The sequence below is a fragment of the Mirounga leonina genome, unplaced genomic scaffold (assembly GCF_011800145.1).
Source record: "Mirounga leonina isolate KUSES-001 unplaced genomic scaffold, KU_Mleo_1.0 Mir_114, whole genome shotgun sequence".
Classification (NCBI taxonomy): Eukaryota; Metazoa; Chordata; class Mammalia; order Carnivora; family Phocidae; genus Mirounga; species Mirounga leonina.
Window position 1 is genome coordinate 33,978,602 of NW_023270265.1, and position 144,179 is coordinate 34,122,780.

Genomic DNA, 144,179 nt, shown 5'->3' on the forward strand with positions numbered 1-144,179 from the left:
TGAGGCTGGAAAGTAGATTGTGGGGGGGAAAGATCACACAGGACATTTTGCAAGACTTCAGGTATTTGAATTTGATTCTAAGCTCATTTTATCAGGAAAAGGAGCCAAGCCAGCTCACAGGGACTAGCAGTAATAAAATCACTCACTGACAACAACTTTAAACTATTGTCCAAGCCTATTGGCTATTCAGAGGATCAAGGCTCTTCCCCAAGCTTGTGCCCTCCAGGTGGGTATAGAGACCTCTCACTTTCTGTATCTGGCTAGAAAAAGTCAGATCTAGTTATCTGATTCATGGTCCCTCCCTCGACCATGTGAATGGACTCATTCTTGCTCCGCACAATGAAATTAATAGCTGAGCCCCCTCCTCTAGGGTGAGTAGAAGAGGGTGGAGACTTGGAGCCATTCATGTTAGTGCCTGTCTGATAGTCCATTGGCCACTTGCCCATCCCGAGGAGAAATCTCTCATCTATATAGCCCATCTTCAGCAGAATCTGCAGGCCCCACCTCGAGATCCAGGGATGCTTCTCTGTGGAGTAATGTGATTGGTGCCATCTCCCCTACGCACTGCGGAAGTCAGTTTGCAAGTTGCAAGATAGGGGTGAGTGGTGGGAGGTCTGATGGCCTTTCTCACAGGTCAGTTCTCATCTATTGATAATTGATGACCATGTTGTGTCCATTGACAACACCCTTATTAGATATTTCTGGTACCTGCCTTTATGTCTCCAAACAAGCCAATTACACCAGATTTTTTCAGACACAAGAATGTATGTGATGATGCATTGACACTCAGATCTGCAGGTCACCCACAACATCTTAAGAAAAATCACTTTGCCCTCCTGAACCATACAATGGGGATAATAATAGGCGCCTCTCATATCTGTTCTGGGGAATAAATGAGCCAATGTAGCTAAACACTTAAAACAGTGCCTGGTATTTAGTAAATTACCCGGTAAATGAAAGCAATTGATACTATTCTGCTGTGACAACGACTTCCTATGACCATGCTGACTTTAGCAGGATGCTCTAAAATCATGGACAAAACATGACACCCTGCCACCAGAGAGGCCACAGGATAGCACTGGGGTAGGGAGGGAAGGTGGCACACAGACCACTGCATGGGACAGAGTCTAGTCTATCCCTCAGGCCACCAGACAACATCACATGATCCTCCTCTTGCTGCACATTTCTGTAACTATGCACCAGAGTCCAAATGTAAGCCATACTCTCAATATTGTTCTGTATTTTCAAGAGTATTCTGTTTTCTACCCACAAAAATCCATTTATTCTGCTCAATGTATTTCCCACAATACCACAGTTATCTTCTCCTGGGAATGTTGTGGGTATGAATAACCATCCAAGGGAGCGCTTTGAGTAAACAAGATAAAACTTCAGCAAGAATTCATCTTTTCTGAAGAGGAAGTAGGGAAGGAGTCACAAATGTATAAATAATTGCAGTGTGATTAGCACAACAATAAAAATCCGTACAATGTGTGGTGAAAGCACAGATTAGGGAGAAGCTAATTCTGCCTGGGAGAATCAGAAAAGCTACAAGAGGATATAATATTTGCATTGACTCTTTAAGAAGGGGAAAGAGTATCTCAGGCTAAGGGAAAAGCCTGTAGTGTGCAGGTGGGGGAAGGGGGGAAGTGCTGCTTTTTGTTGGGACACTGTGTTACCCATGAGGCTGATCCTAGTATACAGTGGAGTGGGAAGTCCTTTTATTTCTCTTAGCATATAGGGAAAACTGAATCTGTGGACAAGCAGTTCCATCCATATTATTGGCAAAATCAGCACACTTTTTCATCAAAGCAAGAAGGCACCCATGTCCATCTGTCACTATTGTGTCTTTATGGCTTTGCCTACATGAAGATTTCCAAGCCCTGGGAGAAAGGAAATTCTTCCTCTTCTCAACCACAAAATACACAGAATTACTGACTATATGGTTCATGAGGACATCACCATCTGACATATCACAGCCACCTGCATAGATTAGCACGGTGTACCTAAGAAACATTTTTTGGGTGGCAATGAGGTGCTGGCTCTGTGCCAGGCTATGTGCTCTTTGCTTTATACCAGCTCTCTTATTTACTCCTTACATACCCTGCAAGGATTATCATCAACCTTGTTTTACACATCAGGAAACTAAGATTTAGGAGAGTACTTGCCTATGGTATGATTTGTCCTAAAACACATGGTTTGTGAATGACAAAGCTAAAATTAAAACTCAGTTTGTCTAACTTGAAAGTCCAATGACTTAATCGCTACACCATACTAATGGATGAATCCATCTGTCATCTGTCATCTCTGGAAACTTGGCTTAGAGGACTGTTAACATTCTCACCTGAGTACTCACTGTGTGCAAATTTATAGCAGTTATTACTGAAGGATTAAAAATAGATTGTGGCTCCTGATTTATAGCAACTTTTGCTTTTCTGTAGTTTCTGCTGCAGAGTTGGTATAGCAGAGATAGGGTAGCGCATTAGGATTTCCTGGGGTATAGGTATGTGGCATTGAAAAAAAGTCCCCAGGTGAAGATGATAGGCCCCTGCCTTCTGCCTTAGGTGGTGCTTTAATCCAAGGGTCTTAGATGTGGAAGGTGTGAAAGGCAGAATAATGGCCCCAAAGATATTCACACCCTAACTCCCAGAACCTACGAATGTTACCTTACATGGCAAAAGAAACTTTACAGAGAAATTAGCGTCTGATCTTGAGATGGAGAGCTTATCCAGATTATCCAAGTGGGCCCAATCTAATCACAGGAGTCATCAAAAGTGGAGAACCTTTCCCTAATGCAGTCAGAGATACTAAGATGGAAGGTAGAAGAGTAGATCTGAAGCCAGCAGTGAAAGATTCCACATCCCTTTGCTGATTCTGAGACTAGAGAGCTATGTGCAAGGACCAGAGAAAAGTCTCTAGGAACTAGAGGTAGCCCCCAAATGACAGCCAGCAAGGAAACAGAGACCTCAGTCCTACAACTGCATAGAACTGAATTCTGCCAACACCTGAATGAGCAAGGAAGTAGATTTTCCCATAGAGCCTGCAGAGAGGAATGCATTCCTGCCAACATCTTGATCTTACCTGGGTGAGCACTGTATCAGACTTCTGGATTCCAGAACTATGAGATGGTAAGTTTGATTGTTTTAAGCCCCTAAAGTTTGTGGTTACTTATTAGGGCAGCATAGAAAATTAATACAGTTGGCATTTTAAAGATACAATTTATTCTACATATTCATTTTCTTTTCACCATCATAAATGTACTCTTTAACCTTCACCCTCTATTTCCCCCATTCCCCCACCTACCTCTCCTCTGGTAAACATCAGTTTGTTCTCCATAAAACAGAGGCAACAGATCCTTTCCACATGGGCCTTGCCATAGGGTTACTCACAACATGGCAGCTTTCTACCTCAGTGCTAAGATAGAGAGAGAGAGAAATGGGGGAAGGAGGCAGGGAGATGTCAGGCAAAACAGAAGTCATAGTCTTTTTGTAACTAAATCTTAGAAGGGATATCCCATCACCTTTGGTACTTTTTATTATTTGGAACTGAGTCAATTAATTACAGTTCACAATCCAGGGTAGGGAATCCATACAACACTCTTGGACATAGTCTTATTTTAGATCAAATTCAGATACTTTAGTTAAACACCCAGTTCTGTGTGACATCAAAGCCCACCCTTTTAGCCCACAGTACTACAAGTTTCCATGATTTCAACTCTTCAATTCCTCTAGAACCAAATAAAAAAAATTTCTGTATAATATACTCCATCTTACTCAGCCACCATCTGGATACTTTAGAATCTCTTGACCTTGGAAGGTGAGACCCATCTGTTCTACCTCATCAGAGAGGCAACTTGTCCCTTTACTCCCATATTTCAAGAACCATCTCTTTATGTACTTTCCCTTAGATCACCTTTACCCTGAAGAATTCTCTTTTTACTCATTGTCATTATACAAATTGAGATGATCTTAATCATTATTTCATATTTTCATATTATACATTTTTACTATATTTTGGGTAGGTAATACACATATATAACAAAATTTTAAAGAACACATGAAAAAAATATTATTCTTTTGTGCGGTATTTATCCTCCTTACCTGCACTCTGAATCCCATTACCTCTTGCCTTATTAAAACCTTAAGCTGTTAAGTATCCCCTCTCCTATATCTTTAACCTCTCCTTCTCTGCCCAACATTTCACAGTAACTTTCAAACATGTTAAAATCACTTCTACCTTTAAAACAAATGCAATTTAAAATAACTTATTTGAATCATATGTTCTCCTCTAGCTACTGTTCAGTTTTCTTTACTTCAAACCAATTATCTCAAAAGAGGACTCAACCTCTACCTCTTCCCTATCTTGAGTAGTGGTATTGCCAGTTGATGAATGAGACATCCCATCATCTTCACTTCTTCATCTACCATTCATTACAAAGTTTACTCCTAGTATGGTTTGGACACGTACTGCTTCACCAAAACAGCTCTTACTAAGATCAACAATCACTTTCTCCTTACATCAAGTGAGCACTTCTAGGTCCACATTCTGGTTGACTTCTGAGCCACATTTGACACTACTGAGAATTCCCTCCTTGCTTCATCTCCTTTGGCTTCTGTTTTCCCACTACCTCTTGGTTTTTCTTCTACCTTCTAGCTGCTTCTTCTAAGTCTTTTCCTGCTTTCTCTTTCCTAACTATATCTTAAAGATTGGGGTTTTCCAGGGCTCCGCCTAGGCCCTCTTTTCAATCTATACTTTCTGCAGGTAATTTTATCTTCATGAGATTCTTAGATTCATATCCCCAGACCAAAACCTTCTTCCAAGTTGCAGATTGCCATATCCCCTCGGCAAGCATTTCTACTTAAATGTTTAAAATGTTTATTAAATCCATTAAGTCTGAGAAATAAAGCCATGGTCATTTACCCCAAAAAGGTCCTCTTCCATACCTTGAGGAATTGTACCGCAATCCAGTTGGCAAACTAGGAATCTAGATGTCAATCTTGACCCCTATCTCTCCCTTAAACCCCTTACCCCCCATATAAGTCGAGCATGGGATTTACATTTAACCACTTAAATATAACTTGTTTATGGTTATCAGATACATTAATCAGTATAATTTTCAGGTACAATATTTCCTACTTTCCAAAACCCCACCAAAGTCCGTTAACCTGTGCAGATGCCTTTATACTCCAAGCTGACTCTGGCCCCCTTGGGAATGAGTTTATGATGTGAGAATTTTTTTGTGTGTTTTATAGTTTAATGAGATCAATTAACTCTAAAGATTTCTTTTCAGTTCTTCATTAGAGAGTTAATTTGCACAATTGTAGGTTTAAACAAAATTCTTGTGTTTTTATTGCCTTTCCTGTTTTTTAGTTCAACTTTTTGAATCACACACTATTAACTTAAAATAAACCCATTTATTTCCCTTAACCTCTTCTTGGAAGGGAAATATACTCCCCTCCATCCCTCCTCTCAGCCTACAGTAGAAAATCTAAAAAATTGTGAAATAGGACTAGTACCTTGCTCTTCTAGAGCTATTCCACATTAACTTGATAAATCATACAGGCAGAAGCCATTTTTCAAAGAAATACATTTATTTGAATCATATTCAGTTTAGGTGCATGGTGTGCTAGATTGGTTATCCAGCTCTTACTACATAATTTATCAAAGTCTGACTTGTTTGAAAAATAATAAGTAAAACCTCATAATAAAATGCTAAAATGATCTTGTGTCTTGGACTGTACATTGAAGAAACATAATTATAGCTCTTCACCCTATCATGTACACCCATTATGCTGAATTTAGGAGTGAAGTGGTTAACAGTGTATTTCAAAATAAATACAAGCAGTATGAAAGATAGATAGATGGTAAACCAACTGCTGTGGATTTAAAAGTGGTTGATATTCTCTATCCCCATCACCCACCCTCTGCTACCATAAGGTGAAGAAAAAATAACCTTATGTGATGGATACCATTGTTGGTATTATTTACTTTTTCTTGAGGTCCTAACTGAGCTCCAGTACCTCAGGAATCAGCATTTTATCCACTCCTCCAATGTTCAAAGGAAAATATTGTATCTGATGTTTATAAAAGCATAGGAACTCACTCAGAACTCAGGAAAAAAAAATTCTCTGTTTATAGAAATTTACTCAAAATGGATCAATGACCCAAATTTAGTAGCTGAAGCTATAAAACCCTTAGAAGAAAACAAAGGGTAAATCATCATAACCTTTGATTTGGCAGAGAATTCTTAGGTATGACATTAAAATCATGAGCAACAAAAGAAAAATAAATAAATTAGACTTTATCAAAATTAAAAACTTTTGTGCTACAAAAGACATCATCAAGAAAGTGCAAAAACGCGTATTGAATGGAGTACTGGGTGTTATATGCAAACAATGAATCACGGAACACTACATCAAAACCTAATGATGTAATGTATGGTGACTAACATAACATAATAAAATAAAATTTAAAAAAAAGAAAGTGCAAAAACGGTCCACAGAATGGGAGAAAATATTTGCATCGTATATCCAATAAGGAATTTGTAGCTAGACTATACCTACAATTCAATGGTTTAAAAAAAAAAAAAAGAGGTAGAAAGAAAGCTCAATTTAACATAATTAAAAAAAAACTCAATTTAAAAAAGGGAAAAGAATCTGAATAGACATTTCTCCAAATGGCCAATAAACACATGAAAAGATGCTCGACATCAGTAAATGGAAATCAAAATCACAATGAAGTAACACTCCACACCCGCTAGGATGGCTAGGATCAAAAAGAAAAATAATAACAAGTGTTAGCAAAAGATGTGGAGAAATCCTCAAACAGTGCTGGAGGGTAAGTAAAACGGTGCTAGTGTGCAGAAAACAGTCTGACAGTTTCTCAAAGGATTAAACATAGAGTTACCAGCAATTCCATTGGTAAGGAATTTAGGATTATGGGCTTGGTCTGCCATCTTGAGATCTCTTGAGACTGAAAGATCTCAGTAACAGGGGAGCATTATCAGGTGAGAACTGAAGAAATAAATTCACCAAGCTCACCAGAACTCAATGGGCCAACCTCTGGTAGTATAAGCTGCAAATCAGAAAGATCATGGCTAGTGGTAATATTTGTCAAGTAATGCAGGGTCTCTGCCTGGAAATAGATTTTATAACCTGAATCTGTCTCTTATTGTTGGTCATTGTAGGGCAGTTTATGCATGGGTCAGCCATTTGTAAAGAACCAGAGACATGGCAGGCAATAGCTACCTAGTCCTAATAATCCAGAAAACTTTATTTCTTCATTGACCACCCTCCTCCCATGGATTAGGAGCTCTCTGATCAGACAGCTCCCTATTACGATGTCAAGCATAAACTTCTAGGAGGCAGCAGGCAGATGTATTGAGACTGGGTCCCCTTTGAGGCAAACTGGTGCTTTTTTACTTTTTTCTGTCTGAGGAGGCAGTGCTTTGGGTCAGTTTTTTCTGGCAATTGACTGGGGGTAGCCTCCCTGGAAGGATTTGTCGGTGTTTTTGATGAAGACATTTTAGAAGAGAAGATTCGAGATCTGAGAGCTTCAGTTCCAGTTAAAATAAAGATTTTATTCTAGTGAAAAGCTTAATCTCTTAGGGCAGCAGGGATGATGTAAAAAAATATTCTAGGTAATTCCTGGTGCACAGCACTTGGCATATATTAAATACTTAATATGTATTAGCTGTAATTATTTCTACTATTATGTGCTCTGTTACTGGCTTTAAATATTGCAGTGGATCACTGTCAGTCACCCCCTAAATGCCTCAAATGTTCTGAGGTACAGATTTAAATCCAAACTGTCTCCATACTGTAGAGTCTCTTTAGAGTCTGTAGTGAAGTGACTGTGATTATATGGGACAAAATAGCCATAGCTACACTGAAAATGTTAGGATGGGTATAAAATTAGTCTTTTTAAATGGTTCTCTGCTTCAAATTCAGTCTGGAGGATTTATAATAGAGAGACTCTGAAGCCAAACTCATGAACACAATTTCAGGCCCATATGGAGTCTAGGGCTTCCATACCTGGGAAAAGCAATTCCTTCCTGGTAAGGGAAGTTAATGGGTTTGAAACATGTCCCAGCAGGAGAGCAGGCAGAGACCATCCTGACAGCTTTTAGAGAGATCTGAATTTTGTCAATTTGCTGACACAATTAAGACTGATGATGTCTTATTTGTGTCTTTCAGGCTTTGCCACAAAACATTTACTTTCACTTTTTTTTCTTCTCTACACCCCTCCATTTCTGTTCACTCCATGTTAACAAAGATCAAGGCTGTAATTCGAGTCAAAACATGATCTCTTTTGAAATCAAAACAACTTATGAAAATGCATGGATGGGAATGTGTCTAAACACACTGACACACTTTCTGATTAGTTGCTTTGCTGGCTCCCAATGCATAATTGAAGTTCATTCAGGCAAATTCCAAAGAGGAGCATCCTTCTTTTTTTTTATTAAGGTATTCTTAAAATTTTGTGTTAATTGTCAATGTTGTAGTTATTCTTTTTCAGAAATGTGCTATGGATTTTTAAATAGTGAGGGGCTGAGGATGGGGTGGGAGTGGTTTTGGAGGCCATGTAATTAGCCCTAGTGGGTGATGCAGAATTTTTTTCTTATTTTCTTCAAGCTTCCTGCTGATCTTCTCTGCTTACCTGGGCCCTGCTAATTTGCACATGTTCACATCAAACCCTCCAAGATAGCAGAACCCAGGCTAAGGTATAAAGGAACCTTCCCTAAGAGAAAGGAAAAACTTGAAGGGCATTTCTCCAAATCCACACCAAAACAAAAAGCAGGATTGCTGCTTTCTCAACTTCTCCAAGACCTCAAATACAAGACCTTAATCTCACCAATCACTATATTCATTAGTGACAGAAACAAAAATCTGGCTCACCTGATGATTAGAGCAAACAGTGACCATCTCTGGCTGAGGCTGGAACTGGGAAATCCAGGCCAAGAATGAGATGTGAGTTCCCTGGGGATGCTTTCTGGGAAGGCATTTCCTCCCAGCTGGTTTCGGGCCTCTAAGCTGCAGTGACGTTTCTAGAAGTGAACTCTGCAAGCTCTCAAGAGTGAACACTTTTCTCTTTCTCCTGGGCTGGCTAAGAATATCAAATCCTCCCTTTGCTCTTACATTCTGACTCACTCATCTGAGACATCACTGTAGGTCCCACTTAGAGAAGCACTTTTCTAAAAGAGGGATGAAAACAAAAGATTTATTTAATTATAATTGTATGTATTTCTTCAGATAGGTATTTCAACCACATAGTTCAAGTTTCAAAAGGTAAACAAGTATATAGAGTTCCTTAAAAACATTCTTCTGAGGGGGCGGAGCAAGATGGCAGAGGAGTAGGAGACCTGGATTTCGTCTCCTCTCAGGAATTCAGCTGGATAGGGATCAAACCATTCTGAACACCTACAAACTCAACAGGAGATCGAAGAAAAGAATAGCAACAACTCTGAACAGAAAAGCGACCACTTTCTGGAAGGTAGGACATGTGGAGAAGTGAATCCAAGGCGATATTCGGGAGGATAGACGGCGGGGGAGGGGCCTCCGTCTGCCGCTTCTGGCAAGTGATAGAACCATGGAGCACAAAATCGGAACTTTTAAAAGTCTGCTCCGCTGAGGGACGTCACTCTGGTGGCTAAGCGGGGGGTGGAACCCTCTGGGACAGTGTGGTCTCAGGACCCTCGGGGTCACAGAAAGACCGGGGGTGCCTGAGTGTGGCAGAGCTCCCAGGTATCAGAACAGGGAAGCCGGCTGCAGAGGCGGAGCCCAGGCCCGGGCTCTCAGCTCGGGGTCGCCATAAACCGTGATCCCCGGCCCAGTCGGGCCCCTGCTCCTCCAGCAGGGACCCAACAAGCGGCAGATCCGGGGAGACTCACCTTCCTCCCCCGGGGGGAGCCGCGCGGAAGCGCACCGCAGGGATCTGCTGGGTTTGGAGACTCCACCCGGGGTCGGGTGCCAGAGATAGAAACGCGCGGTCACAGGCCGGGTGAGCACGGAGTGCGGCCGGAGACCAGGGAGACGGGAGTGACTGACGGCTTTTCTCTGGGGGCGCACTGAGGAGCAGGGCCCCGAGTTCTCGGCTCCTCCGAGGCGGAGATTGGGAGGCCGCAATTTTCACTCTCGGCCTCCAAAGCTGTATGGAAAGCTTGCAGGGAACAAAAGCTCCCGAGAGCAAACCTGAGCAGATTACTTAGCCCGGATGGGGCAAGGGCGGGGCAATTCCGCCTCCGGCAGAGACATTTGGAAACCACGGCAACAGGCCCCTCCCCAGAAGATCAGCGAGAACAGCCAGCCAAGACCAAGTTTACCGATCAATGAGAACGGCAGAACTCCAACGCTAGGGGAATAGAAATCATGGCTTTTTTACCATGATTCTTTAGTCTTTCAAAGTTAATTTTTTTTTAACTGTCTTTTTTTTTTGAATTTTTTTTTCCCTTTTTCAACCAACATCTTATCAATCCCTTTTTTAAAAAACATTTTTATTTTGCATTTTTTGAGTCATATTCTATCCCTTCATAGTAGTTACCCTTATTTTTGGCATATATATATAAGTTGTTCTCTCTTTAAAATTTTGATATACAGGGCACCTGGGTGGCTCAGTTGGTTAAGCAACTGCCTTCAGCTCAGGTCATGATCCTGGAGTCCCTGGATCGAGTCCCTCATCGGGATCCCTGCTCAGCGGGGAGCCTGCTTCTCCCTCTGACCCAACTCCCTCTCTATGTGCTCTCTCTCATTCTCTCTCTCTCTCTCAAATAAATAAACAAAATCTTTAAGCAACAACAACAAAAATTTGAGATACAGTTTCTTCTAACAGATCAAAATATACCCTAAAACTCTAGTGTATGGCTTTGTTCTAGTCTCCTCCCTGATCACATTCTGTCCCTTTTTCTTTCCTTTTTTTTTTTTTTGAATCCTCTTCTTTCTTTTTTCAAACAACTTCTTATCTTATAATCAATTCCTTTTATAAAATATTTTATAATTTTCATCTTTACAGTCATATTCCATCCCTTCATCGTATTAACCCTTACTTTTGTACATATATAAGTTTTTCTTTCTTTAAAATTTTGGGAGGCACTTTCTTCTAACAGACCAAAATACACCCAAAATCTAGTGTGTGGCACTGATCTATGCACCAGACTGATCATATTTGATCATATTCTGGTTTTTTTTGTTTTGCTCTGTTTTTGTTTGTTTTTTCTTTTTCTTTTTTCTTTCTTTCCCTTTCTTTTCCCCTGGTTTCAGGTCTTTTCTGATTTGTTTAAAGTATATTTTCTGGGGACATTGTTGCCCTGTTAGCATTTTGTTCTCTCATTCATCTATTCTCCTCTGGACAAAATGACAAGACGGGAAAAATCACCTCAACAAAAAGAACAAGAGGCAGTACCGACTGCCAGGGACCTACTCAATACAGACATTAGTACGATGTTGGAACTAGAGTTCAGAATGATGATCATAAAGATACTAGCTGGGCTTGAAAAAAGCATGGAAGTAAATAGAGAAACCCTTTCTGGAGAAATAAAAGAACTAAAATCTAACCAAGTAGAAATCAAAAAGGCTATTAATGAGGTGCAATCAAAAATGGGGGTTCTAACTGATAGGATAAATGAGGCAGAAGAGAGAATCAGTGATATAGAAGACCAAATGATGGAAAATAAAGAAGCTGAGAAAAAGAGAGATCAACAACTACTGGATCATGAGGGCAGAATTTGAGAGATAAGCGATAGCATAACACAAAACAACATTAGAATAATTGGGATCCCAGAAGAAGAAGAAAGAGAGAGAGGGGCAGAAGGTATATTGGAGCAATTTATAGCAGAGAACTTCCCTAACTTGGGGAAGGAAACAGGCCTCAAAATCCAGGAAGCACAGAGAACCCCTCTCAAAATCAATAAAAATAGGTCAACACCCCGACATCTAATAGTAAAACTTACAAGTCTCAGAGACAAAGGGAAAATCCTGAAAGCAGCTTGGGAGAAGAGATCTGTAACGTACAATGGTAGAAACATTAGATTGGCAACAGACCTATCCACAGAGAACTGGCAGGCCAGAAAAGACTGGCATGATATATTCAGAGCACTAAATGAGAAAAATATGCAGCCAAGAATACTGTATCCAGCTAGGCTGTCATTGAAAATAGAAGGAGAGATAAAAAGTTTCCAGGACAAACAAAAACTAGAGGAATTTGCAAACACAAAACCAGCCCTACAAGAAATATTGAAAGGGGTCCTCTAAGCAAAGAGAGCCTAAAAGTAACATAGACCAGAAAGGAAGACAGACAATATACAGTAACAGTCACCTTACAGGCAATACAATGGCACTAAATTCATATCTTTCAATAGTTACCCTGAATGTAAATGGGCTAAATGCCCCAATCAGAAGGCACAGTCTATCAGATTGGATAAAAAAAACAAGACCCATCGATATGCTGTCTGCAAGAGACTCATTTTAGACCCAAAGACACCTCCAGATTGAAAGAAAGGGGGTGGAAAACCATTTACCATGCTAATGGACATCTAAAGAAAGCTAGGGTGGCAATCCTTATATCAGACAAATTAGATTTTAAACCAAAGTCTGTAATGAGAGATGAGGAAGGACACTATATCTTACTTAAAGGGTCTATCCAACAAGATCTAACAATTGTAAATATCTATGGCCCTAACATGGGAGCAGCCAATTATATAAGCCAGTTAATAACAAAAGCAAAGAAACACATCGACAACAATATAATAATAGTGAACGACATTAACACCCCCCTCACTGAAATGGACAGATCATCTAAGCAAAAGATCAACAAGGAAATAAAGACTTTAAATGACACACTGGACCAAATGGACTTCACAGATATATTCAGAACATTCCATCCCAAAGCAACAGAATACACATTCTTCTCTAGTGCCCATTGAACATTCTCCAGAATAGATCACATCCTAGGTCATAAATCAGGTCTCAACCAGTACCAAAAGATTGGGATCACTCCCTGCCTATTTTCAGACCACAATGCTTTGAAACTAGAACTCAATCACAAGAGGAAAGTCAGAAAGAACTCAAATACATGGAGGCTAAAGAGCATCCTACTAAAGAATGAATGGGTCAACCAGGAAATTAAAGAAGAATTTAAAAAATTCATGGAAACCAATGAAAATGAAAACACAACTGTTCAAAATCTTGGGGATGCAGCAAAGGCAGTCCTAAGAGGCAAGTATATAGCAATACCAGCCTTTCTCAAGAAACAAGAAAGGTCTCAAGTACACAATCTAACCCTACACCTAAAGGAGCTGGAGAAAGAACAGCAAATAAAGCCTAAACCCAGCAGGAGAAGAGAAATAATAAAGATCAGAGCAGAAATCAATGAAACAGAAACCAAAAGAACAGTAGAACAGATCAACAAAACTAGGAGCTGGTTCTTTGAAAGAATCAACAAGATTGATAAACCCCTGGCCAGACATATCAAAAAGAAAAGAGAAATGACCCAAATCAACAAAATCAAATGAAAGAGGAGAGATCACAACCAACACCAAAGAAATACAAACAATTATAAGAACATATTATGAGCAACTCTGTGCCAGCTAATTAGATAATCTGGAAGAAATGGATGCATTCCTAGAGATGTATCAACTACCAAAACTGAACCAGGAAGAAATAGAAAACCTGAACAGACCTATAACCACTAAGGAAATTGAAGCAGTCATCAAAAATCTCCCAACAAACAAAAGCCCAGGGCCAGATGGCTTCCCAGGGGAGTGCCACCAAACATTTAAAGAAGAATTAATACCTATTCTTCTGAAACTGTTCCAAAAAATAGAAATGGAAGGAAAACTTCCAAACTCATTTTATGAGGCCACCATTACCTTGATCCCCAAACCAGACAAAGACCCTATCAAAAAGGAGAATTACAGACCAATATCCTTGATGAACATGGATGCAAAAATTCTCACCAAAATACTAGCCAATAGGATCCAACAAGACATTAAAAAGATTATTCACCACAACCAAGTGGGATTTATCCCTGGGCTGCAAGGTTGGTTCAACATCCGCAAATCAATCAATGTGATACAATACATTAATAAAAGAAAGAACAAGAACCATATGATCCTCTCAATAGATCCAGAAAAAGCATTTGACAAAGTACAGCATCCTTTCTTGATCAAAACTCTTCAGAGTATGGCATAGAAGGTACATACCTCAATATCATAAAAGCCATCTATGAAAAACCCACAGCGAATATCATTCTCAAAGGGGAAAAACTGAGAGCTTTCCCCCTAAGGTCAGGAACATGGCGGGGATGTCCACTATCACCACAGCTATTCAACACAGTCTTAGAAATCCTAGCCACAGCAATCAGACAACAAAAAGAAATCAAAGGCATCCAAATCGGCAAAGAAGGAGTCAAACTCTCACTCTTTGCAGATGATATGATACTTTATGTGGAAAACCCCAAAGACTCCACCCCAAAACTGCTAGAACTCATATAGGAATTCAGTCAAGTGGCAGGATATAAAACCAATGCACAGAAATCAGTGGCATTCCTATACACCAACAACAAGACAGAAGAAAGAGAAATTAAGGAGTTGATCCCATTTACAATTGCACCCAAAACCATAAGATACCTAGGAATAAATCTAACCAAAGAGGCAAAGAATCTATACTCAGAAAACTATAAAATACTCATGAAAGAAATTGAGGAAGCCACAAAGAAATGGAAAAACGCTCCATGCTCATGGATTGGAAGAACAAATATTGTGAAGATGTCAATGTTACCTAGAGCAATCTACACATTCAATGCAATCCCCATCAAAATACCATCCACTTCTTTCAAAGAAATGGAACCAATAATCCTAAAATTTGTATGGAACCAGAAAAGACCTCAAATAGCCAGAGGAATGTTGAAAAAGAAAAGCAAAGCTGGTGGCATCACAATTCCGGACTTCCAGCTCTATTACAAAGCTGTCATCATCAAGACAGTATGGTACTGGCACAAGAACAGACACATAGATCAATGAAACAGAATAGAGAGGCCAGTAATGGACCCTCAACTCTAGGGTCAACTAATCTTTGACAAAGCAGGAAAGAATGTCCAATGGAAAAAAGACAGTCTCTTCAACAAATGGTGTTGGGAAAATTGGACAGCCACATGCAGAAGAATGAAACTGGACCATTTCCTTACACCACACACAAAAATAGACTCCAAATGGTTGAAAGACCTAAATGTGAGACAAGAGTCCATCAACATCCTAAAGGAGAACACAGGCAGCAACCTCTTCGACCTCAGCCACAGCCACTTCTTCCTAGAAACATTGCCAAAGGTAAGGGAAGCAAGGGCAAAAATGAACTATTGGGACTTCATCAAGATAAAAAGCTTTTGCACAGCAAAAGAAACAGTCAACAAAACCAAAAGACAACCGACAGAATGGGAGAAGATATTTGCAAATGACATATCAGATAAAGGGCTAGTATCCAAAATCTATAAAGAACTTCTTAAACTCAACACCCAAAGAACAAATGATCCAATCAAGAAATGGGCAGAAGACATGAACAGACATTTTTCCAAAGAAGACATCCAAATAGCCAACAGACACATGAAAGAGTGCTCAACATCGCTTGGCATCAGGGAAATCCAAATCAAAACCTCAATGAAATACCACCTCACACCAGTCAGAATGGCTAAAATTAACAAGTCAGGAAACAACAGATGTTGGCGGGGATGTGGAGAAAGGGAAACCCTCCTACACTGTTTGTGGGAATGCAAGCTGGTGCAGCCACTCTGGAAAACAGTATGGAGGTTCTTCAAAAAGTTGAAAATAGAGCTACCATACGATCCAGCAATTGTACTACTGGGTATTTACCCCAAAGATACAAAAGTAGGGATCCGAAGGGCTATGTGCACCCCGATGTTTATAGCAGTAATGTCCACAATAGCCAAACTGTGGAAAGAGCCAAGATGTCCATCGACAGATGAATGGATAAAGAAGGTGTGGTATACCCACACACCTACACACACACACACACACACACACACACACACACAATGGAATATTATGCAGCCATCAAAAGGAATGAAATCTTGCCATTTGCAATGCCATGGATGGAACTGGAGGTATTATGCTGAGCGAAATAAGTCAATCAGAGAAAGACAGGTATCATCTGACCTCACTGATATGAGGAATTCTTAATCTCAGGAAACAAACTGAGGGTTGCTGGAGTGGGGGAGGGTGGGAGGGATGGGGTGGCTGGGTGATAGACATTGGGGAGGGTATGTGCTATCGTGAGTACTGTGAAGTGTGCAAGACTGTTGAATCATAGATCTGTACCTCTGAAGCAAATAATATATGTTTTTAAAAAAAGAAGAAGAAGAAGATAGCAGGAGGGGAAGAATGAAGGGGGGAAATTGGAGGGGGAGATGAACCATGAGAGATGATGGACACTGAAAAACAAACTGAGGGTTCTAGAGGGGAGGGGGGTGTGAGGCTGGGTTAGCCTGGTGATGGGCATTTAAGAGCGCACGTTCTGCATGGAGCGCTGGGTGTTATAAGCAAACAATGAATCATGGAACACTACATCAAAAACTAATGATGTAATGTATGGTGATTAACATAACATAATAAAAAAAAAAACTAAAAAAAATGCTGGCAAATCTTATGTTAATCAGCAGGATTCCTCCTGCCTTTGGTTCCATTTACCCCTAGAACCAAAGGCATTTCTTTGGATACACAGTGACAAGAGGCTGCGGTGAAGGGGACAGCAAGAACCCTGACATCCACGGATCAGAAACCACTATTTACAGAACATGTCGTATGTGCCAAGCCCTGCTAAGCTCTAGAAGCCTAATGACATTTACTCTTCACCACAACCCTCGGAGGTGATACTGTTGTCACTTACATCCTATAGACAAAGAAACTGAAGCTTAGAGAAGTTAGTGTCCCAAATTTCCCATCAATGGAATGGTTTCTACATGACTAGAAATCTCATAATTCTTAAGCTGTGCATCTAAGAGTATATTTTTTAAGCTAAATTCTTAAGGAGTTGGAGCCGAAGCAGTGCCTCTTATGAATCTAGGGTGCAAGCTTTCTGCATTAAGCAGGGAGCATGTTTCCAACTCTGCTTTGTCCAAGCTTGGAGAGCCTCTGCTTACTGTGGCTATAGGTGCCCATCCAGCCAACCAAGCACTCTCCAAGTGGACCCTGGCTTTGAAACTTGGAGATGTATGTTATAAATCAGTTATAAGAGAACTACAGATTAAAAAAAAAACAACAAAGTCAGGAGTTTTGAAGCAGAAAGGAAAAGAAAACTCTATTAAAGTCATCAACTTTCTCTTGCTTAAGGTCAAAAACTTACAACATACTGAAATACTATTTATTATATTACAAATGAGTGCCAGTAGTCATCTATTTCCTTGCCCTTGTCATGTTTCTGCCTGGGGTATTTATATTTGATCATTGTTCTCTTAATGGATTGAACTAATAAACAAGCATGTGAAAGCTACTGTACCTGCAGATCTGAAGTAATAGGAAGATATAAAGTGTATTGTCTGAGGATTTGTTATTTCCTTTCCCAAAGTCTCATCAGGGAAGTCAGTTTGGCAAGGACACCATTGATTTATGGTTGAAGACAAGGGAATCTATTGGGAAACTAAGTACCACCCAATTAATCCATTTTGGAAAAAGGAAGTCACAAAATAGAAGAGGTTAGTATAGAAAAACCCCTCTCCAGTGTGGACTTGGCTATCATTTTTTTTAAAGATTTTATTTATTTATTTGAGAGAGAGAGAGAGAGAGACAGAGAGAGAAGGAATACAAGCAGGGGGAGTGGGAGTGGGAGAAGCAGGCTTCCCGCCGAGCAGGGAGTCCGATGCGGGGCTTGATCCCAGAGCCCTGGGATCACGACCTGAGCCGAAGGCAGACGCTTAACGACTGAGCCACCCAGGTGCCCCTGGACTTGGCTATCATTTTGACACCAAAGTTCTATTCTCAGAAAATTATACTTCAGGAGGGATTAGCCTCTGTCATTTTCATAATACATCAAGGTCAGAAAAGAATGTCTCTTAATCAGTTTATGGAATTACACATGGTAGATCTTTGATGGCTAGACTTTGATTGTCATCAAAGACAGAACCTACAGGGCCCAGGTGGGGTGTGCATAATCAAGGCAAGGATGTAGATTGATGAGATTAATTTTTAATCATCAACAGAGCCAGAACACGCAGAGCAAGCATTTAATAATTATTCAAGTACAAGAAAGAATGGAAAGAAAAGGAAGGAGGGGTGAAAATGGTGGTCTCCATGGTCAGAACTCATACCCATGACCTACAAGTCTAGTCTAGAGTGATCATTTTATATTAATATTTTAATATATATTTTATACTTACATATTATATCATGTTATATTATATTTTAACATATATTTGGGGGATCATACTCTCATTCACCACATATCTTAACTAACAGAATTTAGTTGTAATGTGAGAATTCTAGGAATCATCCCCTTCAGTCAGCATTTACAGAGTCAAAAATTAAGGCTCTGAGAGTGTTGATGATTATCTAAGGTCATGACCCTAATTAACAGCAGGACCAGGATTGGAATTGGAGTTTCCTGACATTCCCTTCTGCATGTAATCTGATTTTCTATTAATATGAATCCACAGATTGAAACCAATAACATTCTGGTTTATCGACTTTTCCCCCAATTCTATTTGCTCCATGTATTAATTCATTTAATTTATATTTCAAGTATTTATTGAGCATCTATCTAATGTATGTCAAGTTCTGTTGGGGGGCACTGGGAATACAGCATTGAATAAGATAGCTATGGGCTTGGCCTGCATGGGTTTTACAGTCTGATGAAACCCAGGCACTCAATGAAGTGCCAGGTCTGCTTTGAAAGGAGGGGCCCTTCAGAGTAAGCGTTGCTTCTGTTTTCTGGGCAATAAAATGGAATGCACCAAGAGGCTCTTAGAGGTAGTAGCAAGAATCTAGGCCTTTGACTCCAAATTCCAGATTCTTATGAAATCACAATTACCTCTAAAGTACATAAAAAGTACCATTGCCTTTTATTGGTTATTGATCAGTTTCTGTGTTGCTTTTTAAATGTATGAACCATAGTGAAAATTATTGTTTTGCCTGTATACTATCCATTTCCATTTCTGGTAATGGCAATAAGAATTTCCTTTCCAGAATCTATTTCTCCCCTGTTCTGTATGTGCGTGTGTGCGCGTGTGTGTGTGTGTGTGTGTGTGTGTTGGGAGAGCATTTGATTCAGAAGTGACCACTCAGCACTTTCATCTAAAGTTACTGTGAAGGAGAACCCTCTCCTTCTGAGTGGAGAGAGTCTCAGACTGGAGCTGGAGTCCAAGGCAGGAAAGAGCAGGCCTCAGGGTGAAGCCCATACTCAGAAAAGCAAAGCCAACAGAGCCTCAAGATGCAGCTATGCCTCGATCTTGAAACTTCCACTTGTGAAAGTTAAAAAAAATTTTTTTTTTTTGCTTAAAACAGATTTAGATGAGATTTCTGACACTTTTGACAGGAAGAATCCTGACAGCTACCCCAACTAAAGAAAACAACTGAAGGTTTAACAGACATGTTTTAATACATCACAGACCCCAGATTACACACCCCTGGTTTATACAGTTTATAGATTGGGCAGATTTGGGGAGCTTGGTTTCTCTAGCACAAATGATGGATGTAACTCCCACTAGGATAACCCAGCATAGCTGTCTAGGAAGTGGGGGAGGATTTGTAGATCATGAATCCTAGTCCCTTTTGCTTTCCTGGGCTTTTCATTAATTACCTCCAATAGTCAGATCAAAGTTTCTCAAAATTTAATGTGCAATAAAATCACCCAGATGATCCTGATGTGATGGTGCATGGACTACACTTTGAGGATACTGATATAGGAGCAGGGAGTTGGTCGCCTCCTCTTTGCATTATTACAGAGTCATGGTGAGAAGAGCGTGCATTTCTGACAAAGTAAACTCCAGTCTCAACAGAGTGGCTTCTAAGACTTGATTTCCAGGTCCCCGCGTGCAAATAGGAACCTGTGAAGCTGAATTTGAAGCTTTCAGTAAGTCATCTGGTGTTGAGTTCTCTGCAAGCTTGAGAGGAAGGGAAAGGTCTTTTGTTGGTATGAGAGCTCACTCAGTGGGGACAGAGGGCTTTGTCTTTCTTTCTTTTTTATTGTTATGTTAATCCCCATACATTACATCATTAGTTTTAGATGTAGTGTTCCATGATTCATTGTTTGTGCATAACACCCAGTGCTCCATGCAGAACATGCCCTCTTTAATACCCATCACCAGGCTAACCCATCCTCCCACCCCCCTCCCCTCTAGAACCCTCAGTTTGTTTTCAGAGTCCATCGTCTCTCATGGCTCGTCTCCCCCTCTGATTCCCCCCTTCATTTTCCCCTCCTGCTATCTTCTTCTTCTCTTTTTTTTTCTTAACGTGTATTGCATTATTTGTTTCAGAGATACGGATCTGAGATTCAACAGTCTTGCACAATTCACAGCGCTTACCAGAGCACATACCCTCCCCAGTGTCCATCACTCAGTCACCCCATCCCTCCCTCCCCCACCCCCCAAGGCTTTGTCTTTCTTAAGGCTAAAGAGAAAGAAGCTGAGAAGGCAGATGGCAGGGGATTTTGACCCAGAACTTTCAAAGACGAATTGTGGCACAATATCCTTTAGTAGTGGGGCCTCACTAGGGCCTATTGTGGGCAGCTTTCCAGAAGGGAGGAAAATGGAGCTGCCCAGCTTCAGTGGGGCCTACTGGCTGTTTGAAGCCCTTCTTTCTGAGAAGGTGAGAAATACTCGTGCCACCACAGAAACAATCACGAAAAGTGACCACGGAGGGAAGTTGGTACCACAGTCACTCGTGCAAAGATGGGGGAGCCACAGCTCAGGGCTTCAGAGAGCAGTTGCTGAGCATCACCACAAATCTTTCCTGAGCACTGACCTTGTACAAGGCTGGTTCTAGTTGCTGGTGCAAACACATTACCTGGAGAAGGTAGAGAAACTCCTGCACCAGAAGATCGTGTAGCCCGGAAAGAGAAAGACACAGAAGGTGTGTGCCCTGGACACCGAGCAACATGAATGAGCACCAGATCAGGACAAATGAAGTGCTGGGTAGGAGTGGAGGGGAGGGTGGGGGTTGCATCTGGAGAGTCCAGGCCTATGTGGGGATGGGCCTGGAGCACAGAGCTGCCAAAGGAGCAGTGGAAATGTCTACTAGAGTCTGAGAGTGAAAGGTCTTGGCTTCCAGACTGTGGCCACTGAGGACCCACTTGGAGATGTCTGAGTGGTGACATGTGATGGGAAGAGCCGGGTTGTAGGAGAATTAAATGGGTCATGTGGCTTCTTAATTTCAAGAAACAGGAAAGCTCTGTATTGATGACTTGGAAAGGAGCTTCCAATGAAGATTTTCGTCTCCTAAAGAGTGAAGAAAACACATACCACCTAATGCACTCTCAAGGATGAATTTTAAAGTTTTGACTCAGGTTGTCAGAATACCCATTTAATACCAATAATTTCCTCAAGGAAAACGCATATACCCTTGACCGCAGCTGACCTCTGGAAATTTTACCTCCAGAAGTACATATAAAATGGTGCATTTTATACATACACATAAAACGGTGCACATACAGGTTGTTCCCTGCAACATCCTTGGAAATAGCAAAAGATTGTAAACAACCTGAGTGTCCTATAGGAAATTGATGGAATCAGTTATCATATACCCATGCTGTGATACATCATGCACCTATGAAAAGGATGCAAGATCTTTCCAAGTTCTGAAAATAAAAAGATATGCTAAAAGAAACGGTTCAGAACTGTGTCACACTTTCTACGTAAACAAAGAAAAAAAGAACTATACCTATGCATATTTTAGCTGCATTTTTTAAAACCTAGAGAGGACACATTAAAAAAAAAACTACTAAAAAGTAGTAGTCATAGAAGGAAGAAGAGTGTAAACTTGAAGGAGAGACAAGAGTGAAAATGGATCTTTTTGTTCGAATCCTTAATTATATTTTAAATACATGAGGGCATTACAGAATCAGCATGTTAAGGGTTTTATCAATCACCCATGAGCAGAACACATTCGGCAGGGGCTTCTGATGTTGGTGAAGCTGGACTCTGATGACGGAGGCTCCTGACAGAAGGGCTGAGGACCAGGAGCTTCCCTACATAGCAGCATTCATTCAAATGCCTCCAGGAGAACCCAACTCCTGCTCTTTGCCATCAGGCAAAACTACTTGTTGTCCTGCAGCAGAAGTCATGCCTGTCACTGACACAGCATTTCCATGATGGCCTGTCCCCTGTGCCCCGTTCTCCTGGTGGGAAGGAGCAGGTCCAGCACCTGCCAGTTCCAGAGCCCATTGGGCACCTGCCTGCAGGGCATAGGCCTAGGCATTTCTACATCCTAACAAATCTCCCATTTTATAGTAAATCTTACTGAATTCGAGGGTGACAATTATCATGAGTGTTACTATCAACAATTCCGGATTTGCTTTCTTTGTCGCCCCTTATGGACCTGACCAATGCCTCTGTCTTCTGCCAACTTCCTCCCAGCGGAAGGGCATGTGTGCCCCCGCCAGTGTGGTAGCGTAAATGTAGGTGCAAACCCGAGTTTGGCGCTTATCAGCATGGCTTTGAAAATGTTGTTTAACATATCCAGCTCAGTTTCCTCGCCTAAAAAAAATGGGGTTGTCCTAAAAATAAAAGAGAAAAATAATTTATAAAGTAATATCTCTGTACCTGGCACATTGAAAAGACTCCATAAATGTGTTGTCAATGTATGATGACTTTCAACTCCTGGTTGTGAAATATCCGGTGTAGAATAATCTAGAAGCATTTGATAGAAAATGTACTGAATACTCCATATGGGCTCACTTATATCACTTGCAGTAATGAGATATGTACTCTCGACCAAGAGTTCAGTGCTCGTGTTCCTGAAATAACCTCCCTGAAACCAAGGAGCGAGATCTTCATGTGTTTCTAAAGACGTTTCCAATTCAAACAATGTATTTGTTTATATATGTAGCCAGAGCAGATGATAGTCTTCTGAGCTGTAAACTCCCCTTCTAATTAGACTGGTAATTGCAGAGCAAGGACACGTTGATTCAGCCAAAACATCCTCTGCAAGAGACTCAATCTCCCTCTCTTTGTAATCTTTAAACATGCTCACAGCACAGACCACACCACTCTGAGCAAAAAGCAAAAGTTGTCACTGCTGCTCAAACAGCACCCCCGGTCTTGCTCCTAGGAGGCAGCTACTCCACTGGGCTTCACAGCTTTCTTGCTCTCGAGCTTTTCAGTGACAGAGAACAAGGCCAGACTCTGGGAGGAGAGACCCTGGGCTCTGGGGAGGGTCCTCTAGCCTGTCCTCTCTCAGATCTGTCAGGTAAAGCTGTGGCTCTTCAGGGAGCCCTTTCTCTCTACCTGTCTGCTTTCCTCCCTTCCTCCCCTCCTCCTTCCCTCCCTTCTCCCTCCCTCCCTCCCTTCCTTCCTTCATTCTTCCCTCCCTCCTTCTCCCTTCCTTCCTTCTCCACATCTTTCTCCCTCCTTTCCTTCCTTCCTTTTCTAATAAAAATAAATAAATCTGTACCTCTGAAACAAATAATACATTATATGTTTAAAAAAATGAAGATAGCAGGAGGGGAAGAATGAAGGGGGGGAAATCGGAGGGGGAGACAAACCATGAGACTATGGACTCTGAGAAACAAACTGAGGGTTCTAAAGGGGAGGGGAGTGGGGGGATGGGTTAGCCTGGTGATGGGTATTAAAGAGGTCACAGGACGCCTGGGTGGCTCAGTCGTTAAGTGTCTGCCTTCGGCTCAGGTCATGATCCCAGGGTCCCGGGATCGAGTCCCACATCGGGCTCCCTGCTCCGCAGGAAGCCTGCTTCTCCCTCTCCCACTGCCCCTGCTTGTGTTCCTGCTCTCGCTATGTCTCTCTCTGTCAAATAAATAAATAAAAAATCTTTAAAAAAAATAAAAAAATAAAGAGGGCACATTCTGCATGGAGCACTGCATATTATGCACAAACAATGAATCATGGAACACTACATCAAAAACTAATGATGTAATGTATGGTGATTAACATAACAATAATAAATAAATAAATAAATCTAATAAACATAAAAGTAGTTACTATTATAGCTGTTTTAAAGGCTCAATCTTTCTTTCAAGGATGAGACAAGTTGGTCAGGAATACATTAAGCAAACTAACCAATGAGGATTCAGATACTGGTGAGCTGGGATACGAAGCAGGCGTGGCTGACTCTAGAGCCCACACTCTTAGTCACCTTGCTTTACTGCCCCATTTTGGAAAAGGGTCATAGGTTAATTGCCTTGCAGAGTTTGAGAGGGGCACATCATTGGGCATTCTCCCACTCTGCCCTATTTCACTACACACAGAGAAAGCTGGTTGCTAGGGCCAATTGGAATGTGACTTCTGGGAAGGAGCTTGTTAATGGACCAGGGTTATTCTGAGGTCCTAGCCATGGGTCATCTGACTCAAAACCATCATGAGCTATAATAGCCATTTCTTCCACGGTCTCATCCAAGTAGAGTTCAGGGGCAAAAAAGTGTTGGGTGTAAAGGCAACCTCACATTTGCAGAGGGGAAAAAAAGGATAAAGGATCTCCCCTTGCCTGTAATTCTAATACATCTTCCCAGGAACCTAATTTGGACTCAGGGCTTCCCCATTAACTATATAAATGGGATTAAAGACTTGATTCCAGCAGAGAACATAAAGTACTTAAGGAATGACTTTGGCCAGATGACACATTATTAATAATGAGTAGAATTATTTAGTATTTATATGACCCTTTATTTGCAGAGAGTGTTTCAATGGCTTCCTCACACGCATATTATAATCCTAATGGTCACTTTGTGCTTTCCCATTTGTCTTGCTCATGTGTGTTTGCAGCATTTAAACATTCGTGATACTAATGAAAGCCTGTAGCCATCTGCCTTGTGTGGTTTGGTTCTTCCATTTATTCATACAACACACGCCTTCCCAGCTGAGAATCCTAAACCCACATCTCCTTAACCATCAAAGATTCCTGCAGGCCATTTGGGGTCCTGAGCCCTAGAACCAGCTGTCTTCTGTTAGTGGAGACTTCAGGGATGTCCTGCTCTGGTTTGACTCATTGAAAAACCTTCTAGTAGGCAGCGTCTCTGTTTCTAGCTGCAGATTATTTTCTCAGCTCTATTTCCATAGCCATTCAATGCCTTTGAATAGGTTTGGTTTTAAGGTACCTGACCTTTAATTAACCAACTCCTGACTGCAGGTCTATCTGGAATAATACAGAGTCCACTGCTAGTCCATTTTGGATTCCACTGTTTCCTGTTTCATGAATCAGAGGGTGATTATGATGATGGTGACGATGATGCTGAGGACCACAAAAGAATTTATCGACTACTTAGATGTCAAGCACTTGGCTGAGTACTTCACTTACACATGCACGCTTACTTTCCACAAGAGCCATATGAGGTAGGTGGTATTATTATCATTTATTATTATTCTCAATTCACAGAGGCAGGAGTTGAGGCCCAGGTCACACCACCAGCCAGTGCTCCACCTGATAGTCACACCCACGTCACATGACTCAACCCCATGCCCTTGTCACCATGATGCAACCCTCATTGCGAGCTAGAGAATTTTGTGCTGGTTTTTTAAAACCATTACCTACAGTTTTAGTTTCATATATGATCTGTTCAGGAAAACTCTGTGTATTCCAATTGCCTGGATGCTGACAGTTAAAAGTCAGAGAATTATTCTGAGCCTTTCATGGGCCTCTGTCTTCCCTCCTCTTCTTTTCCTTTATTTTTCCCTTCTAGAATGTTGGCCTGAGTCTTAGCTTTGTGGTTCTCCTTGTTTAGAATAGAATTGAATTTTCTTCTGTTTACAATCTAGCTCCTTCTACCCCATGCCCTAACAGCAACACAGGGGGCTTTCTATGGGACTGCAATGTTGGTAATGATAAAGTAGCATCTGGCCAGGTGACCCAATTTTTCTTTTTAAGAAATATGAATCTGGAGCTAGGGAAATTCTGTGAAATATAACTTACTTCTACTTCCTCTATACTCACCTCTGGCCTCCCCAAGTGCCCAGTTCACTCGTCTCATGTAGGAAAGTGACTGGGGATATTGATTCACACCGGGTGATGGTAACATAATGAGGTTCCTCTGTCGGGTGGACCTAAAATATGTGTGTGGAGGATTTCAGCTAAAAGAATGTTTCTCAACTGGTAGAATTTTAAGTTGAAGCAATAACAGTTAACAGGTACCACGTTCTTACTTAGTTCCAAGCACTACACCATGTTCTTCCCATATTACCCCATTTTCTCCTTACATCAACTTTATACAACAGATGCAGTGGCCCCATTTTGCAAATGGAGAAATGGCAGATAATTTGGCTCATGTGTCACAGCTGGTAAATGGGGGAAGCGAGTTCAGACTCTGATCTGTTTCATTCTAAAACCACACCTAACCTCTGCAGCCCAACTAGATCGAGGACACAGGTGTGAGCGGGAGAGCGTTCCTTGTGATGGCCACTCAGAGGTACAGCTACTCCACCTGTACACAGATGGCCCCAAAAAAGAAGTCACTGGGATCCCTCTCACTCCCATGGTGATGGTGTTTCCCTCCCATCTGTGGTGGGAATTTGCCAGACAACAGAGGGTGACAAAGAAGGTGATTCCTGAACCCTGGCTATGGCTGAGGGACCAGCCCAGGGAATCCTCAGCTCCAGCTCTCCTTTGGACAGAATGAATCTCTTTCTCCCATCCTCAGGAGGAGAAGAGCAGGGGATCCTACATGTTGAAGGACAAAAGACCCATTTTTGAACACCTACTGGATGCACATTCTGTGGCAGCCTCTTTCAGAATTATCTAATGGAGAGTTCACTCTTCTTTTTCTTCAGAGGGATCCAATGACCAGAAAACAAACTATAAAGAACTCATTTGGCTTGGCCTTTGCATAGGCTTCCCCATATCAGATAGGGCATTCGATCCAAAGCCCATGTGATAGGCTTTTTTTGTGCCAACTTGGCTAAGCTCTAGTACCTAGGTATTTAACCAAACACAGGTAGGTATTGCTCTGAGGTGTTTTGTTAGATGTGGTTAACATTTCCAATCAGTTGATTTTAAGTGAAGGAAAGTACTCTCAGTCATGTGAGTGGGCTTCATCCACAGCGTTGATGGCCTTAAAAATAAAAACTGAGGTTTCCCAGAGAAGGAATTCTGCCTCAAGCCTGCAGCATCAACGCCTGCCCGAGTTCCCAGCCTGCTGGCCTGCCCTACAAAGTTTAGCTTCCATCATCCCCTGAGCCAGTTCCTCATCTACCTATATCTATAATGCATCGTCTGTTTCAGCCTGAAAGCTTCTAAACTTTTGAAAGCGGTGAGATGGGAGCCGCCCACTGTGGGAGCAACTGTGTCGCCTCTGCTCCGTCTCTTGGATGTTAGTCTTTAATCCTCAGCACCCCCCAAAGCATTCTAAGGGTCACTGTCACTGGGCTCTGGAGGCGAGAGGCCACGTGGTTCTGAGGTCTTCTACCTCTACCCCATTGAAAGGTTAGAAAGGAATACAGAGCCTGAGAAGTTGTTGCTGAGCAGTTGCTGCAGTGGCTTAGAGATTTGCGTCACTGTAACATTGTGTAGCACAGGCTCCTAAAGAGGAAGGGGACTGTCCACGTTGTGTCCAGCCCATTCCTAATGCAGATGTCATGCTCATAATCTTCTTGCCGTTCTCCACGGACAACGCCAGTTGTGAAGGTCTGGGTCCCAAGAGCCTCCATGTCAGGGCCTCAGACATTGGCAGCATGGAGTCAAATTTTATCTGTTTCTCTGACAGATTTAAAGTCCATCAGGTCCTGGGGAACGATCATCTGAAGGGCCTGAAGATGAGCTCATTTGCCTCTCTTCAAATTCAAGTTAGTGAAAAAATTCAGCAGAGGAGTGCTTAGCAGGTTGAAGCTCATAAATCTGTCAGCAAACTTTACTGACCATGTACATGAAATTAGGCAAGGCTTTCTTTTTTTTTTCCCTTCAGTGTCATTTTGAATTATGTACTCTACATTATAGATAGATCAACTTCTTCCTGGCTGCTAGCCAGGCTTTGGAAGACAGGGATAGGTTTTATTTTTATTTCAACCTGCTTCTGATTCAGAGCTTAAGGTGATATATAGCCAGGCATCAGGTTAAAAAAATAATCTGTAATAGGCCCATCAACCCACTTTCATCTATGTTCAGTCGGATATGATTGGTGATATTGACAACACACTGGATTGCATTGATTTTCTCACCCAAGTGGAAAACCTTGGTGACACTTTCTTTTTTATTCCACTACCCTGTTAGTTATGAAAAATTCTCCAAGGAAAAATGATTAGTCATGAGTTCTTTATCCGTATGTATCTGTGGTGTTTCCCTGAAAGACTTGACCTTGAGCAAAAATAATTTACCACTTACTATGTTCCAAGCCGGCAGGGCCTCCATGTCACCTTATTCTGGTTGGGCACTGCCCAACCAATGCCCGGCCGGGAGGGTGAGCACGAGCTAGAAACCAGTCACATTCAGTTGCCAAGTTTCTACCTTGAGGAAGGGACATCTTTTTCCAGTTCACATGAGGCACCGTGTGGTAGGGCTGATGGGGGGTTATCTACACTGTTATATTTAATCAGCCCAAATGCTGTGCAAGGTCGAGTTGTAACTATGGAGACAGAGAAGATTAGGATGTCCCGTGTGCTGTGGGGTTGGAATTGGTAGTATGAGTAGGAACTCATGACATTTAGTAGGGAGAGGGACAGACACGGAAATAAATAAATGTAAGCAGTATGTGTGTGTGTGTGTTTGAACTGTCTGCTTGAAATAGACAAACTGGGGCTTAAATCTTAGTGCCTCATACACATGGCTTTTGTCAAATCACTTAGCAATTCTAACCCTCCGCTGTCTCATCTAAAAACAAAACCAAAGAAAAACCAGAAAGTAAACAAACAAAAAACAAAAAGAAAGGAAGGAAAATGAGGATAGCAATAATATCTATCTCACCAGGTTATTGTGAGGATTAAAGGAGATACAGCACACTTACCATGATGTCTGGCACCTACTGTATAACCCAAACTGTAACGTTATTGTTAACTCATTATTATTGTATAATGTTTTCTGAATGATTAGAAATATATGTGTGCCCAGGACACCTAGGGAGCTCCTATCACAACCCTTATCCTGCTTATTTTCCCCCAGGACGCTGAACTGAATTTAAGTGGAGCCACTAAATTCCAGCCAAGACTTCCCCAGGGTTAAGGCCTGCCCTGTGGGGAGCTGTCCTTCTCAATGACTCAGGCCAAGCCCAGAAGATTGTGACTGCCTGAAATCAGAGCCTGGATCAGCAAAGGTGAATCTGATCATAGAATAAGTCAGAAAGCCTATCCCTGTAGAGACACTGCCTGGCTGAGCTTTTCCAAGAGAGGACCCGTCTCCTTTCTGCCAATCAATACCTCATTCATAATTATGAGATCAAATAACATTCCCATCATGCACCACCCTAATTCATGAAATATGTTGAAAGGACTTTTATTTCTGTGGCCTTTCATTAGGGAAGGTAGAGTTAATTTCATCTGAATAGGAATGACCACAGTGACAAAATACAGTGAACCTCTTTCCTACTTGGTTCAACCAAAGCATGGTGCCATGTCACCAGGCAATAACCTCTTAAGGCCCAGGAGGAAAATCAAATCCAAGTGAAATTTCTGGAAAGGGAAAAATGGCCAGCTATCAGATTTTGTGATTCCCCATGGAAATCTACATTCTTCCCACCCTCAGTTGACCTAATGTAAAAGACTAGGTTGTTTTTTTTTTTTAAAGATTTATTTATTTATTTGAGAGAGCGAGAATGAGAGAGAGTACATGAGAGGCGGGAGGGTCAGAGGGAGAAGCAGACTCCCTGCCGAGCAGGGAGCCCGATGCGGGACTCGATCCAGGGACTCCAGGATCATGACCTGAGCCGAAGGCAGTCGCTTAACCAACTGAGCCACCCAGGCGCCCCAAAGACTAGGTTTTAAAAAGCAGCTCAGAGACCCCTGGGTGGCTCAGTAGGTTAAGCATCCCACTCTTTGTTTTGGCTCAGGTCATGATCTCATGAGTTGTGGGAATGGGCCCAGTGTTGGACTCTGAGCTCAGCAGGGAGTCTGCTTTAGATTCTCTCTCTCCATCTGCCCCTCCCCCCACTGGCACGCCCACTCTCACTCTCTAGCTCTCTCTCTCTAAAATAAATAAATAAATCTTTAAAAAAAAAAAAAAGACTTTGCCTATCTGTTGCTGGGACTTTAACTGAAAGACTACCTAAGAAGCAGCCTGAGACAGGACTCCTGGAAATGCCAGAGCTCCATGGCCTTGCTGACATGGAGAGCTCTGGGGAAAAGATCATCAGGAGGCTTTTTGCACAGGTCCTTGACAATCACAATCCGGGAATTATTTAAAGCAATGTTCTTAGATCACTTGAGGAGTCATTAAGTACTTGATACACTGATTATACTCTTTAGATTTTCTTCTGACCAAATTAAAGCATGAGAATTTCCTTCATAAATATGTAATTACTTTGGGAGAAAAAAATCACAATGCAGTAAATAATAGCAAATTATATAAAGTTTTACATATTGACCTCTATTATTTTATTACATTTCTAGGAGCCTTCCTGGAACTTTCTGATTTTAGCATGTGATGAAGAACTTGTAGAAGCTTTTCCAAAAGCAGAAGGCCAAGCAGAGAAGCAGCCTTTGGATTAGGCATGGGTGGGAAAGGGGAAGCAAGCTTCCCAGAGGAAGGCTGACTCTCCTCTGAAGGAAAAAATGCCCACCTTTTTGGGTCAGTCCAGAGGACCAAAAGAACATGGACTATTATTAGTTCCCCAAGGAGAAACTGGCTCAAATTTCATTTCCTTCACGGACTAGCAGTTGTCCTTAGGCATGTACTGAAATCTTCCTGAGCATCAGTACCTTATCTGTGAATTGTGGATGATAGTATGTACTTGGAAGTGTTGTTGGGAGGACGGTCCATCACCAGTGTCAGCCCTTGGACTATTGGCCATGATCTGGGACTTCTTGATTGGTCCCAGTGCTCAAAGTTACTAGCTCACTAGACCTTTTGCAGGTACAGGCTCAAAGCAGACCTCTCAATTGGCTGCAGGATTCTTAAAGAGCCCCCTCTACTTGTCCTAATGATCTATCTCCAGCACTTGGAGAAACTATCTGCTTTTGCAGAAATATTTTTGCTTTGTTTTTGCCTTTTATAAAGTCCTTTTTCACTTGCAGTATAATTAGGCCAAATGAAGGAGAGGGCTGATTATATGTTTAGCTCAATTAAACTCAGGTTTTGTATATAAAATTTCTGCTTAGGAACATTTGTGGCATTTTTTTGTTTGTTTTGTTTTTTAAGATTTTATTTATTTATCTGACAGAGAGAGACACACAGAGAGAGGGAACATAAGCAGGGGGAGTGGGGGAGGGAGAAGCAGACTTCTTGCAAACAGGGAGCCCAATGTGGGGCTCCATCACAGGACCCTGGGACCCTGGGACCCTGAACTGAGCCAAAGGCAGACGCTTAAGGATTGAGCCACCCAGGTGCCCTTGCTTAGGAACATTTGTATTGAGAAAAGTAAATCTCCTTGTATATATTTTAAACACTTTCAGAAAGACCACCTAGTGTTCCATCTTCATTTTATAATTTCTAACTTATAATTCATGCTTTTCAAAGCACATGGTATTCACTATATCATTGGACCTTTGGGGCAATAGGATTATTATTTCCACTTTCTAGATTAGGAAAAGTAGGTTCAAGACTCCACAGCCACAGAACTCACATTAAGACTAGGAGCCACTAGTCCCCAGTGCTAAGTTCCTTCAACTTCGCCATATTGTGACCCATTGAAGAAACTTCATTTTATTATGGAATAATAAAGACATTGTCACAGGTAATAATAAAATACCTTTAAAATGCCTTGTGCTCACTATATTTCTTCTATTTCCCCTCTAGACTTTTGCTCTTATGAAGTATATTTCAGTACCGTGTTTTATTAACTTTAAATAAGTTTACAAGAGGGAGATTCAACCAAAACAACCCTAATTGGCTTGAAACATAATATAATAACCTCTTTTCATCCAATTTGTTAAAGGAGTTAATTGGACCTGCATAGCCAGCAGCTAAACACATTGGTTTAAACGTTTAGTGAACCTAATTTCCTCAAAAAACATTCCTCTACAGAAGAAGTACAGATGGAAGGGAAGGAGGGACGATTCTCAATGGAACTTCAAAGGGTCAATTTAGTTCCAATTATCTGCTCTTGCCAGACAAAAAGGATAAAAGGGTAATTTATATAAATGTATCTATCTGTGTATGTGTCTGTATGTGTAAGATAGACAAATAGGCACCTTTCCAATTGAAACAGTCGAAAATAAAGAAATCATAAATTTTACAGTGCAATTGAACTCAGCCAAAATCAGCTGGTCTGGCTCACTATGTTCCCGAAGCATTGTCCCTAAGAGCCTAAATTATCTAGGATGGTTGCGCACTTATAATTTTTACCCAGTAGGCACACTTATCTGTCCCAAAAAAATGAAAACAAACAACAAAAACACAACCTTAAAAGTTAATAATTTAGAACTAGTCCAATTCAAATCAGTGGTTACTAGTTGCCTGGTATATTAGAAATTGAGCCTGGATGGCTCAGTTGGTTAAGCATCTGCCTTTGGCTCAGGTCATGGTCCCAAGGTTCCTTTGTGGGGCGCTCTGCTCAGCGGGGAGCATGCTTCTCCCTCTTCCTCTGCCTGCCACTCCTTGCTTGTGCTCTCTCTGTCTCTCTCTGTGTCAAATAAATAAATAAAATCTTAAAAAAAAAAAAGAAATTGAATATATTGATTTTAGTCCATCCCACAACTCAGTGGGCTTCTAACCTCTGGCAAGCCTCAAAACCTGTTTACCTCTGGTGATCAAGTCAAGTTGCATAAGAATGGACTTTTAAACTGTAAAGTACTGCTAAAATGTTAGAAACTCACATGAGGATTCAACCCAACAATAACATAGACATATAGAAAACACATATAAAAGGGAAGTTACTTTTTAAGATTTTATGTATTTATTTATTTGAGAGAGAGAGTACTACCGCATGAGTGGGGGAGGGGCAGAGGGCGAGAGAGAAGATCTCATCAGAGTCCATGCTGAGTGCAGAGCCAGTCCTGGGGCTCGACATGGGGCTCCATCTCCCTACCCCAAGATCCTGACCTGAGCCAAAACCAAGAGTCAGACGCTCAACTGACTGAGCCACCCAGGGGCTCCAAAAGGGAAGTTACTTTAAGCAAGCCATTTTCAGTCACTCAAGGAGCATTGTTTACATCCTAAAATGAAAAGTTTTCAAAATTCATTCACTAAAGAGGGTGCTGCCTATGGAACATTTTCTGGTGACACTGTTGATCCGTGTCCTTGCCTTTTAATCATACCACATAAATCACATGCCACGTAATTCTTTTCACAACTTCAAATTGTCCATTATCAGCTAGTATAAATTAATAAAACTTAGCAAGACTCAGATTTGGAAATCTGTGTTAAGTTTTCCATCACCTTCTAGAAAGAATGTCTCTTTATATACATCTTCTGAACTTTTTTTTTTTTGGTGAGATTTCCCTAAGTAGAGAAGATGAAGTAATTGTGTCCTCACTTTTCACAGCAAAAAGCACTGTCTCATATTTTACAAACACCTTGGGTTTGAGCTTTCATCTTGAGATTTTTCATTAACATATTACTCAATGCCTGGAACCCATTTATGTTTCAAGAAAAAAATCAGTAACCCTGCCACTTATCTGTTCTTCCTGCTGTATAAATATTCAAAGTACTTCATAGAACTAATATGAAACCTCATCTTCCCTAAATCTCTTCCCAAATATGTAATTACTTACAGTTTATGTGGGATTGGGCTACAAATTGCAGAGAATCGAAGAAAGGTATTGTCAATTATTCATGTTAACAATAACAATTACTATAAAGATATTTGTGGAGCTTAGAATCTAGGAGAGATGAGTTCTACATACAAAACCATTTATGAATAAAAGACATTGTATGATCAGGAAATGCAGTGGGAGGAAGAAATAGATCAGTGATGACCATGACATTTGGGGAAAGTGAGACATGAAATAAACCCTATGGGTAGGATTTATTTTTATTTTTATTTTTAAAGATTGGATTTATTTATTTGAGAGAGAGAGAGAGCACGAGCAGGAGGAAGGGCAGCAGGGAGTCCCATGCGGCGCTGGATCCCAGGACCCTGGGATCATGACCTGAGCCGAAGGCAGACGCTTAACTGACTAAGCCACCCCGGTGCCCCCCATGGATAGGATTTAAATAGAAGGACACATATAGAGAACACTGTTCAGATTAGGCTTGAGGGATATAACTACAGGAACTAATTTTGTTGATTACTTTGGCTGAGTATATGTAGTCTACTACTCTTTTAAATATTGTCTTTGCTAAGAGACAAACTCAATTATGTGAATGATGTGGGTCCTTCCCATTTTTATATTGTTGTAATAGGCATCACTATTTCATCTCATTCCAGACCACCTTCTCCCAGGAGAAACATTTCTATTCTTCCTGAAGCCTTTCTCGCTCCACACTCATTAAGGAGAGTTCATTTATCGCGTATTTTTATTGAGGGAAAATTTATACATAGTGAGATATACATAGTGTATGCATTTGTCAATTCAAGCCCTTATAAAGATACCTTCTATTTTCGTTAAACAGGTTTCCCTTTCTGCTTAAGATAATTCAAGGCTTTTTTTTTTCCACCTGCAACCAAAAGAGTCATAGTTATACTTTAGGAAATTCATGGTTGCATTGGGAATTGGACTGTCTTAGCCAGCTCAGGATGCTATAACAAAATACCATAGACTGGGTGGCTTAAAGAACAGACATTTATTTCTCATCATTCTGGGACAGGGAAGGCCAACATCAAGGTACCTGCAGATTCAGTTCCTGGTGAGAGCCTTCTTCCCAGCTTGCAGAGAGCTGCCTTGTTGCTGTGTCCTCACATGACATAAAGAGAGAGAGCAAGCACTCTGGTTTCTCTTTCTTTTTAAATAAGGATACTGATCCCATCATGGGGACCCCATTCTCATAGCCTCATCTAAACCTAATTACCTCCCAGAGGCTCCACCTCCAAATACCATCACATTGAGGGTTAGGGCTTCAACAAATGAATTTGGAGAGTGGGGGCCACAAACATTCAGTCCATAACATGGAGCCAGGGATCTAAGGCTTTTGTTAGTGCATATGGTGCCTCTTTTGCAAATTAGGAAAATGTCCCTGCTCTGGCCTGATGGAGCCTTGTGGTCTCCGAGGTTGGTAAGAGAAACAAGGCTGGATTTCGGTGCCTCTGGTAAGTGCACTTGATGGTAAATATGCACAGGGTGTACATGGGAATCCTATAGATATCCTGGATCTTCAGCCTGAAATGTGAGCCCTACTTTGGCTTAACATTTTCCTTCTACTTTCCAAACGTCATCATCTTTCTGTGGCTTTGTCACTGCCCAAAGCCTCCTGGGGTGTTCATCAAGAAAAGCTGTCCCCCTGACCTCTATAATAACTACAAAGAGAATAACTTTTTGTGAGGTTGGGATTGAGGGGGGATGCTGGACGTGGCAACCTTTGTAGAAGTTAAACAGTATGTGCTAAGAAGTGCATAGTGCCTATTTATCTCTGGTCTTGTGATTCGAATCATCAGAGCAGGAAAAGATAAGTTGGTGACCAAATTATGGACCTATTTTTGATTACCCTACTTGGATACCAAAGAGTGTTCCCAGAAACACTGCAAATTGTTACTTACACATGATATTGTGAACATCGAGGAAATCGTAATGCAATCAGAATCAGCAGCAGTGAAAGTTCTGCCTGAGCAGGTCTGGTGGTGCTTCAAGGCTTCTGCAAATAGGTAATGCCTCCCTGAGGCCAGGTATAGATTTCTGGAGACACAAAACAGGATAATTGTAACTCACTACAGATGACCAGAAAATTGCCAAAAATAAGGAGCTGTTTTTCTCTGAGACATGGAGAAAGACGAGGCATTTTTCTACTGGAAGAATTGATGGTGGGAAGTATCTTCAGCATAAGTAATTGCCCATCTTTATAATTCTTAAAAATCTCTATAAGCCTTTGCTGAAGAAAACTATAATTCAAAGGTCAACCCAGGGAAGGAGGAATGCATTTTCCTTGACCTTAGTCTTGCCTTACTGGGCTCTGCCAGTCAGGAGCATTTCTAAATCACAGAAGATGAGAGACTTTCTAGAGGAGAGTGGTTAAGAACTTGGACTCACCTTGAGACCATCGCCTCTGTCACTTTCTCACAGAATGACCTTGGTCACACTGGTTGACTTTTCTGTACTTGAGTTTTCCCTTCCCTGACCTCTGGGTAACAATAGTATTCTCACAGGGTTGGAGTAGTATAGGCAAGTAGTGCATGGAGCATGGTGCCTGGCATCTGGTAAACACTCATCATTATGAAGTCACCCCCAGGTTAAAAGACTCCACTGGCCTCCCACTGCACCGAGCCTCAGTTCACACTCCTAACGGTAATGCCAAGGCCCTTCAAAATCAGGCTTCAGCCTCCTACTCCCCCTTAGCCCCTGCCAGCCTCACCCTCACTCTCATTCTCTCTCAGAACCTCAAAACTTGTCACACACTTTCATCCTCTGAGCCCTGCACATACAGCTTCCTCTGTAACTCTTTCTCCTCTACACTCAGTTATCAGCTACTGATCCTTTAGAGGAGGCCTGGAGAGTTTAGTGATTAGAAGTCTTCAGAAATCAGAGTGGCCAGCGTTTCAATCTTGGCCCTGATACTCATCCACCAAGTGACCTTGGGTAAATCAAGCTACTGTTCCATGCTTTCATTTCCTCATCTATAAAATGAGCTTAATGCCTGTTATGGTCTGAATGTGTCCTCCCAAAATTCATATGTTGAAAGCTAACCCCCAAGGGGTAGGTATTAGGAGGTTGAGTCTTTGGGAGGTGATTAGGTCATAAGGGCAAAGCCCTCATGAATAAGTACCCTTATAAAAGAGACTCTAGAGAACTCTCTTTTCCTCTTTCACCATGTGAAGAGAGAACAATAATCTTTAACCTGGAAGATGACCCTCATCCAACCATGCTGTCACCCTGATTGTAGACTTTCAGCCTCCAGAAATGTGAGAAATAAACGTCTGTTGCATATAAACCACCCAATCCATGGTATTCTGTTACAGAAGCCCAGACAAACTCATAGTGTCTCCACAGCATATTTGTAAGGATTAAATGAGACACTGAGCACAAGGAACTCAGCAAGGGTCTGGTACATGTAAAGACCCAAGTGATCATAACTGTAGTTGCAACCCTGCTCCTCCATCAATGCATCAAAGTGCTTCTTATACACTATTATCATGATATTTTATTAAATTTTAGGGTACTGCTTGATCACAGATCTGTTCCTGCATGTACATGTACCAATGTGAATGCAGACCCCTATGTTATATTCATCTCTGTAGACATGGTGCCCTGCACAGTCCCAAAAACAATGTAAGTACTTGAATATATGGTTAATGGATGGATGGATGGATGGTTGGAAAAAAAGAAGTGGATAAGAGACATATTTAAAAGATAACTATCAAAAAAAGGCAATTGTGCTTTAGAGCTTAACAGATAGTCCAGGTTCCCAGGGTTGTACAAGTTCAGAGAAGGGAGAGACTTTTCTGTGCTTGAGTATCCAGAAAGCTTCCTGGAGGAAGGGAAGATTTGAACCAGGACTTAAAGGATGGTTTTGGGAAGGGCCAAGGATCTTCTAAATGACAGTAATGTAGGGCACCTGGGTGGCTCAGTTGGTTAAGCAACTGCCTTCGGCTCAGGTCATGATCCTAGAGTCCTGGGATCGAGTCCCACGTCGGGCTCCCTGCTCAGTGGGGGGTCTGCTTCTCCCTCTGACCCTCTTCCCTCTCATGCTCTCTGTCTCTCATTCTCTCTCTCTCAAATAAATAAATAAAATCTTTAAAAAAAATTAAAAAATTAAAAATAAACTTAAATGACAGTAAGGTAGCCATCTATTTAGGTATTTCTCAAAAATTCTAAATCAGATAATTCTTAATTAATTGTAGGGGGTGAGGCTGGATGGGAGGTCACAGATAAACACAAAATATGACTAGAGCAAAACTAAAGCTGTCAAAATATATTACAAAAGTAGATTTAAAGCAAATATATTTAGTTTTAATTGCAACTGATACTTAGACAACACATTTATCTGTTACAAAACAACTTATTTCTATTTTCTGCATGATCTACTAGGCAGACCAAGTGACCAAACGCAATACTAGATTGTAGTAGTTAGTGTAGGCCACTTGTTGAAATAAATAAACCCCAAAATGTCAATAGTCAAACACAGTAACAGAGTACTTCTTTCTTAAGTAAAAACCCAAGGACTGTGTACATGGTTGGTGGGAGTCCCTCCTCCTCTGTGATGATTCAGGGACTCGAGATTCTTCCACCATCCTCCAGAGTCTCACTGTGACCTACCATTTAAAAGGAAAAGAACATGAAGAGCACATGCTGAAGGACTTTTATGGACCAGGCATACAATTTAGGCACTGCTCTTGGAAATGAAGTATAGCTGTGTACCGAAGAAGAAGATGACACTGGCTTTACTGAGCAACCATCAGAGTCAGCCACAGGACCACCTGTTTTTGAGAATGAGTGTTTTCCCCTCACTCTCTCAATGGTTTTCCTCCTCTTCTCTAAATAACATCACAATTTCATAAGTACCCAGTGTCTAAAACTCTATATATTTCCTGGTTTATCTATTAGACTATGTGATCTCTACTAACACGTTTTCTCCTAAGAGTAAAATAGCCTGCATGTAGTAATGTTATAAGCAGTCAATTTAATGGGTTGAGTGATGCCTAATGATTTGTAAACTAAAAACTTATCCCTAAAATTTGCATGGAACCACAAAAACAAAAACAACAAAAACGAATGGTCAAAGAAATCTTAAGAAAGAAGCACAAAGCCAGAGGCATCATGCTCCCTGATTTCAAACTATATTACAAAGCTTATAGTAATTAAAACAGTATGATATTGGCATAAAAGCAAACAAAGAGATCAATGGAACAGTTTAGAGAGCCCAGAAATAAACCCATGCATTTATGGTCAATTGATTTATGACAAAGGAGTCAAGAATATACAATGGGGAAGTGACAGTCTCCTCAATAGATGGTACTAGGAAAACTGGACAACCACATGCAAAAGAATGAAACTGGACCACTATCTTACACCATACATACCATAAAACTAACTCAAAATGGAATAAAGACTTAAATGTAAGACCTAAAACCATAAAGCTCCTAGCAGAAAACATAGGCTGCAAGCTCCTTGACATTGGTCTTAATGATTTTTTTGAATCGGACACCAAAACAAAAGCAACAAAAGTAGGACAGCAACATATTAAATAGCTTCTGTACACAAAGGAAACCATCAACAAAATGAAAAGGCAACCTATGGAATGGGAGAAAATACTTGCAAATCATATGCCTGATAAGGAGCTAATATCCAAAATGTACAAAGAACTCTTACAACTCAATAGCAAAAAATAATAATAATAATAAACAAAAAATAATAATAGCCTGATTTTTAAAAATGGGCAGAAGTTCTGAATAGACATTTTTCCAAAGAAGACATATATATGGCCAACAGGTACATGAAAAGATACTCTACATCATTAACCATCAGGGATATGCAAATCAAAACAATGAGATATCACCTCATGGCTGTTAGAATGCCTAATATAAAAAAGAAAAGAAATAAAAAGTGTTGGCAACGATGTGGAGAAAAAGGAACCCTTGTGCAGTGTTAGTGGGAATGTAAATTGGTACAGCCACTATGGAAAAAAAGTATGAAGGTTCCTCAAAAAACTAAAAATACAACTACCATATGATCCAGCAATTCCACTTCTGGGTATTTATTCGAAGGAAATGAAAATGCTAACTCAAAAACATATATGCACCTCCATTCTCATGACATCATTATTTACAATAGCCAAGATATGGAAACAACCTAGGTGTCCATCAATGGATGAATGGATAAAGAAATGGTGGTATGTGTGTATATATGAGAATGAAATCTTGCCATTTGTGACAACATAGATGGACCTCAAGGGCGTTATGCTAAATGAAATAAGTCAGAGAAAGACAAATACCATATGATCTCTCTTATATATGAAATCAAATACAAAACAAAACAGACAATCGGGCATCTGGGTGGCTCAGTCCTTAAGCGTCTGCCTTCAGCTCAGGTCATGATCCCGGAGTCCTGGGATCGAGTCCCACATCGGGCTCCCTGATCAGCAGGAAGCCTGCTTCTTCCCCTCCCCCCCCCCGCCCATGCATTCTCTCTCTCTCTCTCTCTCAATTAAATAAATAAAATCTTAAAAAAAAAAACAGACAAAAAAAAGTTCAAAGATAAAGAGAATATATTGGTGATTACCAGAGGCAGGGGGTGAGAAAGAGAAATGGGTGGAGGTCAAAAGGTAAAAAGGTAAAAGCAAAAAAAATTTTTAAAAAAAAGGAATGCCTAAAATAAACCATGTGACAATAAAAGCATATATACCTACTTAAATCATGTACGCATATATTTACATCGATTCATATATACACTGTCAATATAAAAAATGCACGTCATAGATGCATATATATAGTCATCATAGAGTATAAAAAATTTATAAAAATGGGCAGAAGTTCTGAATAGACATTTCAATCTTTTCTTATTATTTACCATTATTAACATAACCCTGTATAATCATGATTTGTCTATAAAAGCCATTATTTATTGTGTATTGTATTCCAGGTTGGTGCTTTATGTTATGCACTAAGTCTTAGAGGAAAATCATGACTTAGTGGTTATTAATTTCTATTTTTAAGTGAGAAAGTTCAGGTGCAGGGAAGTTTAGTGACTGGCTCAAGGCCTCTTTCCTAATAATTTCAGAACGGATATTTGAATTCAGCTCAGCTGGTCTTTAGAGCCCATACCGTTTACTGCAAACCATGTTTCCTCCATTAATAACATACCTTCAGTTGGAGATAAAAGGATTATACTCTAAATTTCATCATGGGAGTGGTGAAATAATCCAGTTTTTCCATGCAAAATACGTATATTTTGTATATTGATTAGATCTGCATTTTGAAGGTGATATAACCAATTTATAACGAGCATATTGGCTCCATACTAGGGCAGAGCAGGTTGACACTGAATATTAGATCAATGAAGAGTTAAAAAGGAACTAAAATTAGATGGAACTTCTCAGGGCTGTGGAAGCTTCTGAGCGTACTTGTTAAGAGTAGTTTAAGCTGGATGTGATCTGGGCAACCTGGGAATATGCAGCTACATGTCTGATTCTCCTGTGAGCTGGAGACATGGAAGACCTATGGACACCAGGTCCACAGAGGACACAGGCCCTGAGAGTTGGTGATCAGTCTAAGTCATGCTTTGTGCATGTACAACGTTGTGAGGGCAAAGAAAAATACGTTGTATAATTTAAATACTTTGAAATTTATTGACATTTATTTTATGGGCCAAAGTAGGGTCCATCTTGCAAATTTTCCATGTACACTTTAAAAAAAATGTATACTCTGCTACACGTTGTTGAGTGGAGTTTTCTATAAATATCAATCAGGTGAAATAGGTTGATACTGTCATTCAAATCTACTATATCTCTCCTGATTTTCTGCCTATTTTTCCAAGAATTATTGAGAGAGACAGATTAAAATCTCCTGCTATTATTGTGCCTATTTCTCCTTAGGATTCTAATGGTTTTTGCTCCATGTATTTTAAATCTCTGTTATTAGCTGCGTAAATGTTTAGAATTGCTATGTCCTCTTGATAAATTGACCCTATTATCATTATGAAATGAACTTCTTTATACCTGGTAATATTCTTTGCTCTGAAATCTACTTTATCTGATATTAATATAGCTGCTCCAACTTTCTTTTGATTCATAAAATGACAAGCCACAGACTGGAAGAAAATACTTGCAAAGCATATGTCTGATAAAGGACTTATATTTAGAATTTATAAAGAACTTTCAAACTTCAGTATTCAGAAAGCAAACAACCTAATTTTTTTTAATGGGCAAAAGTTTTAAACAGATACTTCACTATCGATGATACACAGATGGCAAATACACACATGAAATGATCCTCAGCATCATTAGTCATTAGAGAAACACAAATTAAAACCACAGTGTAATAACACTTAACACTTTTTAGAATGGCTAAAATTAAAAAGACTGACCATAACAAGATAGCAAGGATCTGGAGGAATAGAAACTCTCAATGCATGGCTAGTAGGAATGGAAAATGGAAAATGAGCAATTTCCTACAAAGTTAAACATACACGTAGAATATAATGCAGACTTTCCATTCCTGGGAATTTACCCAAGAGGAAGGAAAGGTTGTATTCATAAAAATATGAATGTTTAAAGCAGCTTTGTTTGTAACAGGCAAAAAAATGGAAATACCCCAAAAACTAATAACAGATGAATGGATAAACTGAGGTATATACAGACCATGAAATATTACTCATCAATAAAAAATGGAATGAGCTATTGATATACACTATGACATGGATAAATCTAAATAATTTTGCTGAGTGAATGAAGCCATACAAAAAAAGAATATATGCTTTATAATTTCACTCATATAAAATCTAGAAGATGAAAACTTATCTATAGGGATAGAAAGCAAGCCAGTGGTCGTCTGAAGATGGGAGTGGTGGGGAAGGATAAGCAGGAAGATTACAAAGTAACAGGAGGAGTTGTTTGGGGGTGATGGATGTATTCATTAACTTGATTGTGGTGATGGTTTGACAGGTGTATACATATGTCAGTACTCTTCAAACTGTACACTTTAAATATATTCAGGTTATTGTATGTCAATTACAGTTCAATAAAGCTGTTTTAAAAAATAGTTCCATAACTATCCGAAAAAAATGAAAACATATGTCCCCACAAAGACTTGTAACCAAATGTTCTTAGCATTATTCATAAGCATCCAGTGTTGGAAACAACCTCAGTGTCACTGGTGAATGGATAGACAAAATGTCATATATCCATGCAATGGAATACTATTCAGGAATTAAAAGTAATGCACTACAGATACACGTTATGACATAGATAAACCCCAAAAGCATATGCTCAGTGAAAGAAACCAGACACAAGAGACCATATATTTTATGATTCCATTTATTTAAAATATCCAGAAAAAGCAAGGTTATCAAGACAGAAAGTATGTTAGTGATTGTCTAGGGAGAGGGTATGAGAATGGGGATTAATAGGGAATATGCTTTAGCACTGTTATTGATGGTGAAAATGTTCTAAAACTGATTTATAATGATGGTTGTACAATGTGGTAAGTTCACTAAAATAAGTAATTTCAGATTCTGCCCCACTTAGGCCCACTTCTTTCTCAGCACATGGTGAACTCTCAGAATGGGTATGCATAATGAGAACCAAAACCTGAGCAGTCTTAACAGAGGGGGCTGCTACAGTTGAGACACTGCACTGTGCACTAACCAAATAACTCATCTGACCAACGCCATTACCTCGAAAACATGATCTTGGAAGATAGATATTTGAACAATGAGCACATTATAAGAATACAGCCATGAAAATGAACGGTAGCCATTTCAGAAAATTAGAGGGGAGAACAAACATCTCAATGGCTCAGGATGCCAGGTTGGTATCTATCAGAGAACAGTGCTACCCTCTTAGTATATTAAGTGTAAATTCTGAAAAAAAAAATCATAAGGGCAATGAAAGCAGGGAAGTTATGCTATCACCTGGTACTTAATTTTTATGTATGCCATGAAGATAGGAAAAAGGAAGAAGAAGAAAAGGGCATATTTTTTTTTGTTCTGGAAGGTTTTTCTTCTCTCTCTGACAGTGAATATAAATTTCACCGCTAAAACGGAAAGGCGAGGAAATAGAAATATAATTTTATACATTTTTGTGTCGTCCAGTGGGAAAGTTTATGGACAGGCAGAATTTACGTCGTATCTTTCTGGGATTTCTGTCTCACAGAAATATTATGGTATTATATTTATATGCAAAGCGGTGGGGGTCCTGCTGGTGTTGAACTCCATGACGGAGGGAATAGACTTGCCTCCAGGACAATGGTTGAAGTTAATATCTGCACAGCCTCTCTATCTAATGACATTGACTTTTTGTGTTTGCAGGTAAGCCAGAATTCAACCATCAGTGTTATACCTAGACTATATTTTCTTAATGGAAATGAAAGCAGACAAGGAAATTCACTCACAGTTGTGCCAAAAAAACTCTGGGACCCTCTGTACTTTGATCACTGTTAATACTCAACCAAGGAGATTTACTTTTCTTTGCCCCTGAAAAGAAATATATCTCCAGGAAAAGTGGAGATGTCAGTAACCATACAAGAGATGGTGAATGTACCATTTATGCTTAAGGAGAACCAGCCAGCAATGCGACAGGAGCTTTGCTTTTGAAAACATATAAAGAGAAACACCAGCCATGCTAGGATATGAACATTGCCTGAAACACTTAAAATGCTACTTAATAAAGACGTAGAATAGATCCCAGCATCTCAATCAGATTTACTTTGTTTTTATTTTCTAGGGCTGGACAATCTGAATTACTTTCAATAGTTTGATTCAAAGATAGATTATCCTGTTCAACACTGTTCTGGGGCTCACAAAAATGTCGTAGTTAAAGATGAAACTATGGTTAATATCGATACAAGAGTAGAACATTCAGTGAACTGATAGACTGAGGAAGAGAAATTATTGAATAAATTAATGAATAAGAGGTCTGCTTTGACTTCGGCAACATTCATCTTATGTTTGGGTTAATTACAGAAACATAACCTAAGTGGACTTCAGCTGTGAGATGATAAAATGCATAAGGTTAATACACAAATGTGGGGGGTGCCTGGGTGGCTCAGTTGGTTAGGCGACTGCCTTCGGCTCAGGTCATGATCCTGGAGTCCCGGGATCGAGTCCCGCATCGGGCTCCCTGCTCGGCAGGGAGTCTGCTTCTCCCTCTGACCCTCCTCCCTCTCATGCTCTCTGTATCTCATTCTCTCTGTCTCAAATAAATAAATAAAATCTTTAAAAAAAAATACACAAATGTGGGAACACCCACGCATTTTAATTTAATAATAGACACTTGAAGGTTTAACTAAGTCAGATCATCTCACCACTAGAAAGGATTGGTTTTGACAAATAAAACTGTGGCTAGTGAATTTGCTCATTCTTCTTCTTTGCTCTGAATTTAAGAAAGCCATCAGTCTGGTTGTGATTCTCATTTGTGACGCACTTGTCATTGCCTTCACGTTTGAGGATGATGCTGTTGACGGTGTTGCCTTCTGTGTGCACAGATGTAGCTGTGATGTCAGGTGGGTGTTCACCTGCTCTTTTCATATCATGCTCTGTAGCCAGAGCTGTTGCTAAGGAGTCTTTGTCAACAACCACTTTGACATTTGGGCTCCTGGTGGACTGAAAACTCAGCTGCCCCATGCCTTCTCCTTTCATATTATACTGGCCTAGTTATTGCTTTGAATTTCCACTTGTCGCATGGCATGTTATAGTCAAGAGGGTATCTTTAAGATATTGCCTCTCTTTTGACTACTACTCAACCTTTAGCTGCTTAGATAGAAAAGGAATGAGTCAAGCCACTATAGTCCATTCTGAAGGTATGTAGGCATTTCAGAAAAAAAAATAGAGGGGAGATCAAACATCACAGTGGTTCAGAATCTCTTTACACTAGCTAGTAGAAGGCTGAAAATTAAACTTGTAACCCACCTCTCACGAATAGGAATAATCTTAATGTCAATCCTTCCTGGAATGATGTAGAGTGTTAAATAAATAAATTTTTACTCTCTGGGTCAAAATTTTAGGGTCTGTATGAGAATTAAATGAAATGAACACATACCAAAACATTTAAAGCCATATCTAGTACACAAGAAATGCTCACTGAGTATTTGCTTTTATGGTTATTGTTATTAATGTATACGTCTTTGTATCAGATAAAATCACCTTCAGTTCCAGAATTTGAGGCAACATTGTCTTAACTGAGGATTGTCCCAAAAGGGATGAAATCACAATAGTTGAGTTGGGTTGCCCAAATGACTTTCCCTAGTTGGGAGATTGAGAACAGTGTTAGAGAATAGGTTTAACGCTTTCAAAAAGTAGCCCCAGGGAGAATGAGGAGGACAATGGAAGAAGTGAGGGATGGAAGTAAAAGGAAAAGTCCCTCCATTCCAGCTTTGCTAGAAAGAGCCAGGATACACATGCGTACAGCACCATTTGAAAGCAAACTTTGGTGTGTGTATGATGGGGGTGGGGATGGTGAGAGGGAACCCCTTTCCTCAAGTCAGCCATGGCACTGAGATGGGGTCCTGAGGGGTAACTGTTTGAACTAAGTTTTGGTTCTCTCTCATGACCCTGAAGGTCTACTACTTGACCCCCCATAGAGCTGCATCACTTTCCCTAAGGTGATCTGTTTGGAGAAAGCCAAAAAACAAACTGATTTGGAGAGGTCATGAGGCTTATTGCCCTCTGAAGTTTGCTTTTGAGCAAAGCTATCTCAAAATACAACAGACAGGGAGTGGTCAAATCCTCATCAAATTCACTTTCCTTTTTACTGCTCAGTGTCACCAGCTCACCTCAGGTCACCATTATTGGTTCTTGGACTTTGCTCTTGATCATAGATCCTAGAGGCAGGCATATGAGGTGTTCTTTCCTGCAAGTTTCCTGATGCAGTTAAGGCCCCCTTAAAAAGTTGTTTCCCAAATCCCTTTAAAGGGTTTACAGAGAATCACACTCAAGATGTGTATGTCTCCAACCTAATAAGAATAATAATTAACATTTGTTTAGCACTTTTGAGGTGCCAGGCACTATGCTATGCATTTCCCAAGGCTTATCCCATTTTATTCTCATAATCACCCTCTCCAGGCTTTCTGGAAATATCTATTTGGGGGAAAAAAATCTTTAAAAGTGAATTCCTAAAATCTCAATATTCTCCAACTCAACTACTTCTCATAGCTATTTTTGCTCCATTTTCCATGAACACTCTCCATTCTTCCCAACTACAAAGATAATAGTACACAGTGCAGACACACACCATAAGTTCAAGAAGCTCACAGCACCCTAGTGGGCAAGGCAAAGAGAAAACAGGATACTTCAAGGAAACCCACCCAATTTCAGCTCTTTACATGGCTCTAACTACAAATTTCCCAAAATTGGCAAGGGAGAGAAGTGAGATGAAGCTGTAGCCTGTGATCTTAGCCACAAGTTGGAAGAAAGTCTCATGAAATTAGTTATGTGGAGGAACTCAGTGTGCTCCCTCAATACAGCCTTATTTCTGTTTCTAAAGGTTACCCAAGTATATATTCATCCCACAAATGTTTCTCTTATTACATTTCTTTCTGTAAATGTTCAACAACATTACATGTGCAAAGACCACTTAGCAGAATGCCAACGTAAGCTTTGGAGCTTGTAATCTTTAAAAGCAATAACTAAAAGCTGCTATAACTCATAAAATATGCAGTAAGGGGTTTTGAATAAGATTGAAAAATAGGAGAAAAATCTGAGCTCCCAGCAGGCAAAACATTGATGACATTTTTAATAATAATGAAACATAAGACCTCCATAAGGCAAAACTGAAATCCATTTTGCATGTGAAAAAAATAGGTCCCATTTAATTTGTTTAGGTTTCTTTATTAGGTTTTACATTTCTTATTAAAAATTTTGAGGATATGAAAAGTATAATAAATAGTTGAGGGGAGGTGTGGAAGAGGGACCCAAATTTGCCAGTAAAACTAGTTAAGACAAGACGTCTTTACACAAGAGTAACTTTACCTTCTGTTCCTCACATATTGAGTTTTATTTTACTTTCAGAAGGCAAGAAAAGAAAACAAAGTATTGGCTTGCTTATCTTTCCATATATAATTTCTAATATTTTGGCAGCAGTGCATACATTGAAAGGTATAGTTTATTTCTCCTTCTAACTCATGAGGTTTATCTAATTCACAGTAGGGAGGGAGAAAGGGAGAGAGGAAGAAAGAGGAGTAGAAGAGTATTTTTAGTTTGTAAGAGGAAATATGATCATTGTCTTTAGACAACAGATGGATTTGTCCTATGGGAGATGGGTCAGATTTACTGTATGTGAGTGAATGGTATTTGCAGTCATGAGAGCTCAGTTAGGAAGAATACAATATTGTAGTTGCTGGTTTCACTTTATCATCCACTCAATTCTAAGGTCCCTGAAGTTGGGACCACATGTTTTTTTTTATTCACTGCTGTGTTCCCACTGCCTACTAAAGTAAGTTTTAATAACTGCTCAAGGAGGGACATAACTACATAATGGTTAGAGCTGTCCAGTCATGGAAGCAGTGAATCCCCCATCCCCAGAGATGTTCTAGCATTGTTGATACATGTCGGATTAGAGCAGAAATCCACATATGATGGAGGGGTTGGGCAGAATAGCACATGATGCCTAATCTAATACTAATCTTCTAGGATTCCATTAATTTAAAATCTGTTTGGTCTCTGTGTAACTGTGCCTTTTGACAGAGTTTTTAGGGAAATCTTCCTCCCTATCTACAAAACATTCCTCAAAGAAAAAGATGTTGTCTCATGGCCCATGATGAGAATGGTAAGCAGTGTGTTTTTTCCTAGAATTTGTTTTGTCTCAAGGAAACCTGATGACTTTCTCCTTTATTCCCTTCACCCCATTGTCTTCTTGACTAAACCTTCCCATTACTATTTGCAGAAGGTGGAGATATTGAGGCCAATGAAAGAAGCCTCACTCCCTGGGTGGTTAATTTTCTTCCTAAATGATATCTAGTTATGAGTTTTTTACAGGAATTCACCATGGGAATTGGGCCATAGTCAATAGAATCACATTACTGAACACTCCATGTGCATTGCTCTTAATTCCCATCTAAATACAAGATGTTGCTCAATATGTGTGTGGCATTTTGCATGGGCCAGCAGTTAGGAGAAAGCAATAAAGATAGTGAGTTCCTTCAGCACCCACTGGGCCCCCAGATCTACCTCTTTAGGGACAAAGTCACACCTTCTGGAATTTCTAAAAAGTAGAAATATTTTGATGCCCAAAAAGCCACCTAGGATTGTCTGTCTCCCTGAGAGCAGCTCTGATTTAAAACAAGCCCTGCCACAGTTTCCTAATCTACCTGGAAGTGATTGTGTATCATTTTGGGTATTCATGAGCTCACTTCATCTCCCATCCATCCTATCTCCCACCCACATGATTGGCAGAAATGAAGTATTTACTGTTTTCATTTATTCTTAATTTAGAGGTATATTGGCTTTTGGGAGCAAACAGAAATAACAATTTTCAGGAAGCAGTGAGTATAGAATACTAAATATTTGAGAAGGGGGAACATATAAGGCATCAGAAGAGAACATCTAATGACAGGGAAATGGAACTGATCCAGGAGAATTGCAGACTAAACTGTACAAGTTCTCTCAGAGGAGAGAAGGAGAAGAAACACATACTTTATCTCATTAGTATTCAATATGTTTAAGTTTTAAATATTCAAATTTAGAGAAGTAAACAAACAACAATGTGTTTCCCTCAATCATAAGCCATAATTTTTAAAAATCGAAAGCATTTTCCCGGGATGATGATACCTTCCCCCAACCATGATGTGAGTTTTTAGGATGCAGATATGTCTCACATTAAGAAATCCAATATACAAAAATCTGAGCCTCAAAATGGATTCTTGGGTATAATTAGCCTTTAAAGTAAAGGACTGTATTCAGTTTTCAAAAGGATTCAACCCAGGTTCCTTTAAATTGCCATATTCTTAAGTTAATTTCAAATCTATTTTAATTTACAAAATCTTGACCTGTATACATTTTTTTCAGGTATGTCAAAGGAATTAAATTATGTCAGGCATTAAATTATTCTGACTTGACAGATGGAGAAACTGAGGTACTAAACAGTCAAGCAATATGCTCAGTATCTTAACTTAGTAACTGAAACTAGAGCATTGATTTTTTAGTTCTTTGGGGTTATAAAAATGACTAAGAATGCTTGAGAAGACTTTCCCTCCAAGGTGTGGGGAAGATGTAGCATTCATTGCCCAAGCTGGCAAAATTTTGCAGTTCATTCCCAAGGGTTCCCAAACCCCTGAAGGTCTTGGATTCTGTGGTAAGGACCTTTCCTCACCTGAGGATCATTTCTCAGTCTCCTAATTCCACATATCTTCTGGAACATGGTAGGGGGGTTAAAATTGAGGTATTTTGTAAATGCATTTGAAGATCACTCACAAAATGAATCTTGTATGTTCTTAAAATAGCTAACACTCATATGCTCTTGATCTAAACTCTCTAGAAGGTCACCTGCGATGTGGACTAAAAACTTCTCTCTTGCTGAAGACTTGGAGCCAGGATTCCTAAGAGCAAGTCAGTGGGCCAGAACAGGCCTTTGACAAAGCTTTCTCCAGTCCACAATGAAATAAGAAAAGTAAGAACAAGTGAGTTTCTCATAAAGATAACTTTAGAATTTCTGGAATTATGTCTTTCCCACATTTTTGGTGATGCAAGTTTTGTAGGGTTTTGTTTGTTGTTTGTTTTCTGTTTTAAAGAGAATGGTGGTGTTGAGAGTCCAAGTGTTGAATGGTCAGGAGTCCAATAGAGATTGGGTTACACTGGGCAGTGTACATAGCCTCTTTGAGCTTCCACTTCATTATCTGTAAAATGGGAATATTAAGAGTACCTACATCATAAGTGTTGTGCAGACTGAATGGAAAGAGTTAGTCACATACTAACCCCTCAAATGTAACATTAAGAGTAGATCACTATCTACAATATATATAATAGGTGAAAATATGTGTACATTTATAAAATATATACACATATACACATAAAACCATGGCAAAAAAAAAGTAGGCAATTCATTTGCAACGACGTGGATGGAACTGGAGGGTATTATGTTGAGTGAAATAAGTCAAACAGAGAAAGACATGTATCATATGATCTCACTGATATGAGGAATTCTTAATTGTAGGAAACAAACTGAGGGTTGCTGGAGTGGGGGGTGGGGCGGGAGGGATGGGGTGACTGGGTGATAGACACTAGGGAGGGTATGTGCTCTGGTAAGCGCTGTGAATTGTGCAAGACTGTTGAATCTCAGATCTGTACCTCTGAAACAAATAATGCAATATATGTTAAGAAAAAAAAAAGAAGAAGGTAGCAGGAGGGGAAGAATGAAGTGGGGGAAATCGGAGGGGTAGACAAACCATGGGAGACGATGGACTCTGAAAAACAAACAGGGTTCTAGAGGGGAGGGGGGTGGGAGGATGGGTTAGCCTGGTGGTGGGTATTGAGGAGGGCACATTCTGCATGGAGCACTGGGTGTTATGCACAAACAATGAATCATGGAACACTTCATCTAAAACTAATGATGTAATGTATGGGGATTAACATAAGAATTAAAAAAAAAAAACATGCACCCATATCCTCACCAATAAAAAAAAAAAAAAGTAGGCAATTCAATATAGACCCCTCAAATTATTGTTTTTTTTAATATTACTGCTGTAAAATTCAAATGTCTAGGAATTATTGTTCTAGTGTATAAGAGGAAAGGGGGGGCAGAGAGAGAGAGATGCAGGGAGGGGGAGAGAGAGAGAGATGAGGAGAGAAAAAGCACATGCCCAAGGATAGGGAGAATAAATTTTAAAATGGTCTGATCCCCTCTTGCCTGAAAAATATCTTTCTTGTCTAGAGTTGGAAGGCAGAGGAAAGATCAGGTCATTTTTGATGCACTCAGCCTCTTCTGATTTGAGATCCCCAGGTTATTCTACCTAGTATCTGTTTATTTGTCTCTCTCTGGAACACCAGCCTTATGGTGGCCGCCTTCCTGTCTGACTTACTGTTCTATCGCAACACCACTACTGTGCGGACACCCGGCTGTATTCACCGAATGAATGAAGTGAGGCTCGCTCATCCACAGGGTCAAACACCTTGGCTGTTCAATTATCTTCATGTTGCAAATGCTCTGTCCTCCCTTGCCTCGGCATCCACCAGCCAAGCACACAGCCTCTCTGTCCACTTCAATCTGGAAGCTATCACTGCTGGGGGCAGCTTGAATCCTCCCTCAGTTTGTATAACAGCACAGGACACAAATGGCATCAGGCAGTCTCTCTCTCTCTCTCTCTCTCTCTCTCTGTCCCTCTCCCAACCCCCCTTTACAAATTTTAATGTAGTACTTCAGCGACTAAAATGACTTACCCCCTAGTTCATTAGCCACAGACAACTGGTTACAATTGGTTTTTACTGTCAGGTAGCTGTCAGCTCTAAGGTTAGAAGATGTTTGTCTTTATTTAAGTGGAGAAAAAGGCTTTACCTAGTATGAAAGATAATGGTGCCACGAGACACATGGCTACCAGTTGTGGTTTAAAGTAACTGTGTTTATAAACAAGAGTAAGGTCATGCTTACTTCAAGGACTACACTGCTCTTTAAGGGGAAGTGTGCTAGGAACAAGAGCAAGGGTTACATTTCTTTTATTGGACATCACAGAGAGTGAGCAAAAGTCAACACATTTCACTGAAGGCACCAGGCAACCATTCAAACACTGTAAGCACAAGTTACTCTGACAAGTGATCAGGAGCTGTCAGAATAGAGCCCACAGTCATAGGCCAGCATGCACTCCTCACCAGCATCCAAGGGTTCAGATTCAGAATTTGTGCCCATTACATTCCCCCTGACTAGAAGTGATTATAGATAGCTAATGGCAAGGTAAACGCAAACTAATTAACGTGGCCCAAAACAATAGAAAAAAAACAAAAAACAAAACCATTAGACCTTAACCTCAGATCAACAAAATACTGAGCTTTTAACAATTTATAATTATTAAACACAGCCCACAGCAAGTTAACTTATGTCCCTACGGTTACTTACCCATTAAAAGAAAGAGAATATCAGGTTTCCACTTTATTTATCTAATAAATGCCACTGAGAGCATTAGTTGAAAGAATGGATTCAGTAATTCCTATTGTTTGTGAAATGAGTTGGATTTCTAAAAGTGATTGAAATGTGCAAATACTCTGATTAGTAATTTCCCCCTCCTAGCTCTCCGAAATAGAATCTTTCAATCAGCAGGTACTAGAGAAGAAAGACATTAAAATGAATTCAATTATACTTGACCACTGCAAGAAAGGCTTACGTAAGTAGATTTAGAGAGATGCTGACTCTTCTTTAAGGAGTCCATTTGACATCCATTTTACAGATGATCAGCTTCTTCAAATGGAAAGTGGAAGGAGGAAGTTGAGAGCTAGGGCATGCAGTGGAATAGGCTAAGCATATACTTTCTCTCTTTCCATTAGAGTATTGTTTCTTCAGTAGTAACCAATTTGAAATTCATAACCAAGTACAGAAGCTTTTTTTTTTGTCTCTAGCTTTCAATCTGTATTATAAGTATAGCTCAGTGCTTCCCAGAAATTTCTGCCATACATAAATTCTTCAGTTGTTAATTAATAGATGTTAACTGAAACGTGGTAGCATTAAATAAAATTTGCTCAATCCGGGGTTTCCCAAATGTAAGAGAATGTGCCACATGGCAGGAATTCTGCTGCTTATAAAAGGGAAAATGAACCTCCACAAGTGCTATAAAATGTCATATGGTAGAAAAGCATGGTTCTATCTAATAAAAATTAGCCAATTAAAAAGTCCTTTTGTAAGGCAGGCAGGAGACTAAATGTATATATAATTGTCATGGACTAAATTATATCCCCACAAAATTCATGTGTTGAAGTGTTCACCCCAGTACCTCAGATGTGAATGCATTTGGGCATAGGGCCTTTAAGGAAGCAATTAATTTAAAATGAAGTGGACCTTAATCTAATATGACTGATGTCCTTCTATAAAGAGGTTAGGTCCCAGACAACACAGACCAAGGGGCGACCGTGTGAGGACATGGCAAGGAGGTAGCCATATGCAAGCAAGGAGGGAGACCATGAAGGAGAACAAACGTGCCAACATTTTGACCTTGGACTCCCAACCTCCAGAACTATGAAGAAAAAAATTTCAGTTGTTTAAGCCACCCCATCTGTAGCATCTTGTTATGACAGCCCTACCAAATTTATACAAGATCTTATGTCATTGAATCCCCTAAATGACCCTGTGATGAAGACAGCATGTCTGTTAGCATTCCCTTGCACTGATAAGAAAACTGGAGCTCATAAGGCCTTGAGTTTCACTAATACAAGGTCTGATTGAGTGCCGTATTTTTAAAAGACCCACTTGCTCTTACTCCCATGAATCCCCGGCAGCTCTTAGGTCCCATTCTTCCTAATCCTAGATATCTTTGCTAAAGAAAAAAAGGCTCATCAAGAGGTGAATTGTGGTCTGAAGAAGTGCAAGAGTCTTTACTTTTTCTGCATTTTCCAATTTTTCTGCACCAAACTTGCCTTGGTTTCTAATTTAAAAATATAAATAAATGAGGGAAGAAAGACTCATGATTAACCCCAGTTATTCTAATTTGTATCCCTGCTGTATCCCCATAGACGACATGTGTCCACTCTCTCACACCTCCTCTTTTGACCCTTTGCTTTTCTGTTACTTTCAAAATCATGCCAGTGTGTGACCCCCCCCTAGCCAACTGGTCAGCAAGCTCCTTGAACATAGGGCAGAATCCTGATGTGACAGCTTAGATCTATACCCCTTGTGTTTAGTTACTATTTTAGCATGACAAGAATAACATATGCTCCATAATAACTTCTTTGACATTATTTATCATATGTCCTCTACTTAAACAAATTTTCTAAATTTGAAAATGGCAGCTGAAAATATCTTTTTGCTTAAAGATCATCCCATACTTAGGGTTTTGTTTTGTTTTTGTTTTTTTTTTACTTTCTGTCTTAATTAGCATACTATCAAGTCAAAGACTTTGGACACATTCAACATTTGGATCCAAATTGTCCAAGAGCTTTCTTGAAGAGGGGTAGGCTCTCAGCAGTGGGTGAGTACCAGCTGCATCCCTGCCAGCACTGGTCATTTTATTTTAAAAAAAAAAAATCTTGGCCAGTTGATGAGTGAAAGTGATATTTCCTGATTAATTAGCATTTCTTAAAAGCTGAGCATTCTTTTTACGTGTTTAACAATTTAATATCATCTTTTGAATGTTTTAATCATATTCTTTATCGAGGTCTTAGTTATTTATGTTTGTACAAGCTCTTAGAATTTAAGTATAATAATCTTTTTACATACTTACTGGAACTATTTTTCCCAGTCTGCCTTATAATTAAATAAGATTTTAAATTTTACAAAGCAAAATATTTGTGATTTTTTTCAGTACTTCTAACTTCTATAGTACTTCCTTTTTTCAGTTAATTTCTTTTCTATCCTTTCATGATGCTCATATTTTCAGTGTTTTACAACAAATGTTCATGTGAAAAGTACAAGCTACAGACAACAAAAATCAGTTGTCTAGAATAGACAGGAAATAAATAGGGAATGGAAGTGTTGGTTCAGATGTTGTTTTTCCAAGGGCTATCTAGGCTCCTCGTTTTGCATCTGAAATATCCTTCCCCTTTCCTGCTCACTGAGCCTAAACGCCTTTGTCCTGGATAACATAGTCTAACAGTCATTCAGAATTTCAGATTTGTCATCCAACCTCCGCAGGCAAAGAAAGAGAAGACAGATAAGGAAGAGAATTCTTAGAGCAGACAATGTTCATTTCCTCAACATAGCCTTACCTTCTTTCCACACTCTTTTTATTATTTGGTCTGAAATCACAGCTAGAATCTAAGATCTTTGAGGAAAGGGACTACTAAAATATGGGCACCTGGGTGGCTCAGTCGGTTAAGCGTCTGCCTTCGGCTCAGGTCATGATCCCAGGGTCCTGGGATTGAATCGCACTTCGGGACAGGGAGTCTGTTTCTCCCTCTGCCTCTCCTCCAACTCGTTCTCTCAATCTCTCTCTCTCTCACTCTCACTCTCTCTCTCAAATAAATAAATAAAATCTTAAAAAATAATAAATTAAAAATAAAATATAGATTGTAGTGACTTAATGTAAAAACTAAAGCTATAACTCTGTTTTTTCTAACATTCTGACTAATTACTTTAAGACATTCTTGCTAATCACCGATATGCTTCTTGCCTATAAATTTCTATGACCCCAGGAGGGACCTAGATTATTCTGTCTCTAAGAGCTAGAAAACTCAAGGTCTCCAAAAGAGGAATCCTGATCTTGGTTGGAGGTAGCCTGAGATGGCCTCATGGTAATTTGGGTGAGCTACTTACCTTTTCTGAATGTTGCCTCACCTGCCACTGTGGGAATAATAATAACTGCCTCTAATTTGATTAAATGAGGTAAAGCATATGTAAAGGTCCGGCCTGTAACTGGTTCTCAATAAATGCTGGTTCTTTTCCCTCCTGAAGCTGCACTAGCTACTTTTCCAGTTGCCCTAGGAGAATCCACTGATGAGGGCTGGCCTAACCGCAGCCCCAACCCCCTCGTTGATATCCCAGACTTAAACTTGCCCTGAGGAGCAGGGCTTTACTTAAAGGACCAGCCCAGAATGAACTGGTTCTAACCGTGACCAAGTATAATTACCAAAGTAGCCTCAACTGTCATGTGGCTTTTAATATAATATGCCTCATTTTATATAATATGCCTCATTTTATATAATATGAATTATTTTAGGTTCTTCATGAGATTAGAAACAGCCTAAGGATTAAAAGTGTCTTAGTTACCTCTTAACACCTTATAGGAACTAGCACAGTGCTCAAAACTAGCAGATGCATAGTAAATAAATATTTGTTGAATTAGATTTCCCACCACCCCATATTTAGAGGAATGGTGTTATGTCTCAGTAGGTAAAGTAAGAAAACTGAGTCCCAAAGGAATCATCGGGCGCCTGGGTGGTTCAGTCATTAAGTGTCTGCCTTCAGCTCAGGTCATAATCCCAGGGTCCTGGGATCGAGTCCCACATCGGGCTCCCTGCTCCACGGGAAGCCTGCTTCTCCCTCTCCCACTCCCCCTGCTTATGTTCCTGCTCTTGCTATCTCTTTCTCTCTCTGTCAAATAAGTAGATAAAATCTTAAAAAAAAAAAAAATCAGCCAAAGGAATCATCAACATGCTTGTCTGACTACCCAAGAATCAATCCTGAGTGTTCATCCCTCCGCATGTGATTGAGGGAGCTCATACTGGTTAGCTTCAGCCAAATAACACAGCCATAATTGTTCTTTCTAGGGATTGGTTTAAGTATGGACCAACCAGGCAGAAAGGGAGGGTCGCCTGAGAAAAGTGTCTGCTATTAAAAAGAAATACATGGGAAAAGAGAATCCAACTTCTTTGAAAAGATGCTGTCATATCAGCATGTGACCATGGGAGCAATGGCCTGATGGACAAGGCCAACATGTTGCAGAGCCAGGACAGGAAGAACTGGGGCTGGGATGATGGAAATGAGCTATGCAATGACCCTGGACCCAGCCACCTCTGCACGCCTTGCTATGTAAGATATTTAATGTGTTACTATAAACCAGGCTGTTTCTTGCACCCAAAAGCAGCCCTAACCCTTCCAAGATATCATAGATGCTGAGAAAGAAAAGCCTCTGCCTGGAGCAAAATACAGCACAGGGCTCAATCTGACATATATAAATAAGTACAGGGGTGTGGATCAGGTCAACAGGAGTCAGAGACCCAGGCCATAGTGGTCCAGGGCAGGAGACGATGGAAATTCTTGGCTGGACAAGCAGGGATAAGACAGGACCTCACTCTTAGGGTGTCTATGGTGGCTGCCAGGTTTCAACAGAGCATATGTTCAGAATTAAACTATACAGGTTTGGGGTCTGACCTAAGCTGAGGGAGCACATCGGTCCCCTGGTCGTTCTTTGTCTTGACTTAAAGCTTGCACAGGGCACACTGTTCCCTATGATAGCTTTGAAGCAAGAGAAAGATTCAAAACCTCCCGCATGGCCTCAAGGAAATGTAAGCCTCCCCAGGTGACCTGCCAGCCCGATGCTGCGAGTTAGAGCAGGCCACCCTGCTTCCCAGCTCAGCAGTGCTGGGTGCACAGTAGGTGTTCATGCAGTATATGGGCACTGGTAACTCTTCGGGCAGCACAGACCCCGGAAGCAGAGGAGAGAAGGGAAAACTCGGGAGAGGGAAATGTAACCCCACTTCATTTCTGTGATAAAAAATTTATCCTAGTTTTTGCTTTGAAACATTACCAGACCTCATCTCAGAAATTGGCAGTGACTTACACTCAGTTCAGAGGCCCCATGCGAATCTATGAGAAGCAGCTCTTCAATTATACAGCTGAAGCTGTCCGTGGAACTCCTTCCAAATTACCATCTTAACATGGTAATTATTATTTTTTTTGTATGCGTGCCCTGAACTGATTTTTAAATCTGGAAGCAGAGAGGGAACTTTGGAGAAACATGTGTTTGGATGACAAAAATGCTTCTTTGTGAGAGTTTGAATTCTTTTTAGCTATTATGTATTTCATAAACATCACACAGAATTGGCAGACACTTTGGCTTAGGTGTGGTGGAGGCTTTTTTTTTTTTTTTTAAGTACAAAGTGAGGCCCTGTCTTCTCATTTGTTATGTTTTCTTTTTCTTGTGTTATATGGAAACTATACTGACCTTTAATAGAGAGGGCAGGTGGGACTGAACAACCATTTAATTTCCACAGCACTAACTTGTGTTTTACTTCCTGTAAGTAAATGCGGGGTTTTCTATTCTTCTCTACCTGTAGATCCTCTGTTTCTATCACCCTGTTACTGGGCATTCCAGGCCAGAGGAAAACATGGGAGCTACAGCTGGGGCAGAAACAAAGGCAGGCATGAGTGGAACACAGCAGGGGCTCAATCTGACATATATAAATAAGTGCAGGGGTGTGGATCAGGTCAACTGGAGTCAGAGACCCAGGCCATGGTGGTCCAGGGCAGGAGATGATGGAAATTCTTGGCTGGACAAGCAGGGATAAGACAGGACCTCACTCTTAGGGTGTCTATGGTGGCTGCCAGGTTTCAATAGAGCATATGCTCAGAATTAAACTATAAGGTAAGGGCCTACTTGAAAACACAGCCAACTTTTCAGTTCTGTAAGGAAATCACATTGTCAAAGCTAGTGGTCAAGACTAAGTTCATGCATTTGAGATTCTCAGACTTCTGAGTAAGTGCAATGTTGGTCAAGCAAGCTGGCTGCAAATTGGGGCCAGTCAAGCAGTGACAGCACTGGATGGAGGGACTGGGGGGAGCCCAGGACATCCCCATGGATCAGGGTCTCCAGGCCATTTCCCAGGAATCAGGTGGTGCATCGGAGTGGGCGTGTCTTCCCAACCCTCTAACTGCAAGAAGAGCATTCAATGTGGGGGAAATTTTATCAAACAACTAGTCTTGCCTTTATTTTTTTCCCTTTGCAAGAATTCTTAAAGGGAGAGAGAGAAGACAGAGGTGAAAGATTTCAACTTTCAAAGTAATTTTGTCATATTCTTTTTTTTTTTAAGATTTTATTTATTTATTTGACAGAGAGAGACACATAGAGAGAGGGAACACAAGCAGGGGGAGTAGGAGCAGGCTTCCTGTGGAGCAGGGAGCCCAATGCGGGGCTCGATCCCAGGACCCTGGGATCATGATCTGAGCCGAAGGCAGACACTTAACGACTGAGCCACCCAGGCGCCCTGTCATATTCTTTTTTTTTAAAGACTCCATTCATTCATTTGAGAGAGAGGGAGAGCACATGAGGAGGGGGAAGGGTGGGGGGAGAGGGAGATGCCCCACTGAGCAGGGACCCCAATGTGGGGCTTGATCCCAGGACCCTGAGATCACGACCTGAGCCAAAGGCAGACACTTAACCGCCTGAGCCACCCAGGAGCCCCAATTTTCTGTCATATTCTTAAGAAGAAAGTGGACTCTGTTAGATACCTCATAAAGTGGCATCACTGAGTATTTGTCTTCTGTGACTGACTTACCCACTTAGCATTATGGCCCCAAGATTCACCCAGGTTGTCCCATAGGGCAGAATTTCCTTCTCTTTTAAGGCTGAATAATACGCCACTGTAGGTATATGTCATATTTTCTTTATCCATTCATCTGTGGGAGAGGGGCAAATGGGGATTGCTGTTTACCAGGTATACAGTTTCTGTTATATAAGATGACTCAGTCCTAAAGATCTGCTGTACAACATCATCACTAGAGTTAACAATACTGCATTGTGCACTGATAATTTTGTGAAAGGAATAGAGCTCATGTTAAATGTTGTCACAATACAAAAGAGAAAAAGAAAGCAGAATTCCTTTTGTCACAAGATTCTGTTTATTTGTTTTCCCCCAAACCTGTGAAATAACAGCCTGTATAAAACTTCCCCCTAGCTGCTGAGTCAGCTACACATAACAGAAGAAACAGAGGTACATGAAAGAGGGAGAGCTGTTGTCCTTCCTGACCCAGCTGCTGCCGATGCAGGGGCCACTGGAAGCTGGAAGGTTCTGGACCAGTCCGGGCACCCAGGTCTATATTACACAAGGAGGGCAAATGCAGAGCTTGAGGTCAAGTTAGAAAATCATAATCCTCAGCCAAATCTCAGACCTTTTTTTTTTTTCCTGTATTAAACAAAGCAAATTCTAGGAATGGGGAAAATGATCCTGCCCTCAGGCAGAGATCCCCCTTCCAGGTGAGAATGGCCTGCACCTGCATCTCTGCACTCCAGGCCTGGGGGAAGCTATCAGAAACAAAGCAAACATGAATCAAAAGTACGGGCAGGACCAGAATAACTGAGATGTCAGCAATACAGGCTGCTTAAATAACTAATGGACAAGCCATCATTAGAAATGACAACGATGATGTATGTTCATTGACATGGAGAGATGCTCGCTCCACATATTGTTAATAGAAAAAGAAAGAGGTAAAAAAATAATAATAATAAAATAAAACACCATTATGGCATTCCAGTGGTTTATAGTGTGTAACACATATTGTAAAAGTCTGGTAGGAAAAACATCAAAGTGTTAGTGGTGTTTCTCTCTGTGTGTTAAAAGTGTGGTGATTTCTTTTTTAAAAATCTATATCTTATATTTTTAACAGTTGAAATAGATTTCCTTTGTAGTTATTGTTAAAAGACTAACCAATAAAGATACTTTTTAAAGATGTTGACCCCCCTTCCAAAGTGCTGCAAATATTGTCCTGGATGGAGGAGCTGAAGAAAAGCCAAATGTTCCGGAGCAGGGAGTTAAAATTAAAATTCTAAAAAAATGAAAAAAAAAATTCAGCTTTTCTTGGTAATGATGTGCGCTATCTCATGGTGGGATAATGACAACAAGTCATGGGGGGAAATTGGTACAATTATATTTAATTGGTTCCAAAGGTTATTATCTATTTCAACCTTTACCTCTGAATAATATCAGCAGAGAGATGTATCCTGTGTGAACTTTTTTGTCTTCCTATCAAGAATTACTACAGGGATAATAGATGAGATTATTGTTCCACCTATTACATGATATATGATTTTCAGTACTACCTATAAAATACAAATACAGTGAAATCTCAGTAGTATTGTCATGATGAAATGAAAACTACTAACCACAGTTCATCACAGTCAGACTTATATATTAAAAAGAAAAACAGCATGTTAAATGTTGGCAAAATTGTATCACAAGGCCAATCAATTTTAACAGTTTTTGTTAGGGAGTAATTAGTATTAAAAAAAGCCAATTGTTATCCTAGGAGCAAGATGGCAAAGGAGTACGAGACCTGGATTTTGTCTGGTCTCAGGAATTCAGCTGGTTGGGATCAAACAATTCTGAACACCTACAAACTCAACAGGAGATCGAAGAAAAGAATAGCAACAACTCTCTGAACAGAAAGGTGACCGCTTTCTGGAAGATAGGACGTGTGGAGAAGTGAATCCGAGGCGATATTTGGGAAGATAGATGGCGGGAGAGGGGCCTCCGTCAGCCACTTCTGGCAAGTGACAGAGCCACGGATCACAAAATCGGAACTTTTAGAAGTCAGCTCCGCTGAGGGACGTCACTCCGGTGGCTAAGCAGGGGGTGTGGAACCCTCGCTGGGACAGTGTGATCTCAGGACCCTCGAGGTCACAGAAAGACCCGGAGTGCCTGAGTGCGGCAGAGCTCCCAGGTGTTGGAGTAGGGAAGCCGGCTGCAGAGACGGAGCCGAGGAGGGGGCTCTCAGCTCGGGGTTGCCATAAACTGTGATCCGCGGCACAGTCGGGCCACTGCTCCTCCAGCAGGGACCCAGCAAGTGGCAGATCCGGGGAGACTCACCTTCCGCCCCCGGGAGGAGCCGCGCGGGAGCGCACCACAGGGATCTGCTGGGTTTGGAGACTCCACACGGGGTCGGGTGCCAGAGATAGAAACGCGCGGTCACAGGCCGGGTGAGCAGAGTGCGCCGGATGCTGGGGAGACGGGAGTGACTGGCGGCTTTCCTCTGGGGGCTCACTGAGGAGCAGGGCCCCGAGTTCTCTGCTCCTCCGGGGCGGAGATTGGGAGGCCGCCATTTTCACTCTCCTCCTCCAAAGCTGTATGGAAAGCTTGCAGGGAACAAAAGCTCCCGAGAGCAAACCCGAGCAGATTACTTAGCCCTGACCGGGCAAGGGCGGGGCAATTCCGCCTCCGGCAAAGACATTTGGGAACCACAGCAACAGGCCCCTCCCCCAGAAGATTAGCAAGAACAGCCAGCCAAGACCAAGTTTACTGATCAATGAGAACTGCAAAACTCCAGCGCTAGGAGAATACTGCACATAGAATCCATGGCTTTTTTTACCATGATTCTGTAGTCTTTCAAAGTTAATTTTTTTAACTGTCTTTTTTTTTTTTTTTGAATTTTTCTCTTTCCCTTTTTCAACCAACATCTTATCAATCCCTTTTTTAAAAAACATTTTTATTTTTCATTTTTAGAGTCATATTCTATCCCTTCATAGTAGTTACCCTTATTTTTGGCATATATATATAAGTTGTTCTCTCTCTAAAATTTTGAGATAGTTTTCTCTAACAGATCAAAATATACCCTAAATCTCTAGTGTATGGTTTTGTTCTACTCTCCTACCTGATCACATTCTCTCCCTTTTTTTTCTTTTTTTTTTAAATCCTCTTCTTTCTTTTTTCAAACAACTTCTTATCAATTCCTTTTATAAAATTTTTTATAATTATCATCTTTACAGTCATATTCCATTCCTTCAAATTATCAACCCTTATTTTTGTACATATGTAAGTTTTTCTTTCGTTAATATTTTGGGAGGCACTCTCTTCTAACATCCCCAAATACACCCAAAATCTAGTGTGTGGCACTGATCTATGCACCAGCCTGATCATATTTGATCATATTCTGGGTTTTTTTTTGTTTTCTTCTGTTTTGTTTGTTTTTATTTTTTTTTTTCTTTTTCTTTTTCTTTTTTCTTTCTTTCCCTTTCTTTACTGCCAGTTTCGGGTTTCTTCCGATCTGTTTAGTGCATATCTTTTCTGGGCTAGTTGTTACCCTGTTAGCATTTCATTCTCTCATTCATCTATTCTCCCCTGGAAAAATGACAAGATGGAAAAATCACCTAAACAAAAAGAACAAGAGGTAGTACCGACTGCCAGGGACCTACTCAATACAGACATTAGTACGATGTCAGATCTAGAGTTCAGAATCATCACTTTAAAGATACTAGCTGGGCTTAAAAAAAGCATGGAAGTTATTAGAGAAACCCTTTCTGGAGAAATAAAAGAACTAAAATCTAACCAAGTCGAAATCAAAAAGGCTATTAATGAGGTGCAATAAAAAATGAGGGTGCTAACTGCTAGGATAAATGAGGCAGAAGAGAGAATCAGTGATATAGAACACCAAATGATGGAAAATAAAGAAGCTGAGAAAAAGAGAGATCAACAACTACTGGATCACGAGGGCAGAATTTGAGAGATAAGTGATACCATAACACAAAACAACATTAGAATAATTGGGATCCCAGAAGAAGAAGAAGAAAGACAGAGAGGGGCAGAAGGTATATTGGAGCAAATTATAGCAGAGAACTTCCCTAATTTGGGGAAGGAAACAGGCATCAAAATCCAGGAAGCACAGAGAACCCCTCTCAAAATCAATAAAAATAGGTCAACACCACAACATCTAATAATAAAACTTACGAGTCTCAGAGACAAAGAGAAAATCCTGAAAGCAGCTTGGGAGAAGAGATCTGTAACCTACAATGGTAGAAACATTAGATTGGCAACAGACCTATCCACAGAGACCTGGCAGGCCAGAAAGGACTGGCAGGATATTCAGAGCACTAAATGAGAAAAATATGCAGCCAAGAATACTATATCCAGCTAGGGTGTCATTGAAAATAGAAGGAGAGATAAAAAGCTTCCAGGACAAACAAAAACTAGAGGAATTTGCAAACACGAAACCAGCCCTACAAGAAATATTGAAAGGGGTCCTCTAAGCAAAGAGAGAGCCTAAAAGCAACATAGACCAGAAAGGAAGACAGACAATATACAGTAACAGTCACCTTACAGGCAATAACAATGGCACTAAATTCATATCTTTCAATAGTTACCCTGAATGTAAATGGGCTAAATGCCCCAATCAAAAGGAACAGTCTATCAGAATGGATAAAAAAAACAAGACCCATCGATATGCTGTCTGCAAGAGACTCATTTTAGACCCAAAGACACCCCCAGTTTGAAGGTGAGGGGGTGGAAAACTATTTACCATGCTAATGGACACCAAAAGAAAGCTGGGGTGGCAATCCTTATATCAGACAAATTAGAGTTTAAACCAAAGATTGTAATGAGAGATGAGGAAGGACACTATCCTACTTAAAGGGTCTATCCAACAAGAAGATCTAACAATTGTAAATATCTATGCCCCTAACATGGGAGCAGCCAATTATATAAGGCAATTAATAACAAAAGCAAAGAAACACATTGACAACAATACAATAATAGTGGGGGACTTTAATACCCCCCTCACTGAAATGGACAGATCATCTAAGCAAAAGATCAACAAGGAAATAAAGACTTTAATAGACACACTGGACCAAATGGACTTCACAGACATATTCAGAACATTCCACCCCAAAGCAATGGAATACACATTCTTCTCTAGTGCCCATGGAACATTCTCCAGAATCGATCACATCCTAGGTCATAAATCAGGTCTCAACCAGTACCAAAAGATTGGGATCATTCCCTGCCTATTTTCAGACCACAGTGCTTTGAAACTAGAACTCAATCACAAGAGGAAAGTCGGAAAGAATTCAAATACATGGAGGCTAAAGAGCATCCTACTAAAGAATGAATGGGTCAACCAGGAAATTAAAGAAGAATTTAAAAAATTCATGGAAACCAATGAAAATGAAAACACAACTGTTCAAAATCTTGGGGATGCAGCAAAGGCAGTCCTAAGAGGCAAGTATATAGCAATACAAGCCTTTCTCAAGAAACAAGAAAGGTCTCAAGTACACAACCTAACCTTACACCTAAAGGAGCTGGAGAAAGAACAGCAAATAAAGCCTAAGCCCAGCAGGAGATGAGAAATAATAAAGATCAGAGCAGAAATCAATGAAATAGAAACTAAAAGAACAGTAGAACAGATCAATGAAACTAGGAGCTGGTTCTTTGAAAGAATCAACAAGATTGATACACCCCTGGCCAGACATATCAAAAAGAAAAGAGAAATGACCCAAATCAACAAAATCATGAATGAAAGAGGAGAGATCACAACCAAAACCAAAGAAATACAAACAATTATAAGAACATATTATGAGCAACTATATGCCAGCAAATTGGATAACCTGGAAGAAATGGATGCATTCCTAGAGATGTATAAACTAACAAAACTGAACCAGGAAGAAATAGAAAACCTGAACAGACCTATAACCACTAAGGAAATTGAAGCAGTCATCAAAAATCTCCCAACAAACAAAAGCCCAGGGCCAGATGCCTTCCCAGGGGAATTCTACCAAACATTTAAAGAAGAATTAATACCTATTCTTCTGAAACTGTTCCAAAAAATAGAAATGGAAGGAAAACTTCCAAACTCATTTTATGAGGCCAGCATTACCTTGATTCCAAAACCAGACAAAACCCCATCAAAAAGGAGAATTACAGACCAATATCCTTGATGAACATGGATGCAAAAATTCTCACCAAAATACTAGCCAATAGGATCCGACAGTACATTAAAAGGATTATTCACCACGACCAAGTGGGATTTATCCCTGGGCTACAAGGTTGGTTCAACATCCACAAATCAATCAACGTGATACAATACATTAACAAAAGAAAGAACAAGAATCATATGATCCTCTCAATAGATCCAGAAAAAGCATTTGACAAAGTACAGCATCCTTTCTTGATCAAAACTCTTCAGTGTATAGGCATAGAGGGTACATACCTCAATATCATAAAAGCCGTCTATGAAAAACCTACAGTGAATATCATTCTCCATGGGGAAAAACTGAGAGCTTTCCCCCTAAGGTCAGGAATGCGGCAGGAATGTCCACTATCACCACTGCTATTCAACACAGTATTAGAAGTCCTAGGCACAGCAATCAGACAACAAAAAGAAATCAAAGGCATCCAAATCGGCAAAGAAGAAGTCAAACTCTCACTCTTTGCAGATGATATGATACTTTATGTGGGAAAACCCAAAAGACTCCACCCCAAAAGTGCTAGAACTCATATAGGAATTCAGTCAAGTGGCAGGATATAAAACCAATGCACAGAAATCAGTGGCATTCCTATACACCAACAACAAGACAGAAGAAAGAGAAATTAAGGAGTTGATCCCATTTACAATTGCACCCAAAACAATAAGATACCTAGGAATAAATCTAACCAAAGAGGCAAAGGATCTGTACTCAGAAAACTATAAAATACTCATGAAAGAAATTGAGGAAGCCACAAAGAAATGGAAAAACGCTCCATGCTCATGGATTGGAAGAACAAATATTGTGAAGATGTCAATGCTACCTAGAGCAATCTACACATTCAATGCAATCCCATCAAAATACTATCCACTTTTTTCAAAGACATGGAACCAATAACCCTAAAATTTGTATGGAACCAGAAAAGACCTCAAATAGCCAGAGGAATGTTGAAAAAGAAAAGCAAAGCTGGTGGCATCACAATTCCGGACTTCCAGCTCTATTACAAAGCTGTCATCAAGACAGTATGGTACTGGCACAAAAACAGACACATAGATCAATGGAACAGAACAGAGAGCCCAGAAATGGACCCTCAACTCCATGGTCAACTAATCTTTGACAAAGCAGGAAAGAATGTCCGATGGAAAAAAGACAGTCTCTTCAACAAATGGTGTTGGGAAAATTGGACAGCCACATGCAGAAGAATGAAACTGGACCATTTCCTTACACCACACACAAAAATAGACTCCAAATGGTTGAAAGACCTCAATGTGAGACAGGAGTCCATCAACATCCTAAAGGAGAACACAGGCAGCAACCTCTTTGACCTCAGCCGAAGCAACTTCTTCCTAGAAACATCGCCAAAGGCAAGGGAAGCAAGGGCAAAAATGAACTATTGGGACTTCATCAAGATAAAAAGCTTTTGCACAGCAAAAGAAACAGTCAACAAAACCAAAAGACAACTGACAGAATGGGAGAAGATATTTGCAAATGACATATCAGATAAAGGGCTAATATCCAAAATCTATAAAGAACTTATCATACTCAACACCCAAAGAACAAAGAATCCAATCAAGAAATGGGCAGAAGACATGAACAGACATTTTTCCAAAGAAGACATCCAAACGGCCAACAGACACATGAAAAAGTGCTCAACATCACTCAACATCAGGGAAATCCAAATCAAAACCTCAGTGAGATACCACCTCACACCAGTCAGAATGGCTAAAATTAACAAGTCAGGAAACGACAGATGTTGGCGGGGATGCGGAGAAAGGGGAACCCTCCTACACTGTTGGTGGGAATGCAAGCTGGTGTAACCACTCTGGAAAACAGTATGGAGGTTCCTCAAAAAGTTGAAAATAGAGCTACCATAGGATCCAGCAATTGCACTACTGGGTATTTACCCCAAAGATACAAATGTAGGGATCTAAAGGGGTACGTGCACCCCGATGTTTATAGCAGCAATGTCCACAATAGCCAAACTGTGGAAAGAGCCAAGATGTCCATCAACAGATGAATGGATAAAGAAGATGTGGTATATATATACAATGTATACAATGGAATATTATGCAGCCATCAAAAGGAATGAGATCTTGCCATTTGCAACGACGTGGATGGAACTGGAGGGTGTTATGCTGAGCGAAATAAGTCAATCAGAAAAGACATGTATCATATGACCTCACTAATATGAGGAATTCTTAATCTCAGGAAACAAACTGAGGGTTGCTGGAGTGGGGTGGGGGTGGTGGAAGGGATGGGGTGGCTGGGTGATAGATACTGGGGAGGGTATGTGCTATGGTGAGTGCTGTGAATTGTGCAAGACTGTTGAATCACAGATCTGTACTTCTGAAACAAATAATGGAATATATGTTAAGAAAAGAAGAAGAAGAAGATAGCGGGAGGGGAAGAATGAAGGGGGGGAAATCGGAGGCGGAGACAAACCATGAGAGATGATGGACTCTGAAAAACAAACTGAGGGTTCTAGAGGGGAGGGGGGTGGGAGGTTGGGTTAGCCTGGTGATGGGTATTAAGGAGGGCACGTTCTGCATGGAGCACTGGGTGTTATGCACAAACAATGAATCATGGAACACTACATCAGAAACTAATGATGTAATGTATGGTGATTAACATAACAATAAAAAAATTTTTTTTAATGCCAATTGTTTTTATGTACCATGGATAGTGAAGAAAATTGAGGCATGCATGACAGGAAGCAGATGGATCATCCAATTATTTTTCAATTACAGGTGATATATTGGGTACAAAAACCTGCAAGTCATCTATTTATCCATTTCACAGCTGTGTTCCATATAATAAGTAAATACATTATTTCATGAGTACAGTATCTTATCACAAGCAGAACACTAGAAGCATACCCACCACACAACGTGTATGCCCTGAATGGAACCCTAGGAGGGAAGATTGATGGCCCTGTGTGGGTGGGGGCTATAGGCACCAGGAAAGTTGCTGCTGGTCAGGGGCTATTAATGGCAGGGAAGTTTTCTTTCTCAGGTAGATAAAGCCAGGCTTAGAAACCTGTGTGTTCCCCAGTGACAAATGTGTAGGGCAAACCATCATCCAGGTTGCTGATGAAAATAAAGTTCATCACACTCCATTTTAGACACTTGCAGTATCATAGAGCTGAGGGAGAGAGATCCAAGCCAACCTCCAGTACTGTCATTACAGTTTTTTTAATTGAAAAATCTTTAAAATAATTGTAGATTCACACGTGCTGTGAGAAACAATACTGAGATTCTTGTATACTTTGCGTAGTTTCCTCAATGGTAACATCATACAAAACTGTAGCATACTGTCACAACCAGGATACTGACATCTCATTCAATTATTTATTAACTGATCTTTTTCAAATTTTCCCAGTTTTCTTGTTCTCATGTGCAAATGTACGTGTGTATATGTCCTTGTGTGTATGTTTAAAGTTTGAAAATCTGCACTCACCAGATATGAGTGGCCTTCATTCTCAAGTAAATAGCTGGATTGTGATGTATTCTCACAGGCTTCCCCTGTTGGAGTGGGGTGGGTTAGGAGGAGTGGGGGACAGACTGAATCATTCATCAAATAGCATGTATTTATTGCCTGTCTGCTATTCTCAGCTAAGTGTTTAGAGTCTGTCCTACTTTTAAGTATGCCATACGGACAAGGACTTATAGAGAGGATGGTGCTACTTACTTTCTAAACACCTGTCTTTATCTCCCACCTGCACCACCCACTCCCTACTTCCCTTGACTGTTGCATCCTTCACTACCCATCCAGAGGTCTCGTTTATTCAAAACCACTGTCCCTGAAAAATCCAAAGTAAACTGAATTTTATGCCCTACTAAGGGCTTGGACTCTGGCCTCAGACAGATCTATGTTCAAATCCCAGGTCTTTACCTGCCTGGTCTTGGACAATTAATCTAAACTATTCAAGAATCAGCTTCTACATCTGAAATATTGGGTTAATAAGAGTCCTTATTTCACAGGATTGTGATAGTAAATGAAACACTTCCTGCAAAGCACTTACGGAGGAGTCCGGCACATTATATACTAAATCCATTATCTTCATATTATGTTTATGTTGTTTGGCTATATAAGCAAATATTTATATTTCACATTATTATAATCTTTAAAAAATATAAGAAAATTTATTTTAAGAAATGAACAGCAAATTCCTCTGTGGAGAGAAGAAATTTTGTATCACCTGACAAACTCTTTTCTCAGTGCCAGAGTCTTGGTACTTAGGGCAGAAGATTTCCTTAGAGTGGGCCGTTTACACTCAGGATCTGTGTGTGGGAAAAGGGCCGATGTGTCCGTGAAGCACGTTTCCCCAGTGAGGCCTGAGCTCCCTGGTTTCCTGCATGGCATGGGGAGAGAGCTGCATAGTGACTGTCAGTTACTGTTTTCTGGGGACTCCAACTTCTATGGGACAGTGTTGGTGGGACTAGGTGATGGGTAAATTTGGCGACAGTATTTTCTGCACCAGGCATTAAAACATATGGTGTGAAAAAAGGATTTTGGAGTCATTCCTAAAAATAAGGGGTAATATAGGGGAAGAGGTCTGGACACCTGCATATTGGTGTTTAGGAATTATTCTATGATTTCTGGGGATGACTGGCAGTCTGCCCTAGATGGAGAGTCTCCTCACCAACACTCTCGATCCAGAACATCCAGCTGGGGCAGGCCGTGTTCTCCTCTCAGAGAGCTTCTTGTTGACCACCTGGTGAAGAGTCCAGAAGGAAGAGGATACTGTTTATAAGCAAAAAGAAAGGGAAAGAAAAGGACATAGGCCACCAATATCAAATCAAGAATAGAAAACTTGAGCCTGTCCTGTTTTGCTTTCAATGTTTCAAAGAAGAAAGCAGGAAAAGGGATTCGTGGAATGGGATGGTAGGTGTCAGGGCACTGGACTAGAATGTGCTTTGCTAATAAATAAGCTCAGGGATGTGCTGCTGTACATGAAGGGTAAGCCTGCGCGAAAGCAATGTCCACCAACAATACTTCAGCAAACGCAGGGGTTCAACTTGGCGCCGATCCCTTTTCAGTGTGAACTGTCTAATTAAATTAACTGCCACCATTTATTGAGCCTTTACTATGTGCTAAGAACAGTGTTAAGTACCTTCACTGAACATGGAACAGGTAACCGGTTTCATTGCACGAACCACCGAGAAGTCAGCCATTTATCTCCGGTCACCCGCAAGGGAGTTACAGACTGGATTTTGACTTCAGACCTCAGTAGGGTGTTGGAGTGCTCAAATGCCTGGATTTCAACACTTCAAATATAACTTTCTGCTCTTTGCGTGGAAATCTCTGTTCTCTGTTTCTGCACGCCCTGGTTTCACACATCCCCCTTGTCTCCCAGTGTTTGAAGAAAAGCAGCCAGGTACTGCAGGATGGGGTCCTCTACCACATGATGCTGCTGGCTCTTTGAATCGGACGGCCAGTGCTGCCACTGATTTACGCGACTGAAACTCATTCATCTGGACTAAGGTCAGGTCTAAGCTGGCATGTGAGGGGGCAATGGCACAACTTAACCATGCCTCTGCCGTGGTGCGTCCTTCCTTCGATCCAGGGTGAGGCAAGGTGGCTAATCCGTTTGGAATTCTCACAGCTGCTGTGAGGCAGCCCCTAACCACCCCCACCCCCGCAGCAGTGCTGGTGTGAAAACACAGGGACCATGTTTTATCCTAACAACACACAGCAGGATTCCATTTAGGGAAGGAAACACATGAATGGAAAGACAAGTGTTTGGTGCAAGATGGGATCCAACCACCTGAGAATCAAGCTGCACCAAAGACTTCAGAGAAAAGGCCCATCTGTCTAAGTTTTTTTGGTTTGGTTTGGTTTGGTTTTTTGCTTGTTGGTTTGTTTGTTGGTTTGTTTTTGGACCCAGAGAGGAATTCATGGTTCCAGGCAGGAAGAGAATGAACAAGAGAAGGAAGGAATTGGAGAGACTAGAAAAGAAAATGGATTTGGGGCTGGGTCCTATATGATGACGTTTCCAAAAAGGTCTTTGGAAAGGAGGAATAGACCCCTTTGTTTGCTCTGTGATGTGTGATGTGACACCAACTCTATGAAGTCACGTGTGTTCATGTGAATTGGGAATGTGGGTGGGAGGTTGATGAGAAATCAATGAAGACTGAATTTTAAGTCTGGATCCGTCTAAAGCCCAAGAGGTAGCAGAGGCCACAGAAATCAGTCCCCTAGGTATTTACAGAAATATTCAGGAGGGCTTTGGACTGCCACAAGCCATGGAATTTTATATGCGGTTTTTGTTTGTTTTTTGTTAAGCCTTTATTTTTTTACAGCAGTTTTAGGTTAGCAAAATTGAGGGGAAGGTACAGAGATTTGCCATGTACCCTTTGCCCCCCACACGTGCATAGCCTTCCCCACTACAACATCCCCCACCGGTTACTACGGATGAACCTACACTGAGCCCTCTTAATCACCCAAAATCTACAGTTTATACTATGGTTCATCCCTGCTGTTGTATATTTTATGGCTTTGGACAAACGTAGAATGATGTGTATCCAATATTATGGTATTATACAGCATATTTTCACTGTCCTGAAAATCCTCTGTGCTCCGTCTAATCATCCCTCCCCATCTGCCTTAATTCCTGGCAAACACTGATATTTTTAGTTTCCATAGTTTTACCTTTTTCAGAATGAAATATAGTTGAAATCATATAATAGGTAGCCTTTTCAGATGGGCTTCTTTCACGTAGTAATATGCATTAAGTTTCCTTCATGTCTTTTCATGGCTTCCATAGTTTATTTCTTTTTAACACTGAATAATACTCCATTTTCTAGATATACAATGGTTTATCTATCCATTCACCGACTCAAGGACATCTTCGTTGCTTCCAAATTTGGGCAATTATGATTAAGCTGTTATAAACATCCGTGTGCAGGTTTTGTGTAGACATAAGTTTTCAACTCCTCTGGGTAAATACTAAGGACCATGATTACTGGATCCTATGGGAAGAGTATGTTCAGTTTTATAAGAAATCATCAAACTGTCTTCCAAAGTGGCTGCACCATTTTACATTCCCACCAGCAGTTGATAAGAGTTCCTGTTGCCCCACATCTTCCCTAGTATTTGCTGTTGTCAGTATTCCAGATTTTGGCCATTCTAACAGGTCTGTAGTGGTATCTCATTGTTGTTTTAATTTGCAATTCCTTGATGACACAGGATGCGCAGTTCTTTTCATATGCTTATTTGCCATCTGTGTGTCTTCTCTGGTGAGGAGTCTATTAAGGTCTGGCCCATTTTTTAATAGGTTGTTTTCTTATTGTTGAGTTTTAAGAGTTCTTTATATTTTGAATAACAGTCCTTTATCAGCTCTGTCTTTTGCAAGTATTTTCTCTCGGTCTGTGGCTTGTTTTTTTTCATTCTCACGTTTTTTGTTTTTTTTTTTTAAGGAAGGACACGTGTTCAAAGTCATTTGTCTAGATATCACTGGTCAAAAGCTCTTGCTAATAAGATCTTGTTTACACTTCTTTTTTCACACACCTTCAGTTAGGTGCTTGGTAATAAGCGTGGGCTTTCTAGACACAGATGAGGAATTCTGGGAAAGGAGAGTTGATTTGCTTTAACAAAGGCCACCCAGGAAAGTTCATCACACCAATCTCCATCTCTAGCTGTGTCATGCACAGATAACATCTTTGTCTCTTGCAAAGCAATGTGCAAAGAGAATGGTCATTCTCTTGAAGATTCTCAGAAGTACAACCCGTGCAAATTCTGGGCTCTCCATCCCTGAGAAACCCACTTGCCTTGAGTTTAGAGCTTAATTTTTTGGTGAATTTGTTTTATGCCAATTTTATTGAATTCAGTCAAGAAGAAAAATATACAAACCAATGATATATGGTCCTAACTATTTCCAAATACTGATTTAGTTTACAGTTTTTCTTCAAGACATTGCTTTCTCTTTAAAGTACATATTTATTCATTTATTCAGGTCTCTGGGCAGGTGATTGCCAAGGCCAAGGCCTCTGCCGGGAAGAACATTACTGTTAGTGGAAGAAAAATCCCAGGAGTTTTGGATATACTTGTTAGGTATACAGATTGTGAGTTTTCTAGATGAAAGATTGCAATGTCACGCCAATAAACTAGCAACAGAAAAGCAACTTCGTGTCTGTAATTGGAGAATGGTAAAGTGGAGGGATTTGGATGCAATCACAATTTGAATCAGTCAGTTGTTGCAGAAGGAGACGAAGAGAAAGTCCACATTTTTATTAAAACCACTAACAAAAATCTCAGTTCCTATTCATGGGACCTGGTTCTAGCCCCTAATTTATTTTTATTACATTTGGTGGAAGGGAAACTCACTTCAACAATGACAGTTCAGTTAAGGCAGCTTTGGCTTGCAATTTGCATGCAAACGCCTGGCTAAATAGTTTAGCAAATCCATCACGATGAAGGCAGGGCAGAAGCACTCCCGAGACAGACAGGGAGAGTAGAATCACCGTAGCCCACCCTGTTGAGCCCAAGTAGAGGCATCAGAAACTGCCTTTAAGTGGAAGTGTAGGTGGGCCGGGGAACTCTTTGGAGTCAGAGTGCCCAGATGGGTCAGCACCAGGTTCTGTCTCTTGTTTCCATTTCTCTAGCCACACCTCTTCTCATCTCCATGTCCTCTCCCAAAATGCCTCAACTGCACTGCAGCTTTCTTAATGCTATAGAGCAACTAGAATTTTGGGCAAGGAGCCTGTTTTTATTTTGTACTTCTACCAGGCCTTCTCTCTCCATCACTCCACATCAAATGGTCAGGACACCTTTTCAGACTGAAACCAGGTGTGCTGTGAATTCAGTACCAGTAACTCAGTACCTAGGAGCCCCAAAACAAAAGCTGCGCAGCCTCCTCACTGTCACTTTGAATCCTACCTGTTTTTCAAGATACGCTTGCTGCATGTAGACTCCCTGAATGCCTCACCTCACAGGAATTGTGCCTGTCTTATTTCTCTGAGAATAAATAATAGAACCTTTCTTCAGGTGCATCTTAAAGTGCCTTGTATTATTTTTATCATTTATGTGTGTATGTATTTGTCCTGTTGGGATATATATCTGTCCTTATCTGCTTAATTAAATTATAACCTCCATAAGGACATCGGGCATCATCTTAAAAACAACTCTACAGATCCAAGGCCACATCTCATTGGCCTCCATCCCCTCAAAATTCCATCAGTCAATGTGTTATCTTTACCCACTCCAATGAAAAGTTCAAATAAGTCTATTGGAAAAAGCAAAATATAAAACATTAAATCATAATGTGTCCACGGAGAAACTCAGACATGTGCTTGTAAATCTTCCTGTGCTTCCAACATGAAAGAACATTCAATCTGTTTCACTCCAAATGCTCTTGTTCACTTCAGTATTGTTCAGAGAGAAAGGCCTGTGGGGTCTGCAGATCTTGGCTTTTGCAATATCACATTTTTCAGGCCCCATGTAAAAATGTCACTGAGTTGATACAAACTTAGTTTTATGGGGCAGAGACTGGAAAATCAGCAAAAGGGTTTATTTGTGCTAATTCATTGAAGAGCCCAGCAGCCCTCCCTCTAGAAAAGACCAAATAAAAATCCTAGTATCAGAATCTTTAGAACTTTGTTCTAGGAGTTCTTTGCAAAGAAGTCATTATATCTTATAAACATTTAGAGCACCACAATTGCCCTGGTCTACCTGGGAATGAAAGGCTTTACCAAACTATCTATTGGAATAACTTTAAAATCTTGTTTTTAAGTAGAGTTTGTTGATTCTACATGGGGAACATTTTGTATTGGTGGGACAAAGATGCCATTTGCCTATGCCCAAGCTTGTTCTGATCTAATGCACTGTTGATGTCCCCCCCATAAACAAAAGAGGACCATGATTTACCATCATTAACTATGCAGATGACTGATTTTAGCTCAGATACCATATTAACAATCTGTCCACAAGTGAAAAAAGCCCTAAGTTTTTCATTTAATTCCAAACTAGGGAAAAATGCATTTAGTAAATTTACTTCTGCCATATCACTGAAATTTTTCCTGAAAGGCACAGCTTTCTTCTGCATTTGGATAGAAGCCATTTCAAGCCCTAAGAAAGTCAAACTCTTGGAAGAAAAAGAAAGACACACCATGCGGTGGAGAAGAAAGAAAGTTGAGTGTCCTGTGGAATACTCGTGTAATGACAAAAGCAAAGAACGTGGGTCAGACACAGATGCAGTTATTTCAGCCCAGTTCCTGCAGAAACTCTGTGCTCCCTGACCTTTACCCATACCCAAAATCCATACCATTCACCATCCACATCATATTCACCCAATCACCTGGCAAATTCCATAGATCAGCCTTGAGCAGATCTTCAAGAAAAAGGATAGTGATCATCATAATTCTTTGAGAATTTTAGTAGCATCAAGAACACCACCAAGCATTTTACAGGAGTTATTTCATTTACTACTGTGGTAGGTACTACAATGTACCACCCAGATGCCCCTCCTTCAGGCCTGAGATGCTCATGGCACAAGCTGCTGGGGCTTGGTGCTGGTGACTGATGGCTCTCCAGTAACTGATCTTGACCAAAGTGAACTGGCTTATCAAGGTCATATTCCCTCCCTACGGCAGCCCTCATCCAATTAATGCTTAATGTGGGGGTGCAAAAGCCAGCCTTCTTGCTTCAGAGAAGGACCTCTCTGAAAGAATAACCCATTTTCAGAGATCCTTCTAGAATCATCTGAGTACTCCATTGTAATTGCATTATACAGTTCAACTTCTTCCTCTGTCCAATCTTGCTTCCCTCACCTCCCCAAGGTGTTACTTCTGAAAGTATTCCCCCAATAATACTTGCATGCGAATCTGAGATTTCTAACATCTATATCCTGGGTTACTCAACCTACAACAGTTGAAACCAAAAGTGATCCAAGGAAGCATATTCTAAAATGAAATGTTGGCACTGGATTACTAACAGCAGGGTAGCAATGAGGAGCCCCTCACTGGTGGTGGCTGGAGCAACAAAAGCCCCCAGCATACAGGTGCAGTAATTGTTCAGCTGGCTCAGGGGATCACGCATGATGGGAATGCACTGGTGGGTGCAGTATCTCATGCACATAAAAGTTTCACGAGAAACAGTAATTATAAGGATTTTGGATCTGGAGATCTGTTGATAGGTACCATGGATATACTTGAGAAAGAAACCACATAAGACAACAGCAGAAGTGTGAAAGCAAGAGGACCTTCTTTTGCAGCACATAAACTCTCATCTCCTACAACCAGAGGACAGAAAAAGCAAAGGATCAGGCACGGGACTTAATAACAACAGTAGAAGAGCTACGCCTGATAGTGAGGGAGACCAGGTAAGAGACTCTTAACTCCACCCTACTCCGACCAAAGTAATAAATCAAAACCAGGGGGTAGTGAATATTCAGCAAAACTAAACGGAAAAGGGGGGAGAAACAGGAACTATCACTGGAGTGGCTTAACCCAAGATAGGGTACATTCTAGGTTCCCCATTTAATTTACAGAGATTCAAAGTCCCTAGCTTCTCTAAACTAAGCCCTGTTGCAAACTCTGGCATTTCCTCAGCTCTTAAAATGAGCCATTTGATGATGTCCTGCATTCTCTTGCCCTTAAAGTGTTTTTGCATTGCTCCAGTGCAGGGACAGGTTTGTCGGCAAATGGGCAATTGTCTGATCGAAGGCTGATGGACGTGAAGGAGGGACTTAAAGACCAGTATGTATGATGATCCTACAGTCTAATAAGTCATAAGGTGCTAAGAGCTCCCAGTGGCATAGAGAAGGAAACTTCCCAGGAAAGAGGTCTCTGAGCTATTCTCTCCTGACACATAATGTAAATTCTCACAGAGCCTGAAGAGGATTAGACTAAGAGGGACTGTATAGTAGTGAAGGGCTTCTTCCTTTCCTCTTTCTTGCAGAAGCCACTTTCAGAATATCCGTTCTGGAGTTAAACGGAATATATCAATGGCCTGGCTTCCATAAAAAAATTTAAAAAAATAAAAATAACTATACTCATATAAGACTTAATACATGTCAGATATTATACGAAACACTTTTCAAATATAAACTCACTTAACTCTGAGTACAATCCTCTAAGATGTACAGGATTATAATTCACATTTTAAGGTTGTAAAAACTAAAGCACAGAAAGATTAAGTGACTTGCATAAAGTCACACAGCTGGTTAAGTGGCAGAGAAGGATGCAACTAGGCAGACTGGCTCCACACTTTTATACAGGGCATCACGACCTCAATTAAGCCTTGTAAGTCTCTATTAGCCTAGCTAACCCCAAAAAGCCATGCGCATGTCCTTGAAATGAGGTCCTGGCACTAGTAATAAGAAATATTTGTCAGCACCTTCTTTGTGATCACCTTCCATGCCCTGTAGATATTGTTTCACAACTGCCCTGCAAAGTAGCTCCTTTTGTATTCACATTTGAATAGGTGTTGATAATTCTAGCCCAGCTCTCCTGTCCTATTTTAAAACAAAAGCTATTTGGACCAAGGTCAGTGACTCCGGGGCCCACATTTGAGTCAGGCAGTACCCTTCCTGTAGGTAACTTTCTGCATGGGCTGTGGATACAAGAGACAAGCTAAAAAGCGCTACTTCTCATTCTTGGCTATCTCCACCAGACATGGGGATCTAAAGAACACATTAAAGTAATATTAGCCTCATTTAAATTATAGCTTGAGTTCTGGTTTATTTACCTTTCTGTTTAGAAGTCATTCCCTGCAGATTACATTCATGATTCTCAGAGATTGCTTGGAAGGTAGTAGCTATTTTCCTTCTTAGCACAAACCTAAATAGAGTTTTGCAATGTGCCTTAAGTCTTCTAAAAAAAAAAACTATAATAAAAAGTGATCTTCCTCCAAATAAGTTCAAAAATGGCACCATGACATGAGCTGCTAAGAAAAATCTGTCTTTAAGAATGACACATCAGTTTATCGTGTGTTACAATGAGCAGATGTTCAGCTTGTGGGAGAATGTGTGTATTTTAATTTCTCCATTTGTGTCACTTCCCTGTCCCCATTATCCATCTGGTCCCTTTCTCTGAATCCCCTAGAAACCATGGGACACCTTTTGGGATACACAGTTGGGATCATTAGATTGATAACTTTTCAAGGCAAAAGACAATTTTCTTTAGTAAAATTATACAATTTAAATGATATTTTTTCTGACAATTTGGCCAGATAAAAGGCAAAACAGTGGAATGAGGAGCGGGTTGTTCTCCACAGGTGTCTGGGTGGCCTGTTGGCTGGGCTGCGGCTCTTGCCCGCAGCTCTCTCACTCCAGATGTGAAATGAGGGCGTGTCAGACTTGGGTTCAAAAACAAACAGCTTGGGGGCACCTGGGTGGCTCAGTTGGTTAACTAAGCATCTGACTCTTGATTTCAGCTCAGGTCATGATTGCAGGGCTGTGAGATGGAGCCCCACATTGGGCTCTGTAAGGGGCATGGAGCCTGATTAAGATTCTCTCTCTCCCCCTCCCCATGCCTGCACACACACACTCTCTCTCTCAAAAAAAAAATGGTTTATTACAAAATTTCTCCATCTTAATTAATGAAGACAGATTAATATCGCTTCAAATCTTACACTGAGTTAAAACTGGACAATATTTTTGTCTTAAAAATTTTAAGAATGTCAATGTTTTAGCATCATAGAATAAATGCTTATAACTGTATAATTTTAAAATTAAGTCAGGCAGCTGGTTTTATGGTTTTACTAGTCTGGTTACTAAAAGTTAACATTTTTTAATACTCTGTCATTGATGAATTATGAAAAATGAAGTCTAAATGTTGAAATCATATGGATATTATTTAAATGGTTGGAATGTCTTCTCCCCAGGAAAAGTGATGAAAAATGAAATATCAGTATGGGACTTTGGATCTGAGCATATTCTGGAAAGGAGTAGTCCTGAGTGGGAACACGTTTTCTATATTTACCAGCAAGTTGAAAACAAACTGGAATCATCTGTGAGACGGGGACTACTGAAGTTTCCTTACACAGAAATTCAGCTAAGAGATTCAACTCAACAAATATTCACCATGTTCTGTAAACATGTGTTCGTAAGAACCCCTCTTCTACCCTCCCCCCCAAATAAAACACAAAACCTGCCAAAAAGCTGAGGTTGGAGAACATTTCTAATTAAAGGATAAAAATACCTACTGTTTACTAAGGAACTATTTTGTAAGAGGTGCTTAAAATGTATTATTTTTAATCCTCACAATAACCCTATAAAGTAGCTTCTTTTAGTCCCATTCTGTGAAAAGTGAAGTCCAGAGAGATTCAGTAACTTGCTGGATATCACTGTCTGGAAGTGATAGATTCAAACGCAGAGCTGCTTTATTCCTTCCCCATGATCCTAATAACCTTTACTGCTATATACACTCACACACACAGACTCTCTCTTTCTCTATCACACTCACACATACAGCACCAGGAGACTAATAGTATTATCCAGCCCAAGTGCTGTGAGGCCACGGAGAAGGAAAGATGCAGTTCAAATAAAGGCAAATCGTGGATCCTATATGTTGATTTTCACAGAGCACAATTTTGAGACAATAAATTTTGACAATTTTGAGAAAATAAACTCCAAATAGGAATGCATAAAAACTACTGTGTTATGACAAATTTATTGTGGCCAGCAGAAAACATATTCAAAAACAAACTGAATAAATTCACTTCAGACAGATCCAGGATATTCATCTTATTTGGTCATAGAATACTCATTTACTTGTTAATGTTAAGGATAAACATTACATTTTCCTGAGTATCCACAGCTCAGATTTTTCATTCAATTTCAGACTTGAGCAGGTTGGGGAAGGGACTGACTTCATTTGGTTTAAAATGGAATCTTGTAAGAGTAAACGTGACTGTGGAGTAAACAACAGGGAGCGGAAGGCCCAGCATAAAGTGTGGACTTAATAAGGATTTGATGAAACTTGATTGAATGACAAACGTAGTACATTGACCTACTGCTGTATGGTATGTGAAACACTTTAAAGGTCCTAAAAGTTCATTGGGCATAGGCAAAATTTCAGTATCCTGCAATTTTATTTAAAAACAAATATGATCTACGGTGTGGATAAATTCCCACATTTTGTTCCATTTTAAAGCTTGTGAACACCTCCCCCACCCCCCCAGAAAGAATTATAAAGAAGTCCTTCAAGAAAAGCCATGATTATCTATTCATTAGGAGGGTTTGGAGGAACTAACATGTCCCTGTTTTCCAATCACTTTTCATAATACTTATTTTACAAAAGCATTTCCCCAACAGATTCCTCCCTCTAACCCTGTGTTCCAGAATTGAATGGATTGTCTAAAGATTTCCACATGGACAATAATCTTAAACTGAATAGAACAAGACACTGTGGTTTTATTAACACTGATTTTTAAAAAAGAAAAAAAGGAGGTTTTTGGAAATGGTTTTATTTTAGTAATGACTGTTCAGTGGTTTGCATAAAATAAAATCTGTTTTGTTTTGAAACAAGAAGTACACAAAATAAAATAAGGTTAAGATTGATTTCAAAGTAAGACAGAGCTGCTGCCAAGCTAGAAAATAAAACATTTGGCTCATTTTTGATAAATTATTAATTTAGTTTTTGGAGACCCTTTTTTTTTTTAACAAAATTGTTAACATTTGTGACAGAGAAGGGAGAAATCAACGCTGACTTCTCTAGCTAGCAGCCTGGTCAAAGAAGGAGGAAACTGCCTTGCCACAGAATACACTGTTTGCAATATGTTGTTTATAATCTAAATAAATAATTTTCATTTTATGACTGTTTTTAAAAATATATGGAAAAGATCTCAAATAATATCCTTTCCTATTCTTTTACAACTGTCAAATCATGAGTTCTTGTGGATGAGTGGGATTCCTTAAAGAAGTTGCATTCTATTCCAGTTGTTTCATATTTTATAATAGCTAAGAACATAACAAATTTAAGGTACCATGTAGGCTAGGAATTGGAGAGATGATAACTGGCAACCTTGTCCTCCAGGGGCTTCCTTCTATCTGGAAGGAAGTGACACATACTTAAATCATAGTTCCAGGCCGCGTGGGCTACGAGCCAAAGAGGCATGGTCATTCTCCAAGACTGCAAGAGGAGCCCCAGGGTCTGCTCCAGGAATTGAGTGGAGGTCCTACTCAGTCCCTCCTTAGGGGGCCCTCCCCTGCCAAGTTCATGTTGCCTCTGGGTAGCTACTATACCCCTAGCTCTTGTTATCTATTTTTATAATCCCTCTTAGAACTTTGTTTCGGCATTCTGGTCCTTCCTAAATAATCAGAAGTTTGGATATTTATTCCCAAGATCCTAGGTTTCTCTCACCTTTGTACATGTAAGAGCAAAATGTAACTTACAACCTATATGAAAATAATCATGTTCTCTGGCTCCTGAATATGACAGAGAATGGTAATAGACTAAGGAAAAAAAAAAACACAATTAACCACAACAGAGTTTCTAGACCTTGACACGATTGACATTTGGGGCCAGATAATTATTTGCTGGGGGTGGGCAGGAGGCTGTCCTGTGTATTGTAGGAGGTTAAGCAACATCCTGACTCCTGTCCATGGACAATTAGCCTCTGGGAGCTGCAGTTTCTTCATCTCTAAAACAAGGAACATAAATTGTTAAGAGGGTTAAATAAGAGGATGTGTACAAAGTGCCTAATAAAATATCTGGTACAAAAATAGAGCTACCATATGATCCAGCAATTGCACTACTGGGTATTTACCCCAAAGATACAAAAGTAGGGATCCGAAGGGCTACGTGCACCCCGATGTTTATAGCAGCAATGTCCACAATAGCCAAACTGTGGAAAGAGCCAAGATGTCCATCGACAGATGAATGGATAAAGAAGATGTGGTATATATATACAATGGAATATTATGCAGCCATCAAAAGGAATGAGATCTTGCCATTTGCAATGACATGGATGGAACTGGAGGGTATTATGTTGAGCGAAATAAGTCAAACAGAGAAAGACATGTATCATATGACCTCACTGATATGAGGAATTCTTAATCGCAGGAAACAAACTGAGGGTTGTTGGAGTGGGGGGTGGGGTGGGAGGGATGGGGTGACTGGGTGATAGACACTGGGGAGGGTGTGTGCTCTGGTAAGCGCTGTGAATTGTGCAAGACTGTTGAATCTCAGATCTGTACCTCTGAAACAAATAATGCAATATATGTTAAGAAAAAAAAAAAGAAGAAGAAGAAGAAGAAGGTAGCAGGAGGGGAAGAATGAAGCAGGGGATATCGGAGGGGTAGATGAACCATGAGAGACGATGGACTCTGAAAAACAAACTGAGGGTTCTAGAGAGGAGGGGCTTGGGAGGATGGGTTAGCCTGGTGGTGGGTATTGAGGAGGGCACATTCTGCATGGAGCACTGGGTGTTGTGCACAAACAATGAATCCTGGAACACTTCATCTAAAACTAATGATGTAATGTATGGGGATTAACATAAGAATAAAATTAAAAAAAAAAAATATCTGGTACAAGAAGTGGTAGTCATTCTGTAAAAATAATTAAATCCCACCCACAGAAAGCTCAGGATTCAGATATTGGCAGTTGCAAAAGTACTGGGTGAAGGATGGGTGTGATTTTAATTGTGCTGTTTTCTCACCTTGCACTAGGGCTTTTCTACACTGAGGGCGGAAGTACTTGCTTCTGCCTACATGCGAGAGACTCCCCTTCCTCATTTTCGCAAACACCATGATGCAGCACCTTATTCCTCACCAACCTTCCCATTGCTGAGGTTTGCGTCTTCTTTCCCTCAGATCTTTTTTGTCCATAAATTTCGTGTTGAAATTTAATTATAGGCACTTTATAATTATTGTATCATACTTTTATACTGCATTGTACTGTTTTATACTGTTTTAGGATATTAACTGTCATTACATTCGGCCATTAACAATTTCATTCCGCATAAAACTCATCAAACCATGAATACACATGGTCTGTATCTGACCTGTAGGAGCCAAGCTCTCTCCGTTATTTTTCTTATCTTTCTGACACGCTTAAAAGGGCACTTTAATGATCTATGTGTTTCTAAATCCCATCATCTCAGCAACACCCACAGTATCTTCTGGAGCCGTCTTTCTCCCACCAACAGCCTGGGCTCATTATTAACCTCTCCAGCCAGAGAAGGCCAGAGAGGACACGAGGGTTGCAGAGACACACAGTTTGTGGGTACCTCCCTCTGCGCTGGCCTTTCGCCTTAAAGGGTGAATTTGTGTGCTGTTATTTCTCTTGTGGTTATGCTGTCTGAGTCTAACGTCTTGAGTTTTTTTTTTTTTTTAAGATTTTTATTTATTTATTTGACAGAGAGAGACACAGTGAGAGAAGGAACACAAGCAGGGAGAATGGGAGAGGGAGAAGCAGGCTCCCCGCCAAGCAGGAAGCCCGATGCAGGGCTTGATCCCAGGACCCTGGGATCATGACCTGAGCTGAAGGCAGACGCTTAACGACTGAGCCACCCAGGCGCCCCCTAACGTCTTGAGTTCTAATTTCAGCTCCAAGTCACCAGGAAGCCTGGTGCTAGCTCCATCATTTCTGAGACGTAAATGTCTTGATTTTGAAAATGAAGGCACAGGACTGGGTGATGTGAAAGTCCCTTACAGCTCTGACGGTCTAGAATCAAGTCAAACGCACTTAGCCCTTAATCAGTTACAGGCTAAAACATCACTAGCTCAGTGCAAATTTTAAAATGCCTTCTGTTCTGTAACTGCTGGGAAATTGTCCTAAATGTATAGATAAAATGTTGATTACGAATGCGAATTGCGCCCTCTAGAGTTTTTCAGTACCTGCGGCCTCTGGTACTAAACCTTATTTATCAGCTACTGTGGAGGCAGGGATTAGCAAGTCACAGGATCACCAGTGAGAGAAGGGAAAAAGAGAAGGTCAGGAAGACGGACATTAGTGCTGATGGGAGACGTGGCGAAAGAATCAAGAGACCAAAACCCATACTAGTTATTTGAACAACAACAAAAAAACCTTCCTAATTAGGGGAAAAAGTTGAAGATAACCAGAAAGACAAAAAGAGACTAACATCACAGAAGTGGCAATTGTAGGAAGAGCCACTACCCCTGGGGTGGGGAATAAAAGGGAAAACATTGGAATAATTAATACTTAGAAGCTGGAGGAGTGGCCCCCTGCAGTTGAAACTCAGACCTCCGAGGGGCACACAGGCTCTGGAAGACGCTATTATCTCTGAGAACAGAGCAGGAGGCTGTTTCTGATTCTCAAAAAAAAAAAAAAAAAAAACTGCAAACTGAATCAGCTGCCACTACAGAAAGGAAGCAGGAAACCACAGAAAATGGGAAGGAAGAGAAAGTCTCTTCCTCCTCCAGCCTTTCAGGGTCCCTGTAGAGTATCAGTAATCCAACTTGGAAAGCAGAAACAGAATTTGCAGATTCTCAACCCAACCATCACAAAAGAGCATGGAGGGCTATGTATAGAACTGAGAGGATAATAAAGAGCACACCAGGTTTGCCCTTAAGCAGAGATGACAAATAGATTTCATCTGCATGCCAATTCTAATAATGACAGCATATTGTGTTGAGAAGGATTCTGAGGTTATAGTTAGGCAGAAGAGAGTCCTGTGATCATTTAGATATCTGCCCTGGGCAGAAGGAGGGATGGTGGCATAGAGTTGCCATTTCTGGCTAAGAGCCACTTAACTGTCCCATCTACCCTTTGGGCATCAGGTTCTGGGGACAGAGACCTGAACTCCTTCTCAGCAGCAGAGAGTGCGATAGGGAATAAATAGCTCAAGGATCCTAATAGAGTTACAAGTTTCTTGACTATGATTGAGCAACTCTAGGGACAGAGTACTCTTCATCTCCATCTTCATCAAGTTCTGATCCCAGGAACTCTCTTCTTTATAAAAAATTTAGATCAACCTCAGTAACCCTCATCCACTGGCTCTATTTCTACCCCTTTCAGAAAGATAGGGGGTAAGTCAAATTCTCTCTCCACATGCCGTCCTTTCAGACGTTTGAATCTGGCCATCATACCCCACCAGATCTTTCTTCTTCAGGTGAAGTAGTCTTTTTTTTAGGGAGTGAGAGAGAGAGAGAACATGAGCAGGAGAAGGGGGAGAGGGAGAAGCAGACTCCCCACTGAGCAGGGAGCAGGGATCCCAGCATGCTGGGATCACAACCTAAGCCGAACGCAGACGCCTGACGGACTGAGCACCCAGGGGCCCCAGGTTAAGTAGTCTTAATGCCTCCAACTGTTCCTTATATGGATGGCACAGAGATATCCCTGTCCTGTCTTCTGAGTGCATTTTGACATATCTCAGCCCCTCATCAAGGATGGCCTGAAATCAGTACTCTCCAATAATTAGAATAGCACCAAGGCAGAAAGTGAAGAATGCACTGAACCCCTTTAAAGATCTCAACATTTCTGATGACGTCACCCTGAAAACTGCCTGAGAACTTACTTTCACCTGAGATGATCCTCAGGCATTTCAACTCCAGGCTAAACAAGTTCCAGTTGCTTCCGACTTGCCCAAAGGGAAATATCTTGCAGCCAATACAAACTACCAGGAAGCTCCCTTGGAGGAGAAGTCAAGCAGCTTTGTGAATGCTTAAATAAGTTAGAAAATTAAGCTCTTGCTGATGGCACCTGTCATAAATGCATGCTCCAATGAAAAGAAGCTTAAATCAATTTGGGTGTTCTCAATGAGCTGCAAACTTTGTTATTGTTCCTCCCGTAAAATCTAGATGCCATAAACCGTATCTAAGTGTGCAGAAGACATTTACTTCCACTGGTGTTTTTGAGTAGATGAGATTTTATAAGTGGCTCCCTTCTACCTTTTAACTACATTTTAATTTAAATATATTTTGAATCATAGCTTTAAAAATTATCTTCACTAAGCAACCCAAGTTTAATGTAACGGCAGATTTTTAAAATACATGCAAAAATCTTAGTCAGGGTCTTTCAATATTCCACATGCATTATTTCTTTTAGGTTCATTTAGTTGCACTATAATTTTATGGAGTTTTAGAGTGGTGGGGCATATGATGTGATTGCCGATTATCCAGGCCTTATTTCCAGGCACATTATCAGAAGAATCTATGAAATGGGAGTTTAACAAGAATAGAACTCTCCAAGAAATCACCTGATGAACATTCCATAGATACAGATTTCTGAAGGTTAAGGGAAGAGAAGTAAATATAACTAAATACTAGGAAGGTGGGGATGTGATGTGAAGAACAGAAATTCTGACTTACACACAGCACACTGGAGAATGGATGATCTGCTGAAATTAAATATCAGCCTTCAGATTATTATATTCAAGGCAAATCCTCACTTCCAATAATTTCATTTTAAAGGACTAGGGGGTGTACCACTACGGAGGGAAGGAATTATTTTCTGGGTACAAAAGATTAAAATGGGTCAGATACATACTTTTCTAAAGGAAAAAACAGATGAAGGCTCTAAAGACTATTAGTTTTCTATTGCTACTGTAACAACTTACCACTAACTCAGTGGCTTAAACAGTACAAGTTTATTATCTTTACAGTTCTGTAAATCAGAATTCTGACAGATCTCACTGATCTAAAATCAATGTGTTGGCAGGACTTCATTCCCTTTTGGAGGTTCTAGGGGAGGATCCATTTCCTTGCCTTTTCTGGCTTTGGTAGGCTGTCTGCTCTGTGGGCTCCTAGCCCCTTCCTCCATCTTCAAAGCCAGAAACATTACATCTTCTCCTGATTCAGCTGGGAAAGGTTCTCCACTTTTAAGGACTCGTGTGATTACATTGGGGCCACCTGGATGTTCCAGGATACTCTCCCCATCTCAAGGTTCTTAACTTAATCACATCTGAAAAATCCCTTTTTGCCATGTAAGGTAACAGGTTCTGGAGGTTAGGGCATGGACATCTTTGGTGGCCATTATTCTGCCTGCTACACTGTGTAAAGCAAAGATGAGACAACACTCCAGAAAATAAATCGCTCACAGGAGACTTCCTGAAATGAAGATCAGTTCCTTCCATCCCATGTAATTCTTCAGGACAAAATTCACAACTCACTATGTCTCCCTCAAAAAGACAAGAGGGCAGTAATCCACAAGGAAAGGCATGGTAACTGATAGGAACTGATCTAGAATGGTAGCTGAGTCCAGGTTAGACAGAGAGGACGTGACAGGGACTCTTCTAAATACTTCACGTATATACATTTATTTAGTCCTCACAGCAAGTCTATATGGTAGGAATCTTATTACCATCCTGTTTTCCAAATGAGAAAACTAAGATAATTTGTGCAAAGCTACACAGTTGGTAAGAAAAAGCCTTGCCCCAGAATCTGAACTTGAACCACTTAGAAAACACAACTTCCTATTTGTTGATCAATTAAGGTGTGGGTTGCAAGCAATTTGTGACTAACAATACTTTTTTTAAAAAAGTCAATGATTTACATTTACATCAAGACTACTTGTATGACAACACTCTTGCTATTACATTCTGATGCAGATTTCTGATTATTACATAGATGTTGAAGAAGGAACAAGCATTTAATTAGTCAATCAATCTAAATCAGTGGTTTTCACACTTCACTGGGCCTAAGACTCACGTGGAATGTTAAAATGCAGATTACTCTGCCTTAACTCACCGAGATTCATTTGGATCTTGGAATCTGTACTTTTAAAAAATATTCCAAGTGTGTCTGATACAGGCTTCCTTGAACATATTATATGCAAAGTAGGGTGTTTGGAAAAACTGTTATTGGATGACCTCCCTGAGGCACCCCATCCAAGTCCTGCAAAGAATCTCACACTTATCCCATCAAAGCATTTACCAGACTAATGCCTATTTATTTATTTGTCTTCCCCTGTAGACTGCAAGGTCTATAAAGTCAAGGCCTCCCTCTCTCAGTGCCTTATCTCTATTGCTTACCCCACATTCCACAGGTGTAGGTGTCCAGTATTTATTGTTGAATGCCTGGATGGATAAACAAGGCAATGATAAAATAGTCTCAGATCACGCAAAAATATTTTCAGATGAATGAGTTTAGAGTCCCAAACGCCTCATTTAGTTGAATATCTATAGGCAGTATGAAAAAAAATTATTTTTAATGAAGAACATCATAAGCTAAGTTCACCATTGAAGGACAGAACAGAAGCATATGAGCAGGTGCTCTTAGCAGTAGAAATAGGCAACAGTCTCAGCACTGGTGAGTGATGATGTCTACCAGCAAGACGATCAGCAGCCTGGAGACAGACTGTCCTGTGTGTCCTCTTTTTTTTTTCCAATATTGTACTGATTCCAAATTATTTTGCATTTTGGTTTGCATTTGGTTTGCACTTTGGTTTGCATTTTTCATTTGGGCATTTCACAAATAATAAACAAAGAAAAATGTTGTGATATCTCAAAGCAATTGTCTTGTGGAAGAACTAATCTGAGCCACCCAAAGTAACTGCATCATACATAGAGTGACTGTAAAGATCTCAAGATAATTTGTACAGAGTATCTAGCACAGAGCAAGGCACAGGACAAGTACTCAATAAATATTTGTTGAATAATCAAATCTTAGGAAGCTTTGATAAGCAAAGACCTATCTCAGCATGACTCCGTTTCTGACATGACAAACTAAGGGGACCCATGCTTATCACTGTAAGAAGACTCACTGAACGATTTCCCTTAGCCACTCCTCCATGAAGTTTTAGGATTTTTTTTTCTTCTGGGATATTTTTCCTCTTATAAGAAAAGTTATTTACTGCTGTTTATGTCTGCCAAGAAACTTCAGCACACAATTTTGGGAGTAAACTGTGACTCTGAGGACAGATTGCAACACATGAATTTTGACCTGAGGTTCTTCCTGAGACCAAGACCCAACAGAGTGACCACCAAAGGTGTGGTGCATTTCAGTGATACAAAATACATGCAGGCATGCCATGATTTCAGTTAGAGTAAGGCCAGGTAATTTCCTGATGCATATTAGCATTTATAACCATTCCCCATAAGATAGCTAAGGGAATAATCAAATGTTCTTGTGTCAGTACATAAAACAAATGCCTGGAGGATCAGAAAGCAATCTCCTCTTCCCTGGTACATTATTATGTAACTTCCTGGTTTCCTCCCATATTGGAGTGTGGGGATGTTGTTAATTTATAAGGCTAGAATTGAGGCTCCTGGGTGGCTCAGTCATTAAGCGTCTGCCTTCGGCTCAGGTCATGATCCCAGGGTCCTGGGATCGAGCCCCATGTCGGGCTCCCTGCTCTGCGGGAAGCCTGCTTCTCCCTCTCCTGCTCCCCCTGCTTGTGATTCCTCTCTTGCTGTGTCTCTCTCTGTCAAATAAATAAATAAAATCTTTTAAAAAAATTATAAGGCTAGAATTGCAGGACTGGATAAGGCAGCTTTCAACTCCAAATTAGGCGCACTCAAGACCTCAGCAAAACCCACAGGTCTCCCTCCAGCCTTGGCCACAGAAGCTCTGGGTGCTAGTCATCAGGAGACTGTCGATAGAATTCATCCTCATGATTTCCAAACTTTTTTTTAGCAATTGACTTCTTAAAATTAATCATGGACAGATTCTTCTGTATCTAAAACAGACAAATGACAAGTACTGTGGTTGATGATCTGAACTCTCATTGTGGCCCCTCTGGCTACTAAATATGTAAAATTAAGAAGTCACTTACCTTCTCTAAGTCTCAGTTTTTTATTTTCTTAATCTCAGAAGGTGAATAATAGTGCTTACTTTTCCTACCTTATTACTGCTTTAGGATCAGACAAATTAACATTTGAGAGTAGTTTGTAAATAATAATATAAGGTAATATTAATACATGAAAATGTAAGAACAAGGTAGAACATGATAAAATAATAAAAAGTGGTGTAAATTATAGTTACGAAGAAGAAAGATTCAGGTGCAATATCTGGGATTGCCATCAGCAGCAGTAGTGAGTGCTGACTCGCTGTCAGAATTGGGCAGAATACTGTTCATATGCTTTCTCACTTATGACTCATATAAGTCAATGTATAGCACCACTATTACCCAGACTTGTAGAGATGGGAAAACCGAATCTTAGAAACTAAGAGATGGTAGAACCAGGTGTCAAAGTCAGTTCAGTCTGATTCAAAGCCAATCAATGATGTTTATCAAGGTGCTACAGTCACTCTCAAAAGAGCAATAAATTGTACATTTTTGAGGCCTTTCATAAGATCCAGGGGTCCTGTAGGGACTTGCTTTTCTATTCTCTGACTCAGGCTGCCACCCATGCACATCAGTTCTCATTAAAACCCACCCAGGATCTCTCACATCCATCCAAGGAGATTATGCCCAGAGACTATGAATAATAACATTTGTTTCAATCTTCACTTTTCAATCTTAGTGTTTTCCTTAGATGTTCATTGTTTTAAAAAATCTTTCTCATTAAGAAGCTACTGGTTCTGTCCTCCTTGTCTACGCCAGAAATGTTTTTATTTTGTTAAATTCATTTTTAGGAAATTCCAGACTGTGAATGTCCCAGTGGCTTATAAAAGCATGAAAATTCATAACTAGAGTTATCCATAACTAAAAGCCTAATTAGCTGTGTGCCAATGTCCTTAGTTTGAAAACTAAAAGCAAAAGACATACTAGCTTTCATTGTATTTCTTTAACAAAACTGAAGATGGTCGTTTCTCCAAGCCCCATCCAGAGAGGAGAAATAATTTTCCATCAGAGAGTTACCAGAGGAACCTGGATTCCCCACCGCTCCCTTTCCCCACCCTTTCCCTCTCCTACAAAGACTTCATAGACCAGAAGCACAAGGAGGACTTGGGAAGAAGCTGCATGTGCTCAGGGCTTATTTATGTTTGTGTTTTGTGCTTTCAGATGTTTCCCTATGACCTTGTCTCCATTTGAGGAAGGAACTTCTGAAAGAGTATATTGATGGCAGCAATTGTTTTAATAAACATGACATTATGTAAAAGGTAACAAAATTAGAATCTGAGTATTAAAATCAGATGGTCACAGACTCATTGAGTCCCTATGGTATGCTACCTCTGGCATTACAAGAAAAAAGGAAAAGAAGGCATGTACTCTGTCTTCAGGAAATTTATCATATAAATTATACATATATGTGTGTATGTGTGTATATATATGTACATACATATATACATTATTTATTGCAGACTTGTTATGTGATGAGCACCTCAGAGATATCATCTTATTCTTCATATGAGCTCTATATAGTTGGCATTATCATCTCCATTTTACAAATGACTAAACTAGACAATAGGTACAAACTATGTACGATCCTGAACACCCAGTCACAGTACTGAGTGTGCACTGTGTGCCAAGGGAGGATGGGCAGGATGTGAAGCCGGATGCACTCCGTATAGGACTATGCAATCTGGCTAGGAAACTGAAACTAACACACAGGACATTTCAGAAAAGACCATAGGATGGCCCCCTATTAAGCACCAATCTGGGTGATGTAAACTGCTGTGGGAGTTCAGAGGAAATCAATGAAAGGGTAGAATAAAAGCAAGCTGAGGGGTGGGCTTTTCGGGCAGGAGAACAGCATAAGAACAGGCAATTAAGGTAGGAAACAGAAACATCCACTTTGCAAATTTTCCAATTAGCACTTGTATCAGACGTGGATGTTAGAAAGATGAGATGGATACCAAGATGTCTAATCTGTGGAAACTTTCTACAGAATAGAATGTGTAGTTGGCATCTGTTAAACTTTTTAATATTATTATTTAAGTATAATTGACACACAATGTTACATTAGTTTCAGGTGTACAATATAGTAATTCAACAAGTACATACATTATGCTATGTTCACCACAGGCCTACCTACCATCAGTCCTGATACATCGCTGCTATAATACCATTGACTTATTCCTCATGATGTGTCTTTTATTCCCATAATTTATTCATTCCATACCTGGAAGCCTGTATCCCCCACTCCCCTTCACCCATTTTTTCTCTGTATTTATAGGTCTGATTCTGCTTTTTATTTGTTTATTCACTTGTTCTTGTTGTTTCAGATTCCACTTGTGAATGAATGATATAGTATTTGTCTTTCTCAGTCTGACTTATTTCACTTAACATAATACCCTCCAGGTCCATCCATGTTGTCTCAAATGACACAATCTCATCCCTTTTATGACTGTGTAATATTCCATTATATATATATATAACACACATATATTATGTGCATATGATATTATATATATCACACATACATATATTATATACATATGATATATGTGATATACAAATATATATATAACTCTTTCACATCTTTCTTATCCATGTGTTTATTGGCAGACACCTAGTTCACTTCCATCTCTTGGCTACTGTAAATAATACTGTAATAAACTAGTGGTGCATGTATCTTTTTGAATTATTGTTTTCATTTTCTTTGAGTAAATACCCAATAGTGGAATTTTGGGATCATATGGCATTTCTATTTTTAATTTTTTGAGGAACCATCATACTGCTTTCCACAGTGGCTATACCAATTTACATTCCCACCAACAGTGTATAAGGATTCGTTTTTCTCCACATCTTTTCCAACACTTGTTATTTCTTGTTTTGTTTTTCTTTTTCTTTTAGCCATTCTAACAGGTATAAGGCGATATCTTTCTGTGGGTTTGATTTGCATTCCCCTGATGATTAGTGATGTTGAGCATCTTTTCATATACCTGTTGGCCAGCTGTATGTCTTCTTTAGAAAAATGTCTGTTCAGGTCCTCTGTCCATTTTTTAATTGGGTTGTTTGTTTTCTTGGTATTGAGTGGTATAAGTTCTTTATATATTTTGGATATTAACCCTTTATCAAATATATCATTTGCAAATATCTTCTCCCATTCAGTAGGTTGTCTTTTTGTTCTGTTGATGGTTTCCTTTGCTGTGAAAAAGCCTTCTATTTTGGAGTAGTACCAATAGTTTCTTTTTGCTTTTGTTTCCATTGTCTCAGGAGACATATCTAGAAAAATGTTGCTATGGTCAGTGTCAGTGAAATTACTACCTGTGTTTTCTTCTAGCGATCTACAGATTCAACATAATCCCTATCAAAATACCAAGAGCATTTTTTACAAAACTAGAAAAGATAATATTAAAATTTTTACAGAACCACAGAAGACCCTGCATAGTCAAAGCAATCTTGAGAAAGAAAAACAAAGCTGGAGGCATCACAATTCCAGATTTCAAGATACACTACAAAGCTGCAGTAATCAAAACAGTATGGTATTGACACAAAAATAGGCACATAAATAAATGGAACAGAATAGGGAGCCCAGAAATAAACCCATGATTATATGGTCAATTAAATCTATAACAAGAGGTCAATTAAATCTATAACAAGGCAAGATTATAAAATGGGGAAAAGATGGTCTCTTCAATAAATGGTGCTAGGAAAACTGGACAGCTACATGCAAAAGAATGAAACTGGACCAGCTTTTAGCACCACCATACACAAAAATAAACCTAAAGTGGATTAAAGACTTAAATGTGAGACCTGAAGGCATCTGTTACACATTTGATCTGTTCCTTCCTAATGCAAACTTTCTGTCTTCTTCATCATGTAAATCAGGTACAGCAACCAGTCAAGGGGCCCACCATTCATATCTGAGAAATGAGTGAGAATATACACCAATCAGCCAAACAGAATACTTCCTAGAGTCAGACTGACAATCCTTCTGGGGGGCTGTAAATTCTAAGGACCATTTAGGGCTGTAGCTCTGGAGATCAGTTTGTAACTAGCAAGAGAAAGAGCTTGGCAGAGAAGAACCCAAGCAAGGCTCACATAGTTACTTATTTTCATGCTTTTATGAGTTACTGGGAGGTTCACAGTCTGAAAAATTCACAAGAATTGAATTTAATGAAATAAAAACATTTCTAGCATAGAATCAGAGACAGACCCAATGATGTTGTTAGAACACGTGAAGGCAAGAGTTGGGCTTCTCAGGTTTATTTGCTCACTTACTTGTTTAGATTAAATTAGTTTGACTTAGTTTTTTGATACTAATAACCAACACAATCCTGATTAACACAGAATGGAAGGAAAGAAGGGACAAGATGTGGAACCACACGTCATGAGCCAGAGCCCTCCAACAGAAGACCTGGAGAAATTACCGAGAAGTAGTGCCTTTTCTTGCATCATGTTTTGAGAGGCAACTCCTTTGACTTTAACTATCCAATTGATAAAACAAAGTTATGCCTTCACCCCCATGAAGGAGAACTTGCAAAGCTCTAAGCTGATAAAGGACTTCGAGATCTCTAAACAAAATGTAAAGCACTAAAAGACTAATATTTATCATTAAGCATCCAAAATGAATGTTGTTCCATTTTTCTTATAGAGAGAGACATTCAAGTGTGTTAGAAATCAAGAAGAATGCACTTTTCAATAACCAAACATCATTTATTTAACTCAAACCATCTGTTTTATTATTTCTTTTTTAGGAGACATTTCACATCCTGCTGCTTTAAAGAGAGCTGCTGTCTTCCCGGTCTATAATCCTCTCATCTCTTCTGTTTCTTCATTACTTAATTAGTCCATCTGTCAGCCAATCCATCTTTCTCTCTTTCCTCTTTTTTTTTTCTCCTCATTTTCCACCTCAGAAAGAAACTTCTAACTGAACTAGGCAAATGACTCCTCGATAATTATCTTCTAAAAGAAATATATTTTTTATGTATCCACCAACTGACATATTCTTTATTCCTCAATCTACTCTCTACTGAAAGCAATGACTTGCCTGCTTTTACATCTTAAATGGAAGTAAACTTTATTCTTTAGCTCTGGCTTCTAATAGCCATAACTTATAGTAATAAAGGTTGATATATTGGGTGGAAGGGAAGTAAATTTAAGGTAATAAGGAGAATGATCCTTTATCATTCATGACAGATCTTCTGTAGGCAGTAATTAAAGAAGAGCTTCAGGAACCATAAAAACATAAATAAGATTCCTAGTAAAAACCTTTATTGTAGGTAGGACTCTTTTTTTATTGTATTCTGGACTGAGCTGAGAATACCCCATAGGCTTTGTTAAGGAGCTTTTTCAGAAATCACCCAGATAGGAAAGATTCAGTAAACAATGGTGGGGTCCCTGTTAATGGGCAGTTCTGCCCTTAAGTATACATCAAAATATGGAAAGGACTTAGAGGGAGCTACCAAAGCTCTTTAAGTTTGGCCAGAATAGATCCCTGAGGAAAGCCATAGACACAGGGGCCGTCTGGACCAGTTCAAGAGTCCAGAGGAGAATAAACACAGTGGAGGTGGCAAAATGTGTATGGCTCTTATGAAGAATAAACTGTGGCCAGCCATCCTTAAAATCTGCTGAGGTCTGGGCCATGCAATGAGAAGATGATAGGCTGGCAGCAGGGCAACCTTCTGGCCAGGTGGAACCTCAGAAAAGGTGATAAAAGGTCTTCTCAGAAAGATTCTCACCTGAGATGAAAGTTCCTCCAGTGAAATCAAAAGATTTCTTCTCTTCACAGATTATAGGGTATGCTATTTAGAGGAAGGCACACTTGGAATGGGTATTTTCCTTTTCCTTATGACCATAATGCTTGAGAAAGAAGGAGCCAATGAGAAACATTAAGAACAGGAGTGAATGGCCCAGACAGAGGTGTGACAGGAAGGAACATGCTGGCAGCAGGAAGACCTAGACGCTGTGCATGCCTCATTCATCCTCCCTGCACGACAGGGGGGTGTCCAGTGAAGCCAGGCTAAAATACATATCTACAGACTTGAAGGGAGAAGGATGAGGAAGAGGCAGCATGGAATGCCAACTTGCAGCCCAGGGACAGGAGTAAGTGGAAGCTGGGAAAGAATGTTACACCAAGGCTCTCTGTCTTAGTCCTTCTCAAAGTCAAGGGCATGTCTGGGGAGCTGGACGTTACTTGCCTTTTGCATGAACTCATCCATTCTTGCACCATTTAGCAGTATTACCTTCATCTTTCTCCCTTTTCCTTTCATGAATCAACGCATCTAAGCACACATTCTCCAGAGCATCACAGGGCTGAACCAACCCATCTCAGTTTAACACACTCCATTGAAAGCCACCAATACAGGAGAGAGTATAAACTGGAGTCACTAGGACTGGGTTAAGGGAATAAATTTCCCCAGGGTGGAAAAAGCAAACCCACTTTCAGCTTCACTGGGCATGAGGAAGCAAATGACCCAAGAGTGACTGGGCTTTAGGCTGAGCCAGACAATCTGGGGTTACAATTCCAACTCCACCTCTTATGCATTATTTGGCAATTGGCCCATTTGAGCTTCAATATTCCCATTGGTAAAAGAGAAATAATAACACCTATCTTGATGCTGTTGTAAGGGTTAGTCATAATGCTCAGTTGGGAAAGAGGCATTTTTTTAAATTTTATTTTATTATGTTATGTTAATCACCATACATTACATCATTAGTTTTTGATGTAGTGTTCCATGATTCATTGTTTGCATATAACACCCAGTGCTCCATTCAATACGTGCCCTCTTTAATACCCATCACCAGGCTAACACATCCCCCCATCCCTCTCCCCTCTAGAACCCTCAGTTTGTTTCTCAGAGTCTATAATCTCTCATGGTTCATCTCCCCCTCTGATTTCCCCCCCTTCATTTTTCCCTTCCTACTATCTTCTCTCTTTTTTTTTTAACATATAATGTGTTATTTGTTTCAGAGGTACAGGTCTGTGATTCAACAGTCTTCCACAATTCACAGCACTCACCATAGCACATACCCTCCCCAATGTCTATCACCCAGCCACCCATCCCTCTCACCCCCCACCACTCCAGCAACCCTCAGTTTGTTTCCTGAGATTCACCAACACTTGTTATTTTTCATTCTATTATTATTATTATTATTATCATTATCATTATCATTATCATTATCATTATCATTATTCTTATTATTATTACCATTTAGTGGGTATAGAGTGGTATCTTATGGTTTTGATTTGCATTTCCCTAATGACTAATGATACTGAGCATCTATTCTTGCTTATTGTCTATTTGTATATCTTCTTTAGAGTATATCTATTCAAGTCTTTTGCCCATTTTTTAATTAGGTTGTTTGTTTTTTTGTTGTTATATAATCTGAAGATTAGACCTTTACCAGATACATGATTTGTAAATATTTTCTGCCACTCTATAGGGAGTTTTTTCACTTTCTTGTTAATGCCCTCTGCTGCACAAAAGTTCTTAATTTTGATGAAGTCCAAATTATCTATTTATCTTTTGTTCCTTGTGCTCTTGATGTCCCACCAAGCCCTTTGATGGCTGCCTGCCTCTCAGTTATCACTGGGTCCCGCATTTTCATGACCTTCTAGTCCTCTTCTGGTCTCTTGAGCCTACTCAACCCAAAACTCATAGATTGATCTATCCCTGTCCATCCTGTCTGGGAGCCATCCTCTGTCATTCTCCCTTGCCTTGCCTGTCAAAGGTCCCTTCATGTCCTCTTTCTCATCCTCACAATCCCCATATTTTCAAAGTATCTTGTTTTACCCTTAGCCAACAAGTAAGTCCAAGCTACTTCTATTCAGAAATTTAAAACAAAGAAATTTCTTTCCAGACATTTTACACCCTTCTCTAGTGAGCTCCTACCTTCTTCCTTCCACCAACAAAACTTCATGAGCCACCCACATTGACATCCCCCACATTCTTACCCCTTTGTAGTCAAGTCTTGGTCACACCACTGAAACTGCTCTTGGACAAGTCACTTGTGACCAGTTTGCCAAATTCTGAGGACACTCTACAATTTTACTGTGGCTGGTCCGCTCTGCAGCATAAAACATGACTTAACCAATTCTTTTTATATTCTTTTATCCCCCATGTGCTTTTGTGACACAAACTTCAAGAGGCAACAATATCTGGGAAATGGTTACAGGTCCCTAACACTTACTGAACACTCACCATAGCTACACTTTACTAGAGGAAAAAAGGATGTTATCATTATGAGCATGTATTTTATTCCCATTTTATAATCTGGCTTATGGACATAGCCTTGAGATTCACAAACATGAAGCCTCTTTGACATGGTTTGACATAAAAAAGCAATCTTACACACAAAGGGTATAATTCTGTGAGGAGCCCTGAGGATTAGGGAAATGAGTATTATATGTTTCACTAAGTGAGTACCATTCCATATATCCCTCAGTGGGTAATCGATGGCTAGGAGATCAGGAGAAACACTAGCCAGAACTCAAACATGAACAAGTTTTAGGAGTGGTGCTTGCTCAAACAGATAAAAAATAGAATCTACAAAGCCCTTAGTGGTTAACAATTTACAAGATGCCCTGATTTATGATGAGATTTAACTGTGAGCTTCTTTAAATGAGCAGCTTGCCTCATGTCTCTAAGTGTTTATTATTAGCACATTAGCTAGAAAAGGATCTGAGAGAGCTTAAAAGAGCTTAGAACTAAAGTGTAATTATATTGATCCACTGAGAATCAATATAAAACAAAGAAGTAGTATTTCTAAAGTGGTTGATTAGCATCAGAAGAAGCAAATGCTCTTGACTTAAAACAATTCAGCATGCAACCCAACCATAAATGGCTTGAGCATAATAAGACTTCATTTTCTCATGAACATAAAAAGTCCTAGGGTAATAGTTATCACCCCATGTGGCTTCACTCAGGAGACAAATGACATCCTTGTAGCCTCCTTTCTGTGTGTTGACCCCTTTCTCATCTTGTCATGACAAGATAGCTGCAGAAGTTCCAGGCAGCATCTGTTTATTACAGGAGAAATGAGACACATGTCTCTCTCCTGATCACCTCCGTCAAGTCCTCAGATTAGCTTCCATTGGTTCACATAGGTTCTATAACTATCATAGTATCCAGTTTTTTGTGGCCAAGGGATTGGAGTATGCTAATTGGCTCAGACCTAAGGTCAGATGCCCACCTCTGGAGTAGGAAGTGATCAGCTTCATCCAAAACACACTCTGAGAGTAGGGAGCTGGGGAGCTCCAGACTATTCTTTACCAAAAGAAGAAGAAATGAAAATTGCTAGCTAAAAGAAAAAAAAGAATAAATTTTCACTATTCTTAGCACATAAATGAATTTCCTGAGTTACAGTTTTTGTGTAATGCTAGAACCAAGCACAATTCTCACGCCCACACCTGAGACAGATGCTTTTGCGCCTCCCACTAGCAGTGGAATGTTTAGCCTTGCTACAAGACAGCAACCAGGCGACTCTCCCATATAGCATATGCTTCCAATTGCTGTGGACATCTTCTACCGAGAATCCCAAGAAAATTCTTTAGAGGCTAAATCCGTATATCTACACATACCTTCTATGATCCTACCTTACCACCTAGTGCAATCCCTGAGCAGTACAAATGAACAATATTAACCTGGCTAGGAAATGGAAAGAGGAAGGACAAAGTTTGTTTATCTAATGCTCCAAGATGGACGAAAAAAAACATTAGTCTTGTGTGGATTTTCCAAGTGATCTGGGATTTAGCATAAGAATAATCCAATTCAATAATTTAACGCAACCAGAAAAAAGAATGTGATTCTATGTTTTAGTCTTATTGAAAATGAGTGAGGCTGCCAGTTCCCATGTCAACAGCAGTATTTTGGGAAGCTAAGCTTGGTGGGTGAATCCTGCTGTGTATCTGGATTACTACAGCTCGGGTTTCCAGAGCAGGGGAGTGACTTCTTGAGGCCAGGTTAGAAAGATAGGTGAAAGAAAGTAGATCTCTGGCTTTTGTCTTCCCTCCTTATTACTTCTTCCTCCTCTTTGTATGAGGTTTTGGTTGTTCTCACAAACGCTGCACTCAGTCTTAGCTCAGCTTACCATCTTTCGCCCAAAGTAGAGCTGGTCCACACATTTCTGCGCCAAAGTCTTTGATGGGAAGAAGAGTCCCAGTGCCAAATGTTCCAGAAAACTACCTGTTCTAGAATGACTTGGGTACCTTCTAGATAGATCAAGAAATCTTTATCTAAGACTCCACAATGCAGCCTTGAGACCCAGCATCTCAGTCTTCCCTTTACTCCTTTTAGAAGTAGCAACATAAAATTATAAATTCTTTACCCCATCCACCCAACCAATTCTCCATCAAACACCTCTAAACACTGTATTTGTTACCATGTCCTCACATTTACACATACTGCCCCCAATTTTAAAAATTATTTTTTTAATCTCCAGCCATTAGTCAAAATCCTGACCGCATTACCTCCTTTTCAATCATATCACCTCTTTCTGAGATCATTCTTTTCTATGCTGGTAACCTATTTCATGAAACCTTACAACATTTATCATCAGGATTACCCATATAAATGCTTACTCATGTAATTTCTTGTTTTGCTACATGTTTCTTAAGTTTTTATGTGTTTAGGGTCTAAATTGCACACCTGTAAGGGGCTGGGCCCATCATTTGGTATCCCCCCTTCCACCTAGTTCATGCTAATATGAATTGCTGGGATCACCCCAATTTTTCTCTCAACTCTACAATGGTTCTCAAGTTGTTGTATTTCTCCAAACACTGATTTCTGGATCCATCTGTTCAGTAATCCTCAAACTTCAATATCATCAAGGGTGCCCTTTAGAAGGCAGACTCCTGGGCCCTACCCCCAAGAGGCTTTTTTAGCTGAGTTTGAATAGATTCAGCAATCTGCCTTTGTAAAAAATGTCCCAAGTGGGCACCTGGGTGGCTCAGTCAGTTAAGCATCCAACTCTTGATTTTAGCCTAGGTCATGATCTCAGGGTTATGAGATCAAGCCCTGTATTGAGCTTCACACTGGGCATGGAGCCTGCTTAAGTTTCTCTCTCTCCCTCTCTCTCTGCCCCTTCCTTTTACAAAAAAAAAAAAGTGTCCCAAATGATTCTAAGCAAAAGATTCTGATGCAGGTGACAACATTTGGAAAAAGACCTCTAGGAAAGCTTCCCAATTCTATCCACAGGGCTCCTTGGGCATCAGGAAGCACTATAGAAAAGAATAGAAACCTCTCTGTCCCTCTAGTCTAAATGTGTCTGCTGCCACACCGGACCACATAGTCCCCCAAAGGTCTAGCATAGGAAATAGATAAAAGGGCCATAATTGGGGGGATGAAGGGGAAGAACTGTAGAGAATAGGAGTTTTTCCACACCTGGCTGCTTCTGCATCTGGGGATGATTAATTGGCCTAAGTTTCTGGCACAGATAAAACTTCCACTTTGATGATTCAACAGAAGTAAAGCCATGTGTTTAGGTGGCCAGTCAATTATGCAAGGCTCTCGGCAGCATATAAAAAGGACATCAACTTGTATCCAATGGCCATTGATTCATCAAGGAAAGCATGAAATGTGATTACCTTCGTTCAACTGGAGCAGGATGTTGAGAAGTTCAGAGGCTCATCTAGTAGTCAGCAGCAGCCCCTCTTCATCAGTGGCCCCCGTGAGGCCTCCAGTTTGGGATATTCCAGGAACTGGGGACAAGAAAAACACATGAGCCAGGTTAGGTGTGGCAATGAACCACAATGGGAGAAGCCTGGCGTTCAGTGTCTAAAGGCCTAGATTCTTTTTCCCAGTCTGCACAAAATATCTGTTGAGCTAATGTTTTTAAGCATGCTGCCAAAAGTTTCCTTATTTTTCTCATTTACTTTGCTCAACAGTACTATGAGGTAGACACGGCCAATATCAACATCTTCATTTTAAAGTTAAAGAAATCAAGTCTCAGAAGTGTTTCTTGCCCATTGTTATACAACTTTAAGTGACAAAATTGAGTGTTTTGAAGCCAGGGAGTTTGGCCCCAGAGGATCCAAAAGGCACTTCATTTCACAACCCCTGCCTGATGCGGGTATTTCTTCTACATGCATCTAAGATGTGTAAGTAGGATTATACCAGCTTTATCTGTTGCACAGGATTGACCTAAGGGTTCATGTCAAAAGGTAGATATGCAAATGCCTGTAAAGTACCTGATACTATCCCAGTGGCATCATGGCAAATGCAGATGTCTATAGAGGACAAGCAGATGATTTGGAGAATGTGAGCCCCATCTCAAGGCACCAGGCTTCAAGGAGGTCAATCCCATTGTTGCAATGTAGCAATGCAGGCAAAGAATAACACGATTTCCAATATTTCAGAAGAATCCATAAAATCATAGTTTTATGTAAAAATTTTTTTAAATATTCATCCATATAAAAAAAAAAAACTTTGCAGATCAGTAAAACAGATCTAGAGGACCCTGGCTTGAGACATATGCATGTAGAAGTAAAAAGACTTAGTGTTAAAAGGATGCCTCACACTAGGAGATAGGAGGTAAGTACTACATACATCTGTACTTGGATAATTCAATTAACCTTCTAGTGCCTCCATTTTCTGATCTTTTTTCCCAGCTTTATTGAAATATAATTGATAAGTAACATTGTGTAAATTTAAGATACACAATGTAATGTTTGATGTATGTATATATTGCAAAATGATTACCACAATGTGGTTAATTAACATACTCATTACCTCACATAGTTATAAGTTTTGTGTGTTCCTGAGAACTTATAAAATCTATTCTCATAGAACTTTTAAATATACAATACAGTATTGTTAACTATAGTCACTATGCTGTACATTACAACCCTAGAATTTATTCATCTCATAATTAGAACTTTGTACCCTTTGACCACATTTACTCATTTCCCCACCTCCCATCCCTCACCTCTGCAGATCACAAACCTGTTCTTTGTTTCTATGAGTTTGCTTTTTTTAGATTTGACATATAAGTAAGATCATACAGTATTTGTCTTTCTTTATCTGGCTTATTTCACTTAGCAGAATATCCTCAAGATGTATCCATATTGTCACAGATGGCAGGATTTCCTTCTTTTTTATGGTTGAATAATATTCCATTGTATCTATATACCACATTTTCTTTAATCCATTTATCCATGTATGGACCCTTGTTTACATTTCTTGGCCATCGTAAATAATATTCTGATGACTACAGGGGTACAGATACCTGTTTGAGATAGTGATTTTATTTCCTTTGGATATATACCCAGAGGCAGATTGCTGGTTTATATGGCAGGGTAGTTCTAGCTTTAAATTTTTGAGGAACCTCCATACTGCTTTCCATAGTGGCTTCGCCAATCTAATCTTTAAAATGGGTCTGATGGAAGGAAGTTGGGCTGGACATTATCTCAGCCTCCTACCCCCATCACTGTTCTACAACTAAAAATCTTATATTTTTGTATTAAGAGTTTTGGTTTTGAGTTTTGGTATCTGAAGAGATGGAAAACAAAATAAAAATATGATATTCCTTTTGATGCACCTTACAGAAGAGCATCTTTTGTCTACTCTTGCCAAGGGAAAGAGAGGTTGGGAGTGAGGAATGTAAACTTCAAAAGCAGGTCAGCTCTGAGAAAACAGGATAAGTACAGCAGCTGGGAATCTAGCCATGGGATACATTTGGCAAGGGTTAGATAAGCAGAGGGGGAAATTTGAGAACTGGGACTTTGGTGCAAAACGTGCTCATTTAGAAAAGAGCACTCTAGGGGACATGGGCTGTGTTTTCAAATATTTGAAAGGCTGTCAAATAGGAAGAGGGGTAATCTATCCTGTGTGTCCCCAGGAGTAGAATTAGCATCAATAGGGAAACAGAGACAGTTTTTGGTTGAGTACTCAAAGCATTCTGAAAGTTGCCAAATATGGACAAGGCTACCCCAAGTAGTAGTGGGTGTGCTGTACCTGGAGGTATTTAAACAGATGCTAGAAGTACACTTGTTGAAGACATTACAGAAGGGGTTTTCCTGTTAAAAGTTGGAAGTGGGTGAATGAGGAGAGTAGAAGTTCAAGACCCTCAGCTTTATCCAAGCCCATCCAGCTTCCAAGTCTAACTGCCCATCAAAACCACATGGGAAGTATATTTCCTATGGATTAAGCAGAGAGATTCTGATTCATCAAAGTTAAGAGAGAGCCTGAGAGGGCGCCTGGGTGGCTCAGTTGGTTAAGTGACTGCTTTCGGCTCAGGTCATGATCCTGGAGTCCCGGGATCGAGTCCCGCATCAGGCTCCGTGCTCGGCGGGGAGCCTGCTTCTCCCTCTGACCCTCCCCCCTCTCATGTGCTCTCTCTCTCTCATTCTCTCTGTCTCAAATAAATAAATAAAATCTTAAAAAAAAAAAAAAAGAGAGAGAGAGCCTGAGAATCTCTGTTTAGCAAGCAATCCCAAGTGATGCCTGCAGGAGTAGCAACACTCCTGTATTGAGGGTTAACGTGCCTCAAGGTAACACCCTCCTTACTTGCTGACCTAAGTCCCTTGATCCATAACAGAACTAATTTACTTTCTTTGAGATTTACAGACCATTGGCCTTGAGGAATGAGGACAGAAGTTTCCCAGGCCACAGAGTCCAGCAAGTCTGCTTGAGGCCGTCTCAGATTTCTGATTCGCCCAGCAATTTTTTTAGGAAAATGTTTTTCTTTTTTTAGGTCATACAACTGACTTTACTAACTTCCCTTTGTGCATCTGTAGACCTTGCCCTCCTTTGCAGAAAAAACAGAGTCCTCCTGCACATCACAAAACAGACACCGGATCTCCTCACACAACCCCCGAGCGCTAAGATAATGCCCCTAGCTGGCACCATCTAGTCTGTCTATAACCAAGAAATGTTACAGACTACTGCCCTCCCTTTATTGATTAACTACCCTAAATCCCTTTTTAAAACCCCCCAGAAGCCTTGGAGCTGGCTTTTGGACAAGAGTCTGCCTTCTCCCCAGGCTGCCAGACTCCTGAATAAAGCTCAAATTCCTTTCCAATCAAAAGTTGTTCTTCTGATATGAGGAATTCTTAATCGCAGGAAACAAACTGAGTGTTGTTGGAGTGGGGGGTGGGGTGGGAGGGAGGGGGTGACTGGGTGATAGACACTGGGGAGGGTATGTGCTCTGGTAAGCGCTGTGAATTGTGCAAGACTGTTGAATCTCAGATCTGTACCTCTGAAACAAATAATGCAATATATGTTAAGAAAAAAAAAAAAGAAGAAGAAGAAGGTAGCGGGAGGGGAAGAATGAAGCGGGGGAAATCGGAGGGGTAGACGAACCATGAGAGACGATGGACTCTGAAAAACAAACAGGGTTCTAGAGGGGAGGGGGTGGGAGGATGGGTTAGCCTGGTGGTGGGTACTGAGGAGGGCACATTCTGCATGGAGCACTGGGTGTTGTGCACAAACAATGAATCATGGAACACTTCATCTAAAACTAATGATGTAATGTATGGGGATTAACATAAGAATAAAAAAAAGAAACAAAACAAAACAAAACAAAAACTAAAAAAAAAAAAGTTGTTCTTGAGTATTGGCCTCTCAAGTGACAGGAAGTAGAACTTGGGGTTCAGTAACACGGGCATTCTATAATTTCTTTTCTGTTTGCTTATCTCAGTACATCCTCATCCATCCCTGTGTGGTATGTGTGAGAGGAAATTAAGGCTTTGAGAGATATGTACCTGGTGAGTGACAGAGCAGAACTGTCAGATATGTTTTACTCCAAAGCCTCTTATCCACTATATATACACAGAACCACAAGTGTTTCTTGCCTACAAATAAGGTCTGCTCTTAGGATCAGGAGTTGTGGGAAGACACAAAAAAGGTGCCTCCAGGAAAAGAACTGTACCACTCCAGGTCTTTGAGCACCATGTCCTGCAAAATCTTAAAAGCAAAAGTTGTGATTGACAGGATCCAGCTTCACTCTTGGGCTCTGAACAGGCTCTGTGAGTATCTGAGTATAATCAATTCAAAGGACAGGATAAGGGGGAGGGGAAGAGGTGAGAGGTAACCTAAAAGAAATAGATTTTCCAAGTGGGATAATATGTATCTGATTAATGCCTTGGTCCACCTACCCATGTTTAATGAAACTCTGGTTTCAGAGCCACACAGAGTTTTCTATAAGAAACTGGTTGGGCAGAAATGTGGTGAATATGTAAAGCAAAACCAATAATACAAATACAACTACAGTGACCTGTTTCAGAGGAGGGGCAGTGCCCATGGTGTTGTAAATTTCAATTTCCCATGCGTCCCCAGCTGCAGAAAGGCAGAGCCAGCCCGTTGTGATGATCAGGCAGCTCCATTCACCTCTTCCGTTTATTTTTCCCTGCAGGATAGGACAATGAAAATAAGAAAGTCAATTTTCTTTTCATCTCAAGCAGATTGAATTTTGCTAAACTAAAACAGGCTCTGAATAAGTAAAGGTCAGCCCAGCCTTGGATCTTTTTCTTCATTAACAAAAAATCAACACCACCATTGTTGCTTCCAGTTCTTTTAACTAAAGATTCTTGGAGATGCCATCAGCAGGGCCCACTGAGGCATGCATTACCTTGTCAAAACCATGGACAGCTGAGGCAGGAGACAATTATTACTTATGTCAGTGTGTACATATTTTTCATATGGCATGGTAAATATATTTTACCTTGTTAAATATCATCCTTACTATTAAGACTAGAAAAAATTACTGTCTGTAAAGAACAGTGTGACCATTGTGTTATCCAACTCTGCTTACTCAACTGTTTTGTGTCCTTCAGATACAGGAATGTCAACAAAGGAAGTTGGATGAGACATGTTGTGCTACTTTTCTCTTTACCAAAGTTTTGAGCTATGCTAATAGTCTCTTAATGGCACAAAATATGTGTGGGATCTTCAGAGAGACTGCCTTAAAATTCTGTCAGCAAATGTAATCTGGAGAGGGAAGAGAAGGAGGAGGCAGAGAGACCAGTAAGGAGACGGCCATGATGGAACAGTAGGGAGCAATAGGAAGAGAAAGAGGCAAATGAGAATATAACTTGTTTCAGAGGCAGGTTTTGTGCTAGCCCCAAGGCAGGATCAGGAAAAAGGAAACACTCAAAAAAGAAAATGAGGTAATGAGAGCTTATTGTATAGGGACTCAACAAACATTTGCTAAATGGAATAGAATTTGGCAGCTCATCAGATAAAGAAGTTAAAGCTGATTTTAAGTTTGAAGTTTACATGACTATAATATTGGTGGTAGGTGACGCAGAGAAAATTCAGGTTTAGGAGTAGCTGGAGACCAAAGCTTGGTTTTAACTAGTTGGCCTCACCAATAGTTACCATTATTGGTGGAAAAAAAAAAAATATATATATATATATACATATATATATATATGTACATACACACACACACACACACACATTATAAATTGCGGTGTCACTATAACATCAACCAGATGCTTTCAATGAAATGTCATTATAACATGTAAATATGGTCTCCATACTTAAGAAATTGGGTTTTAATACACTAAGCTCTTTTTAAATGTCAACTAAGGGACAACTGGGTGGCTCAGTTGGTTAAGCGTCTGCCTTCGGCTCAAGTCATAATCCCAGGGTCCTGGGATCGAGCCTGCATCGAACTCCCTGCTCAGAGGAGAATCTGCTTCTCCCTTTCCCTCTGCCCCTCCCCCCCAACTTGTGCTTTATCTAAAATAAATAAATAAAAAATAATAATAAAACAAAATGTCAACTAAAAATCAGAGAGTGTCATCTGGTAGATGGTAAGGTGGAATTAAACTTAATGGTTATGTAGACAAAGGATAATCATTATTATCAATTTTTTCCCAGCCCATGAAATTATTTTCAAGGAGAATAAAATGATGTTTTAGGATAACACATCATTCAGAGTCCTGTTGGGAAAATTAAAATCACATTCTGTTTCAACAGAATTAATTTAACAGAAGGAATTGGTAAGGTTATTACAAGGTCTTCAAGTAAAGGAAAGCTGAACTTCTCAGAGCCAGGAAGGAAGGTCACATCTTCTAGCAAGAGAGGCTCAAAGAGACCCAGGGGACTGCGATTCTCAGCTTCACCTATGTCCAACCAAATATGTCCATTTCACCATACAGGCTCTTAGTCTTTCCATATCAGTGCCCTCTCTTGAATTAGTAAAACTGTAAATTCAACCCAGTTTGTAATTTTACAACATGCACCACAATTAAATTTATGGTGTGATTTTCAGTGAGATTAGATCCACAGCTAGATTATTTCTATCTCTGATTCTTAGAAAATTGCTTTTATGAGATATAATGTAGTACAATAAAATAAAAAATTATACAAAAACATCAAACATTAAAAAATTGCATGGTAGTGGGAGTTTTTTGAGATTGGCTTATAATGGGTTTTCCTTTTTTCTAAAAGGATTCATCATAAGAAAATAGTGTATCAGAGCCCAAATGCACTAAATCATTTAATTTGTTTATATTTTTTTAATTTGTTTATAAATTAAAGACTAGAGACTTGGAATTCTTTGCTTCGAAGTCTTATTGTCTTACCTTCAAACTTACCTGGTGGCTAATAAAAAAAAAAAATTGAAACTATGCATGGTGGTAAATGTTAACTAGACTTATTGTGGTGATCCCTTTACAATTTATACAAATATCTAATTATTATGTTGTATACCTGAAATTAATATAATGTTATATGTCAGTTATACCTCAATTTTTTAAATTTTAATAATAATTCAACTAAAAAAAAAAAACCTTACCTAGTGGTGATAAAACCTTTTTACAAAAATAGCAGTTCAGTTTTCCTTTTATAGCAGGTGAAGGGAATCAGATATATTATTGCATGAGTTAATTAATGTTCCCCACAGTCTCTGGAATCCAGACCAGTAGAAAAGAGGATTGCCCTGGAAAGGGTATGAGGCAAAGTAATAAAGAAGCAAAAAAGAATAAAAAAAAAAACTAAATGTTGCGAGCTAAACTTCAGATTGAAAGCATGGAAATCTGGTTTCATGCAAACCCTTGTTGACAATTACAGCAAGAATTGCCAAGTAATCCTGAACGATCAGAAACAAGGGCCATTAAAGTTGTCTTGTGTAAAAGGAAGACACTTTGCAAAAGATTCTCAGTTAGCTGAAAACTTCTGATGGAATTTTTGGTGGCTGTATTTTAAAAATTTTGTCCCTCAAGAAAATTCTCTGCTTGATAATCAAGCTTAGGGATTTTGAGAAGAAATAAAAGGCAAGAAAACAACCTTCTTTACAAGAGAAACTGGGATTCAAAATTGCAGATACTTCCTCCAGGTTAAATGACACATTCTTAATTCTGGAGATAGTAATCCTCCTAGAAAGAGCAATGTGTCCAGTGACAGCTGTTGGGAAATCCTAATGAGAAGATAATAAATGGAAATGGGTCCCACTCTCAATGTTTGTCACTCTTGGAAAAGTAGAAAATTTAGCAGATTCAAAAAAAAAAGTAAAACCTTCATTTTCTTACATTTACCCTAAATATCAGCTTCTCAGTAGCAAGATCTTTTACATTAAAAAAAAAATTATCAGTTAGGACGCCTGGGTGGCCTAGTCTGTGAGACGTCGGACTCTTGGCTTCAGCTCATGTGGTGATCTGGGGATCCTGGGATTGAGTCTCCATCAGGCTCTGCACTTGGCATAGAGTCTGCTTGAGATTCTCTCTCCCTCTCCCTCTGCCCCTCCTGCTCATGCTCTCTCTCACTCTCAAGTAAATAAATAAATCTTAAAAAAAGAATTATCAGTTAGCACTTTGTTGTTCATGCAGGATTTCTTGCATTTGCAATCATATGAAGTGGCTAGAATCAAGTCACCTTACTGTTGGTGTGATTTGGGGTTTGGCTATGTCACCATTTTTGGATCAGTGTTACCAGATGTCTTTATGTGTTCGGGCTGCTATAACAAAATAACATAAATCAGGTAGTTTATAAACAACAAAAATTTATTTCTCACCAATCTGGAGGCTGGGAATTCCAGGGTCATGGCGCCAGCAGATTCAATCTGGTGAGAGCTCACATCCTGGTTCATGGATATCACCTTTTCATTGCACCTTCACATGGCAGAAGGGGTGAGGGATGTCTCTGGAGGTGTCTTTTATAAGTGCACTAGTCCCATTCATAAGGGCTCTACTCTATTACCTAATCACCTCCCCAAAGCCCCACCTCTTAATACCATCACCTCGGCGATTAGGATTGCAACATATGGATTTGCTGGAGCAGGGAGTGACACAGCATTCAGACCATAGCAGCAGATCTCATGCCAGTGAGTGCTCAGCTGGCAAGATATACCTTAAAAAAAAAAAAAAAAAAAAAGGATATACCTTTCAAAGACTCACCTAGAAACTGACAATATCCATCCAGCTAGCCAAGAAATAACAATGTCCTGGCAACCTATGGATATGCATCTTCATCCCTGCTAAAGCTGGACCCTGACATTCTGTAACCTCCCACAAGGAGGTGATGAGCACTGAAAGCCAGCAGTGGACAAGACACTGGCTCTGCAGATTCCAAGATAAGGCACAGTACCTGTCCTCAAGATGTTCATAGTCTTCTGAGGGGAGAGAAAAGACTGTGCAATGAAGTAAGAGCTAAAATAAAGGTTTCCCGGGTTATGAAGGGAGCACAGTGCAGGATAGAGGTTGGAGTGGAATGGGGAAGGCAAGTCAGAAAATATTTTTAAGATATATGGTCTGATTCTTGAAATATGAAGGGGGTTTGTAAGGTAGATAACGAAGGAGTCATAATATTAATACCAAGAGCCGACACATGTGAGCACTTCCACTTCTTGTGTGCCAGGCACCTGCTAAGTGAGGTTTTTTTTTTTAAAGATTTTATTTATTTATTTGACAGAGAGAGACACAGCGAGAAAGGGAACACGAGCAGGGGGAGTGGGAGTGGGAGAAGCAGGCTTCCCACTGAGCAGGGAGCCCGATGAGGGACTCGATCCCAGGACCCTGGGATCATGACCTGAGCCGAAGGCAGACGCTTAACAGACTGAGCCACCCAGGCATCCCCCTGCTAAGTGAGTTTTAAGCAGTACTACATTTAATACTTCACCATTGCTATAAGGGAGACATTATTATTATTATCCTTATTTTACGGATAAGGAAATGGAAGTTCAGAGGAGTAAGTGATAGAACATTCAAACCCAGGCTATCCAGGTCCAACACACCTGTGCTTAACCTCCTGGGTCTTGCCTTCTGTATAATAGTACAGAGGGCATTGCCCTATGGATATTTTGCAAAGACATTCAAGATCAGATAAATCTTTCAGCCCATCTTCTCATTGTTCCCTGTGTTCTAGACAAGGACAATGAAATAAATACAGAAGTCTAGAACCCATCCTATCCTTAAGGGTCTGCCACCACCAGGATCTGAAACAAGACAGAGAACTCCACTGTCCAATAGAACTTTCCATGGTGATGGCAACATTTTATAACTGTACCTGCAATGCAGTAATACCAACTACCTGAGGAACTGAATTATTCACCTTATTTACTTTTACATAATTTTAATTTAAATAGCCGCATGGGGCTGGGGACTGCAGTATTGAATATTGCAGGTACAGAGCATTTGAGTTGGAATAAGCCATAAATCACTGCTATCCTGTGAACTGTGAATACATAGTCCCTGCTCTCAGGAGCTTTGTAGCCCAGTAGAAGAGCTAGAAATCACCAAATGTTCACAGTATTGATTATATATTCACAGTTGTTAAGTGTAATATAAGGAGGTTTAAGGTACTATGAGAGTTTGTAAAAGGAGGATTTTACCTGGGCTAGGGAGTCAGGAAAGCTCAAGATCAATCCAAGAAGCAAGGAATAATTTCAAATGAGCCAGCTCAGTAACCACCTGTCGCCCAAATAGAACAGGAAGAAAAAAAAAAAAAAGGCTCTTGCCACAAGCCAGCAGATGATGGGACCCACTTTGCAGAGAAGGAAGACAGCTTACCTGGCGTGCATCTACACCCTACTCCCAGGCCATAGCTTCACTTTCTCTTGTAGAGAGCTGTTTTGTGGGGCAAAGAATTTACTGTATCTTTATAGCAAATAACTTACTGACCCAGTTATGACTTTTGGCAGAATAGGCCGTATTTTCTATTTTGCTCAGCCTACGCTGACAAACGACTCCATTGAAATATTCTTTAAAATAAAGGCAAGGGAAGACTCCGAAGTTGGACAAGTTGAATATGGGAATATAAGAGAACAGATTTTGTGTGATTACTAAGACAACTTGAGATTTTTTTATAATGCATCCTTCATTTTCCCTCACAGTAGCTACAAAAATTGGCTCATTTTAGTACCAATCCTGTTTGCATAGCAGCAACATTTCATATTTTTTTAAAAAAAGACAAAGAAAAAAACTAAAATACTTTTTATTTTGAAGTATGTACTACAGATATATTTAGAGTTTTAAGCATAAGCACAATAACTTAGAAACGATTTGGCATACCAAAAAAAAAAAAAAATGCCAACATAAAGACTGAATTTCAGGAAGAAGGAAGAAAAAAGCAGACCCTAAAGCAAAACTAACATTCGCATTTAAAATAAAGATCCTCATGCATAAGAAGGAGCGGAACTGTTGAACTATTGTGAAGAACTGTGAACACTCCCACTCTAAAATGCAGGTCTAAACTTATGCTGATACTTATTCAATGCTTTTCTGATACCCATAGCTATTCACAGAATAAGAGTTTCCAGAGGACTCACTTCAGGCTTCTCTCAAATAGAGAGTTGTCTTGGATTAAAGTGGAATTCAGCTCATAAAAACTAAGCCACTCCACCCTCAGCAGACTGAATAAGTTCCTCACCTGCTAAGGGTGGGCTATGCAAAGTAACTCCCTTCGGAAGAGTATGGTAGAGAGAGGGGGGAAAAGAGTGACATCCCAAGAGAGAAAACTGGAAAATCATAAAACATCAGATAAATCCCAATGGAGGTCATTCTACAAAATTCCTGACCAACACTCCAAAACTGTCAAGGTTATCAAAGACATGTTCTGTCTGAGAAACTGCCCAGCCAATAGGAGCCTATGGAGACAAGACAACTGAGTGTAATGTAGTATCCTCAGTAGGACCCTGAAACAGGAAAAAAAGGACATTAGGTTAAAAAAAGAAGAAGAAAACCTGAATAAAGTGTGGCATTTATTTAAGAACAGTATCAAGGGCGCCTGGGTGGCTCAGATGGTTAAGCGTCTGCCTTCGGCTCAGGTCATGATCCCAGGGTCCTGGGATCGAGCACCACATGGGGCTCCCTGCTCCGCAGGAAGCCTGCTTCTCCCTCTCCCACTCCCCCCTCTCTCTAGCTGTCTCTCTCTCTGTCAAAAAATAAATTAAAAATATTTTAAAAAGAGAGAGAGAAAGGTAACAGATTCCAACGGTGCTTTAATCCATAGAGCAAACAGGACAAGCTCTGGGCAGCCCAGAGTGTGACCAGCTGTGCACTTTCTATATCCCTGCAACCCCAGAAGAAAGCAAGCTGCTGCCCCCATCTGACTATCTTCCTAGTACAAAGCTCAGTCAGGGAAAATCTGGCCCCTATAGCATTTACTACTGCTGATGGAGGGAATTTCAGAAATCAGATTGAGGCCATTGAGTGCTGCTTATTTTCCTGGACCCAAGCTTCAAGCTTCTAAAACTGAGACCTTCACTTAAAGGACTGATCAATGAATGGATGGGATCCCCCTGTAACCAGCGTTTTTGCTTTGTACAGATAAATTTCAATAATGGAGAGATTTTCTTTGATCCAAGCAAATCCTTTATTTCTAAGGCCATGTAGTCATCCAAAGCAGAGCCAAGACCCGGACCTGGCCTCCTAGTGTACAGTTGTTCAAAGTATCTAACAAACAGTATTGAGCACAAGCTGTGCCAGGTTCTAAGAATACAACAAAGAACAAAGCCAGCTATTGTGCCTACCATCGTGGAGCTTACACTCCGAGAGGAGACAAATATTAATCAAGTAATTACACCTATTTTATTGAAGTTTATTATACACAAGTTATTAAATTTTATTTAAAAATAAAATTATTACTTTCAGAGGTATATGGTGTCATGCGGGATTGAGGCGGCTGGCCCTGAGGGCCTAAGTGACATGAGAGCTGGGATCTGGAAGAGGAGTACCGGTTAGCTGGGTGGTGATTGGCAAGGGAGGAGAAAAGTGAATCAGGGAGAAGTTCCCATGGCAGGAGGAAGCGAAGCAAGTGTGAGGCCTAGAGCAGGGTGGTGTGGCTGGTGTGCGTGAAGCAAAGACAGAGGTGGAGTGTGGTGTGAGATGAGGCTGGAGAGGCAGGCTGTGGAAAAGCTACACAGGCCCGTACAACTCATGTTACAGATTTTTATTTTATCTAGGAGCAATGAGAAACCATTAACATGTTTTAAGCTGGGGAAAGGAAATGACATGATCGGATTTGCTTTTTTTGAATAGATCCCTTTGCTTATAATAGGGACCACCGTTCAGTTTGTGGGAATGTCGATCGGTGAGGCCCATATTAAGAGGCTCTGGCGGCTGTCCTGGCCAGAGACCATGGCAGCCTGGACTGGGAAACCGTGGGTGGAGATTCATTGATTCATCAAATATTTACTAAGTGCCTCTATGTGCCGGGTTCTGCGTCAGGGGCTGGAAATAGGCAGAGGTTGAAAGATTTGAGCAGTAGTCAAGAGATAAAATAGACAAGACAGGCTCATGCCTGGACATGGAGAGCAAGAAGAGAAAGCTGCTACAAGTCATTTCTGAGCCCCTGACTCATCAAATACAGAATGGATAGTGGAGCTGAAGAGCCCATGTGTGGATGGAAAGATCGAGCATCTGGACTTGGACCTTTTTTTTTTTTTAAACATTTTTATTTATTTGTTTAACACAGAGAGAGAGAGCACAAGTAGGCAGAGCAGCAGAGAGAGGGAGAGGGAGAAGCAGGCTCTCCGCCAAGCAGGGAGACTGGAGCCTGATGCGGGGCTCGATCCCAGGACCCTGGGACCACGACCTGAGCCGAAGGCAGCCGCTTAACGGCTGAGCCACCCGGGCGCCCCATGGACTTGGACCTTTTAAGTTCGCGATGCCTTTGAGACATTGTGGGGCAGCATCAGTGGGACAGCAGGTGAAGGGATTCCACAGCTCGGAGGGGAGGCGCGGGCGTCACTGGCACGGGGAGGTAGCAGAAGCCACGGATGCGGCGAGATCTCTCAGGGCGAGTGTGTGAAGCGTGAGAAAGGAGCAGAGCTTAGGGCTCACCCTCAAAGGACAGCCAGCACTTAATTTCTGAGGTTAGAGGAAGATGAACCTGGAAAGGAGTCCCCGAAAAAGAGTAGCAGAGAGATGAAAGGAAAACGTGGGTAGTGTGGAGCCATGGCAACATGGATCCAAGAACAGCAGAACTGGATCGACGGCGGAAAACTCTGTTGATGGGTCGGTCAAGCAAGAGGAGGACTGGAAACTATTCCTCATTTTGTAACATGGAGACCACTGATCACGGCAGTGAGAGCAGTTAAGGGCAGGGAAGGGACCAATGGCAGGAGGAAGAGCAGTGAAGGACAGTGAGAATATAAGAAAACCCCAGAGACGTTTGGCCATGAAGAGCAAGGAAGATGCTTACTGGGCAATTTTCCTACTACGATGCATAGCTTTCCCTTGGCTCTGACATCCTAGGATTTCCACCTCTATATTCCCTGCTTCACAAAAAGCACATGCACTCAAACCTTGAGGTATCACGGAGGGAGCCCTAGGGCTCAGCTCGAGCATCCACCCTGGCTCTGAAATGCAGGTGAATATACTGCAATTGTCAATGTACCTCAGGGAATCAGTCCCCGAGAAAGCCATGGCCCATAGTCAGGAAGCTGCTTGGAAGAGTTCCAAGAATGAGAAGAAAACATTTGACAACCTGTATCTTTATTAACAAAATTGCTACTCTGGGTAATGTTTATATGAGCAAATGTTTCTGTGAATGCACTTGCATTCACAAGTAACAAATCCACTGTTTTACGTGACAAGCGATGGTGACAGATCTGTGTTCCTAAATACTTCACTTCATTAACTGAAGCTGTCTACCTCCTTAAGCATTAATTCACTGAATCCTGCCACTTGGAGAAACGGCCTGAAGCAGACATATATTCCTTACGATCCCACAAAACTTGCTTCTCTATAGTTCCGAGTTGTTTTATTGTATGAGCTTTATGGCGGGAAAAGGTTGCAAACTATTGTTTGTTACTGTTCGGTGGCAGTAATTTAGCAGCTAATGAGCAAAACTCACAAGCCTCCCAGGCAGTGCAAAAGCGCAGGAGCTAAGACTGCAGGCACGAATGGGAGGTATTTCATAAAGGAAGGAAGTGTGGCTCAGACATGGAAATCAGGCTGAGAAAAGAGACTCCCATATGTGCTTGGGAAGGAAATACAAGGAAGCAACTTTAAAGGCAGGTTATTGATGGATGTTGATGAGACTGAAGAGGGAAAGCTGATGTCTTAATAGTAGTAAGAATAAAGTAATAATCACAATATTGATGGCAGTCTCCATTCATCAAAGGTCCCATTCTGTAACCCATGCACTGTGCTCAGGGCTTTGCAAGATGATCTCATTTGATCATTATGACAATCTCATGAATTGTTCAAATAATCCAACTGCCCTGAACTTCAATTTATTAATCTGCAAAATAAAAATTATAAAGATGACTAGCATCACAAAGCTAACTTCAAGTGTTCTCAGACAGATTTTTTAAACCCAGGTGCAACTAACTCATGAGAACAAATGTGCCAGAGACTGGACTAGAAATAAAGGATCTGAGATTTTTCCTACATGTGGCTACAAATAAATGAACTGTGTGCCTCAGGATCAGAAAGGTAAAATAACTTTTTCTGAGATTCATATTTATACACAATATGAGGCAGTCGGGCTAAGTGATTTCTCTCCCCCTCTCCAGAATTAACACTAACCATCCTCATTGCCTTCCTACCCAGAAATTGCCTGAATTGTGGTATGTAACTAGCAATAAAGAGTCAGTTTTAAGACACAGTCCGTCCTTGGGGCACCTGGGTATCTCAGTCAGTTAAGCATCTGCCTGCAGCTTGGGTCATCATCCCAGGTTCCTGGGATTGACCCCTGTGTTCAGGCTCCCTGCTCAAGCAGGAAGTCTGCTTCTCCCTTCCCTTCTGCCATCCCCCTGCTTGTGCTCTCTCTCTCACTCTCTCAAATAAATATTTTTTTAAAAAAAGACACAGTCCATTTCAAGCCTAGAAAAGACAGTTTGTGCCACAATCATTCTGAGACTGAAAGATCCAGTAAACCTTCTTAAAGTGTTAGCTGCACAAATCACACATCCATCTTCTCCTCCCAGCTCTAGCCAATTGATAACAGACATTTAAAAACAAGAACCAAATAAACATGAAATTGATTTCTGTGCTAACTTTGTTGCTGGTAAAGCTGGAATGGAGACTGTTTTGTGACCATCACCCCCCCATCTCCAATCTTGTACTTTTATTATTTTAACAGCATTACTGAGGTACAATTAATATAAAATAAACTATACATATTTAAGGTATAGAATTTGAAAAGGCTTGACATACATACACACCCACGAAACCCTCAACACAATCAGAACAATGAGCATATCCAAAAACTTCCTAGTGCCGCCTTGTCATTCCTCCCTCCTGCCCCTTCTTCCCCATACACCACCCCAGGTAACCACTTACCTGCTTCCTATTACTACAGATTAGTTTACATTTTCTAGAATATCATCTAAATGGAATTATAAAGAATATACTCTTTTTGTCTGGCCTCTTGCCCTTAGTATAATTATTTTGAGATTCATTCATGTTTTAGTGTATCCCATTCTGTATCCCATGCACTGTGCTCAGGGCTTTGCAAGATGATCTCATTTGATCATTATGACAATCTCATGAATTGTTCAAATAATCCAACTGCCCTGAACTTCAGTTTATTAATCTGCAAAATAAAAATTATAAAGATGACTGGCATCACAAAGCTAACTTCAAGTGTTAGAGACAGATTTTTTAAACCCAGGTGCAACTGACTCATGAGTTTATTTTTATTGCTAAATATTCCATTGAATGGCTATATCAAAGTTTGTTTATCCATCCATCCGCTGATGGACATTTAGATTGTTTCAATTTGAGGCTATTGCAAATAAAATTGCTTGTATACAGTCATTGTATGGTTAATGTTTTCATACCTAGGAATGGAATGGATCCTATCATAGGTATTTGTTTAATTTTTTTAAGGAACTACCAAACTACTTTCCGAAGTTTGTGTGCATTATTAACATCAGGACCTGAGATTTCCCGTTCCCCCACATCCTCAGCAACACTTGGTATAGTCAATATATATTTTTAAGGGGGTTTTTTTTGAGGGGGGATGGGGCAGGGGCAGAGGGAGAGGGAGAGAGAGAAGCTCAAACCAGCAAGGAGCCCAATGCAGGGCTTGATCTCACAACCCTGAGATCATGACCTGAGCCAAAATCAAGAGTCAGACATTTAACCAACTGAGCCACTCAGGGGCCCCTAGTCAATGTTTTTTATTTTAGCAATTCTAATAGGGCTCTCATCGGGGTTTTAATGTACATTTCCCTAATGATAATGATGTTGAGTAAATTTTCATGTCCTTATTTTATATCAATATATCCTCTTTGGTGAAGTGTCTGTTCATATCTCCTCCCCCCACCTTTTTTTACCCAATTTTATTGAGATATAATTGACATATGACATTGTGTAATTTTAAGGTACACAACATAATGATTTGATATATGTATACAGTGCAAAATGATAACCACAATAGGGTTAGTTAACACACTCATCACCTCACATAGTTACAGTTTTTTTCTGTATGGTGAGAATTTCACCTTCACCTTCACCAATTTCCCCCATCCCTGCCCCCACCCCTAGCAACCACCCACCTGTTCTGTTTCTATGAATTCAGTTTTTTTTTAAGATTCTGCATCTCAAAGTGAGATCATAAAGTACTTGTCTTTCTCTGCCTGATTTACTTCACTTAGCATAATACCCTCAAGGTCCATCCAGGCTGTCTTGAATGGCAGGATTTCCTTCTTTTTATGGCTGCATAATATTCCATTGTATGTATACATGTTTTCTTTAACCATTTCTCTGTCAATAGACACTTAAGTTACTTAATTCCTAAAAGTCTTTGAGAAAAAAAAGAATGGAACCCAAAATTTTATTCCCAGCCAAATTACCATTCTAGTAAAAAGTCAACAAACATCCTCAAGAATGCAAGAAACCTAGGAATATAATCCCCATGAGTCTTTGTAGAAGGTGACTTTCTAGAAGATTCTCAAGGGCAAATTTTAACCAATTAAGAGATGAATAGAGAAATTATTCTAAATTTAGTCTAATTAGGTGAAGGGATAAAACCAAAATAAATATAGGGATTTTAGTTACAGAACAGAATATAAATGTTCCATAAGCTCTGACACAGGGGAAATAATAGAACAAAGTTGGAATAGGAAGGAGAGAAAAATGGAACATAGTGTAAGCATCTTCACAGCTGATAAATGGTAATAGAAGTGTATGTCAAAATCTAAGAAGAGTCCAGATTTTACATTGTTTGCACGCTAACACGTTATTCTGCCAAAGTTTCATGGATGCTTACAGAAAACCCCCCTGGGTCTGAGGCAAAGCAGCATGACCTTCAAGCTCACATCAGTTCCTCTTGTGTCCCAAATCCAACAGGGACAATGCAGAACAGCCCGGAGAGATGCTGTGCATGCAGTGGTTCTGCATCATAGCTGAGAAACCCAGTATTTAGGAAGCTTCAATCTTTATAAGGGGTCTATTAGCAAATCTGCCCAATATTTGCCCCAGAGGGAGACATTATCTTTATTATCTTAAGCAGCAAACAAATCTTCCCTCTGCCTGGAGGGTGACACTATATAGCCCGAGGTTATATGCCATATAAACATCGCTAAAAAGACTGTCCCAAACAAACGCTGATACAAGACATGCAGAAACTCAGAGACCTGTAGATAGTTATCGTTCCTCAACCATATAGAAATACTTAAATGCTGGTGGCATCACAATTCCGGACTTCCAGCTCTATTACAAAGCTGTCATCATCAAGACAGTATGGTACTGGCACAAACAGGCATAGAGACCAATGGAACAGAATAGAGAGCCCAGAAATGGACCCTCAACTCTAGGGTCAACTAATCTTCGACAAAGCAGGAAAGAATGTCCAGTGCAAAGAAGACAGTCTCTTCAACAAATGGCGTTGGGAAAATTGGACAGCCACATGCAGAAGAATGAAACTGGACCATTTCCATACACCATACACAAAAATAGACTCAAAATGGATGAAAGACCTAAATGTGAGACAGGAATCCACCAAAATCCTTGAGGAGAACACAGGCAGTGACTTCTTCGACCTCGGCCACAGCAACTTCTTCCTAGAAACATCGCCAAAGGCAAGGGAAACAAAGGAAAAAATTAACTATTGGGACTTCATCAAGATAAAAACCTTTTGCACAGCAAAAGAAACAGTCCACAAAACCAAAAGACAACTGACAGAATGGGAGAAGAGATTTGCAAATGACATATCAGATAAAGGGCTAGTATCCAAAATCTATAAAGAACTTCTTAAACTCAACACCCAAAGAACAAATGATCCAATCAAGAAATGGGCAGAAGACATGAACAGACATTTCTGCAAAGAGGGCACCCAAATGGCCAATAGACACATGAAAAAGTGCTCAATGCTCAACATCACTCTGCATAAGGGAAATACAAATCAAAACCACAATGAGATACCACCTCATACCAGTCAGAATGGCTAAAATTAACAAGTCAGGAAACAGATGTTGGCGGGGATGTGAAGAAAGGGGAATCCTCCTACACTGTTGGTGGGAATGCAAGCTGGTGCAGCCACTCTGGAAAACAATATGGAGCTTCCTCAAAAAGTTGAAAATAGAGATACCCTATGACCCAGCAATTGCACTACTGGGTATTTACCACAAAGACACAAATGTAGTGATCCGAAGGGGCACATGCACCCCAATGTTTATAGCAGCAATGTCCACAATAGCTAAACTATGGAAAGAGCCAAAATGTCCATCAACAGATGAATGGATAAAGAAGGGCCATTTGCAATGACATAAATGGAACTACAGGGTATTATGCTAAGCGAAATAAATCCATCAGAGAAAGACAATTATCATATGATCTCACTGATATGTGGAATTTAAGAAACAAGGCAGAGGATCATAGGGGAAGAGAGGAAAAGATGAAACAAAACGAAACCAGAGAGGGAGACAAACCATAAGAGACTCTTAATCTCAGAAAACAAACTGAGGGTTGCTGGAGGGGAGGGGGGTGGGAGGGATGGGGTAACTGGGTGATGGACATTGGGGAGGGTATGTGTTGTGGTGAGTGGTGTGTATTGTGTAAGACTGATGAATCACAGACCTGTACCCCTGAAACAAATAATACATTATATGTTAATGGTTAAAAAAAAAAAGAAATACTTAAATGTTTAAAGATAGGCATTAAGAAAAATCTTATGATCCACTATAATCAGGAAGTGGACAGGAAAGAGATGATTTGAGATGAAGTTAAAGTGTATTGATTTCACTATTGCTTATAAGAAGGAGTCAGTGGTACTAGCCAAAAATTATGAGAGTAAATATAAAGAAACAGCCCACAGATACACTTGCAACACAAGAAATAAATACAGCATCATTTGTAAAAGCAAAATGCATACTTAATCTTGAAGTTTCAGCTGAAACGTCACTGCCTTGTGGAGGCCTTCCCGGAACACCTGACCAGCTTCGTCGTCCTTAGTAACATCTCCCATAGCTGCCAGCGCCACCCAGCTAGTTAGTGGTGGAGCTGGGATTTGGCCTCACAGAGCTGGTGCTGAGCTCTGCCCTCTTAGATTGCTCGGCTCTGCTGGCCACTCACTGGTGCATCTAATTATATTCCATTCACATCTGATAGCACAGAATTTTATTTTGTCCTCTACATTTTCATAAATATAACCCTTAATTCTGCAATACTCTTGTAAGGTACCCTGAAACATATGTTTCCTGAGCATGGTCCCCAGGACCTAACATAAAACAAGTACCCTTGAAATCATTCAATACGTGATACATTTGGGGAACTGAGGTAAATGCAGATCAACCACACTGCCTTACAGCATACAAGGAGCAGATTGAAGGAGGAAAGTCAGGACTGACCCTATCTCCTGGTCCCAAGCACTAAATCAGTATCTGTCTCTAATGAATTATGTGTGAAATTTCTGAGGTTATATGGGAAAGCCACACACAGACCCTGAAATAGCTTTAAAGAGTGAATAATGCGTGCTCTTTATGAATGCATGAGAATGCAGAATGCAGAAAATTGCAAAAAAAGCGGTCTAACTCCCAGTCCCTGCAAAGATGGTGCATTCTGTCTTCTTACCAATAAATGAATCACTGGTTATTATGTCTTTTTAAGCATCTAAACAGCACCCCAGGGAGTCTGTTCTCTGATCACATTGTTGCAAACCATTCTTCCTAATCATGCACGTAATTGCCTGTATAAGTGATGCCATGGATTTTTGCACCCTTTTGAAAAGTGGGTGCCGCAGCAATAGTTCCTATAAAACTGACCACCACGTTGCAATTAAAATAAACCTCACCATCTTGATGACAGTCTGTGCAGCTGAAGCTAGGATAGAGGCGGCTCTGAGGAAATGGAATCTTTGACAGCATAATTTTAACACTGTCAAATTATTCAGCTTTTTTTCATAAAATTCACTTAACACTTCACACAGATATTACTTTGCCATCAAATATCACTTTGGGAAAAGTTAATAATTTAGGAACTTTTACATATTTTTTTTTCAAATACAACAAATATATGAGATACTCATAACCAGATAGCCCTGTCGCCCTTTCACCCTGCCGGTTTTATGCAATTGCTTCAGTCGGCATCACCAAAATAGGGCATCCCAGAGAAGGGGGCAGCAGAGAAAGAGGTACTCCCAGGGAGTCAGGAGCAGCATTGCAATGGCTTAGGAGGATACTGTGACTTTTATTTGGAAAAGACACTCTTTCCTATCCAGGAATAGTCTTATCTTTTCCTTTAAAACTTAAACAAACAAACAAAAATGTTGTTATTGCAAAGACTTGAGTCTTGGGGTTGAACCTCATTGATAGGGGAAATGTATTTTTGATGTGATGACAGTGATTATAATAACTGACAATGATAACTGAGTTGATGGAGTGCTCACCACACTGCACATTTTAACCACATTTTACAGATGTAAAAACTGAGGCACAGGGTAACTTAGCTAAAGTCACAGGCTAGTATGAGTCATAGGCACTGTAACCACAACACTTTACTGGTTCCTAGCAACAGCTACCAATAAAGTCCATGCCAAGGGGGCCCATGGTAAGCATTTTTTCATCTGACCCTCGCCAGAAAAAAGAAAAAAAAAAATGAGGTAGATCTTGGATTCTCATTTTCTGTATGAGGCAAATGAGGATTACAGAGATCAATAACTTGTCCCTAAACACACTGCTTTAATCATCTAACATTTGACTCTGTATGGAAATAGTAAGTCTGTACATTAAAGGGTATTTAATTTTGAGCATATTGTGCTAGGTTCGACTTGTCTTGTTTCTTCTAATGGCACCTCATTCCCAATCCGTCTCAGCACACGCAGAGCCTTTGCGGTAGGAAGGGCATTTCAGGCCCTGGCAGAAGTCTCCCAGCTTCAGGACCCCAATCATATGGGACCTGCCAACTGGCAACCATGCCTCTCTGCATCTCTGCATCTCTGTAGAGACCCAGATAGAATCTCAAAAAATGTCTCTGGGGAGATGCAGATGCTAGATGAGACTGTGGCATTGTAGGTGGCTTCCCTCGGCCTCTGACTTTTTCATGCTGCCTCCAATTGCCCAAATGACAGCTATGAGGTAGAGGGAGAGGGGACTGAGTGTGCCGGGACACAATCCATCAAGCCTTTGTTTCCTGAGCCTCTGAGTGATAACGCTGTGATACATCCCATCTCTCTCCTCCAATACATCCCTCACTCTTAGCGTTATCTCCATGGCAACAGGCATACATCCATGACCTTGGGGCTCTATTTCTCTGCCTGTCTACTTATCTCAGGGTTAAATTCATTAACCTACATTTGTCAGAACATGACGGTTTCCAGCACATTTTTGAATTACCTTAGTGATGAATCCTGAAATTCCAGGAATCAAACTGCCCTCTTTCAAACTCCTGCTATGCGGCTGATCACCTGTGTGCAAACTTGAGCAAGTTAAGCCTCAGTGAGAGCCAGCCTCCTTCCTCATCTATACGGTGAGGATAGAAATATAAGAATATGACTCAGACTGGATGGGATGATGTATGAAAAATCAATCTAGAATAATAACTGGTCTTTAGAAAGTGTTCGATGAGTGTTAGTGTCAACTTCGGAGAGCATGGGGTAACTCTGCATCCTTTTAGCTCTTATATAATGCGTTGATTAAATAGACATGGCAGATTTGCCCCAGGCTTTTCCTCACAAAGGTTTCCAAAACTTTTCCCTGTTGGGAATAGTGATAACACTTCCCACAGTGTAATGCTCCAATTATGTTTCTAGCTGACTCCCATGGGTCATCTCCGAAGCCTGGTGGGGAAAATCAGAGGACATCCAGATTGGAGAACCAATGTGAGACACGTAGGTTAATAAACCGGCCAAACCCATCCTGCAAGCCAAGTACCTTTGGTGACTGAAGAGAATTGGCTTTAATTACCAAAGTGCCCCCTTCTAAACTGCCTTCTTGTTTCAGAAAATGAGCTATGAGATTGAAGGAAACCACCTCTTTCCTAACTTAGGCTCTCCAGGGATGAAATGAATGAAGCCCTTTCCTCATCACACCATCAAACGGGGGGCAGGACTGTCCAATTTTCCTCTGGGGAATTGGAGATAAGAGACCTACGGGAATAATCATGAATGTTCAGCTGCCCTATGAGAGGTGCCTCATTATGAGGCTGAAAATAGGATGGAATTCAGACAAAGCTCCTGGATATGCACTAATGGGAGCAAAGCCCTGTCTGTAACAAATAATGAAGTTGAAGTTTTTTGTGCTGTGTGTTTTTCAAATGGTGATCTGTGCCAACTGGCAGCAAAGGGATTCAAGATCCGTACTTCCCGTGTTGCCCCAACGCACACCATCTAGCCTAATCAAACCCACTACAACACACTTGAGCACCTTCTGTACATGGGTCTCTACACCGGCCCCCGTCAGCCTTCTCTTCACCACCCTCCACTTCCCATCCTCCAAATCCAGAGTGTCTTCCAACATTTCCACATGAGTTTCTCCAACAGCTCCTGCTCTCATTGATGTCTGTCCTCAGAAATCCAGAGGAACTTATCATCTCTACCAAGAAGTTTCTTACACACCAACTATTTACTCATTTTCTGTGTTAGAAATGGTTTTTCTTCACGGTTATAAACTATTTGAAGACTGTCATATGTTCCTTCCATTTCTTTACAACATAATAGACTGAGTAAATATTTGTTGCCTGGTGAACAGTGATCTCTGTGTAAATATGTGCTACAAATTTTGTAATAACTATCAATTTGAATATTTCACAATAAAATGTTCCTTCTCCATCCCCAATCTTAAGAACACCGCATTTTAAAGCCAGAGGAAAGATTCCTCAACCAGTCTCCTCATTCCTTAGATCAATTGACCGAAGCTAAGGGTGTTAAAATTATTTGATTAAGGTCACACATCTAAATAGAAGGCAGCTTAGGGCCAGGGCCCAGATCTGCAGACCTAGAGTGAGGTACCCTTTCTGACACAACACAATGCCCCAAGGTTACACCCTATGTGTCAGTTGGTCATCACAGTTCAGTAGAGGGAAGACCAGACTAGGAGTTACCTGGCACAGAGCCAAGTCCCTGTTCTTTCACTAATTCACTGTATGGCCTTTGGAAAATTGTTTAACCCTTTAGCCTCAGACTCCACAGCTGCAAAGGGAAGGATGATAAATCCCACGTGCTCTAACTCAGATTTCGGTAGTTTATACAGCCCATAAGCCAATCTAGAGCACATCTGTTTTTGTAAATAAAGTTTTATTAGCATACCCATTCATTTACCTATTGTTTATGGCTGGTTTCATACTACAAAGGCAAAGCTGAGTAATAACTAACATAGTGACCATATGGCCCAAAAAGCCAAAATATTTACAGTTTGTTCCTTTACAGAAAAAAATTTGTTGACTCCCAAACTAACCTATATATAGTATGGTTGTATGAACCTAGAATACAGTTAATAGTGTATGCAAAGCCTCTTTTAAACTACAAAGTACTGTGCTCACATTTTAAAAATCAGTATCAGACAATAGTAGTAATAACAATAATAAATCATGAAAGCTGATTGCAACAAGGGGCAACTAAAATTTTCTGTTTATTAGATGGCATCTATATAACAATCTTGCTTGATTTGAGATTGCCTCACTTTATTCATAGTAATGTGTTTTTTGCCAAAACAAGTGACAACTGTAAGAGATCCAGGAGTATTCCAGAAACAATTAGATCATTTATGTATGAAATACAAAACCAGTACTTTTAGAGGAATAGCTTGTCATCCATGAAGGGCATCTGCCTTCATTTTCATCACTAACCTGACTCCAGGTGGGCACCTTCCTGTGTTGTAAGTACTGTGTGATGAAATTAACATTCACCTGGGAATACTCACTTGACATACACCGACCTTGGATATTTAGCCCTGTTGCTCTAAGTATAGAGAGGCATTTTGAGAGGAAGAATGGTAGTTCAAAATGGCATGTACTGTGGGCATGGCCATTAGCCAAGGAAGACAAATTGTTCTTGGGGAGGTAGGAAAATTAATCATTGGCCATGTCCAACTCACTGCCACATTAATAACAGGAATTTTATCCGAAGAGCCATAGGCAGTCAGTGAAGGGCATTAGAAGGGCTCTTCCTCTGAAAGACAAATACCATATGATTTCACTTATATTTGGAATCTAAAAAACAAAGCAAATGAATAAACAAGCAAACAAACAAAAAGCCAAAACAGACTCATAAATACAGAGAACAAACTTGTGCTTTCAAGAAGGGAGGGAGTTGGGGGGATAGGGGAAAAGGGGGGAGGGAGGTGGGAGATACAGGCCTTCAACTGTGGAATAAATAAGTCACAGGTATGAAATGTACAGCACAGGGAATATAGTCAATGGTATTGTAATAGTGTTGTATGGTGACAGATGGTAGCTACACATGTGGTGAGCCTAGCATAATGTGTGCACTTGTTGAATCACTATGTTGTACAACTGAAACTAATGTAACACAGTATGTCAACTACACTTCAATTAAAAAAGAAGAAGAGCTCTTCCTCTGATATAACCACAATGTGGAGAATGAGCTCGGGTGCAAGAGTAGATGTGGGAATTGGCGAGAGGTTGTCAGACTAGACAGGCAGGGGACATGGGTGGCTTTGAATAGAGTTGACATGGTGATCGGGATATGCAAACCATCACTGACAAGCTGAGAAGAGTGGGAAGGAGGAGGTAGGCAGGCACTGACTTCATGTTAGCCCAACCCCAGCTTAGTGCTGCGTAAGGGCAGTTAGGGAGAATCCAGCCAGACTGTATTTCCCTCAAATCTATTTCCTGCCCCTATTTAAAATGGACATAGAGGCCCATAAAACCCATTCCAATTAGGGCCCTTTAATCCTTTGCAATAAAACTCAAAACTTCCATTTGATCCAGTAAAATTCTTACCAACATCTTTTTATTTCCCCTCTTTAGAAAGTCATTTTACATGGTCTAAATATAACAATTATTCGTAGTGACAAATATATTCCTGGTTAAACAATTATTTTATTATATATTATCAGCTTAAAAGTGTTTAAAGTCTGAGATCTGTCAAGGAAAGAAATTACTTTATTTATAGGCATGGGGCTGAGAGACCTAATCTTTTGGCACAAATGAAGCAGAAATGACCAGTAGGACAGGAGGCAGGATTTGTTAGGCTATGTGTCTGGGGTTTCTCTTTCCTCTGAAATATTCCTCTGCCTATATTTATAGATGCATGTTTGTGTATCGGTGTGTATGTTGTGTGCATATGTGTGTACATGTATATATACAGGGCACTTTGCCATAAAAGGTAAGAAAGGCTTATGCATTGTGAATCCTCTCCCATCCCCATCACTAAAATATTTCTCTGAAAGATTTGTGTCAGGAAAGAGCCTGAAGCCCTTAAATATTAAAGGCAAATACTCCTCAGAGAGGTGAAATAGGAAACTTTGATCAGCTATAAATGACTCAGTGGGAACATACATATCAGGTCTTTCATCTTCTCCAACAGCTGAGAATAAAACATCAGGACTGTGCTTTGATGGAAGGTATGCTGAATTATAAATTGGGACCTGGCACTTCCAGGCACCATGATGGAAATATAGAAAGAGACCCATTGGCACTATTAGGCTACTGATTGGAAGACCAGTAATCAAAGACCAGATTCCCAATTTCACAACTTTGCAGAGGCCAGCCCTGACTCCTAACCAAATCATATATTAAAGTGAGGCTTGGTTTCTGCCCACATGAACAGGCTTCTCCAAGGCCTGTCTTGGCCCAGTCCACTGCCCTGGAAGTTGGTTGTCTTTATATCATGAGAATGAGGGCTTTTCCCCTGACCTTGTGAGTTTGTTTTTAATGACAGAGATAGGCTTGTATACACCTAGCTACATTCTTTTGCCTGGATCACTTCACCATCAAAATCTATTTGATGAGGTGGGGACAGGGAATGAAGAGTAGCCCGTAATGAGAAGAATGACCTAAATTGTGCATACTTCTATTCAATTTTTTTCTCATCAGTTCATTCATTTATTCAACTATTCAACTTCTATTTCCTGAGCACCCACCTATGTAGGTCCTGTGTTAGAGACAGGATATAGGGCCAAGTAAGAGAGCCCTAATTCTAATCTCCTAAAGTGGACCAAGACTGAACTTTACTGGTAATATGTCCTAGAAGGGCAGTGGATAGGGTTACCAATTCTGTGTCACTCTGTGACCTCAGCAAACTCTCTTGGCCTCTGAGCCTCAGGTTCCTCATCTAGACGTTAGACCAGATGCCCTACAAGGTCTATAATTCTGTGTCTTGTGGACTCCAACCAAATATGACCTGCTGATTGGCAGCCATGCTTCTCTGCAACACAGATGCGTCTGGATTCCTAAGAAATGCCTCAGGGGGATTTGGAGATATGTTAGATGGTATTGTTAGGGGTAGTTTCACCTGGAACTCTGGCTTTTTTCCATTCTTCCTCCACTTTTCCAAATCCCTGCTGTGCATTAGCTAGAGAAAGAAAGATACATGCCCCTGACACTTTCAGTGTGTTTATTTCTGAGCCTCAGAGTGATAAGAAAGGAGGAAAGGGGGTGTATCAAACTTCCTCATTTTTTAGGGAACTAACCTAAAGTCCAGGAAGTGAAGTGACTTGATTAAGATCCCACAGCAGAAAGGAGTCCATCTAAAGTCAAGATGTATATCTCCCACTTGCAATGGCATGCTCCTCCGGACACTAGCCTGGTGCCACATCGTCCCACTGTCCTGGCCATTTGATCCTCATGCTCCAGTAGGGGAAAGAGCAGCCTAGGAGTCCTTGCTCTCTCACTTATCCACTCTGCAGCCAAATCACTTCATACCAATGGCCTCAGTGCCCATAGCTACAGGAGGACAGACACCTAACGCATAATGCTGTTGTGCAAACCAAATGCAGGTCAGTGGTCACAAAAAGGCACTTTTAAAGAAGACAGTGCTACATCCCCACAAACCACTGAAATCATAGTTGTTGGGAATGGGAAGAGTAATAATAGCCCTAGTAAGTCATGAAAGAAACGTCACCCAAGCCCACCAGGATTTGTGTCCCTTAAATGTGTGACATCCAAACTGCTCCCCTCATGTCCACAAGTTTGTAAAACTAGATGACACCTTTGAAGATTTCTGGATTATTTTAGGAATAATTGACATAAAAGTTTGTATACAAAATACAAGTAAATGTTGTCGAAGCAGCTCTACCCATGGAGGGCGTCTGCCACCACTTCCATCACTAATGTGCCTGCTCACGGGCATCCTCATGTGCTGTAGGTATGTAGGTAGAGCACTCACCTGGGACACTGACTCGACAGCAAACTCACTTGCCATGTTTAGATTTGTGGTTGTAATGCATTGATTATAATATTATCTTCTTATTATTATTAGCATAGGATTAGCATTAGCACTTTTGAGAAAGAGGCTTTGTGCCTCCAAATGATTTACTTCTGGTGTGCTAGGGACATGAATATTACCAGTTAAAGAAAACATCTTTCTCAGGAAAGTAGGAAAATTAATAATTGAACCCACCCAGCTCTTGACCCTTCCAGCCCTTGGAAGAGAATTTCTTTGTGGAAAGTGCTGGCCCCAGAGAGAGAAAACAGTTTCTGCTTTCTGTTCAGCATCCTCCAACCATCTATTTGGGTCTCCATTTCCTCTTTAAATGCATGGAGAAAATATCTTTTTTCTTCTTCATAAATAGTTTTGAGAAGAAAATGAAAAATAAAATAAAAGTTATTATAAACATGGGATGTTTAAAAAGAACGAAGTACCAGGTAATTGTATAATTTAGAGAGAAACTAGCCAATACTTACAAAGTTCTTATTTTGTGCCAGACACCATTCTAAGCAAATGACATAAAATAAGTACTATTGACCCCTATTGACCAGTAGTAATAATAAAGAGTAAATGTAATATAACTTTATCCGTATGGATACTCACAATTTTCAAGCAAAGTATCAGCACTTTTTACCTCTTTCCATGACCACTCTGTCTCAATTCCAGGACAGGAAGTAGAAGTGTCTCTGAGCTTCGTGTGATCTGTAAGAAAAATCATTACAGACCATTCTACCCCTAAAGGTCCTGGAGTGACTGATTACCGATCTTCTTGGTCCTCAGTTCAGTGAATGGAAAAATAGTCTTCCCCAGAGGGGAAGGCAGTGAAATTGCATCCTCTCCTTCAGATATAATTCTCCAAGTCAGGATTAAGGTACTGGCTGCAGTTGTAAACCCCATGGATAAAAAGATAGCTTAAAATGCACACTTCATTCCATTTGTGGGTATTTCAGAGGACTTCAGGGTTGATCAGGGGACAGGAAGGCAATAACACAGTAGTTATTTAAAGAACCAGAGGATTGAATGGCTTTGTTCAAGTACAGCTGGACTGATGTGTCCACAAATAAAAGATTTAAAATGTTGGCTTCCAAGTGCAGGAACTAAATAGACCCTGGCTTTTTTGTTGCTGTTGTCTTTGTTTTCCTTCTCCAGAAGGTAATATCTGCCATGTAAATAACCGCAAGTTTCTCCAAGACAAACACCCACTAACAATTCCCAAATGGGATGGAGCCTGGGTGGGTCCCATAGTCTTATTGGTCATTGGTGGAAATAAAATAAGGACTAAAATTCTGGGGGCGCCTGTGTGGCTCAGTCAGTTAAGCATCTGACTCTCGGTTAGGGCTCAGGTCATGGGATCAAGCCCCTATGCACTCTCTCTCTCTCAAATAAATAAATAAAATACTTTTTTAAAAAAGAACTAAAATTCTGTAGCTGGTGAGGTGAGTGGCTGTTGTCACAATCATTCATTTTGGTAACTGAGCATTTTTTTGTGTGTCAGGTACTCTATCAGGTACTGGGTGAGATTTTAGGGGGAATAAGAGACTTGCTACCCTCAACAAAGCCAAAGTGCCATTTCTGGAGTGCCACTATGTAAGAACCCTACTGCACTGTTGTAAGTACCCTACATGTATTAATAGGTTCTCACAGCAGTCCGAGAGAGGCGCTATTATTCATTACTATTTTGCATATGAGGAAACGGAGACTCAGAGAGGTTAAGTAACTTCCTCAAGGTCACTGGCCAGTGAGTGGAGTTGCTGGGATATGAACCCTGGCAATCTGGCTTTAGTGCTCACGAATCTAGCCATTGCACTTGACACGTCTCCTGTGGAAGAGGGGAAATGGCAGGTTATGGGCATGATTATACCCCTGTTCAGTGCCACCCAAATGGTTCGCAAATATGTGCTTCAGGAAAGGGACATGGTTGATCAAAGTAGGCTTCATGGTGAGGGTAGGGGCATAACAGTCTTCTCTATTTCCTTTTTGTTATGTAGCATGTAGGTATTCCCAGGCAATGTGGGTGGATGCCATCTGTGGCTAATGAGAATGGCGTGAGCCAAGTCACCCTGGGACAAAAGCTGGTTGGCTCAGTGCTTCTCAAACTTTGACATGAACACAAGTCACCTGTTTATTGCTAAATGCAGTCCAAGCCCAACTTAAGGCTGCATAAGGGGTGTTAGTGAGAATCCAACCAGAGCAGACTTTTCCCACAAATTCATTATCAGCCCCTGTTTATTAAAATGGACATGCAAGCCCAGAAAACCCATTTCTATTAGGGTCTCTTTGTTGTTCTCCAAAAGAACTTGAAACTTTCATTTGATCCAATAAAACTGTTAGTAACTTTTTTTTTTATCTCCCTCTTTTAAAATCTATTTTATATGTTCTAAGTAAAATAATTACTCACTGAACATTTCCCTAATTCCAATTACTGTCTTAAAATTACCAACTTCAAAAATGCTTGAAGTCTGAGATTTGTCTAGAAAATAAATTATTTAACATGTATAATAATTTTGTCTCAAATAATCATGTAGGGGTTGGAAAGAAGATGAATTGGGCTGAAAAGCTCTTCCTGGCAGAAATCAAGCAAAATTTGTCACTATGAAATGAGGTAGGAGTGATGAGCCTCTGTGGCTGAGGCCCTGGTTTCCTGTTCAGGGTGTGTGTGTGTGTGTGTGTGTGTTCATATATGTGCATTATGTGTGTGTGCATGCTTATGTGTGTGTACTCATGGATTATCATAAAAGAGGAAGCTCTTACTTATCTTCAGGCCTCAGATTATTATCATTTCTTCTGGAAAGCCCCTCCATTGCCCTTCTCCAGTCTCCCACTACCCAAATTATATTAGACGCCCTCCTTTATGCTACCCTAGCACCCTGCTCTCCCTTTATCATAGTTCTTACCTTATATTATAATTATCTTCTTACCCGAGTTATACAGATGGGGGCTGGGAGCCCCCCGACTCTTGAGATCAGGATAAAATTAAATTAAACTTCTCAATCCCATGGGCTAAGGAAGTCTAATCCCTCACAGGTATCTGCTAATACCTGAGTTGGGGAGAGAGGGATGTTTCCAGAGATAGCCACATATATCTTTCTTCTTTATGTGAAAGTTCAGCTGAGTCTTCTTTTGAGTATGAGAAAGGGTTCTTGCCATTTACTCTTAAAGAATTGTTATTATCTATCAAATACCAAATAATATTGTTATCAGTAAGACAGATGCTCAAAAAGGAGAATGCTGACCTCTAGCTAAGGTTAGTAAGGAGTCAGTTACCATCTGTTGAGAGCTCTCTGGGTACCAGACATTCTACCAAATGATTCATACACATTATCACAAATGCTACAGGAGCCTTATTCTCCCCATTTTACAAATGCAGAACAAGGCTTATCGAGTGGAGGTGACTTGTCCAATGCCACACTGCTCAAACACAGGAAGAAGAATGATTTATCTGACTCCAAATTTCAAGTTCTTTCTACTGCATCATACTACTCTGAAAGCTCAGTTAATCAGAATGTTCAGGGACTGTTGTCAAGGAAAATGCTTTTGATCTGGATTGCAAAAAATCAGTATGTGTTGAATGTGACCAGATTCAGTGCATATCCAGAGAGTTTTTAAGCATTGGGTTGCACCACTGATGTGAACCTAACTGTTGTCCTTACTTTCTCCTTCAGAGAGAGGGCACAGAGCCCTAATATGTTGCATAATTGGTTATTTCCATCAGAAAAGTGCTAGGTAGTTAATACTTCATGTTTTGTTTTTCAAATCTTACCCTCTATTCATAGGGTCCTGAAACTGACACACGTGTCCACATATAGCTCTAGGAGTAGACAGATGCTGATGGAAGAGGGAACCCAACATGGGTGGAAGACCTACAAACTCCATAGTGCACAAAGAATGTGCATCATTCAGGGGTGCCTGGGTGGCTCAGTCTGTTAAGCAACCACCTCTTGGTTTCAGCTCAGGGCATGATCTCATGAGTCATGAGATTGAGCCCTGCATCCAACCCCTCATTGGGCTCTGCGCCCAGTGGGGAGTCTGCTTGAAGATTCTCTCCCTCTGCCCCTCTCCCCACTCATGTGTGCACTCTCTCTCTCTCAAATAAATAAATAAATCTTTTTTTAAAAAGGAAGAAAGTGCATCATCTAATGGGTCACTGCATTTCTTGCCACATTTCAGTGAAAAGATAAAAGAACAGTTGGAGTAAATCATTACAGAGTGGACACTGGATAGGGCCAAGAGGAATTCCAGGCTTTGTTCTTCACAAACTCCTTGTGTGACCTTGCGTGAGTCATTTCATCTTTCTGGCTTTTACTGCACACATATTTAAAAGTGGCAGTTGGGGCGCCTGGGTGGCTTGGTCAGTTTAAGCATCTGCCTTCGGCTCAGGTCATGATCCCAGGGTTCTGGGATCGAGCCCCAAGTCAGACTCCTTGTTCTCAGGGAGCCTGTTTCTCCCTCTCCTCCCTGATCATGCTCTCCCTCACTCTCTCTCTCTCTCTGTGTCAAATAAATAAATAAAGTCTTTTTTAAAAATTGTCTTAAAAGTGGCAGTTTACATATGTGGAGAAAGAGATAAACAAATAGTGATTACCCTGGGAGTGGGGGATAGAACTGAATGAGGGGGTCTGAGGTACTGGTCACATTCTGCTTCTTGATCTGACTGCTGTTACAAGGAAGGGTTTACTTCACAAAATATCAATTTGTAAGCTTATTATTGGTGCACTTTCTATACGTATTTTATTTCTTAGGAAGAAAGTTTACATTAAGAACAAATGAAACAGAAAATATACTAACCACTTCAAATCCTAATTGAAAAAAAAGGCCAAGTATAAACATAGAAAAGTGTTTTGTAAAATGCTTAAACCCCCCATGAATCTTCATCACATTTGAAGGGAAAAGTAAGTAATAGAGGGAAAAAATACCTCTGCTCCAAATCATGATGGGATACTTCAGGCAGCAAGTCCTTATTTACATGCTCGCCTAACACACGTTTCCCTTTTTGAAATATGATCCGAATACTACACAGTCAGATTTAACACCCTCTATTCTGAAGCAACATGGTTTTTAGTAAATGGTAGGTAGGAGGCGTTCATGACCAAAACCACAGAATTCTAGCAGCAATATCGTCACCCAGTGGTGCTGTGATCCCACAACATAATATAATGGGATATCGAAGATGTCAGACACAGGTTGACCAGGAGCATGTGAAAGGGATCACAGGCAGTCCTGTTAACACAGATGACATTTAGATGAAGGGAACTCTTTCTTTGCCGTTAAAGACAACCTTCTATTTTGGTGGAGTCTGTGTGTGCAATAAATGGGCTGTAGACAGTTGAAGGTGAGGAGGAAAGAACTCCTGTGCTTTAGACACTGAGGGAGCACAATGGAGCAGTAGGGGGGGAAAGGGAATCCGCTCAGACGTCCATGAGCAGAGCCCTAGCTAGCCCTTGGAGAGGCATCAGCATATCTCAGAGGCCCTCACGCAAGCTTTGCATAAAGAGCATCCTCTTGCAGAAGTCACCACCTAAAGAGGCAAGCATTAATGTTGGAAAACCCAAGTTTTATAAATGCAGATCCATGGGAGTATAAACTGGTACAATCACTTTAGATTCTTATCCAACAATCCTAGTAAATTTAAGAATATGCATCCCCTGTGACCCAGCTATTCTGTTCCTTGGGATGTGCCCTGCAGAATCCTGTCCACAGGTGCCCATGGAGACATGGATAAGACTGTTTGTGATTCCATCAACATGGATAAATATATTATGACATAGTCACACAATGTAATACTGTTCAGCAGAGAAGATGCCTGAATAAGAATGATGTATATCATCATGCATTTACACGCAAATATATTTTTATTATAAATGCAAGTTTATGAGGGATATAAATACAATGATATTTTGTAAATTTTTAAAACAGGCAAAAAATAATGTAGTTTTTGTTAGGGATTCATACATATGTAGTAAAGATACAAAAAGTAAAGACGGGGGATGCCTGGGTGATTCAGTCAGTTAAGGGTCTGTCTCAGCTCAGGTCATGATCCCAAGATCCTGGGATGGAGCCCCAAATCGGCTCCCTGCTCATCGGGGATTCTGTTTCTCCCTCTCCCTCTGCCTCTCCCCCCTCCCACTCATGTTCTCTCTCTCTCTCAAACAAATAAATAAATAAAATCTTTAAAAAAAAAAAAAGTAAAGACGGAAATGATGAACACCAAGTTTGGTAACCTCCTTGAAGAAGGGGGAAAGGGAATATGAACAGGGAGAGGCATAAGGCATTCATAGTATGAGTCAGGGTGGTGGGTTCACAATTATTCATCATATTAGCCTTTATATATCCAATATTTCACAAAATTTTTTAAAATTTAACCAAAAAAATAAGAGAAGATCTCTATGTTCATTCATTCATTCATTCATTCACTCATTCATTCATTAGGCATTTATGAGCATCTACTTTGGCACCCTTCAGGCAAAAGAGGGAAATGAAGTTTCTAGAGCTAAAGAGAGAAATGAGAAAAACAAAAAGAATAGTCAGTGACCTCAAAGGTGTACAGTCTAGTTGGGGTGAAGAGACACACAGAGAAACTTAGGCAACAGTGTAAGCATTTACCGATGAAGGAATCTGTGCCTAAGAGGAAGACAGTTTGGAACAAAAGTACGCACATACCTGTCTCCCAGGCATGTGGCTAAAAATGAGGGAGATTATGGGAGTAAAGCACACCCAGCTCATGGGAGCACCTGGATCTTCTTTCCAGGATATAGTGCAATCCGTTATCCAGACAAGTGCTCCCACTCAGGCCTGGGCTGCCTGAAACACTTTTTACAATGGCTGAAATTCACACAAAGGGTGATTTGATGCTGTCTTGTGCTTCTTTTTCAATATAAGTGTCACATTTCTTCCCGTGGAAGTATAACAATGATAGGGGCTATATTCATCAGTCATTCTAATACCTTGTGTTTGAAGAGCACTTTGGAGCTATTTTTTCCCCGAGAGCATTTCATATAAGAACATATTGGCTGAGACTAGAGCTTGTGCTCTCTCTCACTAAAGAACCAAAGGATGGGGGCGCCTGGGTGGCTCAGTCGGTTAAGCCACTGCCTTCGGCTCAGGTCATGATCCTGGAGTCCTGGGATCAAGTCCCGCATCGGGCTCCCTGCTGAGCAGGGAGTCTGCTTCTCCCTCTGACCCTCCTCCCTCTCATGCTCTCTGTCTCTCATTCTCTCTCTCGCAAATAAATAAAATCTAAAAAAAAAAAAAAGAACCAAAGGATGTATTATAGGAGGGCTCAGTTGTCCTTATTACGACGGGTTGTGAGGGACAGGGTAGGGTAAGCTACTGGTCATTGCATGATAGCAGAAACTGAACAGGGGAGAGGATGGGGCAGTATTCCATCATACCCAAGGGAGGGAGTAACTTACAACATTTTTTACAACTTGTATGATATCAGTAATAACAATAGTTAGTAAACTAAAAAAGGAATGATATACATACATATTATTTGAGTCATAATTCCAAAGATGTCCATTATCTTTAAATGGCATACAGAAAGACGAGAAATAGTTTATGGTAGAAATAATATTACTTTTGCATTAAATACCTATTAGGTATCTGGAACAACAAAAAGAGATGATAGCTAAACTTGACTAACATCCACATCCGTGATTCTAAACGTTTTAATGATATGCACATGTGAGCTAATTTATACTTTATAGCCTCACAGCCTATTAAAGGAGGATTAAAGCTAACCCTCACACTGTGCAGATGAGCACACCAAGATCCAGATGGGTTAAACAACACAGCCTAACAGTGTGTGGAAGAGCTGCGACAAGAAGCCGGCTGTCTTTATCCCCCCAGCACAGAGCTTGCAACCTTCCATCAGTGAACATAACTTGGCAATAACTCATAGAGGCAGTGGGTCTCACTTAAACTTCCATTTGGGTTGGAAGTTTAGGGATGATTCTAAAATAAGCCGATTTTTTTCATTCACAGGCAACCAGGAGCCAGGAAAAATGAGGGTTGTTGCTTTGCCCTCTGAGTAGGATGAGAAGTGGGGAGTCACTGCCTGCTATATGCAAGATTAATTAGCTACAAGATCCCCTTGTTTAGAAATACTTTATAGGGGCTCCTGGGTGGCTGAGTCAGCTGTCTGACTCTTGATTTCTGCTCAGGTCATGATCACAGGGTCGTGAGATCGAGCCCCGAGTCAAGCTCATATGCTGGGCATGGAGCCTGCTTGAGATTCTTTCTCTCCCTCTTCCTCTGCACCCTCTTTCTCTCTCTAAAAAAAAATAATAATACCAATGCTTTATAAAGATCATGCCTATCTTCTGTCAAGGGTAGCATCTGTGCTGCAAAGAAATCAGAACAGTGGATGCAAGAACCATGAAGCATATCGAGCTCAGAATAAAAGAGCAAGGGCTTTAACTTCCCTTGAAATATACAGTGGAATGACACACCAGGGTGTAATTTGGATTCGTTAGTTAGTTTGTTTTTAACTGTAGGGGAAAGGGAGATCCAAGATTGCTCTTCCTCAGGCCTGGACCACGTGTCTGTAGGCAGGCCTTCGGTCACCATGAAATTTCTGGCATCCCATCACTCACACTGGAAGCAGGTCATTCATTTATCTTCCCACTGATTCCTTTAGGCCTAAGCACTGGTGCAGAAAGCTGAATTGCCCTGGAGCGTACAATGCAGTCATAGAGATGCCTGCCAAATGCTTATGTGGCCCAAGTTCTTCCCCACGTAAGGGCCTGTTGGGGGTCCAGCTTTGTCCCAGTCATGGAAAGGGGTCACTACATGCCTCTCACTGGCTCCCAGATCAGGTCATTCCAGCCAGCAGACAGTAATCCGAGGGCTGGGTCAGCAGCCTCTCCACATGGCTTCGGGTTTAGCCCAGGCACGCTCTGGTGACTGGACAGTGCTTGTTTTCCAAATACATTGATGCCCAGAATTCAGATCCTCCTATTTGGATTGCTAAGATCGGCCTGTGTCGTCTTCTTTTATCTTGGTCCTCCGGACCCAGTCCCCTCAGCATCTGTTTTTCAGTCTCCTGGGATTGGATGAAATATGCTGCTGATCTTACACTTAACAGTCTTACCAGGAGTTAGCAGCGGAAGAAGGCATGCAGCTTCCAGAGGACTAACTGCAGGGTCTAACCCTGTTCTGATCGGACACACCATTTGCAGCACCAGCAGGGCCTCTGAACTGAGGCCCACGATGCCACATGCTGCAAAGAACAAGCAGTTTCATATGGACATGACCCTGGCAGCACAGAACATAAAGCCACCAGACGAGGAAGGCAGCCAGGATGTAACAGAGGCAGGTGCTGATCCCAGATCCCATGCCTTCGTGACTTTCACTCTTTCTGTCCCTCACTAGCTGGATGGCCTTAGGACAGTTACTGAACTTCTTTAAGTCCTAATTGCATCATTTGTAAATAGGAATAATAATATCAACTCCATTCGGTGATGATTACACCTATTACATTTCTTGCTGTGGGGCCTGGCACATAATAAGCTTTTAATAAATGGTGGCTTTTATCATTATTACCATGATTAATAGAACATGTGAAAGTGCCTGGAATATAGCAATTGTTTGTAGAAGGATGCTGGTTATTTCAAACCTTTTTTTTAATCTCCTTATAAATTTATAGGACAGCAGGTGCCCATCAATCTTTTTAGTGACTCCTACTACTGTGTCTCTTCTTTTCTTTCCTGTACCATGTAATTATCACTGTGGTTATTCCAAAGTCCCAGAGATCACCATGGCACAGTGTCCATAATGATGCTTAGGCATTTGTGTGACACAAAACAGTGTTGACATTCCTCATCTCTTGCATCCCCACAGCAGCCTAGTGGGGCTTTTGAACAGGCATTATCCCCATTCAGTTGATGAAGTCATTAAAGATCATTTAACCAGGTAAGGTCAGAGAAGGGACCAGAGCCCAGATTTTATGATTTGTCATAAAATGCATAATCATAAAATGCATGTTTTCCATACTATAAGCCAAGTCTATTATATCCTCCAAATGCCCCCAAAACCTGTGAAGCAGGTAGTTAAAAGCAACTATATCACCTAAAACTCCTTCCACCTGTCCTAAGTCTGTATCGAGCAAAGCCGTTCTGCAGTGCATCAAACATCAATTAGTAGCACACTCAACCCTGTGTAAGGAAGGGGCAGTGGTAACCCTAAAGCACCCTCTCTGTCCATAAGGTGGCTGTGGTCTCTTTGAAGAGACAACGTAACCATTATGATAACAGCAGCATGAAGTCAAAATAATTTTGCAGCTACAATGTAAAGGAGCATTAGAAAACTTATACTAGAATCTGAGCCCATGTGGATTTAAGTGCTTGATTTTGTGTAATTCATTTGTACTACTTAAGTTTCAAGTTACTCATGGGTTGTTCAATTATTCCTCTCCTAGAAAAGACCTGGAAACAAGACAAGCAAAAGGAACACTTTGGCAAACAAAGATAAATAGGATTGCCTACTCAAGATCTGCCCCAGATTGGGAGAAAATATCTCTATCACTCTCTCTCTCTGTCTCTCTCTCTCTCTCTGTCTCTCTCTCTCTCACACACACACACACACCAGAATATTGGCATGATGGAGCTAGAAGCAAAAAGCAAAAGATATTACATTATTTTTAAATCTGTCTGTGCCTGGGATGCACCTCTTTACATCTATTATGAAATCCCAGGAGCTGCCACTTTTCCCAGGCATTCGTGACACACAAATGCCTAAGCATTATTATGGACACTACGTTAAGGTGCCTTTGTTCCTGGTGAACACCTGTATCTGAGACACAGTATAGATCAGAAAGAAAGAAACCTCTGGGGCGATATGGTTATGACATTGCAAGATGGTAACCCATTAAAAAACCCAACCCACATTAAGGGGAATGAAAGGGAAGAATTGTTGAAAGCCACCCATGTCATCGGATCCCTTCACAAAATAAGTCGCTATGCACAGAAGAGAGACATTTGTAACACAAGAGCTCCCGGAAAGTGGAAAGTTCTAAATATATTCACAGCTGTCTCCCCTCAGGGTTTAGGTTTTGCTCCAGAGCCAGTTTCAGAGTCTTATTTCGATTGAAAGGTTTTATCCGATCTGAAATGCATTGAGATTCCATCAGGTAGAATCCATTGAGGGAAATTGCTTCCTGCAATGATATATGATTCATTCATTCACATCTCTGAGCTATTTAGAGGAAATTATCCATGGGTTGTATCATTAGTTTAAAAGCCATGCAGTTGTTTTTCTGTCAGTATAATTTTAAGCCATGTAGGATCATTAGTTGGGAAAACATATTTGAAAAGGGTATATGACTAGTTCTCTCACTGGAACAGTATGATTTATATTGGAGAAACAGAGCTTTGGAAATTAAACTTTTAATCATAAATCATTTTTGGGACTAACGTCTGAGCCCCCCCTTCTCCCTTGACATACACCCCTGCAAAGGTGTCCAAAAAGTGCAAGGAAAACTCTAGGAATACAGAACACTCCTGTGAGGACAACCATATTACAGCTGCAAAGTTATTTTGATGGTAAAACATGTCTCCATTGACTCACTCAGCAAAACACCAGGAAGACGTTCTAAAGCTTCATTACCCCATTCGTCACTATTCCACTGGGCCATTCAGGAGCCTTAGCTTTCCTTGGTTTGGTGGCGTCCTTGAGGGTTGTCAGTATGGGGCTGCTGACAGATTCTTTGGCGTGAATTAGGAGGCAGAAGTTCTGCCCAAATTGCTGAAACTGCCGTCTTACTTGGGGCTCTGTTCTTGACTTCTAGATCACCTCTTCCTCTCTCCTCTATATAGGAGTAAAACTTAACATGAGACCCACAAATGTTATGTTGTGGTTTTGCCAGCTAGAAACATCAGGGCAGATAATCTTTATCTTTTGTTCTCACTGTTTTTCTTACCACCCAGCACCAGCTGAGCCATTAGAATCTTTCCTGGTAATGGAATATAGTGTGAAATATCTCCATAAATTACTCAAGCAGAGAGATGATGGAAAAACGAAGGGTGAATACAGCCAGACAAGCTTAATAGAAGGAAAAGATTATCATTTGCTTGGTCATTCTTTGGGCTACCATCAGAACTTTGATTTTTATGGCTTGCACACATTAGGAAACACAGAGAGACATTCAGCGAGTGATGCTGAATCTCAAGGAAGGGAATGTGGTGTCTGTTCCATGGCCTTCCCTGATTCATATGTGTCAAAAAGAGCTGGAGGGGTCAATTTCAGCTTTGTCGCCTTAATAGTTTTGTGATTTTGAGCAAATCATTTAATCACTCCACTGCTCTGAGTTTATAATCTTCGTATATAAATCTGAGGACACAAACCAATAGAATTTTGAGAGCTCAAAAGATAACTGATGCAAAGTACTTGGTATAGTACCTACTTTATATTAAGCAAGTGAAGAGTAGCTATTACCATTGTTAATAATGGTCACATTACTGCTCTATTTTTTTCTTATGGACTCGCTTCATTTTTAAAAGCAGTTTCTCTCCCCAACGTACAAATAAAGAGAAAAAATATATCATCCCCAAATCCGGATTCACTTGATTATACAATAATCAAAGCTTTTTAAAATAGCTCACGTTCCCCAAATTACATGTTGACAGTAAACCAGAGTCACCCCATATAGCAGTAGTGGGATCTGTAGGATCTGTCTTCAGAGAAAAATGGGCAAAATTGCAAGAGAGAAAGCAGTTAGGGTATTTGCTGCTGGGGGTGTCTTTTATTTTCTCTTTATATCAGAAAACAATTATGTGTACCTATTCAAGATTTATGAATAACCACAATAATATCATTTAGAGGCCCCGTATGCAAACTAGGATCATGTATTGCATTTATATGTCACGTCTCTTTGGTCTCATCCAAAGTGTAAAAATTCCTTCATCTTTCCTTGTCTTTCATGACCTACACAATTTTAAGAGTACAAGCTAATTAATTCTAGGAGGTCCTTTGTGTTAAGTTTTTCTACTGTTCCATCATGATTTTTGCATTTTTACCAGGAATCCCACAGAGGTGATGCCATGTCCTTTTCCATGCATCGTATCAGGAGGTCCTATATCCATGAGCCCCGTCATGAGAGATGTGAACTTGTACCTGGCGCCTGCCAGATTTCTCCATTGTAAAGTTCATTGATAAACATGTTGTACTTATTTGAAGCTATGTCTCAGGAATCTTTGGCTCTGTATCATGAA